The sequence below is a fragment of the Macrotis lagotis genome, chromosome 2 (genome assembly GCF_037893015.1).
Source record: "Macrotis lagotis isolate mMagLag1 chromosome 2, bilby.v1.9.chrom.fasta, whole genome shotgun sequence".
Classification (NCBI taxonomy): Eukaryota; Metazoa; Chordata; class Mammalia; order Peramelemorphia; family Peramelidae; genus Macrotis; species Macrotis lagotis.
In genome coordinates this window covers 68,483,794-68,627,972 of record NC_133659.1, presented here as the reverse complement: position 1 = coordinate 68,627,972, position 144,179 = coordinate 68,483,794, and the positions used below count along the sequence as shown (strand labels likewise).

Below are 144,179 nucleotides of genomic sequence, written 5' to 3'. Positions count from 1 at the left end.
CAGTCTTTCTGACTACAGGTCCCTTAATCTATGAGATCTTTCAACTTTTTCAAAGTCTTTTCATATGGTAGATCTAGGACCACAGAGATCTTTACTCCTAGATATAGGTTCTGTACAGTTCACCATGCCACTGCAAGCAAACTAAAGGGGAAATGAGAAATTTACAATGTCTTCTATCAAATTCTAGTTCTCCTTGTCCTTCCCACAAGGCATAACTTGTAAGCCCAACACCACACTTGCTGTTGATGGGGAAGAAGGAAGCTCTGGTTCATCCACCTCCCTCATCTTACCTTTGAATCAATCCCTAAGATCTTTTCTGATTCTGTCAATATACTGTCAGTCTCGTACATTATTGAATCCAATCCATTAATTTTTCATATAGGGTAACTACAGCCAAAGAGGTAAAACACTTTTCTAAGCTCAAGAAGTTAGGGTGAACCTCAACTAGAAGACTAGAACTCATATTTACTATCCAATCCAATTCAATAAATATTTATTAAATACCTAAACATATACTAAGACTGTGCTAAGCACAAAGAATACAATTAATAATAGATAGTCCCTGCACTATAGATGCTTATAACCTAATGGGAGGCAACAACACCCACTAAAAAAGAAAAATGGGGGAGAAGCAGTGCAGTGAGGGAGATGAAGAGAGAATTATTTTGTTCCTTGGAATGGAAATCAACTAAATAGCAATTGCAGAGCTAAGTACTATGCTAAATTGAGTGGGAATGCAAATATGGAAAGGGAAAAGAGTCCCTAGCCTCATGGAGTTTACAATCCAATAAAGTAAGATGGGGGTATGATAACAGTAGAGTAGAATCCCAAGTAGTGGCAGCTGGTGAGAAATGAAAAAGTGGTTTGAGGGTTTAGGAGGAAGTTTAGCCATCCCTGCCGGCAGTCAGTCAATGGCTCCAAGAAGCTGTAGCATGTACTGACTACACAGGCCGAGGGAGATTCAAGAGATATCTACCCCAGGCATGCAAAGACTTCCCTTGGAGGAATGGGTGAATAAGACCAATTTGACCAATTTGTTCCAGTTACCATGAAGGTAGCTGAAGGTGCTTAGAAATTGGGCAGTCATCAAAGATGCTTAGATTATCCTGGATCATCACCAATAATCCTAACTTTGGTCTTACTAACCTAACCTCATGTAATTCTAATCTTTGGAATGACTCTGGAAGAGAGAGTGAGACTGATGACTTTTCACAACTAGCCTCATTTAAAGCAATTTCATGGGCAGGTCAAGATACCATCTGTGATATCACAATTCTTCTTTGAGAAAGAAAGCCAGATCAACAGTTACATACTAGGCTTTTATAATTATTATCTCATTTGATCCTCACAATGACCATGAGAAATAGGTACTGTTGTTATCTCCATTTTGCAGATGAGGAAACTGAATATATAAGAGATTAACTAATTTGTCCAGGAGGCATATAGAGATTAGGTGTCTGAGTTAGAATTCAAACTCAGGTCTATTCTGAGTTTGTGGGCTATCCAGCAGTTATTGCATATTTACTAACTGTAGTATCTTAGAAAATCTATTCTCATGCTCTGCCCAATTTCTTCCCTTTCCTCCCCAGGAAATTCCCATCACTAGGATATTTATCTATCAACTCTGGTGTTTCTGTCTTATCAGTATCCTCAGTAGTCTCTTGATGAGCAACCATGAAAAGGACCAAGCAAGCCTCACACCAGAGGTGCTATTCCTTCTGAACTCCCATACACCAAACCCCCATTCACATAGCAGGACTATATAAATACTAGCTAGCTAGCTAGTAATCATTATAGTAGAAATAACATCCAAAAAGATAACCCATTAAACCATAGGGTTCATCACTTCGTAATCAAGGATTTATTTCTCAGAGAAAAGAATCTTGAAAGAATAGATTGAGGAGAAAGTGAAAGAATTTGAAATTGGGGTGACATCACCAGCTGTCACTCAAAAAAAGATCCTAATGCTTTACTATGACCTTGGGTAGGGTATTCAGAAGCCAGGCAAAAGGATATAAGAAGCCTTGAAGCATGTCATGGGAGGGATCTGTTAAAGAAAATGGAAGTATTTATCCTGGAGAAGACAAACAAGACTTGGTAACTGACCACAAATATCCCTGGGGTTGTCACATAGCAAAGGAATTATCCTTGTTCTGTTTGGACCCTAAAAGTTAAACCAAGAACAAAAGATGAAAGTAGCAAAGAAGACACTTGATAGCAGGAAAACCATAACAAACCCCTACTACTTGAGCTGTCCCAATGTGGAATGGGTCACTTTAGAGAATGTGAGTTCTCTCTCCTTGAAACTTTAAGCAGAGACTAGATGACCCTATCGTCAGGTATGTAAGAACTAATCTTTCTTTCCTGTCTGATTCAGACTAGATGGCTACTTAGTTCGTTTCTAGCCTTCAGATTCTGTTGTTCCATGATTCTGGAGAACAGAGGTAAGAAGTGGTAGTTGAGCACCCACAAGGAAGCCTTAGAGCATGGGATATCTATGGATGAGTTTGGAGGTAGGGAGAAGAATAGAAAGCTAGGAAGCTCTGGAAAATATTGGATGAGTTCAAAGACTGTCTTAGTTTATTTTATCAAGAGGCACATGTGATGGTAAAAAGCACCCTGGGCTTGGGCAAGGTTCAAGTTTTGGCTCTGACAATCTGATGTATGACTGTGGGCAAGTTACTCCACTCATCTGTACTTGTTTCCTCATTTACAAAATAAGGATGTTAATATTCACATTTGCTTCATAGAATTCTGATAAGAAAAGTTATTTTCCTTCAATTTTTAAAATATTTTTCTTTAAAATTTCGAGTTCCAAATTCTATCCTTCTCCTCCCCACTCCCTGAGAGTATAAGCAATCAGATATAGATTATAATGTTTCCATAATGTCATTTTCTATGAGAAGACTTGAATAAAAAGGGGGAATAAAAGAAAGTAAAAATGAGCGTGTTTCAGTCTATATTCATTCAATATAAATTCTTTTTCTGTAAGTGGACAGTATGATTCATTATTAGTCCTTTCGGCTGGGTGAATTTCTGAGAGTAGCTAAGTCATTTCAGTTCTTCATTACACATTATTGCTATTACTCCTGGTTTCCCTTACAGTTATTGCTGTTATTCTCCTGGTTCTGTTCACATCATTATATATCAGTTCATGTAAGTCTCTCTAGATTTTTCTGAAATCACACTGCTTGTCATTTCTTATAACACAATACTATTCTATTATAATCATATGCCACAGCTTGTTTAGCCATTCCCCAATTGATGGTTATCCCTTTGATTTCCAATTCCTGTCCAGCACAAAGAGCTGCTATAGATATTTTTGTACAAGCAAGTCATTTTCTCTTCTTTTTTTTTTTGGAAGTCTTTGGAATCTAGACTTAGCAACGGTATTGCTGGTTCAATGGATACATATGATTTTATAGTCCTTTGGGCTCCAGAATAGTTGGAGCAGTTCACAACTCCACCAATACTACCTTAATGTTCTAGTTTTCCCACATTCCCTCTGACTTACAAAATTTTCCTTTTTTTGTCATAATAGCCATTTTGATAGGTGTGAGGAGGCACCTCAGAGTTGCTTTAATATGCAGAGAAAAGCTTTTTGAATCACATGTTGTTCAGTCATTCAAGCATGTCTGACTCTTTGTGATCCCATTTCTGGTTTTCTTGGCAAAGATTTTGGAGCTATTTACCATTTTCTTCTCTAATGGATTAAGACAAATAGGGTTAAGTGACTTGCCCAGGATATACTGTTAGTAGTTCCTGAGGTAGAATTTGATCTCAGGTCTTCCTGACTCCTGGTCCAGAGTTTTATCCCCCACACTCCTTAGCTATTCCTTTAAACTACCCAGTATTATATAAATGTGAACTATTATTAACAGTATCTGCCTCACAGTTTTGCTTGTCACTATCCCTGCTTCATTGTTATTCCTTTAGTCATTGAGATTATTTCAAAAGGCTGGCATTACTGAACAATTTCTATCAGCCTCCTTCTTCTCCTCCTCCTTCTTTCTTTTCTCCTCCCTCCTCCTGGGATCTTTTACAAAAATTTTATTTCCCTTAATTTACGATCTGCAAATTGCTCAGCTTGAACACTGTTATTCCATCACTCTGGGAATGGGTTTTCGTGTTATCTTAGCCCACTCACTGTAAGCTTTGCTCACGGTGTGTAGATAGAGACTCCAAGACCAAAATCCCAGAACAATCTGCCCCAGGCCTGAAAAAAACTTATAAAAATAGCATTCACAAAGAATGCATACATATGCATGTATGTAAGCCTATCCTTCACTAAACTTTCACTCCTGGTCCTTATCAGTGCATGGAGGGATGTAAGCCTAGTTTCTCCAGGACTGAAAGCCTAGCAAATAGACTGCATGACTCTTGTTTAAAGACCAGCTAAAGTTTTAAAAGGTTCATTATTAGACTATTCCAAAATTACTGATCTGAGTCCTAAAACTATCCATCAATCTGCTTTCATGTTGCACTGGACTGACAGCTAGCCTCTGTTAAAATGTATGTTTGGGGGACAGCTAGGTCCCTCAAGATAGCTAGATGGATACAACACTGGCCTTGGAATAAGGAGGACCTGGGTTCAAATCCGACCTCAGACATTTAATAATGGCCTGGCTGTGTGATCTTGGGCAAGTCACTTAACTCCATTACCTTAAATGAATAACTAAAATCCTTAAAAAAAATAAAGTATATGCTTGGGAACATAATACTGAAAGTTAGGTAATTGCTCTCCCTATTCATGATGACTAGCAGAGCAAGTTAGGTAGCACATCAAATCAGAGCCAAGGGTTCTGCTTTTATTTGCTTCCTTCATTAAAAAAGCAGTTGTAATGGAAAGAAATATGATACTACAGTGAGGAGTGTCTATGGTTCAAATCTTACTTCTAATGTTTTATTGACTTTGTTGTCATAGGTAGCTCACTACATTTTTGAGAATATAGATTTTTCATCTGTAAAATGATGATAATTAAGATAATCAAAGAACCTACCTCAAAGAATTGTCAAAATCAAATCAGATACTGGATATAGAGTGTTGTGCAAACCTTAAAGGGTAATATAAATATTCCCTATGTTCATTTGTCAGACATAATGAGGCCTGGACTCTTGCGTCATAATGAACATTACTTTGGTATTGGACTTCACTCAAGGTGATGTTGGCCTGACATGATGTTGGACAGAATTCAATGTGACAAAAATGAAATTGGAAACCAGATGTGACATCTGTGGTAGATGTAACTCTCTTGACTAAGTTGAATTCTAGAGAAAAGGACTTCTTCATAGTTTTTCAGTTTGAATATGAGCTTGGAGTTATTCTCTATCTGTTGAATCACCAGAAAGTATAACCTTTTTCCTATTTGGTTGATTTATGAAGTTATCTCATAATAACAATAACAACTCATATTTCTACAGAAGGAAATATTTTTCTTCAAGCATTCTGTGAAATTGGTTTTCCATTTTACAGATGGAGAACCTAAAACTCAAGGGGTGAATTATCTTGCCTATGATCAATTTTACTCAATTCAACAAGGTTCAGATTGATATTAATTGCTCTGTGACCTAAAGCATCATTAAATATTCAGTCTGTCTTCAACTTAGTTCAATAATTTCTGACCTTCCTCAATAAATTCTAGGAGATCTCTATTACCTCCAGGAATAACTATAAAAGCCTCTATTTGGTTTTGAAAGTCATTTCTAATCTGATCCCCTCCTACCTAGCTCCTACCTCCTACCTTCTAGCTTTCCTACATCTTACTCCCTTTTATATACTCTGCAATCCAGTGGCATTGACCTCTTCCCTTTCTCATTTATGGCCCTCCATTTCCCAACTCTGTGTATTTTCCTTGATTGCCAGAATTTTCTTTCTCTTCATCCTTCTCTCTTGGCTTCCCTGGTTTCCTTTAAATCCTAGCTTTTGGGGAAGCTTTTCTCCATCTCACTCAATTATAGTGACTTCTCTCTATTGATTCCTTCTAATTTATTCAGAATATATATTGTTTTTACAGAATTGTTTACATGTGATCTTCCCTATCAGACTGTGAGCTCTTTAAGTTATTTTTTTTAAAAATGAGATCAAAGATTTTTTACTTGAATTGCTGCCTATGTGACCTCCAGCAAGTAACTTAATTTCTGTGGACCTCTGTTTGCTTTATACTAAATGACTGCTGAGATCAAATGGTATTCAAATCTCATTTCTAATACTTAAAGTCTGTATGACTTTGGGCACATCTCTGATCTCAGTTTGCTCATCTGGAAAATGAGAAGGACAGATTAAGCAGCCACTGAGATGTCTTCTGAATATGGTTCTTTGATTCCATGCAGGATCCGTTATTAAGCAACTACTGTATGTCAGGTCTAGTGCTAGTCACAAGTTAGGAAATGTAAAAGTCAGAATTTGAACCCTGACTTCTGGGCAGTTAAGTAGCTCAATAGATAGTGGATAGCGGATAAACTAAAGTTCCTCCAGTCTGGAAGATTCATCTCCCTATGTTCAAATCTGATCTCAGACACTTCTAGTAATAGGACCATGGACAAGTCACTTCACCTTGTTTGTCTCAGCTTCTTCACCTATTAATTGAGCTGGAAAAAGGAAATGTCGCTCTATTACCTTTGCCAAGAAAAACTCAAATGGGGTCACAGAGAGTTGGACACAACTGAAATGACTCAACAACAACTTCTGACTACATGTATAAAGCTCTTTTCACTCATCAGTGCTGCCTCTCATTAGAAGTTTCCACATGGAGGAAGTAATGAAAGGTCTAAAAATGCCCTTAGCTCTCAAATGCTGATATCCACCTATAAACAGACAGCATCACTTTCCCCGCTCTTGTCTTAATTGGGCTTTTCTCTGATATGCTGCCTTCTTTGCCTCCCTGTGTGGAATCCTCTTTTACTAATTTATTTTCAGCCCTGAAGCTTAGCTCAGAAGCAGCATCTGGTTCTGCTCCTAAAACAAACCACAAGCTGAGCCTGGAAGCAATGCAAAAGGCTCTTATGTTTCCCTGTCCCCAAGGTCACTCAACCATGTCCAGGGCTAGGGTTGTATTGGTCTGAACGACTTTCTCCCAGGATCCTTTGTTGTCACCACAAGACTCCTATTCATCTGGGATTGTTGTGAGGTCTTGGGGGTTATGGAGCTGGTTGCTAGGTCAGAGACATTAGGCCTCCTGAGAACTTCTGCTGTAGTTCATTCACTTGCAGAGTCTGCATCTACCCAAGAAACTAGCAATGTAACCACTGTATGTAAGGTCAAAGTCTGGGTTTTCTGGGTTTCACTTTTCCATTGAACAAGTTAAGTGTAGATGTGAAATCCTTTGAGCCTAGCAAGCAGTCTCTGAGCACACCAATGGTAGGATTGTCATAATAAGAGGTCAAACTTGCCAACAAACCACTCAGGGATGATGTGTCCTTTTTTGACCCCTCCTTGCTGAGGTGCTAAGAGTATTACCCATTGTTCTCACCCTTCCACAGATTTTCCACTAAGTTGATGATTGCTGTAGCAAAAGAACTGGAAGGTCTAAGGGGAAATAGATCGCAATTAATTGTGATCTTACCAGTCAGTAGGCAGAGTAAGGGGTTGCTAGATGGTACAGTGGCTAGGAGACCAGCCCCAGATTCAGGAAGACTCATCTTCCTAAGTTCAACTCTGCCACTTATTAACTGTGTGATTCTGGACAAGTAACTTAATCTTGTTGGTCTCGGTTTTCACAGATATAAAATGAGTTGAAGAAGGAAATGGCAAATCACTTTATTGAAAAAGTCCCAAATGATGTCACAAAGAGTTAAACACTATTGAAAAACAACTGAACACAAGTTTGAATAGACAGTTGTTTATTTTGGTTCAATGTGAGAAAGAATGTGAGGTCAGAAATCTTCCCTCCGGCTCTATTTGTCCCTCTTTACGAATAAAATTAATATAATCCTTCATACAGATATATATATATATATATATATATATATATATATATGTACATATATATATATCAACCATTTTAACAGGATAAAGGCATCATGATTTCTAAGAGGGAGTAACACATCAGAAAATCTCATTTGCAAAGAAACTTAGAAGAGAAACAATATAACTTGTTTCAGAAAGACTGAGTGAGTAGATTTGATAATCATTAGCATAGAGATGATAATTAAATCCATGGGAGCTTATGAGGTAGGACACCTATGATTAGAGTGCATGCTCTGGAAAGGTATCCAGCAAGACAGACAGAAGAAACAGTCAGATGCCTAGGAAGAAAACCAGGAGAGAATGAAATCCCAAATTAGTTAATTGTATTTTCAGTCACATTTTTGTTGTTCCGCAATCATTTCAGTCATGTCCAACTCTTTGTGAGTCATTTGGGGATTTTCTTGGCAAAGATACTAGAATGGTTTGCCATTTCTTCAATCCATTTTACAGAAAAGAAACAGAAAAATAGGGTTAAGTGAGTTCCCCAGGGTCACACAGCTAATAAGAGTCTGAGGCTAGATTTGAACTCATGAAGATGAGTCATCTTGTTTCCAAGCCCAATATTCTATCTCTGTACCATTTAGCTGTCCCTGTGCTTATAAATATTAAAAGGCAGAATTCAAAAGCAAGTCTTCTTGAGTTGCAATTCTAATCCTTTAGCCACCATGGTATATCCTAATTCTTAGAATATTTTTCATTAATTGAGTTAAAATCTGAGTCTCTACAACTTCCAGTCATTATTCCCAATTTTGCTCTATGGTACTAAGAAGAAGAAATTAAATCTCACTTACCTATGTCAAGTTTTCAAATACTTGAAACCAGCCATTCTGTACCCTAACCCCTAAGACTTCTCTTCTTCATTCTTAATTCCTTCTGTTCATTATGATCTTAAATCCTTTTCAGATTTTGGTCACATTTCTCTGGCAAGCTGATCATTGTCTTTACTAAAATATAGTGCCTAACATTGAATATAAAATTCTAGTTATGATTTGACTAGACATTGACTAGACAATTAGACATTGAAGTCAAAGCTTTTTTTCTTAATTCTGTTAGCCTATTTGAAATGTGCAATCCACTATCCCAGACATTTTTCAGAGGAGCTGCTGTGAAACCATACTTCTCCATCTTGTATATATGAAATGACATTCGAATCTAAGCATGAGACATTACTGTTAACTCTCCTACATTTCCTTTTGTAAGAGTTAGATGACTTGATTATAGCTTATAGAGAAAGTTGTTTGCAAGTTGGTTGTCTCTTCCTAAGACTGGAGGCTTCTTGAAAACAGGGACTAGCTTTTACTTCTTTGTATCCCAGTGCTGAGTGCAATGTTTGGCTCAAAGAAGGTTCTCAATATATACTATTTGACTGCTGGTGGGGGGGAGGGAAAGAGAGCATAAAGATTTCAGTCATTCGATGTGTTTATTTCTCTTACCTTTTGTAACCTCTTTAAACTTAATAAACAAGTCAATCACTGATTTAAAAAATTATTAACACCAAGAAATCCCAAGAACATTCCTCAAGAGTTTTCCCTTTGGATGAAGTCATTCAGCCAGGTCTGAATCCACCTCAAATTCCATTGTCTACCTTCCAAATAGTTCCATCTTGAAGAGATAGAGAACAAGGAATAGAGAGAGACTGCGTGTGTGTGTGTGTGTGTGTGTGTGTGTGTGTGTGTGTGTGTGTGTGAGAGAGAGAGAGAGAGAGAGAGAGAGAGAGAGAGAGAGAATTTATAAAATATTTTGGTAAAGTCCACATGAACTCTATAGCATCCACCTGTTGACTCAAAATGAGATTACTTTGATATAATGAAATGACCTATTTTTCATAAACCCCTGCTAGCTCTTTGTGATCACAGCTTCTTTTCTTTCTAAATGTCCATTAAACATCCTTCAATATGTTTTGAATTTTTGTCAGACATTCCATCCTCATGTGTCTATACAGATTCCACTTTTGTCCTTATTTTGGAAAACTAAAATACTTGCACTTCTTCAGCCTTTCTCCACAGTCTTTCCAAAGTCAAGGGCAATGGTTTGGCAGTCACATCCACCGGTTCTTTCAGTATCTTTTGATCTAGATACAAAATGACAAAGGCAACCCACTGCTCTACAAGGTCACTTGAAAGGGAGAAGTGTCCTCAGAGCAGGTAATGCTAATTTGCTAATCCCGGCATTGGTTGGAGTTCAGAGTCAAAAGGATACAGATCATGGTGACAACCACAGACAGCCATGGGGCAACACAAAAGTGCCCTATAGAAATAAACACCAAAGAGCAGTATAAGAGGGGAACCAGACATGGACTTTATCTTTTAAAAAAAATTTCTTTAACCAATGACAGGGCCTTAGAAAAATGAAAAATATGGTTTGAGGTAGACTAGGATTAACTTCTTTTCTCAGGTAAATTCCATAGGACTAATTCTCCCCTTTACTTCACATCAATGGCAAAAATACAAATAATAAATGACTTTGTGCACCTTTCCCTGAAAGAATTTTTGTTTCTTTGTTTTTGAATGATGGTAAGATAAAGCAGAATCTGTTTTCATTCATGAATATATATCTCAGCCTTTTCTTTCAACAGCTGGATGGGGTGGGGTAGGGTAGTGAAAAGTATTGTTCTGGAGAGAGCCTGCCTAACTAGTCCTGCAAAAGAAGGACCAGAGGCAACTTTGAAAATAATAATAATGATGATAATAATAATATTAATAATAATAATAATAAATTCCTCTTGAAGAGCACCTACTATATGCCAGCTCTAAATTATTATCTCATTTTATTCTCACAACAACTCTGGCAGGTAGATATTATCATTGTTATCTCCATTTTAAAGTTGAGGATGCTGAGGCAAACTGATTAAGTGACTCGTTCAAGGTCACATAGCTAATCAACAATTTGGACTCAGATCTTCTAGTTGGAACTCTAATTCCAACCCTCTATCTATTTTGTCGCCTAAATGCCTCACGATCACACTGCTATATGAGGAACAGAGGGCACTGTGCATTCATGAACATGATTTAGTATTATAATCAAATAAAACTTACAACAAAGTTAATCTGACATGTTAATGATATGCATAATAGTTATTATACTACAAGGTAATTAGTCATAAATGAGAAGGAGTTCACATGAATATAATGAGCCAAACCAAATGAGTTTACACAGCCAGACCAAGATTTTGGGTCTTTTTTCTCTTCTCTGTTAATTCTTTAATATCTATAACATTCATCTTGATGGCTTTCCCTGATGGCCACATACAGTTTAATGCTCATTGCACATATAAAATTCACATTCAAATACAAAGTCATGGTTCCTATTTGTCCAGTCAGGGTTTCATGTGCTTCTACGATATCCAGAAATGAGACTTCATTCTTGTACTCCATCCCTGCCCCACATTGAATTTCTACCTCCTTGCAACTGGGATTGTCTTCTTCCTTTCTTTGGGTCTTCATTGCTTAGCAAAGTTTCTGGCATATAATAGGAGCTTAATAATTTTATTATATTATTATTATTATTATTATCTTGTTTTATTAACTATCGGATAGAGGGAAGAGAGAAGCCACTGTGAGAATATATCTGAGATATTCAAAATCTAATCCAGGACTAGAAGGAGGAAGAGAGAGGAAAAAACCTGTTGGAAGAGAGATTCTGAGCTCAGGAAAAGTGAGTTGCCAGTTCTGAGACTGACCCTAGGAAGTCAGGGAACATCAACATGATAAAGACAAGTTCAACTGTTCTTTGTGACTCCTAAGACTAGATATTGAGTAACCACAGCCTGGAGACCACAAATACATTTGTACTAAAAAATCATAGCTAATTTTCATATATAACTTTATAATGGTTTCCTGAATACTGTGTCTACAAGATTTGAACTCAAAGGGGAAGCTAGGTGGTTCACTGGGCAGAGCATTAGATTGAAGTCAAGAAGATTCATCTTTATGAGTTCAAATCCATACTCAAATATTTATTAGTTGTGTGACCCTGGACAAGTCATTTAATCCTGTTTACCTCATTTTCCTTATCTGTGAAAGGAACTAGAGAAGGGAATGGCAAACTACTCTAGTATCTTGGCCAAGAAAACCCCAAATGGAATCATAGAGAATCATAAATGACTTAAATGATTAAATAAAAGCAATAATAATTACTGGCTCCAAGACATGCTCTCTTTTCAGTGTATCCACCTAGCTTGTTATCTCACTAGTGTGCCTGATGTCAGATGTATTTTACATCAGAGAGAGAGAGAATGAGGACCCTGCAGCTCTAAAATAGTTGTGGAAGATGACTTTTTTTAGACTTGTCTAAGACCAATGTGGATAGAACCACTAAGCAAATGAAATTTGCCTTCTAAATATGTAAATATTTATTAAACACTTAAAAATGATAGTTCCTGCCCTTCATTAATCAATAAATATCTATTAATATAATCAATAAATATTTATTCAGCATTTAAAAAGAGAAAGACGGTCCTTAGCCTCAAGGAACTTAACATTCTAATGGTCAAAACAATGTGACAACAACAGATGTCAAGATACAAGACACCTACTGAGTAGATAGAAGATAAGTGAGGAAGGTATGAATGTGGAGTGGGGAGCCTTTAAGTAGTTCTGAGACTCTGGGATAATTCGTTATATTCTCTGAACTTTTTATTCCTCAATAAAAAAAATAAGCCCAGGTGATTTCTAAATTGTCCTCAAGAAAGTTTTCCTGCAGAAGCTGAGTCTTGAAGGGAGCTGGAGATTCTAAGAAGTGGAAATAAGAAAGGAGAACAGCTAGGAGAACAGTGCGACAGACAGCAAAAAAAAAATGTGAGGACTTCACCTAGGATAATGACTTTGTGAGAGGGGAGAAGGCAGAGAAAGTGGAAGATAGGGATGAGAGAACAGAACACTGGTATAGAAAAGAGTCTTCATCAATTGTCCATTCCAGACATTCTACTCCTCAGTCTCATTTAATCCCTGGCCTTTATATAGAACTTTAATGTTTGTTTAGTTTTTTGCATTAGTCATCTCATTTGAGCTCTAAAACTTTTCAGATGTAGTTATGAAGATATCATTATCCTCACTTTACATATAAAGAAACAGAGCTGTCAAAGGAAAGAGTGACTTGTCCATGGTCACCTACTATTAAATATCAGATCTTCCTTAAGACCAAGCTTTAAGTCTTTTCTTTATCTCAATGTACTTTATGTAGAGGTACCTCCTGATCCTCATGCCTCCACCATGTTTTCCTATAATCTGGAAAATGGACCCGGCAGGATATGGAGCATTCAGTACTTTTCCCTTACTAAGAAATCTCCTTAACCCAACAGTCCCTAAAAATGAAATTGAAACTGAGAAAAGAACATCAGTATCTTTTCTACTCTGTTTTTTCAGTAAGGATATTTCTTTATCTTTGACAAAAGTCACTTCTGTTCTGGATATTCTTTATTTGCAGAGGAACCATGACTTTCTGGGATGCTCTCAGACCTTTATCATTTATATAGGAAGAACATGGCAGTAGGGTGGAAAGGATATGTTATTGGGGTTCAAATTCCAGCTCTAACTTGAAGTAGTTCTGTGACTCTAGGCTAATTAGTTATCTTCTCTGGACCTCTTATTCCTCACTGAAAAAAAATAATCAAAGGTATCTTTAATTCTCTTCAAGTTTATATATTCTATTTCCAACTCTCTGCTGAATATTTTCATTCTTAGTGACTTTACTTTCTCTTCTTGTAAGAAAGGGCACTGTGGTTAGCGGATACCAGCTGAGAAAAAATTGTTCAACAAAAATAAAATTCACCTACTTACATTAGCTTCAGTTGGAATAGACAAATGAAAGCTGATGTATGTATAATAGGTGCTTGAATGTTCAAATGATTAAAAGGTTTTTTTTTTCCCTTTTGGTATTGGTAGAGGGAGAGATCATGTTCAACCCTGCAGTTATTATGCTTAATGGAACCTTAAAAGGAACATTGACTGTGGTTTTTATCTATTTCTGATTTTTTTTAGTGTTTTTTTCCTTATCTAACAGTTAATTTCCCAGAATCAGGGATAAACAGGAAGGAAAAGCTTTGCCAAATACATGAATCTCAGTACATCTCTCTTGATAGACTCTAAGAGAAAAGAATGGTGCTAAACCAAGTTCAGGGCCTTTACTTGGTGGGGGGAGGGAGTGTGTATGGAAGTATAACTTTTTCTGAGCCTGAGTTTCCACATCACTAAAATGAGCATATCTCAAACTTCACAAGACCTACCTTTTACTTGTATGACTTTGATCAGGTCATTTTAACCTCTCTAGTTCTGTTTCCTCATCTGTAACATGAAAAGATTGGACTAGATTTCTCTAAGACCCATTCCAGCTCTAAATCAAATTGAATGCATTTATCTCCACACCCCCACCCCAGCCCTGCTCAAATCTGTTCCTACATCTCCATGATTGACATCACCATGTCATCCTGGTTCATAACCTCAGGATCATCTTTTTTTTTAATTTTTTATTTATTTAAGTCAATGGGTTAAGTGACTTGCCCAAGGCCACACAGCTAGGCAATTATTAAGTGTCTGAGGCTAAATTTGAACTCAGGTCCTCCTAACTCCAGGACCGGTGCTCTAACCACTGCGCCACCAAGATGCCTCTGGATCATCTTTAATATTTCTGTCTTTTAGCCCTCTCCTCTAATCTGCTTCCAAACTGTTGATTCCATTACAATAATATCCTTTTGCATCTGTCTCCTCTTAGGCATTTATCACTACTCTCTTGTTCTATGAAATAATCTCCTTACTGGATTTTCTGCCTTCAGTCTCCAATCCATTTTTTCACACAGCTGCCAATACAATCTTCAGGTTTGTCCATGGCATTCCTCTGCTCAAACACTATCAGGGGCTCCCTATTGCTTCTAAAAATAAACTCTATACCCTCCACCATCTGTTTTCTAACTACTATGCCAATTATGTGCTAAATTACTTCCTTTTGTGCATTTTGCGCACTCCACCTCTATATGTTCTACACAATTCTTCCCCCATACCTGTATTGTCCTCCATCCTCATACCTGTCTTTCAGATTTCTTATCTTCCTTCAATGCTTAGCTCATGTGTCTCAGTCACTAGCAGTTTCTACCTTCTCAAATATTCCAGGATCACTTTGCTGGATCTCTCTTTTATCTTCCTCACTTTCTACTTTGTATGTCACTTCTCTGGGTAGATGCCATACCTCCACTCTTCCACAAGGAGAAGCTTCTTTCATCTTATTTTTGTCCCTGTGATTTGAAGAGTAAGAACTTAAAACTTGCTCTTTAAAAGGAGTAGAGTTGAAAGTAGAGGGCTTCATGTGATTGTTGGCATCAGGAGACACTTTAGTTTGAATTCTGAGCTTGGTATCAGCTGTATGATCTTAGGTTGATCATCCTTCTTCTCTGAGCCTCAGTTTACACTTCTATAAGACACCAAGAATAATATTCTCACTACATACTTGACAGGATTGCTGCCAAACTGATAATGAACCTTAAAGAACTCTAGAAATATTCATTTGTATTATGTAAATATAAGATATGCATCCTCATTTCTATAATGCATCCCAAATGCAATCTCTGAGAGGACCAGGATCACGAGTTATCTATATATAGCAGTAGATGGACAAAGGAAGCAAAGGAAATGTCTGATGATCTTGTTAATGAACTAAAATTAAATGCTTAGGCCCTGTGGTCCTAGTGGGAGGGTGCTTTGAATGCCTTGAGATCTAACTCCTTTTATAAGATCCCCAATAGCAGCTGCCTCAGGCATCTGGGATGTTTGGCTTACAGCCTCTTCTCAAGACAACCGCCTATTTGAATGCCCTTTACAGTAAAAACCTTGTTAAACTGATATTGGCTGATCTGAGAGAATGCACACTGACTTGTGCCAGAGTGGTTCTCCTGGATCCTTTGTTGTGAACTGGTAAGAATGTCAGATGATCTGCACCTGCTTCATTCAGAAAGTTCCTTTCTACCTGGACTTTTAAATTTCAGATTAATGAGGTCAGATATAATGGGCTGGAAGCAGAGAAAGGCTATGGGGCAAGTAATCCTGGCTCAAGAGTGTATGTCCCATGGGAGTCAGGACCTAGAGCTGCCACCGGTCAGGGAGAAGTAGAGGAGAAAGTGGTGGGAGTGCTACTCATAAAAGCTCTTGTCCTGGAAAATTAGGTTTGAAGTATAATTTTTTCCCTGAAAGACTCTTAAAAAGAAGGAGGGAGGAAAGGGAACATGTGTAACCAGATGTACAATTAAAGTCAAGATAGAGAGATTCAAGGAAGGGAGATCCTCAATTCAAGTGTGTTGCTTCTATATACCTGGGAAAGCTTTCCCTTCCACTCTTGTATCTTTCCTCTTCTAACTCCCTAAACTGATGTATTTCATATCCTGGTAACCATGTTTCCACTGGCAGACCTCTCCCTAAGGTCATCCAGAAGAATAAATGCCATCCTGCTTCTAGAAGGAGCATATTAAAATGTAATTAGAAGGATGGAAGGATGATGGATGGATGGATGGATGGATGGATGGATGGATGGATGGATGGATGGGTGAATGGATGGGTGGATGGATGGGTAGATGGATGGATGGATGGATGGATGGATGGATGGATGGATGGATGGGTGAATGGATGGGTGGATGGATGGGTGGATGGATGGATGGATGGATGGATGGATGGATGGGTGAATGGATGGGTGGATGGGTAAATGTGTGGGTGGATGACAAAGCATTTAAGTATGTAATATATGTCAAGTATTATGCTAAATACTTGGATAGAAATGAGAAAGCAAAGACAGCCTATGCCCTCAAAGAGCTTACATTCTAATAGGAGAGAAAACACACATAAGGTGGAGGTAAACAGGCAGGGTTTGGAAAGTATAGTGAATGGAAACAAAATAGAACAGATTGATGCAATCTAGGTGGCATAGCAATTTGATAATTGTTCCAGAATTTTGAACTCCTGAGTAATCCTGAAGTAGTCCTTAACTACTTCAGGAAGGAAAGGAAATGACAATGTTACAGTGCGATGGCTAATACTCTAGGTTTTTCTAGACCAAAACAGTACAGGGAGTAAAGGAACTTTGACACATACACACACACACACACACACACACACACACACACAAAACACACACACACATACAGGATGTATGTGTGTATATGTGTGCAAATGGGGTTATGGGAGAAGGTTGTGTTAGCTATCCTTGATACCTTGGGGCAAGGTATCAATTGTTCTACCATGAGGTATAGCTTTGTTCTTTTGTAGTAATGTATGAAATGACTTAACTTTGTATATGCCTATCATACATTTGTCATTGTTCAGTGATTTTTCAGTTGTTTCCAACTCTTTATGACCCATTTGGAATTTTCTTGGCAAAGATACAAGAGTAATTTTCCATTTCCTTCTCCAGCTCATTTTACAGAAGAGTAAATTGAGACACACATGGCTAAGGATTTGTCCAAGGTCACATAGCTCCTGACTTCAAACCTGTCTCTCTATCCATTGCGCCATCTAGCTGCCCCTCTTTTTCTTTTTCTCTCTTTCAGCATATACACACAAATATATAATAGTATATATATATATATATATATATACATATATATATATATATATATCCATGTGTATATATTGATTTTTGTGTAGGTACTTATATTTTACTACTTAAAAGTAGTCATTACTACAGGACTGAGTTTTACCTAGGGCAGAGCCAGTGGGACTTTGTCCCAGGGCACCATGCAGAACAAGTTTTGTCTCAGCAGCATTTCTCTGACCCAGAAGCATCAGCTAAGGCAGGCCACAACCAATTCTTCCCCTACCCCACTCCCATTTGCACATGGATATGACACTCTGATATCCATTTTTAAAGTCATCATCCCTAAGATGTAATTAGCCATGTGCATCACATCCCATTTCTGGGATTGTCTCTCCTCCTTACCCTATCACCCTCATCTACTGCCATAACCATTCTTATATTTGCTTTAATGTATGGATGGGGCTCTGGGGAATAAACTACCCCTTCTTTCAAGATGATTGATGATTGCATCCAACTATGCCATCATCATTATCCCTTATTCAAATGATTTTGCCTTGATCACAGGGTGCAAGGAAGAATGGACCAAATGTTTATTTACTAGACACTAACTATGTGCCTCATAAACTAACTATGTGTCTATGAGTCATAAAATTCTAACAAGTCTCTAAATGACATCTCTTTTAACCCTTACAAATAGTCCTATGACGTAGGTACTATTATTATTCCAATTTACAAGTGAGGAAACTGAGTTGGACAAACTAAATAACTTACCCAGGATCATAAGCCAGTAAATTTCTCAAGTTAGAATTAAATTCAGGTTTTTTTCTGATTCCAGACCAGCACTCTATCTAGTTGCCATCTTGCTTTGGTATAGAGTGGTCACCAAGAAAAAAGTGAACCAACGGGCACTTTAATATTTAATTACTTCATAGATTAAGTGATCCTCTCTACTCAGTTCTTATATAGTTTAATGGAGACATATGCAATTTATCAACATAGATTCTAGAAACAAAAAAAAAAGACTAAAGGAAGACTTGGAGAAAAATTAATATAATTAATGAGATTTACTTAACTAGCAGGCCCTTATTACTTAAGCCGCAGACTATTAAAGTAGCACAGAGAGACTAGCTCCCATTTATTTCATAACATGTGAAGACCTTAGTAGGTACTCAGAGATAAAAAGAAAATATTCATTTTAATAATAAGGAAAAGATGGCCAGAAACTATGGCCCTCTCAACTGAACTTCTCTACATATAAAAACATTGCAAAGTCTTCATAAATTTTCAAAATCCTAAGAGAATATATTGAGAATCAATTCAGCAAATATTTTTTAAGCCTTTATCATAGACACCATCCTTAATATTATCGAGGAGGATGCCCAATTCAGAATTCAACTCACAAAGGATACCCCAAGTGGCAAAGTCCCCCTTAATGCATTTATAGATACCATTGTAATAATTACATTCAGCCTGAGAATAGTGTCATGGCTTCTACACAAAACTAATGATCATTCAAAACAGTTCATCCTGCCTTTCCATGTAGGGAAAACCACAAGGGTGAAGAATGACTATTGCCCAGATTATTTATTATATGCATTTGGATAGAACACTCACAGAAGAGGCCTATAGGTATATGAATACTGGGCAGACATTGCAGAGGCAAAAGATGCTTGGTCCTGAACTGACAGCAGGAGGAGAGAGGACACCATTCCCTTTAGGAACTGAGCAGTTTTAATGAACCCAAGTTTTCCCCTGAAACAAAGACATCTTAGTACCAATATTTTTTTTTTTCTGGAGATGATGACATACGTCTATGAATCACAAAATACTAACTAGTCTCTAAAGAATTCAAGTTGAAGATTACACCAGAGGGCAGTGGAGAGGTTTAGGGTATGAGTGTAAGCAGGTTGGAACTTGTTACAAATAAGGAATTTCACAGTTTAGTATAATGGCTATCATGAAAGAAATCTCTCTTGCCATTCTTACATCACAACTCATGCCCTTTTGCCTCATCAGTACGCTCAAGGTTCCCAGACCTAGACTCACTCTATCCTAACTCTCTCTGTGTCTCTCTCTGTCTCTGTCTCTGTCTCTCTCTGTCTTATGCTTCCCCAAACATCTATTTATCTGCCTAACTCCATTGTTCTCAACTATGATAATGATGATAATAATAATAATAGAAGTAGGGCTAACATTTATAAAGCACTTAATTCTATACAAAACATTTTACCAATATTATTTCATTTGATCCTCATGATAAGCTTGGAAGGAAGGTACTATTATCATTCTCATTCTGACATGAGGAAACTGAGGTAAACAAAAGGGTAAATGATTTGTTCAGGATCTTATAACTATAAACTATGCCACCCTAATGCCTAACTCTAAACATTCTAAAAACATTTCCCTTTTTTGCTGTTTTTTTTTTCCTGGGGTTGGGGAGGAATGGTAAGAGTAGGGCTCAGAAACAGATCTGACATCTCAGTCCACATACTTATCATGAATTTTCTAGTGCTTTCACAGGACTTCAGTCTGACAAAATGTTTCCTCACATTCACCACATTCATAGGAGGTCTTTTCACCTCCCATGGTGTTTTCCTCCTGCCTTGTCAATTTTCCCTTGTTCTCAATCCTTCCATTCACTCTCTGTTTGGAGTCTTCTATTTATGCCAGCTATGTCTCCCTTGACATGCTTCTCTTTTTCCTTTAAGAGTCAGCTATAGATGATACTTTGGAACTGCTGTTTCCTTCTTAGCTAACTGCTTCTGCTTATTCTTTTCTGCCCAAATCTCCATCAGCCACAAGACTCTTCTCTCTGCCTGAAAGCAACAGTGGCTCTCTATAGCTCAGTTCTGATTAAAGGAACAACATGCCTTAAAATTTACAAAAGATGAACTGTTGGTTAGCTTAATGGATAGAAAGAACTCTAGATGTGGAGTCAATAAGACAAGTTCAAATTTTGCCTCATCCAAATTGGATGAGTCACTGAACTTCTTTTGTCTCAGATTCTTTATCTATAATTATGGGAATAATAATAGCTCCCATCTCCTGGGATTGTTGAGAATCAAATGAGATAATATATTGTAAAGAGTCTTGCAAAACTTTAAAAAACTATAGAAATGATAATGATGATGATGCTACTTGGGCATCTCAACTAATCTGTGAGTTAGACTGACCATAGACTAGTATGCCAACTTTGCATATGAAGAAACTGAAGCACATAGTGATTAAGTGATTTTACCTTAGCAATTCAGCTAGTAAATGATGAATTCTGGAATAATCTCATATATAGTTTTTGTAGATCTTGGAGAAAGGATTCATATGATATTGATGTATATGATATATCTGTATATTAGGTTTTCATCTTTAAATCCCTAGTTATTAGCAAAGAACCCTATCATATTCAGTCATAGGATCTTAGGTTTAGAGTTAAAAAGAATCTTCATAAGATCCGAGTTGGAAGGGACACCATATGCCATCTCATTCAATCATTGCAAATTGAGGAAATTGAGAGCTAGTAAAGTTTAAAATCTTGTTCAACATCACATAAGTATTAAGTGGCAGAACTGGGATTGATCCCAGATTTTTTGGCTTCAAATCCAGGATTCTTTTTTCCAGATAACTAACATTAATAAATGTTTGTTGAAGTGAATCAAAAGAAAAAACCTAGCAAAAATTCTTATTTCTGCTGAATCTCCTGAATGGCCAATAAATCAATCAATAAGCATTTATTAAGAACCTAACTCTGCTAGATACTAGTAACACAAAAACAAAAATGAAACATTCCTTGCCCTCAAGTAGCCTAAATTCATTTCTTTTCTAAAACAAAATTTATTTAGCATTTTATTTTTACCAAGTTACATGCAAAAGCAATTTTTAACATTTATTTTTAACACTGTGATTTCCAAGTTCTTGCCCTTCCTCCTTGCCCACCCTCCATCCCCATTGAAAAGGCAAATAATTTGATATAGATTAAACATACATAGTCATGCAAAACATTTCCATATTGGTCATATTATGAAAGAAAACATAGATCCCCCCCAAAATATCAAGAAAAATAAAGTAAATAAATATGCTTTAATTTGTATTCAGACACCATTAGTTCTTTCTCTGGAGAAGGAAAAGGAGTTTTCATTGTAAATCCTCCAGAATTGTCTTGGATTATTGTATTGCTGAACCAGTTAAATCATTCACAACTGATCATCTTACAATATCACTATTACTTTGTACACAGTACAATTCCCTTTGCATCAGTTCATGTAAGTCTTCCCAGATTTTTCTGAGAGCATCCTGCTCATCATTTCTTAGAATAGAATTCCATCAAAATCACAAACCACAATTTGTTCATTCACTCCCCATTTTTTGGATACCCCCCTCAATTTCCAATTCTTTGCTACCAGAAAATATTTTTTTACAGATAGGTCCTTTCCTTTTAAAAAAATCTCTTTGGAGATGCAGATGTAGTAGTGCTATTGCTAGGTCAAAGACAGCAAGATTTTATAACCCTTTGAGTATAGTTCCAAATTGCTCTACAGAATGGTTGTATCAGTTCATAACTCCAACAAAAGTGTACCAGTTTCTAATTTTACATACCCCTTCCAGTATTTGTCATTTTCCTATTCTATCTTGTTAGCCAGTCTAATTTGTTTGTCCTTCATTCTCGAAGAAGACCATGACATCAGGGAGATGATGCCATGACATGCACATGAATTGGATTTGAGTGAGGATTTAAGTGATTTAAGTCACCAGTCTCACTTTCTCCTCTAGAGTCAACTGGGTCCAGTGGCCAGATATGAATTAGGATGCCTAAAGGTGACCCTAGATACAAGGCAATTAGGGTTAGGTGAGTTGCCCAAGGTTATAGAGATAGTAAGGGTCAAGAAGGGTCTGAAGCCAGAGTTGAACTCAGCTTCTCCTGCCTCCAGGGCTGGTGCTCTATCCACTGCAGCACCCAGCTGCCCCTATCATCCTGTCTAATAGACTTAAGGAAGTACCTTAGAATTGTTTTAATTTGTATTCTCCAATCAAAAGTGCATCAGAACATTTTTTCATATGACTATTAATAGCTTTGATTATTGTTTCTGAAAACTTCACATTTTTTGATCATTTGTCAACTGAGGAATGGGTCTTATTTTTATAAATTTGACTCAGTTCTATATGTTTGAGAATTGAGACCTTTATAACAGAAACTTGCTCCAAATGTTTTCATCATTACCATTATTATTAGCTGTATTTTTTGTTCCATCCGATTTCCTCCTCCCTGTTCATTCTATTCTTTCATTTCTTTCATCCTGTCCCTCCTCAAAAGTGCTTTGCCTCCCCAATCTGCCCTCCCTTCTATCAGCCCCACTTCTTTTACCCCCTTCCCCACCTACTTTCCTGTCATCCAAAGTAAATTTCTCTGAGTGAATATGTTATTCCCTCCTTGAGCCAATTCTAATGAGAATAAGGTTCACTCACTCCCCATCACCTTCTTGCTTTTCTCACTCACTGTGAAATCTTTTTCTTGCTTCTTTTTTATAAAATAATTAATCTCATTTTACTTCCCCCTCTTTCCCTTTCTCTTAGTACATTCTTCTTGCATTTGTTAATTTTATTTTTCCCTTCATATTCAACTCACACCTATGTCCTCTATCTATATATACTCCAACTGCCCCAACAATAAGAAAGTTCTTATGAATTACCAGTATCATCTTCCCATGTAGGAATGTAAAAAATTTAACCTCATTAAGAAGGAACTTACATTCTATCAAGAGACACAAACATGTAAACATAAAGAAGTATAAATCAGTTGACCCATAAACAATTATTTAAAACCTACTGTTTTCTTTTGTTTGTTTGTTTTGGGGGGTGGGTTGTTTGATCTGAACTCTTGACTCCAGGATCTACTATTTTCCAGGTGCTGCACTAGGAGCTAGGGATAAAAAGACCAAAATGGAATAGTTGTTGCCTTCAAATAGCAAATTTTCTAGTGAGAGATTATTATTACTCAGTCATTTCCAATTCTTCATGACACCATTTGGGGTTTTCTTGACAAAGATACTGTAGTACTTTGCCATTTCCTCTCCACCTCATTTTTCAGATGAGGAAGCTGAAGCAAAAAAGATAGATGAATCTTTGTGATTTCAGGTCTGGCACTTTATCCACTGAGCCATCTAACTGCCTCAACTATAAAGATAAATGTAGAATATGTATAAAAAGAATAAATATCAGGTAATTAAGGAGGAAGGCGCCAGTTATGATCACAACCAGTCTAATATAGCTGTTTCATCTGAACTTTGAAGGAAGTTAGAGTCCAAGAGACAGAGTTAACAAAGGATGTATTCAAAGAATAAGGGAAAACCTATGAAATAATGTTAGAAAATACTCTGGACTACATTATTATTTTGTGGGTGTTCAACTGACCAGAGTAAGCTATAGTGGAACTGAGAGTCTTACCTCTTCATAAGTGAGTAGAAACTATTCTAGACTTCCTCTACTCCTCCTCCTACTCCTCCTACTACTACTGCTACTGCTATTACTACTGCTACTACTACTACCACCACCACCACTACCACTACTACTTCTCTACTACTACTACTACTACTATTACTACTACTACTGCTGCTGCTGCTACTACTACTACTAATACTACCACCATCACCACCACCACCTCCAATCACTATGGTTATAATAATAGCTAATATTGTACATTGTTGAGAGCTGCTTGGGGGGGGGGCGCTATTAGTACATACATTGTCCAAGGCTACTAAGCACTTCACAATTATTACTTCATTTGATCCTCATAACCTCCTAAGAAGTAGGTACTATTATTATCCTCATTTCACAAATATGGAAACTGAAGCAAACAGGGGTGAAATGATGTTTTTCCAGAGTCACACAGCTAGTATAGAGACTTGATTTCAAGGGTATTTTTGACTCCCTGACCTCACTGTATCAGAAGACACAAATTCAAAACCATACTTTGCCATGGATTAGCCATAGAAGATAAGCAACTTCAAACCTCTGATTATCAGTTTACTCATCCATAAATTGGGTACCACAGTCTCCTTCAGGTTCAGACTTGTGAGTGAATTCAAACATGTCTTAAACTTTCCTTCTTAGGCACAAGTCTAGTTTAGTGGGAATGGATGTCTTTTCAGCTCTGTTACAAGGAATCAACCAGATAAACACTCTGCTCACATCACCAGCCCCCCCGACCTCAAATGGGAGAGCCCACAATTCCATAACTGCATGCTTTCACTGAACCACTGCATATTTTAGTAGCTACATGATGTGACTCATTAACATTCAGCAGTCACCCACACAAAAATGCAAAGGTGATAAACATTCAACAGGAAACCTAATGTCAGATACCTGCTTGCTCTACGGGTCAGTCTGAGCTTTCCACCCAGTCGATTCTCAGTTACAGTGACAGGTGCTATATAAACATATCAGCAGACTGACGGGTAGGCTGCCTAGCAAGGAAGCCCTGCAGTCTATCACCCATAAAGCAGATGCAGAATCAATGCTGTGCCAATCCAGCCTACCTTTCCTAAACACTTAGCTGCAGAATCACATCATCAATGTCGATGGCAGCGGCCAGGGAGCCCAGTGTCAGAGACTGTGAATCAGCTTCCTCCCCAGATTAACATTCAGACAGAGACCTTTAGTGATGAATATTTTAATATAATGTTTACTGTTTACCCACATGAATGGGAAGAACTTGCAGCTGCTGATGCCACCTGTGCCCATCTCATTCTAGCCCAAACAACCTCATCCCCAGAGAACCCAGCTGTGCAGTGGAAAGGCAAGAGGGAGGGAGGGAAAGAAGGAAGGAGAAAAATAAAGAAGAAATTAAAGGCAGAGAAGAGAAAGAGATTAAAAAAGAGACACCAATAGAAGAAGCAGGAAATTTTTTAAAAAGGAGAGAAGAGAAAACAGGATGACAAGAATATAGGAGAAAGAAGAAGGTTTGAGGGATTCAAACTGAAATAAGAATAGGAAGACAGGGGAGAGAAATATATTAAGGAAAGAAGAAGAAAAGAGAAATAAGATAAAAAGCAGAGAAATTGGAAGGGAGAGAAAGGAAAGGGAGAGGGATTCAGATTGAGGTGAAAGTATAAATTGAGGATTAGAATTAGATGTAGAGGAAGAGGAAATAAAACCGAATAGATGAAAAAAGTCCAATCAAATGAGAAAAGAGATAGAAGACAAAAGAATACAGACTGAAAAGAAAATATTATGAAGAAGAAAGAATAGAAGATGGAGAAGAAATAGAGGGTGAAAGAGGGAAATAAGGTGAAACAGGGGTGGCTAGGTGGCACAGTGGATAGAGCACCAGCCCTGGAGTCAGGAGGACCTGAGTTCAAATCCGACCTCAGACACTTAATAATTACCTAGTTGTGTGGCCTTGGGCAAGCCACTTAACCCCATTGCCTTGCAAAAACGTAAAAAAAAAGGTGAAACAGAGTCAGAAAGAGAGAGACAGAGAGAGAGAGAGAGAGAGAGAGAGAGAGAGAGAGAGAAAGAGAGAGAGAGAGAGAGAGAGGATGACACATGAGAGAAAATCTCCCAGTGAATCCAATTCACGTCAGAGTGGAAGGAAGAACAGTGTGTCTGACTCAAGTTCTGGGAGCCTGTAACAGAGGAGTGGGAGGGTTGTTAAAGTTATTGCTGCTATTCATGTCTCTGCAGCCATATGGCTTCACTCTCAGATAGCTATACTACTCTCACCTCACTGCCGATGGAGCTAGGCTCTGTGGGACATCTGGCATCAGGGCTTCACTCACTCAGGAGATGCAATTCTTCTTGAAGCTCTAAAATTCATAGTAGCAAAAAGGAAAAAAAAATTAGACATAAAAATCACTCCAGGTCAGGATGGGAAGGACTTTAAGCAATCTCAGTCCCAGAATTTTGTTTCTGCAAAATCTTGAAAACAAAGAATGGTGGGCACATACTACTCTTTTCTGGGAAGGGAAGGAGAGAGAACTAGGAGCTATCATTCCTCATTAAAATTCTCTAGAAGACATGCCCCTCCTCCCCCACATAACTGCTCTGAGGTGGCCACTAGAATGGCATAATTGAAAAGTCTGGTCTTAGAGTATGATTTTAAAGCCTCCTTAGAGCATGCTCTATCGTCAGGATGATAGCAAAGTTAATCCATTCTCGCTGGAGACTCTCCAACTTTACCTGTGTAATTTTTGTTCCCTTATATTTTGGGTGGAGCTCACTAACCTAATGTTCTCCCTTCTCATTATAGAATCACAAAACTGATGAATTTAGAGTAGGAGAGGACCTTGGAAGCTACTTTATCTAATCAATACCTGAAAAAAACCTTCAATAATCCCTATAACAAAGCATAATAAATGTTTATTGATTGAGACCTGATGAACAATCACATAGCCTCTGTTTGATGAACTCTAATGAGGGAGAATCAACAACTTCTCAAGGCAGCCCATTACTCTTAGATAAGAATGGGGATAGACTTGTGGACTCCATGGTGAGGAAACTCTTCCAATTAGACTATGAAATCCTTGACAGCAGTGACCTTTTGTTTGTTTTGGCTTTTTTATCCCCAGCATTTAATATAGTTTCTGGTATCTAATTGGTGTTTAATAAATGCTAGTTAACTAACTGATCCACTACCAATGCATAGCACCTTCTGTCCATCTATCTAGAGTTGCCTAGGACATTGAACCATTGAGAAACCTTCTCAAGCTTAAGAGCATTGTTAGAGGACTCTGCTCCTTTGAACAGCCTTAATTCTTTAAAAGGTTTTCTAATATATTGTCTAAATTGGTCTTTTTGAACTCTGTACCCATTTTTCTTGTTTTCCCATCTAAGGTCAAAGAGAATACAAGTATCTCCTCCATGTGATAGTGCCTCAAATACCTGAAATCATATCCACAGTGAGTCTCTTCTCTAGCTAAGCATCCCCATTCCTTCAACCAACTTTCATCTGACATTGTCATTCAGTTAACATCTATTGACCACCTACTGTGTGCTAGATCATAGGCTCAACATGAACCTAAGAACCTCACCATCAGTCGGTATTTTCTATACTCTTCTTAGTTTATTAACCTTCTTAAATTGGCACTAATGACTAATTACAAATACCAGCTATGATTAGACCTAGACAGAGTACAGAGGGACTATATCATCTTTGAAATCTATAATCCTATGATTTTAAGAAAAACTGTTTTTGTTTATGCAGCTCGAGACTCCATTTGTTGCCTTTTTCAATTGCCATCTCCCAACTGATATTATTTCCACTAAAACCCAAAGATTTTTTTCAGGTAAATAAATGTCTCACCTTGCTTGCCTTAGACTGTACTTATGAAGTTGGTTTTTGAACCCAAGTATGATACTTTACATTTATTTCTATTGAATTTTACCTTATTTTATTCAGTGCAATACTTAAGACTCTCAAGATCTTTTCAGATTTTGATTGTCATCTAATTTTACTTATGTCCCCACATCTTTATGGAATTAAAAAGTCCTCAAACTTTTTCTTACTTGAAAATATAGTTGGGTGTCCAGAAAATAAAGACTCAGGAAAGGGTTCCATTCATACAAAAGAATGTGGAGGAAAAAAATCCTAATGACACTGAGTCAATGTGACAAATTTATTCCTATGAGCCTCAAATAACCAATTTTTTTCTACTGACTGATTTTATCATCCTACATACCTGACGTGTGAATGTTTTCTGGTCTTCCATTTTCCTCTTTTTTCCCTTTTGTCATTTTCCCCATTTTCCCCCTCAGTAATAGGTTATACCCTTCTGTGATAGTGCCTTGCATCAGAACATGTGATAGGGATGTTTCTTACTATTGAACCATCAATCACTTAGAACTCTGATCTACCTAAGATTACTTTTCATCCATTCATTCTGCAGCATTCCCACTGAGCCTCTCTTCTGATAGATGCAACTGCTGTTTCAATTGCTTGACCTCAAATTGTAATGTCAAGCAAAATAATTAAATTAGATTAGGGAAAAAGCATAGTAATATCAGAAAATGAGTATAAGTTTAGATGAGCCTAGCCATCTATTATGCTAACCAAAAATTTCAATCTAAAAAGAAAAATTTTACCCCTTTGAAATCCCAGTGGAATCTAACTGAGGTAGTTTGGTGGCACAGTGAATAGATTCTGGACCTGGAATCAGGAAGACTTGTCTTCAATTCCAATCTCAGACACTTATGTGACCCTGAGGCAAGTCATTGAACCTCTCTCTGCCTCAGTTTCCACAACTAAAGAAAGGGGATCAATATAGAACCTCACTCCTATGTCTATTGTGAGGATCAAATGAGTACAGTTGTCTAAATATATCACAGTGACTTAATAAATTTTTCCTTCCTCCCTTCCTTCTTTCCTTCCTTCCTTTCCAAGTCCTCTCCTCTGTCTTAGTGAACAGTGTTATAAACTAGTAATAGGGCTTAAGACTTGTCATAGATGTTGGTCATGCAAAGTTGGGTCATTAATATTACAAATTTCTGCAAGAGGTAACAGCAACTGAATCTGCTGAGACTCCTCACAGATATCGAAATTTCATAAATCATCTGCTATAGCTGAAAAAAAGCATCACTTTTCAAAAAAAATCAAGAGAAGGTTTGTACAGCAACTTCCTATCCAGACATTGGAAGAAACATCCATTGTCCATGGTGAATAGCAACATCATTATAAAATTCTGTTTCTCTGGTGGCAGGAAGGGGATATTATTTCTCATCATCATTCCAGGTGCCATTCCTATATCATACTTCTCTTTCAAACTTCCTTATCATACTCCTCTTTTTCTTTCTCAGAAATTCTACAAGTCAGATAATGGATATCCAGTCTTTGCTGAGACAGTTTCACCAATTGCAGTGCCCATCTGTGCCTCACCCAATTTGGGGATGGTCTCTGCTCCAATCACACTCATCACACAACATCTGATGATGTCTCATGCTGCTAAACTCTACACATAGACACAGTCCTTCTCTGCCAATTTCTCAAATGCCTGTGATTTCTTTTGCTGCCTTCTGCCTTTATCCTTTTCTATTTTCATGGGATCATAGATTTGGAACTCGGGGTCCAGCTAGCCCAACATTTCTTCTCATTTTACAGAGGAGGAAACTGAGACCGAGGGAAATTAAATGAAATTTTCAAGGTCATATTGGTAATAAATATCTTCCTGTCATTCTTTTTAGAATTATCAATTTACTTATTTTCTTTACTTGCTTTAAAATATTTCTTCTCTAGTTTCTAGCCAGGGTGAGCATAAAACAATTGGAATTTAGAACATGCAGAGTCCCTATGATTTCTATGGTATATACAATAGCAATTTTGATCAGAGTTCTATCCTGTTTAGTTAAGGACCTTTCAGCTTATTTGACCAATAACATAGTAGCTCCATTGTACTTTCTCCATCCACTGCCTGGCACAACTCTAAGAGAGAGATTTAATGCCGTTGCCCCTCATTCTAGGGGATCTCAATGACTTGCCCAAACATTCCTATTTAGAAAACTATCACTGGAAATAAATCAATTCCAGTGTTCACAGACAGAACTGTGTCTGGCCTAAGGGCAATTCTTTGTCTTCTTTCCCAAAAGAAATCATTTTGCCAGTAAGTCTAGCTGTCTATTGAACAATACACCTGCATTCCAGATGTGAACAGCTGTATGAGAGCAAATGCTGATCCATCTGCAGAACTATCCAAACAAGGAAGCACGCAATCTGATCATCAAATGACTGTTGTAAATGATAGTAGCACATGCAATATTTAAAAGCAACAGGCAAAACAAACTTAAGCTTTCTCTAGAGAGAAAACTGCAAAAAAATAAAAAAAACTAATACTTTTCCTTTCTACAGTTTGGTAGAATTCAATTTGTTTTGTTTTGCATCAAGCAGAATAACTAATAGATACATAATATAAAGCATGTCATCAAATTGCAACCAATGACCGGAACTCCTAGGTCCCACTAGAGAGATCTCCTTTATGCAGAATTTAAATAGCATAAAGGATTTAATTCTACAAAAGAAAAAAAATGAATCTTAAAGCCCAGAACAAAGGAGTTACATGGCATTGTTCTCCCATAAAAGAAGAAAGAACCCCAGGCTTGAAGTTAGAGGATCTGAGTTCAGCCATTAACATGCTTTGGATATGAATTTCTTCATCTATAAGGTCATGTTAATAATAATACTGGGGCAGGTAAGTGAAGCAGTGGATAAAGAATTGGGTCTAGAGTCAGAAAGGCTCATCATCTTGAATTAACAATCTGACTTCAGACACTTACTAGCTGTGTGACCCTGGGCAAGTCACTTCACCCTATTTGCCTCAGTTTCCCCATCTGTCAAATGAATTGGAGAAGAAAATGGCAAACCACTCTAGTATCTTTGCCAAGAAAACCCCAAATGAGGTAATGAAGAGTCAGACATGACTAATATGCCTGAAAAACAACCACAAAATAATATCAATCCTACATATGTCACACAGTTGGGAGGACCAAAGGCTATAGAAATCTATGCTAAAAAGAAATAGAAGAGAAACTATAAAGACCACATACCATATTATGGAAGGGAATTAATAGGAAGAGGAACAGAAATGAATATCTGGGCTTAGAAATTGATATAAAATTAAAAAATTATAGAAAAGTTTTCTTCCTTTGGTGGTGAGAAATTAATTGGAAATGTTTGTATGATTTAGATGTCATTTTTCATTATTTTTCTTTAAAAATGCACTAAACATGTATAGCGTGGAAACAATATAAAGACTATCAGGTTGCCTTCTGTGGGGGGGGGTGGGGGAGGGAAACGAGATTGGGGGGAATTGTAAAATCCAAAAAAAAATTTCAAAAAAATGCACTAAACACCTGGGGATGTCAAATGAACTAAAGAATGTGAAAACCCTTTGAAAAGTATTCTCAAGGATGTAAAGATTATTAGCTACAGAGGACCAGAAAGCAAATTCAGAGGCATTTCATGTTTATTCATCAAGATTTAAGAGATTTTCATTATTATCAATTAGTAGGTGCATTTTGGACAGGGAAAGTGTTTAGACAATTCTGTTCACAGCTCTTCATGCACAATTGGGCAGCACAGCAATTTTAATGTATGTGTTTCTTATGGGGCAATGGGATTAAATGACTTGACTAAGATCACACAGCTAGTGACAAATGTCTGAGGCTAGATTTGAACTCAGGTTCTCCTAATTCCAGGGCCTATACTGTATCCACTGTACCATCTAACTGCCCCTGAACAGCACAGTATTTATAATGGGGAGGGAAGAGGAAAGTGGGAACCTGGAAAAGCTTTTTTAGCTTCTCTGTCAAGATCTACCATAATGCACTTTTCCAGGTTGGATCAAAAGACATGATGGGGAAGAAGTGAGGAAACTTTTATATTCCTTCTACTGAACCTTAGCAGTGACTATGAGGATCCTGCCTTTTATCCCTGATTTTATCCAGGATGGTAAGATCATAGATTTTTGACCCTAAAGGAAACTGACAGGCCTCTCCAAGCCCCAGTTGGGAAAAAATGGCATAAAAATACCTCAAATACCTCCCTCATATTACTGGTGTGACACCCAAAGAAGGAAATTATAGAAATTGTTCTACCAACTTAAAAGCATTATATACATTTGAGTCGTTATTACCATAATTCTTTATTTTAAAATAAACTGAAGCCTACCTAGAGAGGTGAAGTCATTTGTTCAAAATCTCACAGGTTGAAAGTGTACAAGCAATATTCAAACCCAAATCTCTTGGCTCCAAATAATGATCATAATGATCACAAAGATGGCAATGAAAATGATGTTGAAAAACTAGCATTTACACAGTACCTACTATGTGTGAGCTACTGAGCAAAGTGCTTTTTCCACTATTATTTGCTCATTTGATTTTTACAGCAAGTTGGAGGTAGATGTTATTATCACCCCCATTTTGAAGGAGTAAGTCTGTTAGGCTAGAACTCAGATCTACATAACTCTAAAATCCTGTGCTACTCTGCTACTTCAAATCCAGTCAACATTGTTTCTGCTCTACCATGTGCCTTTGGGCTTCTCTAATCCAGGGTTTCTTAACCTACAGTTTGTGAATTTTTTCTAAAATAATTTTTTTTATAATTCTATTTCACTATAATTGGTTTCTTTTATAATCCCATATAGTTTATGAACTTAAGAACCTTATTTTAAGAAGTCTATAGACTTTACCAAGCTGCCAAAGTGGTCCACTATATCCTCCTCTAAAAATATCAATAATTACTGTGGGTTAATCCCTTTATTTTGAAGATGAGAAAATAAAGGTTCAGAAAGGTTCAGTGATTTACTCAAGGTAGCAAAATTGAGACTCAGATCTAGGTCTCCTGATGCCCTCTAATTTTCCTTCTAAAAGAGCTTTTCTCTTGGATTCATCAACTATAATTATATCTATAGCTCCATAATTTTATATATTATATATAACTTATAGATCATGAATCCATATACATATATGGAAATTGAAGTAGAAGAAGATAGATTTGAAGTGTTGATGTTAGGATAAAATGTGATAATTGATGGGAAAATGCTCTGAAATTAAAGGCAAGATATAATCATTATTAATGATTGTATTCCATAATTAAGGGAATCCACTAATACATTTCATGGGGGGGGATCTGTTTTAAAAGATGACTTCTCTCATCTCATAAATGATGGCAGAAATGTTGCCCAGGCTCCTTCATGTTAAGAGCTTAGACTTTTATAATGGGAAGGGAGTTTGATAATTACTCATTTTATCATTTATCCTCAAATAATATGTATATCAGGTGATTCTAGAGCCTTGGGATGACTGGGACCATTACTACAGTGGCCTGGCCCATAATGCCTTAAGTTAGAGGGAGATAAGCATGGGAATCATTTGAAACTGGGCCCAATAACATGCCTGCACAACTTTCCACAGAAGGCTGTGTAAAGCCCCTAAGGATCCCCTTCTTGGCGTCCCCTAAATCAATTTCTCAACTTGGCAGAGAATCTGGGCAGAATTTGTATTGAATCTATTCCCCTTCACTGCCCCTCACTGTGTTCCCAAATCACATCTGGCTTCTAGCTCTTTCTTCCAACCGACATTTAATCCTCAGTGGTGATCGTTTTGAGAAATTAAATTTTGCCACCTTCTCCTTTCCCTCCTGCCTAATCACCCCTCCTCTCCCTCCCCAACCTTGTCCATCAAAAACCGGTTCTGGGACTTTCCAAATGCCAGTAATATATAAAAACTTCTTTGTTTTGTGAAGCTCACAGGCTCAATGGTTAATCCATCTCTCAGCATCATTCCCAATGATGCACTGAGCAGTTTCAAAGGTTTATAGATCTCTCTTTTGCTGGTTCCTTCTAACCAGCAGCCTGGAAGCTCAGCCTTTTTCCAAATCAATCAGACTCCTGCTCCCCCCACACACACACCTTATAGTTCACTCTTAAGTTTCTCAAAGATATTATTATCTGCTCATAGAATTGCCCATGGTATAGCAGGAAGATGCCAGCTTTTTGCCTTTTCTTACCCAGAAAACACACATACACACACACACACACACAACACACTCACACATATACACACCACACAAACCACACACACAGACCCGCACACACACATATGCATACCATCCACACATCCATATACATGCACACCACATATGCACCATACACACATACATGCATACCACAAAACATACATGCATACACATACACCACACACACACACACACACACACACAAACACAGACGGGTCCTCCCACCTTCTGGGCAAGATGGCACTGATGGAAACAGTTACAAGTCTTGTATCCTGGGCCAAAACAGATGGATCATTTTTACTAGAATCTTTCTAATCAACAGGTGGTCAGAATAAAAGGGGTTACACTCTTGAGTTAATCCTTTTGGAGCCAAGACAAAGAATATTTAGCCACATATGTGTCTCTTCCCTCCACCCTTCCTCCACACACAGAGTTGAGCAGTTTCTTTTTTGATTGTATTATTACCTAGGAAACAATTAATTAGGTAAAAGTCCTTGGCATGCATGATTCTGATTTATAGTTATTTGTTCACTTTGGAATAATTCATTTAATTAATATAATTAAACACACATTTATCTAGTACTACTGTGTTCAGAACACTATGTTAAATAGTTATAAAGTTTAAAAAAGATACAACCTATGCTTTTGTATAGACTTCTTATAGTCTAGTGACAGAATAGGACAGGGACAGCTAGGTGGTGTGCAGTGAAAAGAGCACAGGTTCTGGAGTCAAGAGGACCTGAGTTCAAATCCAGCCTCAGAAATGCGTTACTTCCTAGCTATGTGACCTTGGGCAAGTCAAGTGACTTTTGCCTCCCTCACAAAAACAGAGAGAGAGAGAGAGAGAGAGAGAGAGAGAGAGAGAGAGAGAGAGATAAACATAAACCTAAAAAAATACATGTCAAGTCAAGAATCATCATTCAGTACCTACTATGTGTCTCCTGTGTTGAGTACTAGCCATTCAAAGGAAGGGGAAAAAACCAGCCCCTACTTTCAAGGAGCTCACAGTTTAATGAGAAAAAGGATCTCTAAATAATATAAAAACAAGAAAGAGATGGATAAATTGGAGATACTCTAGAGGGAAGGTATGACATTTGATGATATTATATAATAAAAATATATATGCAAAGCAAATGTTAGGGAATTAAAGATGACTTCATGGAAAGATGTTAATTAAGATGGGTTTTCAAGTTTTGGCAAGAATACAATAGAAGCAACTAGATGGCTCAGTGGAGAGAGAGTTCTAGACCTGAAGTCAAGAAGACCTGCATTCAAATCTAACCTCAGACTCACTAATTCTGTGACCCTGGGCAAGACATATATGCCTATTTGCTTTAATCCACTGGAAAAGGAAATGGCAAAACCCACTAGTGTCCTTGATAAGATAACCCCATGGACAGTATGGTTCACAGAATCACTAAGAATTAAATATAACTGAATGATGGAATAACAATAAGAAGGAATGCAATAGGAAGAGAGGAGAGAGGAGGGGGGGAGAATGGGGAGAGAGAGAGACAGAGAGACAGAGAGGCAGGGAGAGAGAGAGAGAGAGAGAGAGAGAGAGAGAGAGAGAGAGAGAGAGAGAGAGAGAGAGAGAGAGAGAGAGAGAGACGTTCCATTCTAGACCATGGAAGCAATGTGAGCAAAGTTAGCAGAAGGTAGACTAAAAGTTGTCCAATTTGGGTTTATCTGCACAGAGTTGACTGTAACTTGCTTGGTATTTAGAAGGAAGTGAAGCAAAATTAGACTAGAAAGATGGGACACTGACAAACCATGTGAGACCTCAAGTAGATGGAGGAATCAAATTTGCCTTTGCAGACAGATGCTTTCAGAGAGTCACTTGCTTATCAGGATGAATATTCAGGGTAGCTGTGCAGCATATGAGCCCAATTCAATCTGCAACTACAGAGGATCCAACTATTAAGACCAGGAGAAAAAATGGAATCAACATTTTGAAGTCCTATTTTCTATTTCCTTATCTTAAAAATAAATAGGAAAATAAGGAGTCACTAATGCAAACTGCTCTGTTCCTCAATTTCTCCATCTATGAAATAGGAAAATTGTCACTTTCTGCTAAGATGTGATCTTTCAGGTATCAAGAAACAAAGATAAACCTGAGACCCTCTTGGCTGTTTCTCTCAACAGATTTTCAAGGCTCCCTCTTTTTCCCAACCCTTGTTCTCAACCCAACAGATTTACTAAACCCTTATTTTTTTTTTACTAGAAAGTTGGAGCTAGGCAGATAGAATGAGAAACACTAATAGCAAGCTGGCTGCCAAGTCCATTTGAATAATCCATTCGGACAAGTTTTCATTTGGACATTTTCTATAGTATCAGAATCTTTATCCTTCAGTGAAGACATTTTTCTTAGCTGAATAAAAATCTCTTAATGGTTTAATAAAAAGCATTTAACTCAGTTTTCCAAGTTTTATGAGTGCCTTGAGGTACTTTCAGAGAGCAAACATCTTTGCATGAATCATTGAGAGAAGCGTAATTATTTTTCTGCCTTCTGATGCACTATTTTTTGAAGGAACTATTCCAGATGCTCATCATATGCTCCCAAACTCTCTGTAGCTTCATCAAAGCCAATGTAGTTTTTAATGATGAAATAACCAGCTTGCTTCCCCTGCCCACCCACCCATGCCTGCCCTTCTTGTCCCTTCAAAGGTATCCTCTCTTCCTTTATTCTCTCTTCTGTTGAAGTGGCTTTACTTTTATGATCACCAATTTGTTGTGCTTTGAGTATCTGGGGGTTGACTCTAGAGGTCAAATTTAACTAAGTATCAATAGGAAGAAGCCAAATATGCTATTACGTTAGTAGAAACTGCATAAGCAAAAAGAAACAAAATGAAGGAATGAGAGGGAATTGGAAATGAGTGATTTGGGAACTAAAATGAAAGACAGACATGGGACAACTGTTAGAAACAGGAAACAAGGTGAAGGATTGGAAAGATGAAAAAGAAGGGGAAGAGATAACTGGCAAGAAAAGAGAGGAATCTGATTAAAAGTGGTGACTCTGTGCTGATTGAGCCCACTTCAACATCAGTTTGTCCCTCCAGACAACTAGATAGTCCTTGCACTTTTCATGACTTATCAACTCCTTTTGTATCTCTCACAGCAACTATTCAGAATCTTTTCTTAGTCCCAACTCCTCCCCTTTTGCCACACTCACTCTTCTTGACAGTTTATAAAATAATGGGAATATGGATTTAGAGCTGAGAGGAACATTGTGACCTGTTTGAGACTATCACACCTGAATTCAATTTTCCCTTTCCATTCATCAAAGAATCTCTGAAGTTTTATTTCAGCCTCTTCTTTCTCTCCTATCTCAGAGTAAGAGATATCACCCTTCTTAACTAATGTTAATCCTTTCAACCATATTTGTGATCTCATCCCTTGTTATTTACTCTGGGAATTTGCTAAAAACCTATCTTGTAGTTTAATTTCCGTCTCTATATTGGGACATCTCTCAGACTTTGACTTCCTTGACCTCCCTGAAGATACTGTCTTTTTGATGGACCAGTGTTGACTTCCATGGTCCTATATTTCTAGAATGTATTGGGTTTTTTTTTTCCTTTTTCCCTACTCATCTCTTTTTTTTTGGTAAGGCAATGGGGTTAAGTGACTTGCCCAAGTTCACAGCTAGGTAATTGTTAATTGTCTGAGGTCACATTTGAACTCAGGTCTTCTTGACTCAGGGCCAGTGCCCTATGCACTGTGCTAACTAGCTGCCCTTTTAAAAATGTTTTTTATTTATTTAAGGCAATGGGTTAAGTGACTTGCCCAAAGTCACACAACTAGGCAATTATTAAGTGTCTGAGGTCAGATTTGAACTTCCCTCCTCCTGACTCCAGGGCCTGACTCTATCCACTGTGCCACCCAGCTCCCTTGTGGTCCTATATTTCTTTGTTTTCCTCTTATCTCTCATTCTTCCTCTGTCTTCTTCCCTAGATTTGCTTATTCCTCTGACCTTTGAAATATAAATGGGTTCCCAGGGCTCTGTCTTGGTCATTATTTTTTCCCTTTTTACAACTTCTTCCTTGACAATTTAATTCATTCCCACACCTTCTGTTATCAACTTAGAGCAAAAAAAAAAATCCAAAACTTATTGTCTCTAGATTTGAGTTCTTTTTTCAGACTCCAGCTGTAAATTAGACTAATTCATTGCTCCAATCCCACATTTCTACCTCCTTTCTGGAAACATCTCAGTGTCCCTTCAGTTTCACTAACTCAAAAATATTCAATACTAAACTATCCACCCCACAAAAATCTGCTCTTTCTCTGGGCATTTGGTTGATAGTGTCATTATTCCTCCCAAACCCCAGAGTAATTTTGACATTATCTTCAACTCCAGTCCCTTCCTCATTTTCCATATCTCATGAATGAGCTGTACCCTTTCCTCTTTCTCTATTTTTATCTGGATGATTATTACCAGTGTTTGAAGTGAGGAAAAGATTGAAAACATGAAGTCTGAATCACCATAGTGACTCATCACTACAATGAAAGGAAGGAGGTATATTTATGAATCTCTTTTTCAGGTCTTGTTTCGTGATGATACACAATCCTTGTTTTCAAATTTCTGCTAGCTTCACTGTTTCAGTTAACATATCTTCCAATGTTTTTCTGAATTCTTCATATTCATTATTTCTTAGAGTAGAACACTATTTTTTTTAGCTATTCCCCAAAAGTCTTGAGCCCAGGTTCTCTTGAACCAGGTCTTTTTTATATTGTGTGATTTTTTTTTGCTATCCCCCCAAAAGTGCTGATATGAATAGGGTCTTTCTCTATTTGTCCTCCTTGGAGTTTAAGTATAAAAGGAAGCATCTCTAGTTCAACCACAAACTGCTTTGCAGAGTGTAATGATTCCTTGGTATTTCTAATCTTTTTTCATTTCATTATATATCTTTCATACTAACTCCTCTAATCTCATGATTCCCCTGAACAAAAATCTTCTGTGGCTCTCCATTACCTACGAAAATAAAGTCCAGATTGCTCAACCTGATATTCAAGGTCCTCCATAATCTAGTTCCAATCCGCTTTCAGAGTCTTTTATCTTACCCTTCATTCCATCCAAACTTCCTACTTTCTGCTCCTTGAAATTTTTTTTTTTGGGGGGGTAGGGAGACAGAGCTGTGAGGTCATTTCATTGCTTTGGGATTTAAATCCCTCAATTCCTTATGAGAAATCTACTTCTTCCAATGCAATCTAGCACTGATATGCTGTTTGGGGTTAGGATGTGTCTTGAATGTATGAGATCAAATCAACATCTTCACTAATTTACTAATATGAGAAAGACACAGTGTAAGGCTTTAGGCATTAACTCTCAAAAAACAGACACCTTATATGACAAGGAAAAGTATTCTATGTGGCAACAAAAATATATGAGAAAGAGTAAGTAAAAACAAAAGCAATAGAGAGGGAGAGATGGGGGACATAGAGACCGTAGGGAAGAAGAGATTCAGACATATAGAGAAAGAGGGAGGGAGGAGAAGAGGGGTGTATGAGGTAGTCTTCCCTGGGGTAACAACAAGCCCTGGTACATAAGGAAAAGAGGAAGGAAGGAAGGAAGGAAGGAAGGAAGGAAGGAAGGAAGGAAGGAAGGAAGGAAGGAAGGAAGGAAGGAAGGAAGGAAGGAAGGAAGGAAAGGAGAGAGGAGAGGGGAGGGGAGAAGAGAGGGGAGAGGAGGGGAGGGGAGGGGAATGGAAGAGAGAAAAGAAAGAAAGGAAGAATTGAGGGAGAAAGAAGAAAGCAAGAGAAAAGGAAGAAGGGGTGAATGAAGAAAGGAAAGAGGAAGAAAAAGAATTAGTGAGGAAAGATAAGGGAGAGATTAGAATGACAAAATTTCCACCCTCTTGATGAGAAAAAAATTTTTGTTTAACAGTGTTCTCCTTTCCTATCTTTCATGGGTTCCCATGCCATAACGTGAGTTCCAAGTGAAAACAGCAAAACTGAACAATGGATAAATCCCAATTTGATACAGAGGAATAACTCGTTCTCCAGATATTAGCTATGGTGTTACAGGATCTGCCCTTCTCTCTCTCTTTCTCTCTTTCCTCTGTCTCTCTCTCTTTCTCTCTCTATTCTCTCTCTCTCTCTCTCTCTCTCTCTCTCTCTCTCTCTCTCTCACACACACACACACACACACACACACACGTGTGCTCACGCAAGGAAAGTATACACTATATGTTCACATTCTGGCTTTTCCACCTAGATGTAATCTGAGTGCTTCCTTTCTGTACTTGTGGTTCCCACCCTATTTAGCAATCAAAATTGATAGGACATTCATTCAAATGCTGCAAAACCTCAGAGAAATTTCAGTGAATTTTACTATTGCCAAAGTGACAATTTGTAGCTCGAGCAATTCATATTATTTCATCCAGACTATTTGCCCACAGACTAAGGTTCTTCCTATTCTACAATGAACTAGAAAAGATATTTTTTGATGTGTTCCACAGTAAACTAATTTCAGGGCTTTTCTCTTCTTTGCTCAGTAAACTCTAATTGTCATTTACTTCACTATTCTGTGACTTTTTACAAGCTCATACCTCAAGCAGTTCACTTTATCTTTTTAAATTTAATAAGACACAAGTCAGATGGTCATTAATTGCCTCCTATTGTGCATTAGGAACTTAAACAAATATGGATAAAATTAACCTTGTTTTATTACTTTCAACAAGATAAAATTTCCTCTATACAAGCAAATGCTGCAAATGTCCCCAGGACAAACTCTAAGATTTCCTCTCTGACTTCTTTCTCTGGCTATGTGTACAGAGAAGGGGTATAGCATAATTTATATAGTCTCTGGATTCAGAGTCAGGAAGGATGGAGTTTGAATCCTGCTTTCATCACCTAGCAGTTGTCTGATCATAGTCAAGTCCCTAAACTTTTCTGAAAATGATTACACTCAGTTTTTATTCTTGATTGTAGTCCTAGATCCTTTACCCTCTGGAAAATCATACTCTAGGCTCTCTGCTCCTTTTTTCATGGAAGTTGTTAAAACTTATGTAATCCTGACTGTGACTCTGTGATATGTGCATTTTTTTTCTGGCTACTTTTCTCCTTGAACTGGAAATTCTAGAATTTGGCTATAGTGTTCTTAGAAGTTTTTATTCTGGAATCTCTTTCAGGAGGTAATTAGTATATTCTTTCCAATGCTATATATCCTCTGAATCCAAGATAAAGCAATTTTCCTTTATAATTTCTTGAAATATGAAATATAGGCTCTCTTCTTGGTCATGACTTTCAGTTAAACCAATAATTCTTAAATTATCTTTCCTCAATCTATTTTCCAAAACAGTTATTTTTCAGTGAGATAGTTTACATTTTCTTCTATTTTTTCATTCTTTTGACTTTGAGTTATTATTTCTAGAAATCTCATGAAGTAATTAGCTTCCACTTGTTGAATTTTAATTTTTAAGGAATTATTTCCTTCAGTGAGTTTTTGTGCTTCATTTTCCATTTAACCATTTTACCTTTTAAGGAGTTCATTTCTTCAGTGAATTTTTGTACCTCATTTTCAATTGAACAATTCTTTTTTTTTAATTTCTTCAGCATGTTTTTCCTGCCACTTTTACCAAACCATTAATTCTTTTCATAATTTCCTTACATCACTTGCATTTCTTTTCCCAATTTTTCTTCTAGTACTTTTATCTATTCATTTGTCTTTCAGGAATTCTTGCTGGCCTTGGCTCCAATTAGCATGTATCTTTGAACTTTGCTTCTTGCTGTTTTGACATCTTTGTCTTCTAAGTTTATGACTTGAGTCTCTATAGTAGCTTTTTAAGGTCAATGCCTTTTTGTTGTTGTTATTCACTTTCCCAGCCTATCTCTTCCCTTTAAATTTTGATAAGTTAAGCTTTGTTCATTTTAGTTTGGGAAGGTACTGTTTCAAGCTTCCGTGGAAGTGTAGTAGTACTACTATTTTCAAACCTATTCTGGAGGTTTGCAAGTTTTCTTTGCCTCCAAGGTGATATTAGCCTGGGAGAGATGTGGTTACTGCTTCTGATCTGCATTTTGGTCTTTACCCAGGAAGAGCTCCTGCTCCCCTTAGGGACAACACTAATACTCTTTTTGTTCCTTTTGTTTGTGACCAGGACACCTCTTCTCTTGTGATCAACTACAATCACTCTCTTCCACCCAAGAATTGTGATCCATAACTGTGTATGGGCAATAGAGTTGCCAATCAGTACCAGTTGCAACCATTGCTACCAAAGGGTTCTCCTGTCATCATTTTCTGATGAATCATTCAACCCCCTTACTGTGTTTGGATTTAGCACTCTTAAAGCTACTATTGCAGCTACGATTGCAGCTGCTTTCAAGGACCTCCACATGCTGGTGCTCCTGCCACATGCCTCTGAATCTCCTAAGTTGTCTTAGGTTAGAAAATTGTCTCTCTCTGAACTTTTGTTGACTTTACTACTTGAAAATTTGATTTGAGGCATTACATTTATTCTCAGCATGTGTCTCCATTTGTCTTTTGGGTGACCCACAATATTGAATCTCTAAAGATAGTGATATTCTATTATTTATAGCTAAATAGCAGCAACCAGAGATTGTTGATTTTAGAACAATGAGGGATTTTTTAATTTCATGATGAAGTTTAGGGTCATTGAAAGGTCTGCACAATTTTCCAAATGTGATTCAGCCCATCTTATTCTTTTTTTTCAATTCTGAGTCCATATTACTGTCCATTGGCCATATCTATATGTTATAGACCCGTGTCTATAATATAGCTATAGCTCAATCTGCTGTCCTAATTGCATATCATGGTCTAGACAAGAAGCGTTTATCATCCACCTGGTTTCTCCTGTGTGGGTTATTAGTCAAAGGATCTTTGCTCCAGTCCTGTGTCCAGTGACTATAAGGCACTTGACCCTGGGCAAATTACTTAACATATCTAAACCTCAGCTTCTTCAGCTATAAATTGAATAGATTGAACTAGATGACCTCCAAGTTTTGTGGAAACCCACATAATGTCAAGTATTTGAGAAACATGGTATCCTGACTTTTGATATTTCACCATTATCAATGATGTTTTTAATTAATGTTCCTTAATATATGCATATTTACTGATTTGTAAGTTATATTTATGTGATACTAAGCTAAAAATGTGTACATTATATAATTTATAAAAGAATAGAAATAAAAAATGAGATAAAAGTAAACATTTGTTGTCACTATCATTAAAAATGATATATTAGTGAAAACAGCATGATTGATTATACATGGTTTATTTTTTTTTAAATCTTAGATTGATATTTTGTGATGAGGTGATGTAAAGGTCTGATTCTTTGTTCAATTTAACTTGGTATTTGGTTTTAGTGATTGTCAGAGTTCAAAAAGATTTACCACAAAAAATATGGAAGCTACAAATAGAAGAACTATGTTGTAGGCTGCCTACTAAATCATTGTTTTCAATCTATTCCATCAATCAGACAATGATTTTTGATGAAATCTAACTAATAAAATTCCATCTTCTCTTATATCAATCAGATATCCTTACAATCTAATTTTAAAATTATTTTAATAATAGAATTCACATGTTTATTGTTATAAATATATAAATGTATAATTTAAAATATTATTTTTCTATTTATATGGGTTCCAAACATCCTGAATCACTTTATTTGAAATATTTTAAAAGTTGTTAGAATCATAGACTCATAGATAGAGATATGGAAAAGACTTAGGAGGCCACTGAGTTCAACCCTCTCATTTTGCAATTGTGCAAACAAAGAAGTTAAATGGCTTGACCGAGATCACATAGCTGCTAAATATTTGAGTCAAGACTTGAACCCAGGTTTTCTTGACTTCAAGTCCAGTTTACAGACATTCAGATATAAGGCTTTTTCATGGGTGACATAATTGCATAATTTTCAGAAACCCAGAGTATAAAAAAGTAACCATCCAAGAGGAGAGGATGATCAGTAGTTTCAAAAGCTGTGGGAAAATCAGGAAGGATAAGGACTTTGAAGGACATAAATCAACCAATAGGTCAACATTTCCTGTCTGTTGCATCTGCAGTCTTCAGCACAGCAGTTTTGAAACCTCAGTAGAAGGGAGTGAATGACAGGGTGACAGTATATATTATAAAACTTAGGCTATATATCTGCAACTAAGAGAATATTGAGAATTACTATGTGATCAGTGGTGGGAGCTGATGGGGAAAAGTTCTGACAAACACAAAGGTAGATACTTGGGGTAACTTCATCACCATTCATCTTGACTTATGTTTTGCCACTGGACTCTGATGACTCTGGAAGATAAATGGAGACTGAAGGCTTTGCAGAGTCCTGCCTCACTTAAATTCAAATCACTTGGCATAGTTCTTTGGCTTTCACTGATTGGACAATAATATTGGTCATTTGGCCAATGATTGGAGCCAGTCTAAATCTCACTGATCATTATTTGAATTTTATTGGCCACAAGTGAGTGAAAATAGCATTTGTGATCTTTCCCTTCCAGACTGATACTTTTGGGAAAACAAACTGGGCCACCTTTTTTTCTCAATTTTAGTCTCTCCTTTAATCACTGAATGGGTATTCCCTCAGACAGACTGAGACCTGGGAAAGATCTTAGTTGAAAAAGGCCAAGGTCTCCTGACTATCATTGATTATCTTGACTCTGCAAACTCTGGAGGAGAGAGTGAGGTTCATGATTTTACACAATTCTGCCTCATGTAAATCCAATTCATTTGCAAGTAAGGACACTATCTTCCTGATGTCACTGATCTTTAAGAAACATGGCTCTCTACCTCTGCTATCCCCATTTCCCATTAATGAGTTCCTCCAGGAACTTCCATTTTGAGGAAAAGTCCAGGCCCACCATGATTCTTTGGAGTCTCTAGACTTTGCCAGCCTGTTTCTGGATGGGAATCTTTGCCTCATCTTACTTGTCATTTCCTTTTCATGTGTTACTTCCATTAGAATGTAAATTTCCTGAGGGCAGGGGCCTTTTGCTTCTATTTGTAGTCTCAATGCTATCTATTGTGCAGTGAATAGTAAACACAATAAAAATGCTTGATGCATTTTTCCACTTATTCGCCCATCCATCCCACAAATATTAATTCCAAATCAGCACTGTGTTTTACAAGGTCTTAGGGCAGTTATAAATTTAAACAAAGAAAGGTTCCCACTGTCATTTCCCTTTAAAGAGGAACAAAACACATACGGATTATTATAATTCATGATAATTAATGTTAAGTGCCCTAGAAACTTGTCTTCCAAAATACTATTTGAGACCCAAGGAGGAAGATTACAAAGTAACTGTGTCCAATTGTTTGGAGAAATGTGGTGTTAAAGAGCAATTATATTGTAAGTAAGATTTAGAGCTAGAAGGGTCCTAAGAAGTCCTAAGGTTAGATAGTCAACTGGCATTTATTAAGGAGCTATAATATAGGAGGGACTGTGCTAATTATTTGGTGTAAGAAGTAAGACTAAAGATACTTCTTGCTTGGCAAGATATTCTAATATAACTCTAGTTTACATATTATGGATGAGGAAACTGAGGATTAGAGAATTAAAATAATTTGCTGGAGGTCACATAGATGGCCAGTTGCAGAAACCTATCCTGGGTATTGAAAAGGTACAAGTATGAGCTGTATTTGAAAAGTGCAGAGAAACATGAATTAGAATCAAAACAAGCAAGTTTCCTGACAACTGTTGTTGTCATTGAGTCATTTCAATCATATCAACTTGTGGTGACTCCATTTGGGATTTTCTTGGCAAAGATGCTGGAGTGGTTTGTCATTTCCTTCTCTAGCCCATTTTACAGATGAGGAAACAGAGACCAAGAGGGTTAAGGGACTTGCCCAAGGTAACACAGGTATGAGGTCAGATTTGAACTCTAAAAAATGAGTCTTTGTGACTGGTTTTCAATCCTCCCAATTTCCCAATAGAAAGATAGATCTTCATGAATAAAGAGCATCCAAATGTTTTTTATATTTTTGTATGAAATATCAGAAAAAGCATAAGTGGAACTCTGTAAGGATAAATGCGGCAATAATAGCTATGAATCACTTGGAATTGTTGGTTAGAAAGATGCCATATAAATTAGGACATGTTATGCATATAATATATAGAGATAGATAAATATATAGATATAGATATTGTATATATCTATTTGCAGTGAAACCCACGGATGTCATTCCTACTAACAACATTTTCTTTTCTGGATCCTTTTCAAGGGGAGATACTCCAGTTTTATATATTCCATGTATACTTTGAGAAACCTGCTTAGAATATTTTGCTGATGAATTTTCTGAGATGTAAGGTTTGTCATTTTGAAGACCTGTTCTCATATAACCCCACAGGAAACAGGCTGCCTTTAACTCCTCATTGGGATTCTATCTACATTCAAACTCTTCTGCATCATCTGCTTATCTGGGGCATTAACCAATTTCTCATTCATTTGTATTGTTTGGAGAATGCTGGGCATAGTCTTTGACCAATACATGGTAAATGTGCTCCTCACCCAGCGGCGTGAATTGCCTAATGAAGACAGACAAGCCCAGAACAGCAGAAACTATACAAATAAGAGGTAGAGGGAGGACACTGCTGACACGAACAGTAGGATAAGAAATTGGACTTTCAGGAGGAATTGGAAAACTGGGAGGAAGAACATTTTCAAGAAAGTGGGTGAGGTGCATATCCATATGTATGGCACTGTTCTGTTCCAAGGTGGTCACTTTGCCCCCAAATCTAATGTGTCTAAAGACAGAGGGAGGTCTGGCTTCTGGTCCTTAGCATATCCTGAATGAGAAAGATCAAGAGAACAGTAGTGGTAAGCAAAAGGCAAGGCATCTTTATTGGAATCTAAAGAAATTTTAAAATTCTTTCAAAACAAATATGCTTTATATATGGTACCTTTATTCATTTATTCCTTCCTTCATTCATTCCTTCCTTTATTCATTCACTCATTCATCCATTTATTTTTTTGTTTTTTTTTATTTTCAATACAGTGCAGTGAATTGAGAACTGACCTTGGACTTGGGAAGATGTAGGACTATTTCCTGCAGATATTAATTAATGTTCCTGGGCAAGTCATATCCTATATAACTTGCAGATCAAGTATCAATCTTTATTAGGGTTTTGTTATGTCGGTGAATGGGGCTGATAATTGGCACAGTGGATAATGTGCCAGTTCCCGAGTAAGGAAGACCTGAATTCAAATATAGCCTCAGACATTTATTAGCTATGTGATCTTGGGCAAGTCAGTTAATCCTGTGTGCCTCCATTTTCCCATTTGTAAAATGAGCTGGAGAAGGAAATGGCAAAACATTGCAGTATCTTTGCCAAGAAAACCCCAAATAGAATCATGAAGATTTGGACGTGACAGAAATGACTGAACAGCAAGAACAGCATGCCAATTCATTCATAGGTTTAGAAAAAATTTTAAAAAATCAGTAGATTTCTATATCTTTCAGTTATATAATTTTACTGATAGTTGACAAATATGTTTGTGTAGGTATGTATATATGTATGCCCACATGCATGTATATAGATATGTATTTACAATACATGTATATGTCAATAAAGAAATGAACTCAGAGTAGGGAATGTCTAGGTCTCAGTCCCCTCTCTGACATGCACTGGCTTTATGATTTTTGAGAAATCATATCTTTAAGCCAAAAAATTATAGAGCAGGTGATGATTGACACTGGAAGAGGGAATTTCTTTATCCTTATACTGATGAAATCTCAAGTTTGGTAAAAAAAAATATATATATATATAATATATATATTCAGGGATTCGTAGCATTTTTCTGTCAAAATCATCTCATTTTAGAAGTAGAGTCTGTAGAATGAGTCAATCAGTCACTCTCTCTCTCTCTCTCTCTCTCTCTCTCTCTCTCTCTCTCTGTCTCTCTCCCTCTCCTCCCTCCTTTCTCGTTTACTCTCCCTTTCCCATCCCTCTATTCATACCCATATGTGTAAGTGTGTACACATGAATATCTCTCTCTCTCTCTCTCTCTCTCTCTCTCTCTCTCTCTCTCTCTCTCTCTCCTCTTCCTCTACATACACACATATATGGAGCAGTTTTTTATATTTGAACTAATGCAATATTTATGCAATCACTCTATAAAGAGAAGCATCAGAACAGTGAAGAACAGATAGTGTGTTGGGCTTGGAGTCAGAGGCTCTGTTCTTGCCTTTAACACTTACTAGCTGAGAAACAATATGTAAATCACATAGCTAACTGAGTCTCAGTTTTCTCATCTATTAAATAGGAATCATGATGCCTGTAAGACATGGCTCATAGGGTTTCTGTAATATTAAGATGTGATAATATACATAGAATATTTTTAAAATATTAAAACTTTTGATAAATGTCTGATATCGTTTTATATGGAGAGTTAACTCTTTCCTCTATACTTATGAGAATTCTCCATAGCAAATCCTTAATCCTAAACTGCCATGCTTCTCTCTGCCACTCAGTCCATTTTTAACTACCCTTTTGTGTGGGCTCAAGACAGGCAGTTTCATTTTAATATTTCTCTAAGCTAAATACAATTGGGAGGTTAAATCTCCTGCTAGAAGGGTCACATAATTCATTCAAAAGCCAAAAATAAATTATTTTTTGGATTATATGTTATTGCTATCTTGGATTATCCACTCCACTGCTTCTCCTCATTCATGTGGATAATTGAGAAATTTACACATACATCCCCACCAAGCCTATGGACCACCAGTTACCACAAATTCACTTGCAGTCAGTTTGTATCTCTTTATAGGTCTGCACAGTCTGGAATGAATGAAAAGAAACACAGTGGATGGGGGAGGGAATGAAGTCTGTTGATCTGTGAGGAATGAGCTGAGAAAAAGAGCAGGAGGCAATTGAGAGCATAGATGGGGGTCTAATCCAAACACTGATTCACTGTCTGACCTTGTGCAAGTCACTTAACCTTGCTGTACTTCCATTTGTCCATCTTATTTTGTACTTAGTAAACATTCATCTTGTACTTAGTAAACAGATCCACCCAATCCTACAACTTTGCCCTCAGCAAAAGATTTTCTTGGGGGGGGGGGCACATCCCCTTTATTCTAATAAAAGTGGAATGAATACTTTCCTTCACAGAATCAACTGGGTTTCATGATGAGAAGTCTAAATCAAGCTCACTGATACTATAAAATTTCTCATACATTAGACCCTAAGTACCAAAAAAAACCAATTTCTTCTTATGTGAAGACAGAAATACTGACCCTTTGTCAGTGATATGCTCTCTGGGCTTTATGACTAAAAGAAATAATGCCGAAATGATCTGTACTTATGTTCTATTTCACTTTTGACCAATAATACACATTTTTTCTACTTTGGTTTTATTTTTTATCAGTATATTTTGTCTTGCTATTACTTTCATTTCAAATACATTCCTCTTAGTCCCCTATCCAAAGAGCGATCTCTGGTAACATTATTAAAAAAAAGTAGGAAGAATTCCATACCCATAGTCTTCCACTCTGCAAAGAGAGGAATATTTTTTATTACACTTCTGTAGGGCTAAGTTTAATAATTATAATTATACAGTGCTCAGTCTGGGACATTGGCATTTGGGGTTGTTATTGCTTGTTATGCAATTTGTTTTCATATTCTTTTCTTGAGGCAGTAAATAGGATGCACCTTCTCTCTAGAAAGTTGACCATGGGGGCAGTTAGGGATAAAGTGGATAAAGCACCAGCCCTGAAGTCAGGAGTACCTGGGTTCAAATCTGGTCTCAGACACTTAATAATTACCTAGCCTTGTGGCCTTGGGCAAGTCACTTAACCTCATTTGCCTTGTAAAAACCTAAAAAAAAAGTTGACCATGATAAGGAGCCCAATGTGTGTTGAAATGGCAAAAGGAATGAATTTGGATTTGCCAGAACGGATTTGAATCCTACCAAATGTGAGATCTTAGAAAAGTAATTTAAGTTCTATTAACCTCAGCTTCTTCATCTATAAAATGAAGTTAGTGTACTAATTCATCTCTAATATTTCTTTTAGTTTTCTTCATTATGAATAATCTGGATAGGGAACACTATTTTTCTCTGATTAAAATCAACTGACATATAGTGATCAAAATATGATCTTGGCTTCTTTTTTTTTGTTTGTTTTTGCAAGGCAGTAGGGTTAAGTGTCTTGCCCAGGGTCACACAGCTAGGCAATTATTACATGTCTGAGGCCACATTACATGTCAGGTCCTCCTAACTCCAGGCTCTACCCACTGCACAACCTAGCTACCCCTTGACCTTGGGTTCTTAACACCAATACTAACAACCAGAAACACAAACAAAAAAAATGAATGTAGTAACTCTGTTTTGGTGAATCCATGCTCTGCATGTACTTGAATGTGTTTCCCCACTCAAAATTATGAAGCTCTTTCTGAGAGAGTGGTTTCCAAAGGGGTGGTGGTGGTTCTCAGTGAACATGAAACCAATTGGGTCCATGGCATGTCCTCAAGGAGTAACCATTTGGAAGGCAGGAAAATGGATCCCATAGCACTTTTCTTATATTAGCCAATCATAGTTCTTGAATTGAACACAATTTCACTTTACCCATTTCAACTATCATTTCCCTTCCCTGCAGTTGTCCTCCTTTGGCTATACACATTCCCAACTTCTCTTTTGTTCATCATATTGACCCTAACACCTTGATCTCTCTGAGCAACTTATGTAGGTACCATTTAGATTTTGATGGGACAGAGTGAAATTCACAGGGATGAGCAGATATGGCTATTTTAAGATCTATATTGCAGATTTCATTACATTATCTCTTCTTCCCCCTGAAATCTTCCATTCCTCTAACATTTCTATCAAGGGTACCACTGTCTTTCTAGGTAACCTCCATGTTGTCCTTCACTCTTCTCTCTACTCTATCCTTCAAAGTCTTCATCCTTCATGATTTTCCCACAGCTTTTGAAACGACTGATCATCCTCTTCTCTTGGATGGTTCCTTTTTTTATACTCTGGGTTTCTGAAAATTATGCAATTATGTACCTATGAAAAAGTCTTATATCTGAATGCTTGTTTTATGCTTATTTTTATGTTCTTACATTCTCTAAATTTCAGTAGTTCACAAATAATTTAACTGTGCAATGGCTAGGTTCCCCTTCCTGGGGATAGAGAGTTACATTTGACTACTGCTTTCATTTCATTCTCCCAATGAAACAATTAAGGAGACAGATCAGGGGAAATACCAGTCCAGCCACTTTACACCAAAGTCCTGGCTCAGCCATGGAAGTTCTGGGTGGCCTCAGGACAATCATGAGGCAAAATGTTATAGTGAAAAGAGCATGGAGTTTGTCAGAATAGCTGGATTAATGTGCTGGCTCTGCTACTTAATTACACAAAGGAATGTAACTATGTCCCTTGACCCCTCCAGTCCTCAGTGTCTTCATTTGAAAGTAGGGAGGGGTAGTGGATTAGATGATCTCCAGGATCCCTTCAGACTCTAATTCTATGATCTCTTTTTTTGCCTCATTTGAGACTAATCTATTCATATACTTCCCAGTAGACTCTTTGTGGGGGCAGCTAATTATTGTAAAATGCTAGATCAGTGCCAAGAATTCTGAAGATCTCTGTGAGAAGAACCAGAATCAAAGCAAAAGAACTAAGAAAAGAAGAAAGAGAGGAGTTCCTTGTTGATGGACAGAGAGTTAATGTGGCTACATTAACCCACCCCAAAGTTACAAACCCAGAAAATCTCTGGTTCCATACACAAAGGAGGTGCCTAAAAAATGTCTGTTGCTTCTCTCTACTACAACAATGACAGTAAGCTTACTATCCAAGAACTTTGCTAATAACCAAGAGTACAAAGAAAAGTACAAACATAGTTTCTGCCCTCAAAGAGGTTATATTCTAATAAGGGAGATGATATGTCGACAGTTATGGAGCTACATTATCTATACAGAGAAGATGAAAGATGATCTCAGAAGGAAATCTATAGTATTGTGTGGTGGAGAAGGGACCAGAAAAGGCCTCCTGCAAAAGAGAAAATTTTAATTGAGTTTGCATGAAAGATGGGGAAACCCAAAGATAAAAAAGGAAGAGAGAGAATACCTCAGGCATAAGGTACAATCAATAAAATAAAACTGTCAGGAACAGGAATCTTATGGTCCAGGAATAGCATAAAGTCCAATGTAGATGGATCAGTGAGTACTTGGAGAGGAATAAATGTAAGACTGGCAGAGAAGAAAGGACCCAGGCTGAAAAGGGCTTCAAAAGCCAGAGAAACTTATATGTCATCCTGGAGGTAATAGGGAGCCAAACAAGTTATTGAGTGCAGAGGTAACATATTCATACCTAGACTTCAAGAATATCAATTTAGCAACTGAGTGGAGGCTGGACTGATTGGGGACAAACTTGAGACAGGAAGATCAATAGGTATATTAATGCAATAGACCAGGCAGAAGGCATGAGAACCTGTAAAAGGGTGACAGCTATAAAAGGGTCATATATAGGGAAAGGATAAAGGCTAAAAATGATAAAACTTAGCAAAACATTGGATGTATTGGGTGAATACAAATCAGGATTGGTGGATGTCACTGAGATTGCAAGTGTGTATAAATGGGAAGATAGGGATGCCCTTGACAGCAATATGGAAGTTTGTAAGATGAGAAGGTTTGGAAGAAGGGCTAAGTTCAGCTTGGACATGTTGAATTTAAGATGCTTTCAGGACAGTCAGTTCAAAAGGTATTGCAGTTAGCTGGGAGAAACTATAAATCAGGAAAGAGGTTAGGATTAGGATGCCTCTTTCCTTCTCACCAATTGTTTAAATTCTACCCATACTTTAAGGGTCATCTCAATTCTTAAATACTCCATGAAACTTCCAAAAACACCCCAACATCTCTCTTCTCCCTTCCAACATTCCTTGGAGGTTCACTGCCTGATGCATTGATTTGTTCTTCAATCATGTCTGAGACTTTGTGACCTCATTTGAGTTTGTTTGGGTTTTGTTGTTTGTTGTTTGTTTTTGTGTTAGTCAAAGATACTGGAGTGGTTAGTCATTACCTTCTCCAGCTCCATTTACAAATGAGAAAACTGAGGCAAACAGGGTTAAGTCATTCACCCAAGATCACACAATTGGTAAGTGTCTGAGATTAGATTTGGACCCAAGTCTTCCTGACTCCAAGTCCAGCACACTATCCACAGCACCACCTAGCTGCCCCTCAGCTGATTTAGTTTGTGTCTTAGATACAGTCTTTTTTTGGTTATAATCTCTTCCTAAAATTTCATTTTAAGTTCCTTGAATGCAAGGGACCCTGGTTTATGCCTCTTTGTATTCCCAGAAACAAAAGTAAATGTTTTATGTTGATATCAGTGATGATGTTAGATCAAGGAGGTCCTGGGAAAACATAGCAAAGAAGAGATGCGGCAATTAGAATCAGTAACCAACCGTCTTTAAGTTCTTACCTGTGATAGATGTTGTACTAATTGCTGGGAGTACAAGTAAAAACCAAAGTGATCCTTGGTCTCAAGAAGCCACATAAATTAAAGTTTCAGTAACTTCAGAAAAGTATAGAGTAATACAAGGTGACAATCAATCAACTGACATACATTCCTGAAGGTTCTTCAATGTATCAGGTATAGCAATAAGTTCTAGAAAATACAAAACGAAAATGAAACAGGCCCTATCCTCATGAGACTTATATTCTACTTCAGATAGAATACATGTACGAATAACAATATACATATGCACGATACTTTGGAGAAGGTCCTTGTTTGTCTCTTCCTACAGGTCTTTGAACCAATGCTAATTGAACTCTTCTGATAGGTGTCATAGAGTATTTCTGCCCAGATATGGGTGGAGTCTGAGGTCTATACCAATTCTGTTACTCTGCAATTCTTCAATATCAAGAAATATTTAAAATGTTGAAAAATAATAATGGCTAACATAGAATTTGCCATATTCCAGGAACTATGATAAATACTTTATAATTATCTCATTTGATTCCTTAGAGATGGTTGCTATCATTTTCCCTATTTTGCAAATGAGAAAACTGAGGCAAACAGAGATTTTAGTCAGTTGCCCAGGGTTAAACAGCTACTAAGTGTCTGATTCTAGATTTGAACTCAGGATTTCTTAACTCCAGGCCCAGTACCATTGAGCCATCTAGCAATGGAAGGTAATATGGTTCTAATGAAAAGAACTGATTCCAACTAAGCTTAAGCCTCATCCCTGATGCTTACTACCTGGGTAACCTTGAGCACAACACTTGATAGATGTCACTGAGGACCCTTCGATCTCTAGATCCATGATCACATGAATAAAAGAAGGCACAATCTAAAATGGCTCCTCAGACTTTGCTTGCATACTTGCAGTCATAAGTACTACTATCAAATTATCTCTCAAGGCAATGCAAACCATTACTGAAGGGTACTAATTACAGGAGATCAATTTTTTAATGTTCAGCTGAAATCCACCTTCCCATAAGCTAAGAAGGTCAGAGATATGAGCTAAAAGATACCTTAAATTCCATCAACCCCTTCATTTTTCCAGATAAGGAAATTGAGTCCCAGAGAGATTAAAAGTTATCCTAGAGTCTCATGGGTAGTGTCTGAGTTAGGACTTGTACCTGTTTTTATAATTCTGAATCCAGTGTCCTACAGTGACTATGACTATTTTACCTTTCTCTCTCTCTACCCAAGAGTGGATTGATCACACATGGGTCACTCAAAGTAATTATTCCATAAATATTTTAAGCCAGTCATCAAGTAATACCCTAAGTAATTTCTTCTCAAAGCTCAGCACCCTCAGCTCCTCTAATCACTACTGTTAAGACATGATTTCTAGAATTATCTTTTCCCAAATGGTTCATTCTCCTACCTGCCTTCTATGGAAGTGAATAACTGGGAGTTGCCCTTTTAAGTATAAGTAACTTCTTTCAAAGCATCTACTTCCATAATCCCAGACCTCCAATGTCTTATTTCCTCCCTGTAATGGGATGTCAGAATATTTACTTGTTTTCCTGCTGTCTTTCATTGTGAAACATTTTACAAAAGACATTTCCTCCAAAAGGCAATCTATTAAAGAAATAAAGTGAATTAAATTGAAATATATGCTCCAATAACATATCCTTTCCCAACACTGGAGAAGAATTTTTGTTTTTTGGATTGGATTTTTTTTGGTGATACCCCAAATAACATCTATCTGCCTCCCTCCCACAAAACTGGCTTGTGCTCACTCTGACAGCTCAGGGGGAGGCAGTAGTGATAAAAGCTCACAGCCAAGCTATGAATCTCTTCGTTTTAATGCACTTCATTAAAACCAGCATTTTTATTACAAAGGCCTGCCAACATGAATATTAGACAAAAATGCATGTTAAGCTGCTATTGATCTCCCAGTACAGATTGTGTGTTACAGAAGGCTCTTCCTCCTGCTCAGCTAACCCACTTAGGAAAAAAAGAAAACCCAAGGCAAAGTGATTCAGGCTTTTACATATATACATATATATATATATATATATATATATATATATATATAATATCAATGATAACTAACCAATGAGATGAGTGAATGGATTCTGGGATGGGGAGGAGTCACTTAATTATGCATCTCAAGATTTGTTTTGATAGAGAGATAGATCCATAGATGGATGGATGGATGGGTGGATGGAGGATAGATAAACAGATAGATGCTGCCTCTAACTTTGTCCTCAACACCTTTTTCCATGATGGGTGTCAATCTCAGTGGTCCTTACCTGAAGGGCTACTTGATTCAACATGGCTACAGTGTGTACAGACAAGAGGAACTAAGACTATAAATGAGGTCTACAGGATATCCTTTGGCTGAGGAAAAATTCTTTATCACTCTATTTCAGTTCAACCAGAATGAACTGTTGGAAAATGGTTTTACCAATTGATTTTGTTCTTGGAACTACAGATAGTTCACTATTAGATTCTTCCTAGCCATGTGGTCCTATTTAAGTCACTTAACATGTCTGAGTCTCATTTTGCTCACCAAAAAAACATAGCCTCCCATGTTCATTCCAGATCTAAACTTATTGACCTAATAATTTCATTGGGATAGTGAATGCCGATAGAAAAGTATCTCTATGGTTGCATATCTACATCTATTCTGACATTTATATTGATAGAAGTATGAATTGAACCCAGGTCTTCCTGATTCACCAGCTAGCCACTGCTGCCTTTCCCTAAAGTATTATACAAAATCACTGGATTATGGATTTCGGGCTAGAAGGCATGTTAGAGGACTGTAAGACTGATCTCATTTAACAGATAAAGAACTGAGGCATAGAGAGAGACTAGGATGATAAAACTAACTAGTGTCTGTTACAGAATTTCTACTCAGCTCTTCCTGATCCCACATCTTTGGCCTAATCACAAAATCATGCTATCTTTCAATAAACATTTAATTCAACGAATGCATTAAAAGCCTATCAACACAGCACAATATGGTGAGTAGGGGACAAAAGACTATAGAATGAGGAATTTGAGTTCAAGTACTACATCTAAGTCATATTGGCTGTGTAACCAGAAGTAAATCACTTAAACTCTCTGTGCTCCAAACAATTTTCAAGGCCTAGAAGTTACTAAATAGTGACTGAGATGAGTTGATGGAAAGACTTTATTCAAGAATCACTGGCTGTGGATGAAATCATAGAGCTGGACAAAATAAATATAAAAGGTCAAATGACTTGTAAAATACTTTGCTGGATTGTCTTGATTCAAAAGTTGATACAATACCAATCCTACTTCTAAGGAGCTTCCAATCTGGGGGGGAAGGGACTGCCCCATGGGGCAGCATGGGGAGAGAAAAATTACGTCTATAAATAATTCTGATTCATGGAAAAATGTGTTTAGTATAAGAGAAGTCCAAGCAGAATACCATGAGAAATCTGAGAAAGGCAAAAATCACTTTCAACTGGAAGATTTCAGGAAAGGTTATGTGGAGGCAATTATCATAACACCTCAGTAAAGTGAGTAACATAAGGTATAGGTATCTGTTAAGAAAGAAACAAGGATTTAATAAATGCTTACTATGTGTCAGACAATAGCATTGCAAATAGATACTATTATAATCATAGTCGTCGTCGTCGTTGTCGTCGTCGTCGTAGTCGTTGTTGTTTGTCTTTCATTCTCTAAGAAGACCAAAGCATCAGAGATGTGATGACCATGGTACAGTTGAGGCAAACAGAGAAGAAATGATTTGTCCAGGGTCACAAAGCTAGCAAGTATCTGACATCAAATTTGAAATCACGACTTTCTGCAAGTCTAGAGTACTCCACATACATACTGGAATATATAAGGAATAAGCAGGGTTTAAATGCCAAACTAGCCCTACCTTGCCAAAACAAGGAACTCTTTCTGGGCTAGTCACAATGAATACTTTTACTTCAAAAAAAAAGCAATTTGCCTATCTCTGCTCCAATCAGAAATTCTACTGTACCCTCCCTCTCAACTCTGACTCAAAATTTTGCCAAGTTAGAAGTCACCACTACTAGTACAAAAGATATCAAGGTGAGATGGATCAAAGTGGTGGTGGCAGCAGGGTCCTGATCTGAAGGGAAGACCAGAAAATCAACTTTAAATACTCCCACACTTTCCAAAATTCCATTTTTTTCTCTTTTGTTCCCCCATTAGACTGTGAACTTCTTGAGGGCAAGTACTTTTGTCTTTTTTTATATCCTCAAGCTTAGCACATTGACTGGTACATAGAAGGCACTTAATAAATATTCATTCATTACTTAATTGTTTCATCATTACCTATTTCTTACCAGAATATGGGATGGGATGGTGAAGAGTCAACCAATAAGCACTTATTGAGTGCCTGCTATGTACTTACCACCATTGTGCTAAGCACCGGGGATACAAAAAGAAGCAAAAGACAGTCTTTGCCCTCAGGGAGCTCATGAGAGAGCTTTGGACTTGAAGTCAGGGGTGACCAAAGGTTGAATTTCAACTCTGATGTCTACCAGTTGAGTGCCATGGCTAATAATTTATCTTTAACTTATCTCTGTGTCCAAATCTCTTAAATGGCAATATTAAAATCTGTAAGACCTAATCTCACAGAGTAGCTGCGAGGATCAAACGAGGTATAAGGTAGTAAATACGTTTACAAATTTTAATGCACTGTATCAATGTCAACTATTATTATCTGTAAAAGAGAGATTAAAAAAGCTGCCATATATAACTTCCTAGGGTTCTGTGAGGATCAAAGATAGAGTATAGAAAGTGTTTTGCCAACCTGAAAGTAGTACAACTATTGCAATATTCTTAAACCCTATCACAACAAGAATCTGCCTTAATACTGTTTGAAAGTATCAAAGATACTCTGGCTTGTATCTTTGGCTTTCCCAAAACCACGATTCACCTTCGCAAATCTGAGTACAGAGGATAAATAATGATATACATGAGTTCATTAGTAAGACCAATTTATTAAGTTCAATCTTACTTCATGGTGTCCTATACTTTGGAAGTCAATCCCTCTCTTTTGCTAATACAATATATGTATTGCTCTTCTCACTATGTCCTCCACCTCAATTATGTTGAGTCAAGAACACTGAACTCTGGAAGTGTTTGTTGGATTATTAATAAACAATAAACAAAGACAAGGTTGGTGCTAGGCAAGGCCCAGTATAATTTATGGAAGGTTTTCAAGAAACTTTAAAAATATTATTTTATTCATAGACACCTAGATTTCACTTAACCTCTCCAAGACTCAAGAAATTATGAAGGAAGGAAGGAAACAAACAATTATGTAGTGCCTACTATATGCAAAGAACTTAACCCTTGTGGCCTTTAAACAGCCAAAATCAACTCTGAGGAGAAAATTTACTCCTCACCTTCCCCCTTGAACCTCTCATATGATACACCAAGGGAGGAAAAGGATTTCGCTCCACCTCCCTTCCCCAATACTATCAATGTCATCTTTCAACATAGTAACACCTCTCTTGACTATGCTCCCAATACAATGTGTTCCCTAAGAGATAGCTATCCTAGCTTCAAGGACTTCTGTGTGTCTGTATTCCTAAAACTTCAGTTTACAAGTCCCCACTGAAGAGATGCTTTTTGACATTTAGCCAGAGGACATAATTAGTTGAAAGAAAAAGTATTTATTAAAATTTATTAAATTATTTATTATTATTATTATTAAAATATTTATTAAAATTTCATAACAATAAAATATCTCTTTCATAATCTAGGGAGACCTTTCCTACAAGTAAACAAATAATCACTGAAATAGTAGATAACAACAGAGCTTACAAGTAGTTTTTGTTGGTCTATCATTTGAGTCAATGTCCAAACCTTTCTAAACCCCATTTGAGATTTTCTTGGCAAAGGTACCATATTGGTTTTTCATTTCCTTTTCTAGACCATTTTTTTAGATTAGAAAACTGAGACAAACATGTTTAAGTGACTTGCCCAGGATCACACAGCTAGTAAGTGTCTGATGATAGATTTGTACTCAGGTCTTCCTGACTCCAGGCTAACACTCTTATCTACTGTGCCATCCAGTTGACTCTCACAAGTGGAAAGGCACATATGTAAAGAATGAATATGGACAAGGCCAATTACACCTCCAGGGTCACCAGGTCCACTAATATCTTTTCATAATGTCTTAACTCTTAATTCTCTTGGAACATAACATCTCTATTGTGTAAGTTACTGCTTCAGGCCATGTGGCCCTCACTTGGAAGGGACATGTTATTCTGAAACTTGGTCATTGGATTCACCATCTCTAACTTCATGGGATTTCTTGATTTATGGTACTGATATGCCCTTCTAGAAAGAATTGAACCACATGTCCTATGATCAGCAGGTGTCTCTGCTACCTCTCAGGCAAGATCCCAGTTCCAAGTGGTAGACTCCATACTCTTCTTGAAAACTTAACTATTCATCTACTAGCTACCATCGCAGTTTTCTATTAAGTCAAGTGAGAAACATATTCATATTCTGTTGTACCCTTACACTCTGTTGTCAAGTTGTTTAGGAAAACTCCTACCATCAACATTCATGTGATTTATGTTTTGCCATTTTCCTTGCCCCTTAATATTTCAAAATGCAATAAAGCTTTTGGAGCCCAATTCTCCAGCTTTACAGTACACACAGAATGTTCATGGGAGTGAAAAAGAAAAAAAAATCCCATCTTCCTTCAATCATTTTCACCCTTCTGCCAAGAACAGAATAGCCTTTTGCTCCATTTTCATATGATAGGATCACTAGAAGCAATATGTCAAGGAAAGGCATTATTGTGTTGTAACTAAATAGTGAGCCAGAAGTCATCAGAACAGAGTTCAAATCTGTTCCTTCCATACATACCAGTTGTGTAGCTATGGACAAGCTACCTAAGCTCACTTAACTTCAGTTTCCTCATCCAGAGTATATAATACTTACGTCACAAATCTATGGTAGGGATTAAATGAGACATTATATTTTATTTTATTTACTTTTATTTTTTTCATCCATATGCACACGTATATTTTTAAGTTACAAAATTTCCTTTCACCCTCTCTTCCCACATCCCTCTCCTTAGTGGCATACAATCAGGTTTTACATATATATTAGTATTGTATAAATATATACAAATATATATATTTGATAAATATGTCTACAGTTTAGTCATTTTCAGTATGAGCAATTAGGATTAAGGGAAAGAGATACATAAGAGATAATTTTTATAGTGTTCATCAGATTCTGAAGGGCGGCTTTTTGTTTTTTGTTTTGTTTTGTTTTTCTTCTTCTGATTGGAGAAAACATTGTCCATAGCTGGTCTAATACATTTGTCCTAGTTCTCTGAATTGCTGAGAGGAGCTGCTTCCATCAAGGTTCATCATCTTACAGTGTTGTTGTTAATGTGTACATTGTTCTCTTGGTTCTACTCCCTTTGCTCAACATCAGAACCTGTAATTCATTTCATGCTTCTCTAGAGTCCTACTATTTATGCTTTTTTATAGAACAATGATATTCCCTAATATTCATGTACCATAATAAGTTTAGCTACTCCCCAATTGATAGGCATCCCCTCAATTTCCAATTCTTTGCAACTACAAAAAAGAGTTGCTATGAATATTTTGGAATATGTAGGACTTTTCCCAATTTTTATTATTTCTTCTGTATACAGTCCTAGAATTGGAATTGCTGGGTCAAAGGGTATGAGCAGTTTTATTGCTCTTTGGCATAGTTCCATATCACTCGCCAAAATGGATGGATCCGTTCACAACTCCACCAACAAAGTATCAGTGTCCCAATCCTCCCACAACCTCTCCAACATTAATAATTTTCCCTTTTTCTCATCTTGGCCAATTTGATAGATGTGAGGTGATACCTCATAGTTGTTTTAATTTTCCTTTCTCTAATCAATAATGATGTGGAGAATTTTTTCATAAGATTATATATATATGTATATATATATATATATAGCTTTAATTTCTTCATTTGAAAACTGTCTAATAATATCATTTGACCATTTATCAATTGGGGAATGATTTGTGACCTTATAAATTTGATGCAATTCTCCATATAATTTGGAAATGAGACCTTTATCAGAACTCCTAGTTGTGAAGATTGTGTCCCAGCTTTCTGCTTTCCTTCTAATTTTGACAGCATTGATTTTAAATCTGCAAACTGGAGTCTATATAAGAATTATTTAATTTATCATTTATCTGTAAAGATCTGAAAATCACTTCAGTGTTAGACTATGAGATCCAGGGATGGCTGACTTTTGGTATAACAAGATAGTACAAGTTGTGGGAATCTGGAATGCCTACAAATGTCACTCAGCTGGACAGAAATCCTACCATTAATTATTAGAAATTATCATCTCCCTATAAAATCTGTAACTAATACATGACACAGTATACTGACAACTTAGGGGATAGGTTCCTTTCACATTGCCTATGCTATTTCCACAACTTTCCATGAAGTCCTCTGTGCTTTCATCAACTCCTCCAGTCTTTCACTCCCAGGAACTCCAGCAATGGGACTTATTATCTCCCTTCCTTTAAATTGTGGGGGAAGAAAGCTATACTGTGAGGGACTGACCACTCACTCTCTTGTCATGACTACTTCCTTCAGATTCAAGTCAATTGCCATCCCCTATATAAGGCTTTTTCTATTCTTAACCCTCTTAGCTTCAAATGCTTCCCTATCCCACCACAAATTTATATGTGTAAGTATATGTGGATATGTGTATGTATATGTGTATGTATGCACTTTATGATTTTATATCAGTGCTAGCATTGTTTCTGGCACATAGTAGATGCCTACTAACAGCATGTTGACTAATGACTGACCCGTGGATGGACTGTCTTTTTTTGTTGGCTCTACTGGGCTCCTATACATTTATTATCTTCTTTTACTTTGTCCCTCCCCTCACTTGTTTTCCCCATGTGAGGTACCTTGGTGGCAGTTGAGTGCTGGATCTGAGTTCAAATTCTACTTAAAACTCTGTCTTAGTTTCCTCAACTGTAAAATGGAGGTAATAAATAGTCCCTACCTCCCAGGGTTGTTGTGAGGAACAAATAATATTTATAAAACATTTAGCACAGTTCCAAGTGTCTAATTAATGTCTTTTTGAAAAACCAATAGCAGTTCAAGCCACTAACACTTTAAAGTAGAAACATCCCTTCTTGTGTGTATCCCCAACCCTTTTAGCAATCAAGAAAAGCCTAAGGACTCCAGAGAATATTATATATATAATAATTAAATATTATAAGATTATGAAGGAAACCAATTACAGTGAAGATATAAAATTTTTCCATCAAGTTCACAGACCTCTCTTAATCTATCTACAGGCCCCTGCTTAAGAACTTGTCTTAGTCTGAATTTATAGGATCACATTCAAAACTCTGTCAGTTTGTGAAATCTGGTTGTTTCTGGAGTGGATATGGATGTCTCAAATCAAAGCAGAGCAAAAGCAAAACTGGAGCGGGGGTGGAAGAGAACAAAAATTCTCTATAGTTTTGAGGAGGGCTGACTGTAGAGAATTATATATTAATATATTTGGGGACACCAACTTGCCCCTAGCTTTTTAAATATCTCTGATAAACATTCTGAGAACTCTCAAAGACTATTGGTCAGTACTGCGATCTGGCAACAAGAAAAGCCAAACTGACTTTGAATTACTTGACTAGGAGCACAGTATCTAGAACTAGAAAGGGACTAATCCTTCTGTACTGTGCTCTGATCTGACAATACCAATACTGACAGAAAAGGATGGCAATAAAGAGTCTTGAAACCAGACCAAATAAAGATTCAAGAGACCTAGGGATGTTTAGCCCAGAGAAAAGGAGAGTTATTGACAATATGAGAGAAGTCGTCCAAGTATCTGAAATACCATCACATAGAAAAGAAATGGATTTGGGGGTTTGTTTGTTTTTTTACCCCAAGAAGCTGAATCAGAGAAATGGGTAGAAATTTCAAAGAATGACATAAAGAACAATTTCCTAATGTTTAGAACCCTTCAAAATGGAGTGAATACCCCTCCATGAAAGATGACCTCTTGGCCTGTATGTTATAGAGATTTTTGTTCAGTAATAAGTTGAACTCAATTAACCTCTGAGATCCCTTGTAACACTGAGATTCTATGATTCTCTGAAAGTATAAAGGGACTGAATACTGAACTCCCAGGATATTGAAGTATGACGCACTTGGGAACTCAGGAGCCCCTGCATTCTCTCGGCAGTGAATAATAAATCAGTAAAATCTCAATTAAAATGAAGTCATAAATCAAATTTAATGTTACCATGTCAAGCCTAATCTAATATGCTAGACCTATAAATCATATGTCAGGTCTTGGAACCCAGAGCCTCCTTTGCAGGACTTAAGACTTTCATCCCCTTTCATACCTACTTCCCTTTGATGTACACTTTTAATTCTGCTTTGTTCTATTATAGTTTTGTCACAATACATATTCAGAACCATAGGACCTTGGACAGGTCCTCTCCCCTTGATATCAGGGAAAACATTCCTTCTTTGGCATAGAGGGGAAGACAAAGCTGGATGTTGTTAATGGAAGTATAGATAGATGCCTAGGCATTATGGTGCCTTGGAATCCATTTGAACTATGATCTGAAAGTGACTTATTTTTAAATCAGTTCCTTGTACTAAATCTTCTTTTCTTTCATTTTCCTTCTTATTCATTCTGTCTCCTCCCTTGCCAACAGGTCTAGTCCACTGCTCCTCCACATACTACTCCAACAAAAACTGCCACTACACTCCCACTTACCAGAGGCAATGGTGTGAAGTCAAAGAGCCCAGGATTTCAATATCAGACCACTGATACTCCCATACCCTTCACCAAAACGATTCTAGGTTGACACAGGTCCAATTGGATAAAGCATGCTGATACAATTTTCCCACTGGTCAATAGAATATTAGAACAAATCATCTATTCCATTTAAGTAAAGACTCGGGGCAAATAAAACAAGTTATGAAATTATAAAGGGACCAAATTTCAACCCAGAGAAGAATGGAGAAAATACACTTCCTTCCTTGTTATTTTTCAAATATTGGGGACTAAGGATATGGAACATTCTATATACCACTAGACATAGTTAAAAATGTTAGTTAATTTTCTTGAAGGGAATTTTTTCTTCTTTTTTATTCTTTATAGCAAAGAGTGGCTCTCTGCCTAAGAGAAGGAGAAAGATATATTCAGAATTGAAGTTTCTTTAAAAGACAAGAGCTATCAATAAATCTTGAGGGAAAAGAAAGGAAAAAAGCAAAGGAAAAAAGCAAAGAAGAATAAAGAAGGAAGGAAGGGAGGGAGGGAGGGAGGGAAAGGAAAAGAGAAAGAGAGAGAGAGAGGGAGGGATGGAGGGAAAGAGGGAGGGAGGGATGGAGAGAGTCTTTAGAGCAATGCCAAGTTCTTACTAAAATGTTGGCTATGAGATAGGACCAGATGCTCAGTTTCTTCATCTGTAAAAGAGGTGTGGTTATGTTAAGGATAAATGAGCTATGTGATATTACAATATTAAAGCACTATAGACATATCACATTACTAGTAGATCAAAAGTAACTGAGCCCTTTTTTAACTCTCCCCTTACTAGTAGGGCAGATCTACTTCTAGTAACAAGCTAGTGACTACATTTCTCAAATCCCATACTTGAAGAATAGCCTTCATTTTCACAGGCTTTTCAGTGCCACTGTACACATTAAGAAAAATTAAGCCAGTTATAAAGAGAAAAGACAATGGAAAAACAAGGTTATCTGTTAATAATGAGTGTGGGGGAGGATTTTTTTGTTACTGTAAATAAATCAGCAGAAGATTGTTAAAATATAGCTTCTCCTTTGTTATTAAAAGACTTGGGCTTTCTGTGAAATATTATTTTTCTTCTCTTTCTTGTACAAAGCATTTTCTCAGGCCCATGAAAACCACCACCAAGAATTTTTGTCCTGTGTCATCTAACATTTGCCCAAGTTAGTGGATGGCCCCTGTGCTGGGTTATTTTCTCCTAGGACAGATTTATCTTCCTAAGCAAAAACCTCACATCATCACATCTCATTCACATTTTCCCCCCTCTCCTTTTCATCATCCTGTGGAATAATCCTTTCACTTCTCTAATACATAGAATCATAGACTTAAACATTAGAGGATATCAAATACAACTCCATGATTTTATGGATGAGAAAACTGAGACAGAGGTTAAAGTGATTTTCCACAGTTAGTAACTGTCTGCAATCAGATTTGAACTCAGGTCTTCCTGATTCTAAGCCCAGTATTATCCATTAGTACCAATGGTAGGATCTCTAAATTCAGTACTACTTAAATGGCTATTTGGTTTTCCTTCAAGGTTGTTTATGTTTTTTTCAATCTGATTATCCTTGATATTCAATTTGTGAAGAGTGGAAGCTCCCATGACAAAGGTGAACCTATGACTATTTAACTCGGCAGGAGGAGACAAACGTCTCTGCTCCTTATTTTATAGGTGCTGCGTTAAATTGTGGTTATTGCACTTCTTCATCTCAGTTCTTCTTTTGTGTATATGCTTAGCAGGAGCAGGACACAAATGCTAGAATACAAAGCCTTTTATCCAAACCCAGAAGATTTTCAGTGAAAATGCTTACTAGTTCAGACATTTTTCAGTTCACATCTCTGGCTGAATATTCCTTCTTTTCTGGTGGTTTGAAAAAATAATAATCTAGTCATGTTGCCACTCAATCTTTCCATGATATTTTGGGTCTTTGAATAAAAACATATGATTGATCAACTAAGCAATCCTTCAGTGGAGTGGGGAAAAGTATTTATTCAGGGGTTTAGAATAGCTGCAGTTAAGTCAGTGCTTGTCAAAGCAAGGTGATGAAATAGGAAGGATCCTGGAATTTGAATCAATCAAGAGAGGCAAGAGTTCAAATTTCTCCTGTGGAAGATTACTGATTAATCAGGCTTCATGTATTTATTAAGCACCTATTATTAAGAATAGTGTTAGGTGTTCAATATACAAAGGCAAAAATGAAATATTAAGTGCAAATTAATGGATCACAAGTTTAGAACTGGAAAAGACTATAAAAGCCCTTCAGATCAACTTTTTCACTTTATAAGTGAAGAAACTGAAGCCCAGGGAGAACAGTTGATTTCCCCTGGGTCAAATAGATGGTGGGTAGCAAGGACAGGATGAAACCCCAAGTCCCCTGACTTCAATGCCAGTGATCATTCCATGAACTATTGAGCTAAATACTTTAAATTGTTTATTGTTGTTGTTCACTGAATGAACAGAACTATTCACCACCAAAAGTAAATCCTGTGCCAGAAGGATCTTACCATGTTGGAATATGAGTGTCACAAAAGCTTCTGAATAAGGAAGACTGACAAAATTAGGAGATAAAGAGTCATAGTTCTCTACACATCCACAACTGAGGGACCTGTTTGTCTCTTATTTCTCCAGAAGTAATTGCTTTATAAATGAAATAATTTATAATTACATATTATAACATTTATCTCCTTATTTAACTGACTTGAGTGGATGAGGAATTGCTATAATCTCTGATCCAATTAAATTCTCTGTTTCAGAAATGCTATAGCCATGTTTCTGAGTGTCTAGGTGGTGCAGAGGATAGGTCAGGTCTGTAATCAAGAAGACTCATTTTCCTAAGTTCAAATCTGCCCTCAGATATTTACTAACTGTGTGACCTTCAGCAAGTCACTTAACCTTGTTTGCTTCAGTTTCCTCATTTATAAAAGTGAAGAAGGAAATAACAAACCAATTCAGTATCTTTGTCAAGGAAACTCAAAAGGGGTCATGCAGAGTTGGGCACAACTGAAAGGACTAAACAACAATGATCATATTGCCATCATGTCCATATGACAAATAAAAGCCACCAATGGAGAATGTGGAAGTCTATTAGGGCATTGTTTTAGAAACGGAAGGAATCTGAGATTATCCACTCTACCCTTTCATAAGATTGAGGAGTCTCATCCTTATTTGTCCAAAAGGAGTTGCCTGCAGAGTCTGGTAATTCATTGCGTATCTGCTGTCTGAAGACCAGACTGAGTTGGGCTTGGAAGGGTTCACTAACACATTGGCCACAGGACACGGAAGCTTACCTCCAGATCAACATACTAAAGAATATCATCATCCATCTCATCCTCTACAAACTTCATTAAGGGGAGACATTATTGTTGATCTTCTTCATCACTACCTCATCACCACGAGTAGGCTACTGGCTAAATGCCAGCAATGAAAAAATAAATTGCATGAATCCTGGGAGTTGCAGCAGCTCCCCTCAGAACACTGATTTTGCTTCCAGTTCAATCTTCACAGGCATTTGGGGGCATGGGCTTTGAAGGGATCAGTCATTCCTACCAACTGCCAGCTATCACTTAGCAGGAAAGCAAGTCAGCCTAGCCTCCAGAGGAAGAAATAGAAGACAAAATGTACCAAGCAAGTCAAACCACCCCTGCATATACTAATATCTACAACTCCTGAAACTTTTTTATACATTCTGTCAAATACTGTCAAATTCAAAATGGTTTTATAACAAATAACAACTTTCAAAAAATAGTCTATTTTGGTATAATTGGATCAGTAATTTGAGTGATACTCTCAGTCCCCCCCAAAAAAGTGCTTTTTGGAATTCCAGTCTCAGTATGTCTATTTCCTTTTTAAAAATCCTTGTGCTATCAGTGTGACTTTTAAGTATATTTTCTGGGGTTTCCATTAAATGAAGATTTTTAAATGACCTCAGCTTCCTCAACTCTTTCCCCTTCAGATTTTAGTGCTTTCTCAATTGCATCTTATATATTATCTAAGTTAACTTTAGGGGTGCATTTTTGACTGATTTATTGATTTTAGATTTTTCAAGGGTACACATTTACCCATGGTGAATAGCATGGAAACAGAGATAACTTAGACTAGAGACTGGTAGAAACTTTGTCCAGGTTGTTTGCTTCTGCAAACATTTGACTTGTGCAGTAGAAATATAACTTGAGAATTTGGAAGGAAACGAAGAGGGTAAATAAAAATTTAGGGAGGCCTTCAGATAGGCAGGAAAAAAATCAAAGGAATTTGTATGATTTTGAAGGCCTTCCTGATCAAATAGGATGAACAACAAAATAGCAACATCAATCATGAAGCCTTGAATTTTAGGAGCATTCATATTCAACTGATCTGGAGAGCTGAATATGAATGTTCCTAAAGTTCATGGCTTAGTTTCCAGTCAATCTTTATAGACATCACTTGATCTTGAGAGTTCCATTTATATGGACATGATGTGTTTGACAAAGGCTTCATAACTGATGTAGCCATTGGAATCTTCTTGACCTGCCAACTCCTCTTCCTTCATCTTTTCATTCAGGGGCTAGCACATGATGAAGTTCAGCACCCATGACTGTGCAATTGCCCTCCTTGTCAAAGACATGCAGCTCCTCAACAAAGTCTTCATAACTTCCCTGGGTCCTTGTTGTTGGAAATAGCCTGCATCATGGGCAGGAACTGCTCAAACTCAGTGTTCTTGGCATTCAGTTCTTCATTGCTAGGTTTTCCCAGAACCTTCTTGACCTCTGCATTCATTGGGTTGGTACCCAGAGCACGTAGGACATCACCAGCTTGGCTTGATGTGATCTTGCTTTCACCAGTCCTGTGAAAGAGAAGGAAAAGCTCCCTGAAGTTAGCAATCTGGTCAGCACTGAAGGACATGATGGAGTTGTTAAGAAGCTGGCAAAGTGAGCTGGGGCTGCTCCTGTCCCTGAGTGGAGTCCTCCCTCTCTCTAAGTTTCTTATTTATCTCTCTCTAGGCTTCTTATTTATCAGGGGTGCATTTTGATTGTTTGTTTATGATTATTCTATGACACATTGATTGTTCAGAAGGACATGTTTCCTGACTTGGATCTGAAGTTGCCATCAACAGAAGGCAATATGAAGTCCTTGTCTGTAGCTGGGGAAATCTATTTCCAATAAAGTTCTGGAATATTATGAAAATATTCAGGGCTTCAGTCCATTTCATATATACTGACAGTTTGCCCACCTTAGAGATAAACACCATCTGCACTGAACTATTTCTGATAGTGGGGTAAAGAAAAGAGGAACAAATATTTATCAAATGCCTACTATGTGCCAGACTCTGTGTTAATTCAGATACTACCTCATTTGACTCTTACAGCAACGACAAGAGGTAGGTTACCACTATTTATTATTTATTCTGATATAAGTGAATGTACCAGAGGAAACACCACTCATTGAATTATATAGTCTGTCAAGATGATTATCATGACTGCTTTGAGTAGGGTTAGATTGCAGACTCATACTATAATTAAAATAAAAACTAGAACTTATTTAAAAAAAACACTTTAAGGTTTACAAAACACTTTCTACATTATCTCATTTTATACTCACAATAGCCTGGGAGGTAACTATTATTATTACTTCCATTTTACAGTTGAGGAAACTAAAACAGACAAAAGTAGTTAAATAACTTACTCAAGATCACATAGCTAATAAGCATATGAGGTAGAATTTGAATTCAAGGTTTTTCTCACTTTAGGCCTAGTGCTTTAACTACCATGAATAGATTTATAGGGGCAGTTGTATCATACTGAGCAGGGTGATAACCTGATCAATGATGTCACCAAGTACAATCCATCAGCAAAGATTTTGCCATATGATATCTGTTTTAGGACTTGTGAAACACCCACCATGTATTAGTCTGGCTGAGATTCCTATACTTTGATGGGTCATTCCTCCCTCCTCTGCTGCTTAGTATGTACTATGAGACAAACTTTGAAAGAGTCATTTTTTTTTGTAGTTATTATCATCATCATCATCGTCAGCAGCAGCAGCAGCAGCAGCATCATGGAACCTTCTTCAAGTTGATATAAAATTATTAATAACTCCTTGAGTCTGACTATTCCAATAGATCTCTCCATATTATTTACCACAACAGTATAGGAGATGTCAAATGATTTGGCAAATCTAGATAAACTTCATCTATAGAATTCTGTTGAGCCACCAGTTTTGTAACCCAGATAGAAAAGGAAATGATGTTAGCCTGACATGACCTGTTCTTAAAATGTTGTTCTGCCTTCTTTTCATTTGTGATTATTAACCATCACTTCAATACAGTCTAGAATTTTTCCAGGAATATAAGACAAGTTAACCAATTGATGTCTAAAGACTCCATTCTCCCTTTTTATTGAAATCAGGACTTCTGCCTATCTATAATTCTCTTTGCCCTTCTCTGTGTTTCAAAATACAAAAGCTCAGAAATCAAATGCCAGGTTTTTTTCATAACCAAGAATGTGATTTATCTAGGCATCATATCTTTAACTCCTGGATAACAAATGACTTTTCTTATTTATTTAAAAGACAGGTAAGTAGCAAAATAAGTACAACAATGGATTTGGTATCAGGAAGACTTAAGTTCAAATCAGGCCTCAGCTATTACTAGACTTATAGTCAAGTCACTTAACTTGTTTTCCTCAATTTCCTCTTCTGGGAAAAAAAATGAACTGGAGAAAGAAATGGCAAGCAACTCTAGAATCTTTGCCAAGAAAATCCCAAATGGGGTCTCAAGAATCAAACATGATGAACAAGAAAATAGCAACAGCAAATTTATTTAAATATCAATTCCCTATTAACCATTTTTATTTTGTTATTTCCAGTTCAAAAGTTAATCTCTTTCACAGAGAAAAAAAGATATAAACTAAAAGTTGAGCAGCTCTGCCTTCCCACCATTATAAATTATCATTGTGATATCCCCCTTAACCACTGGTCTTATCCTGTCATTAAGTATTGTTTCTTCCCTAGAACAACTTGACTTTGCCTCTCCCTTTTTAACAAACTAGATGACTATTAATTGGGGAATGACTAAACAAATTGTGGTACATAATGAACATAATAGATTATTAGAATGCTGGAATCAAGGAAGAATATGATAAATATATAGAAGCACAGAAAGCTCATATAAACTGATACAAATTAAAATAAGCCGAACCAGGAAAATGTTATGTTCAGAGCAACCACAATAATTTCAGTAGGAAGAATGACAAAACAATCAGAATTGTGAATGCTGTAAAATTATGATAACTGAGCTTGGCTCAAAATTAGAAATATGAGAAGACACTCCACTACCCCAGCTACTTTGCTGATGTGAGGGAGCATGTGTTTGTATCTCAGCATAGAATGTCAAATTTTTTCAATATGTTAGTTTGCTAAACTTCATTTTTTCATCATTAATATAAGTGAGACAGGAAGAGTTCAGTCAAAAAGACAGATATTGTAAAAACAAAATATATCAATTACATCCAAGAGAGTCACAGTTTTTATTTATCCTTAGCTTTCTTTTCTGATATCATTTCATTCTGAGCTTTTGTTCTCAATACTATTCTTATGGGACTATTTTACATTTGTCCTCTATTAGCTGACCTTGCTTGTCTTTATAAAAGCTAAGCTGGTTCCCCACATTGATCTCTCCCCATTTTTGATAGCTCATTTTCCTCCTCATTGGAGTTGTTCCTCTTGGTGTGCTCAGAATTTTATTCTTGAGAATTTCTCTACCTTCTGTGCTGATTTTTCTTGCATGATTTTAGGCCAGGGGATTCTACCTATAATTTCTATGAACCCTTTCAAATCTGTTCTCTTCAAATCTAATATTCATGTCAGACTCTTAGTAAATTTTTCTTTCTTCATCACAAATTCTAATGTGTGTGTGTGTGGGGGGGGGGGGGGTATGTCTGCAGTGGGCTCCACACTGTAGAACTCTCCATGAATTACACTGGGTAGATGGATACCCACTCACTTCCTGTATTGGCTCTCACTCCAACTTGGCTTCATATCTAGCCTAGGTTCCCAGATAATATTACTGCCAGGCAGTTATAATCAAATTCTCCCTGATCTTAAGGAGATAACCCTATTGGGGTGAAGGAAGTATACTCCTCATTCTTACCACTTTCTCTTTCAAACTCCCAGCAATGTTCTTCCATCTACATTAAAGTAATCATTCCTACTAGATCTTAAATATAATCATTTACTTAATAAGGCAAAAAGATGTAATACCATCATAGATGCTCATATATTAAAGCTAGTATAGGAATAATAAATATATCACAATATACACATAAATACGCATCACATTTTTCTTCTAATTTATTCAAAGGAAGGAAGAAGGGAGGGGAGGAAGGAGGAAAAGACAAAGAGAAAGAGATAAAGAGTGACAGTGAAAGGAGAGACAGAGAGAGACAGTCAAAGAGAGAAAAGAAAGACAGAAACAGACAAAGAGGAGAGGAGAGAAACAGAGAGAGGCAGAGACAGAGAGAGATAGAGACAGACAGACAGAGACAGAGATAGACAGCAAGACAGAGACAGGAGAGATAGGAGAGAGGAAAACCCCATGTTCTTACAGTAACTCACAAGTCTCAAACTGTAATGTTCTTAGGAATGTAATTTCTTTGTTGAATAAATGCTTTCACTGCAAAGCTGAGTTGACCCACACTGTTCTTTTAGCACATTCCCCTCACTGGGCATGATGTTTCACTCAAATGAACCAATAATTTGGATGACTTCTCTGATTCTCTGCTTGCAAACTGTTCCCCTACTCAGCTTCCTTTCAAAAACCATTGCCTTCAATTGTCAGTAGTAATGAAAATATCATTTATGTGTCTTAAAGTCTTTAGTTTCTAAGACTTCGTGCCTATTAGCCTTATTTTCTACCTTCCGTTTTACATCCATGTAGATCACCCAAATCATGTAGTAATTATCTGGTTTGGCAAAGTCTTAGTCATTGTCTTCATATCTTTGTTGAATAACCTCAGTTTTACCAATAGCTGCCTCGGTATCCCCGATAAAGAGGTCACCAACCACTGCTGTTCATCTCTATTCAACTCAATTCAATAAATATTTATTGACCATCTATCTATGTGCTCAAAACTATGTTGATCTCAGGGGATACAAGTAAGAAAAAGTTTGTCTCTTTCCTCAAGGAGCTTACAATCTAACAGGGGAAGAAAATACACCAAAGGAAGCTGAAAAGGGGGGAACATCAAGGGTACCCAGTACAGGGGCATGATGTTTCTTAAAATCAAGTAAATACTCTAATAGAAAATAAAGAGTTACCTAGAAAGTTCTGAACCCTCAGTAGGAGAGAACATTGGGTGCTTTGGGAGAGGCTTCTGAGGGAATTGAAAAGATGTTTAGTAGCATTCATAAACTGAATGTTGACGAGATTTCAGGGGATTAGCTTGCCCTGGGAGTGACATGCAATTCCACAGAATAGAGACTAAGCAGAGCCAATGATAGAAAAATGGAAAAAATCTCTGATAGTACCCATGGATCAATATTACCCTTTTTAGGAGGACAAGTGAGTCATGTCCTCTTCCTTCCATAACTATATTTTTCAAAAAGAGCTTTGATGGTATAGAAAGAGTATTTTCAATGCACCTGTGGCATCTCCACACTTAATCATCATTATCACTCACGAACTAATTTGTAGTGAGCCCAAATATTGAGATGCCTGTTTTATTGTGCAGAATCCAAATATACAAAAATTAGAAAGCTCAGGCTGCCTCTGCCAAATGAGAGCTCTAGAGAATGCATGTGTATATTATTAAATTGTGCATAATAATAGTGTGTGTCTGCAAACTGACTACCCTGGGCCTGAGCATCTTTATTCCACAGGCAGTGACAGCTAGTCTGAACTAAGCAGAACATTTGAATTTTCTTCTTCTCCATCTGTCAAAATGTTTCCACTGCACATGAGAAGCAGGAGGGACCTTGTCCCTTGACTCAGTTCAGCCTTATAATTTGTGTGTCCCATTCCATTGGTTGCTCTTATCGTGGTTGGAATAAATAAAAACTATCTATTCCAAATGCACTAAGTTGGACATGGAAAAAGAATGGAAAGAGAAAGAAACTAAAGTCAGATGATCAAGGAAAAGAGAAAATGAAGGAAGGAAAGAAGGAAAAAGGGAAGAAGGGAAGATGGGAAGAAAGAAAAGAAAGAAGTAAAAAGATAGAGTAGGGAAAGAAGAAAATGAAAGGGAGAGAGGGAAGAAAGAAGGGAAAGAAGAAGGAAAATGGAGTAGGAAGGAAAGAAGGGAAAAAAGAAAAGAAAGAAGAAAAATGGAGTAGGGAAGGAAAGAAGGAAGGAGGAAGGGGAGGAAGAAAAAAGAAGAAAGAAGAGAGAAGGAAAGAAGGAAAGAAAGGCAGAAAGCAAAGAAAGAAGGGAAGGAAATGAACAAAAGAATGAAGAAAGGGAGGGAGGGAGGAGGGAAAGTGGCGAGAAGAAGGAGAGGGTAATGGAAAGGGAAGAAGACACATCCCTGAACATGGGGAATGAAAGGATAAAATAATAGACTACATTGAGAGTCCTTGGACAGAAACCTTTCCAAATCCAAAGAAGTTAAAAGAAAATATATCAGAATAAGAATCAACTGAAAATATACAAGAAGAGATAAAAAAAGACAAGAGATTTTGCAAGAGATACTACAGAAGAAAAATCAAGGTATAGTAAAAGAATAAATGAAGGGAAAAGAGAATAGCTTTAGAGAAGCCTAGTAAACATGTTTTCTTTTATTTTTACTATAAATTTGTTTCATTTTATTCTGGTAGAGCATCAATTAAGGGACTTTTGATAAAACCTGGATTGTGTTTGGCAGTACTGCTATCTGATAATATGGGAAGTGTATCTACTATTAAAAATCTTGCAGATACCTTCTCACCTTTCCATTCGATTTTCTGATTCTGAGTTAGAGTAAGTCGGATTTTCTATTGAGGACAATTTTCCCACCCATAAGGTAAATTACACCTTGCTGGGTACTAAATGATAAGGTATCTTCCTAGGTCTTTTCTGGGCAAATTGCAGCTGTAGCCCCTAGTTTCAGGTCAGCCAGTAAACAGGGTCTGATAGCCAGTTGATGACAAAAAGCACCAACAAAATGCAAATACCGAAGGAGAAACTATTTTCTGGGACTTGCAGGCTTTTCCTGTTTGACCTTTTGGGGTCCAGGAATAACTGCTAAATACTGTGATTTTTAACTGAAGTGACTCAGTAGGAAATACTGACTCTGGTAAAAAGGTTGAAACTTTGGAAAATGAGGATTGAACCTGTCACAAGCCACTTCCACTTGATAACAGAAAATAGCAGCATTATAGGAAGGACTTGAGGTTAGGGGCAAGAGGCCTTGAGCTTGGAGTCTTACACTACTACTAACAGGCTATGTGGTCTTGGGCAAGTCACTTTCCCTCTCTGAAATTCAGTCTCCTCTTCTATAAAATGAGACGGCTTGGGCCAGAAGAACTATCCCAGCTCCATATCTATGATTCAGTGAACAACTGATAAACTCGTTTGTATCAGAAATGGCATCACGGATTCCAACTCATGATTTGTGATGTAATTGGAAGGATCCATAAACTCATCTATACACCAAGCATCAAGCATCACTGCTTTAATCTTTATTTAATATTAAGAAAATAAATCATGGGAAAACAATGTCTATAATTTACTCTTTAATTTTTTGTGGTAAGAATAGAGGATATTAAAAATCAATCTTCATAATTGAAAAGACTGGAAATGCTGATGTAGTACTAAGATGTCTGTCAACCAATCAATCAACAATATTTATTAAGTAAAAACACTTATTAACCAATACCTATGTTTCAGGCACTCTGCTTAGCTCTGGTGATACAACAGATAGACTTAGATCCTGACCTGATCCTAATCCCAGATAATTCCTCACCTAAAAGGATATGTTGGACTAGCTGATCTCTAATGACCCTTATAGCTCTATCATTCTATGAAACCAGTTGGACTTTTTTATTTCTATCCAAGGAAATGAGAGGCTGCATGATAAAGTAAAAGAAGCTCTGAATTTGGGGCAAAGGACCTGAGTTCAAATCCCAGCTACATTTATTATTCTCCCCTGTTTCTGTGACAGTCTTGCACACATTAGGCAATAATAGTCTATGGGCATTGATTTTAATGTAATTGCTCAAGATGGAATTTCACACTTAGATTGTCTGACAAGGAAAGTCCATTTTACGAATGAGGAAGCTAAGGTAAACAAGGTTAAATGACTTGTTTAAGGTCACACAGCTAGGTTTGAACTCAAAAATTTGAGTTTTCCTGACTCCTGTCCAGGGCTCTAATAACTGCACCACCTCATTGCCTTGTTTTGGTTGTCATTCACTAATTAGAAGGGGAGAGAGAGAATAGAAACTGAAAATAAACCATTTGTGTCCATTTATTAAAGCAGATCCCTTGATGACGTCTACTAGGCAATTTTTTTCTTGACTCCGGTTTTGTCAAAATGCTCAGTTTGGCAACATATTAGAATCTGCTGTGTGAAAACTTTTTATTTTAATCAACTGAGCCCATGAGACACAGAAACATTTCCCTGCTGGGAAGATATCCACTCAGTCACACCTTCACAAGTGAGGGAAGCTGATATAAAGGAGGGGTGGGGGGAGGGAAGCACATATGGCAGGAAATGGGTTCTCATTCTTTTAATTCCTGTTCTGTCACCAGCTAGCTGTATGACCATGGACAAGTCCCTTAGCCTATCTAGGCCTCACTTCTCTTTGGAGTTCCTCCCTCACATATTGGCTCCTGTCAAGATACCCTGGGGATCCAATTCAATTCAGTTAACATTAAGCGCCTACTATATGACATACACTACACTAAGTGGAAGGAATGCAAAGAGAGGAAAAAGACAATTCTTGCCCTCAAAGAGCTTGCATCCATTCAAAACCATAATTTAAGGGTCTACACACACACACACACACACACACACACACACACACACACACACACAGCATTTCCCATGCACACATGGAGGGTACTATCTCTCTCAAGGTATCCAAGATAGGCATGCAGGGTGATGAACACCCAGAAAACACATGTGTTTTCTTTCCACCAGTCTGCTCTTTGCTACTATCTACTGGGCTTTGGCTAGCCATCATCTTCAAGACCAATTGTTGCTCTCTATTCCACTCTACTGGGCTCTAGTGGCCAGCAAACCTCCTCCCTCCTCAGAAGAGGAGCTATTGCTCTTTTAATGTAAGGCCAAATGCTTTGAGTTACTAGACTGAACCAGGTGGAAAACAAAAAGCTAGAATAATATTTAAGGCTAAGATTGTCTATTTGTTTAACTAACTGTGTCTGATATTGATTCAAAGTCCATGGTCCCACAGAACTATATAGTCCTACTTCGGGTAGGAAATACCTTTAATTCTTGTTACATCCCTGATTGTAATCCTTTATCTCTAAAACCAATTTCAGGCACTACTGTCTCCCCCAAACTCCACAAGGACTATGTAGAAGTTAAGATGACAAAGCCAATTGATGTGCCAATGAATTGGAGCGGCAACAAAAGCTAAGCAAAGAAGGCAAGATCACTGCCTTCCACCTCTTGTTCTTACATTCCTTCCTTAATTATATCTATCTAGGGCATCTTGGAGTCACAGTGGATAGGGCACTGGCTTTGGAGTAGGAAGACAGGAGTTTGAATCTAACCTCAGACATTAACTAGTTGTGTGACCTTGGGCAAATCATTTAACTCTAATTGCCTTACATCCAGGGCCAACTCCAGTCAACCTGATTCATACCTGGCCAGATGACTCTAGAGAAGAAAATAATGTTGGTGACTTAGCATAGCCCTTTCTCACTTAAATCCAATGCCATACTTGTAAAGGCATCATCTCCCTTTTATTGTGCTCTTCTTAGAGAATGAAGTATATATCATCATCATCAATTATTTATATATATATATATATATATATATATATATATATATATACATCACTAATGAAGCCTATTGACTTTGGGGTTATTTTCTGACCAATAGGAAATCATGTTATCTCCCTACATATAAATTGAGGAGATTGGACTAGAATCAGGAGTTCTTACCATTATATATTTCATGGACTCCTTTAACAGTCTGGTGAAGACCATGGATTACTCTTCAGAATAATGTTTTTAAAAGCATAATATAAAATGCATCAGATTCCAGAGGAGGAAACTAACTATATTGAAATACAGTTATCAAAAAACAGTTTTTAAAAGAAGTTCATGGACCCCTGGTTAAGAACAGCTAAACTAAATGGTCTCAAAGGTTTTCTTCCACTCCAAAATTCTGTGAAATGAATAGTAACACTATCACTAGCATTTAATGACTGAGATATGCCGCTATATTCTGAGCTAAGCAATAAATCATGATCTGAAAAAGCAATAATTGATCATCGTAATACTAATCCTCAAATTTATTTTATCACCTGTCTCCAGAGTCCAAGGATTAGAGGGTGAAGCTGAAGAAAATCTAGAAAGAATTCTTGCATTATGATAATTTGTCTACATTGATAGGAATAAAGAGTGCAGTGAAGAGTTCAAAGGCTGACTAGAAAGGAATCTGAGTTTGCCTATCATCTGTGTAAGCTGTGTACCAGTGGGCAACTTCTTCCCTTCTCCAGGTCCAGATTTCCTCATTATAAAATGAGGACATTAAAGTAGACTATCTCTTAAGTCCTTTCTAGCTGAGATATTTCCTAATTCTAAGAAGAGGTATACCACTTCTTAAGGAACCCCCTAAGAAAGCCAATCTCCAATCTATTCCTAACTTCCTTTATAAGTGTATCTCTTATTTGAGCTTTGAACCCAAGTTGAAACAGGGGAGGCATATGGTACCAAACAGCAGGATCCTGAAATCATGGTGACCTCCCTGGCCTGTGGCTTAACCTATGGACATTTACAGTGGATATTCACAACCTCCCAGTCATTCCTAAGAGCCCAGGCTAAGGCCAACTACCCATCTGCCTCCTGCTTCCCCTCTTCTATCTCTGTTCAATTGCAGATGCCCCTCTGGTCCCCAACTCAGGTAAAAGAGCCAGATTAACCTTTCTGACCCAACACTGAATAGTAACTCTTTGCCTTCCCTTTCATACAGCCTGCTCTAGAGCCAATCATTCACCACCTGTTAGGAATCCACAGACTATATGTCAAAACTCACCCTCACACGCTGAATCAGAAAAGAGCAGTTATTACTGCAAACTCTATATACATTATTTATCAAATGAAGTCTCTGCAGTAGGAATACAATTCATTTCCCCGCTCCCTTACTTGTTCTTTCGTTTCAATAGGAGATGAAAGAAACCATTTATAGAATCTTTCTAGGCATTACTCATGCACTAGCTTCTCAGTCTGAGGTCTGAAGTCAGAGATATCTATTGCCTGAAGCAAGCAAGCTACTTAGTATAGGGAAAAGGCTAGGCTGAAACTTACACATAGTTCACCTATCCTGAAGGGGAAAATAGCCAGTGTGCCGAACTGTAGCCTGACAGCCCCCCTGCTCAGTCCTCTATCCAGAGCCATGGGACAGTAACCACTTTGGATCCCAAAATGCTTAGCTTCAGGGGGGCAGAGGCAAGTAATGATCAGATGTGTTTCTATCATATCAACCACCATAAATGAAACATGATGAGTTGGCTTAGGTGCCCGATGCTGAGCAGATTTGGACTCAAGCTCTTAGCTTATAGGCACATTTCAACCCAGAGGCTCTAGACAAGGTTCTTTTCACATGTTGCTAACACAGCCTTGGATACTCAGATACCTCCTCATCTCCCTCAGCCTCTTCTTTCCTTTAATTGAAGGACTAGAGGGTGGAGAACTAAGCTCCTCTCTAAACCTTTCTTTATGGAAGGCCAAACTGAACTTCCAGCTTACTCCACTATCCATTTGTAATTCTACTCCATTGACAGAATAAGATGCCTCCGCCTGATGCTCCATCAGATTTCTTCCTCTGTCTCTGTGTCTCTCTGTCTGTCTCTCTCTCTGTCTCTGTGTGTGTTTATGTCTCTGTCTCTCTGTCTCTGCTTCTGTCTCTCTCTGTCTATCACTTTGTGTCTCTTTCACACACACACACACACACAAACACACACACACACACACAACAAACTCACACCTCTTTTCAGCTTCCTTTTTTGTATTGTCCTCTCCCATAAACTCCTTGAAGGTAGGGACTATCTCTTTTGTTTGGGGGGGGGGGGCTATTTGAATCCCCAGTGCTTGGTACAGTGCCTAGAACAGTAGACTATAATTGATTAAAAATTCAAAAGTCCCCCATAAAGGAAAAAAGAGGACTTTTCATGCAACTCAATTGACTTGGAGAGGGAATATTTCATCTCTTTGTGACATAGGATAATCAGTTTAGAAATTAAGAGTCTAGCAACTCTTAATCCTCCATTTTATTTGCCCATGGTCTCACACATATGAAACAATCAACAAATATTTATTAATGCCTACTATTTGCTAGGCACTGTGCAAGTCACTGAAGATACAAGTATAGCAAAGAACAAAATAATCCCTACCCCCAAAGAACTTACACAATGGGAGATAATGATAAATGACAGACAGAAAAGAAATATAAATATATATAGGTAGCTTGAGGCAGAGGGCATTAGTAGTTGAAGGCATTGAAGAAGTCTTCACATAGAATGAATTGTGTCATAAAGGAAGATGGAAAGTGAAAAGGGAATACTTTCCAGACATGGGGGACTGGTCAGGACAAAGAAATGAGAGTTGACATGAAGCACCTTTTGTAAAGAAGAGGGCCAGTTTGACTGGATTGCAGAATTCAACAGAAGGCAACCTGTACAATGAGACTGGAAAGATAGGTTGCACCAGATTAGGAAAGTCTTTAAACCTAAATAAGGAAAAAATTAAAGTTAAACAGAAGAATTTCTATCTTATAATTGATACTGTAGGGAGCTGCTGGAATTAAGTAGGCCAATGATGTGGTCAAATATACACTTAAGGGAAATCACTGCGGGATCAACATGGAGAGTGGGCTGGATTAGAGAAAGACTTGATGCATGGAGATAAATTAGGACACTTGTTATAATTCTTGCCAAAAAGATGATAAGGGCCTGAACTAAGGCAGTGACTATATAAAAATAAAAAAGAGATCAAATTCAAGGAATGGACATAGGCATAAATAAAAAGATTTAGCAATAAATTGGATATATGAGATGAGGGAGAATGAAGAGTTGAACACAGCATGATACAAACCTGGGTAAATAGAAGTATGATGATGGATTCAGAAGAAATAAGTTTGTAGGAGGTATGGGAAAGATAATAAGTTTTCTTTCAGACATGTTGAGCTTAAGGAATGTCTGGGACATTCAGCTGGAATTCCAGTTAACAGACCATGATGTTGGATTGATGGTCAAAGAAGAGAGACTGAGGCTGGATATACAAATCTCTGAATCACTGGCATAGAGATGGTGAAGTCAGAGTAGAAAGACAAAAGACAGAGGCTTGGGAAATATCCAAAGTTAAAGGGTGGAATAAAGAAGATGAATCATCAAAGGAAACTGAGATGGAATAGTTAGATGAGTAGGAGAACCAGGAGCAGTTTCATGTGAATACAGAGAACAAAAGTATTAGAGAGGAGAGGGTGGTCAATAGGATCAAATGGAGCAGGAAAGTCAAGGACAAGAAATGAAAAAAGGCCTATTAGTTTGTCAAATAAGAAATTTTTGGAGAGAATGATTTCAGTTGAGTGATGAGGTCAGGCACAGAGATTGGAAAAGGTTAAGAAGTGAGTGGGAGGATAGGAAGTGGAAGCACGGAGCATAAGCAGATTTTTTTTCTAGGACATTGGATGGAAGAGGGAAATGAGATCCTGGATGATAATTTGAGAATGGGGAAGACTAAAGCAGAAGGAAATGAGCCAGTAGATGGAGAGAGATTGAAGATGAGAGAGGGACAGAGACAGAGACAGAGAAAGACAGAGAGACAGAGACAGAAAAACAAAGAGAGATATAGAGCCAGAGAGACAGGAAATGGAGGTTATATTCTATTAAAGATGGAATTGGTCAGCTTTTGACACAAAGAAGGACCATTTTATTGATAAATATTGAAGGAAAAGACAAAATCAGGCTAGGAGAAGGTAGTGGGAAAGATAGTACTGGTGTGACTGGTCCATGGATTTTCCCAACCACATATATAGTAGGTGGAGAGGCTGGATTTGAACTTGGTTCCACTAAATACAAAACTAATCCCTTTTCAAATGACTAGAACTCTTACCTTCTATTTCTCTTCCTGTCATCCTGTCAAATTGTGATGGATCATGTATATACAGCTCTTTTTTGTCCATGGTCAAAGGAGCCAAGGACAACTTGGACAGATAGCAACTCAGATATAATGCAAAAAAAGGTGGCATTTCCCTCCATGGCAGGATCCCCCTCCAATCTGAGACCCTGTGTACTTAGTGTATCTCATTCATCTTGACTTGCTATAACATATTATTTAACTTTTTTGTGAGTGTTTGTGGGGCGGGGGAGGGTATGTGTTTTTCCCTCATGTGACTGCATACTTTTCAAAGACATGAGTCTCTCCTCATGGCATATAAAGTATTCACTCATTTATACCCATAGTTTCTATATCTTTCTTCAAAAACATGCTGCCCAATCTACCATCATGGAACAAAGAAAGCTGAATAGAGTTCTCCTACTTCCCTTCTGCTTCCAAACTCTCTGGTAAAGATGCTAAGGCCCAGTTAAACGATGAAAAGAAGTAAGGAAAGGGGATCTTAAGCAAAGGGTCAGTATCATTCACAAACTCAATGGATTTTCTTGAGTGGACTAGATCTTGGAGTTTGACCTGGAGTATTTGAGAGAAGAATGTACACTGTTACGTCATCTGGCCTCATCTGACAGCTTCCCTAGATTTTCCAAGAATATATTTCAAAGGCTTCAGATAACCATATAACTGGAAACACATGCTAAAATCTCTACAAAGAAAGTCATCCCAAGAAAGATGGGATCCTCTCAAGAGCAAAGCTCTGACAACATGACTATAAATTCTCTCAATGAAGAAGGAAAGGAAAAGATATCTGTAGAGTCTGACTTTAATATGCCTTAACTAATTTGAATTTTAAAAGACATGATTGCAAGAGGGAAGCAAGAATGGTTTGTTGAAAATAATACAATTGACGCAGAATTGTGTCTGGAATTCTCAGTCCTTGAATGGGATAAGGCTAGAGATGAACATCAAGGACAATAAAAATGACCTATACCTTGGACCAGAAGATGATCAAAAAGACCATCTATTGGTTTTTGGAGGGGAGGTTTCAGATGATGACAATAGGTGGTAGAGAGAAAGCACTTATACTTCATCTGTATTTTTAAGCAAAGATAAATATCTTCCTAGGACTAGCATATGAATTATTTTTTAAAAAAGAAAGATGTGAAACCCAAAGGGAGAAATTTTAAAAAGATAAAGGGAGGAGTTAAAAAGCTATCCAATTTTTTTTTAATTCCAGTCATCTAACCCAAATAAATTTCTATTGCCATGCAAAGACTAAAATGAGCTGTAAGATATTATTACTGAGTTTCCATCAGTGATCTTTTTTCATGTTGTGAAAGAAGAAAAAAAGTGAAATGGAGAAAAAATTAGAGAGAAAAAAAGAATACCTAAGACAACTTTTTAAAATTTAAGATAGTAAGCTTGGTCTTCACTTAAACTCCACAGTTTCTTCTCTAAATATGGATGGTATTTTTCCATCACAAGTCTTTTAGGATTCTTTGATTATTGTGCTGCTGAAATGAACAAATCCATCGTAGTTGATCACCTAGTGTTGTTAGTGTGTTTAATGTCCTGGTTTTGTTCATTTTACTCAGATCACTTTGTGCAAGTCTTTCTGGACTATTCTGAAGCCCCATCCCTCATGGTTTCTTATAGAACAATATGTTCCATTACATTCATATACTAAAATTTGTTCAGCCATTCCCCAGGTGATGGGCATCCCCTCAGTTTCCAATTTTTGCCACCATGAAAAAAGCTGCTGTAAGTATTTTTGTACATATCAGTTATCTTTTAAAACTATGAGTAGGTTAGTTACTACAAGACTATAGCCTAACAAAATATCTTTCTAATTTTCAAAAATCAAAGGCATGATTGTTTTGTTAAAATATTATTTGAAAGGCTGACATGAAAAGAATGCAGCATGTTTTTTTGTCATGAGAGGGCAAGTGTTGAAGTTGTAAAATAGTGTATTTAAGCTCAATGTGAGGGAAACCATCGAATCAACAAGAGTTTTTCAAAAATGGAATGAACTTCTTTAAGATGTATTTCATTTCACACTTCTGGAGGTCTTCAAACAGATAGACAGTGACCTCCTGTCAGATGTGGTCATTTTGAAGACTGTTTACTTTGAAGACTAGTCTTCCAAGCTTAATATTCAGGTGGTGATATTTAGGGCCTGACCTTTGGACCCTACTTAGTTCCCAGGAAGAATTTAGGAAACCAAATTAATTTAGCCTCCTACACAAAGATTATGCTTCTGACTTCTTGTCAAGCAGGTAGACATATGGCAATGTTGCTCTTTTAATAGCTGAAATATATGGGCTCTGAGCTGACAAGCACTCTCTTACCAGATTCCTTTGGGAGCAGTGACACATATTTGTGAGTGGTAGGAAAGGTTATGGATGGAGTCTGTATCACCGGCAGAGAGATTTTTCTTTGTGAGCAATCAAACAAACCTCTCTATCTATCCAAATCCTACCCATTCTTCAAGACCTTGCTCAGGTTCTCGAGGAGCAGTGTAATATAGTAGAGAAAGGAAAGGGGCAGTATCCAAAGATGCAGGTTCTAGTCCTGGTTCTGACACTGCCTGCTTGTGGGATCTTAGGCAACTCACTTAACTGTTTTAGTTTTATTTTGTTCATCTGTAGTATGAGGGGATTTGATGAATGATCACAAAGGGGTTTTTTGTGCTTCTGAATTTGATCATCCTGCTTCTTTTTTAAAGTCCTTCTTAAACATTTCCCTCCATGGCAGGATCTCCCTCCAATCTGAGACCCTGTGTACTTAGTGTATCTCATTCATCTTGACTTGCCATAACATATTATTTAACTTTTTGTGAGTGTTTGTGGGGCGGGGGAGGGTATGTGTTTTTCCCTCATGTGACTGCATACTTTTCAAAGACTCCTCATGGCATATAAGCTTCCTGAAAATTTTTCATTTTGCCAACATAAGCCTAGTGCTTAAGTCAATGCTTTATATTGGGGTTTCTTATCCTGGGATCCATGGACTGCTAAATGGTTTATGAATGAGATGTCAGGGTTTACATGAACCTGGATAGCAATAAAATATGATTAATAATAAAAATTTATTTTCATTAACCTTTGGTTTCTTTTATAAATATTTATTTTTTTACAGTTAAAAACCTCATTTTAAGACTCATTATTTTCGGTACCAAGGCTTTCTTAGACTGCCAAAGACTGTGCAGTCTGAACAAAACAGTAAGAAAAGAAGGAAGGAAGGAAAGAAGGAAGGAAGGAAGGAAGGAAGGAAGGAAGGAAGGAAGGAAGGAAGGAAGGAAGGAAGGAAGGAAGGGAAGATGAGAGGGAGGGAAGGAAAAGACATCTATTTTACTCATACACAAATTCAGAAGGATTCCTAATTTTCTCAGCTTAGGGAACACCGCATATAGAAATCCCTGCCATCTGTATATATTTGAACCATATAAGGCAGAAAAGATGAATGCCAGGGACTTGTCTGAGACACACAGAAGTTAGATGACATCCCCAGGATCACATTACTACCAAATGTCAGAGGTGGGATTTGAACCCAAATCTCACTAACTTCAAGCCCAGCACTGTCTCCTAACTACACTTTTCCTTCTTGAACATATAGAAATCTTTATAATTGCTTGTTGAATTAGTATGAATTATGCTTTGTACATTCTGCATTCAAGAAACATTTGCTGAATTGATTCACCTCAGAAAACTTGTAACCTCCCTAACCCCCAAGCCCATCTCCACCATGACAGATGTCTTGAGATGGAGGTTTACAGATTGGGGAGCACTCCAAACCTTTGTGGATCTTCTATGGCCTCACAGCAAAAGGAATATTTTCCCCAAACAGAACAAATTGTGGAGTTAACTGTAGCCTGAGGATTCATGACCAAAAAGCATCAACATCATGACCCCAAAAGCAGCAGCTTGAAGCTGCCACTTATCATCAATGATCAAGAGGCAAGCAACAGATCAAAGCTGATCCTCTTTTGTTTCTCTTCCTCTGATTTCCCCGATTTCTGTCAGCAATGGTTACTATCCTTCAAAACTTTGGGGTTATCCTGATTTGCTCTTTTCCTGCATAGGATAGCTGCCATTTACACAATCTCAAAAGTTTGCAAAGCATTTATACATTCATTATCATAGTTTAACTTCAACTAACTCTGCTGGGTTAAGAGTGCCACCTGAACCAACCAACTTTATAAAAATATGCCTCCCCCTACCATTTTTGTGTTGTCATTTGTGTGAATATATATGTGTGTACAAAAATAAAATTGGAGGTAGAAAGTTTTAAAGTATTTTGTGTATATGTAGATATATACTGACACACATACATGTACATATATACATACATACACACATGTGTATATCCTTTTAAAATGTTTATTCATATATATTTAAGCATATAGGTATAGCCATATATTTGCAATAAAAGCTGATAATTTCAATAAACTGTTGTTCTGTTCTTTTTCTATTATGTCTGACTCTTCATAACTCCATTTAGGTTTTTCTTGGCAAAGATACTGAAGTAGCTTGCCATTTCCTTATCTAGTTCTTTTTACAGATGAAGAAACTGAGGCAAATAGAATTAAATGCCAAACCTTTGCTTGGACCCTTTTTTTTACCACTCTCATCTTCTTCAGCAGCTTGGCCTTTCAATCATGCCCTCTTTTCCCCTATTTTCCAATCTCTTATTATTCTAATCTCCTTCCCCATTGCTTTCCTCAATAAAAAATAAATAAAATAAATCTTTTACTTGACTTGATAGTCCCCTTAAGCTATTATACTGTCTCTATTCTTTTTCACAGCCAAATTCCTAGGGAAAAAAATAATTTAAACTGCCTAGAGCTGGTTGTTTTCATTTTCTTGCCTCATATTTCATTCTTGAAACTTTCCACCATATCTTTTAACCTCTCCATTCCAAGGATCTAGTAATCACATTCTGAGGTACTATCTTATACCCATTGGATTGGCTAATAGAATAGGAGGGAAAATAACATGTTGGGGGAGATACAAAGAAAATGAGACATTATTGCATCATTGGAAGAGTTGTGAAATGATCCAACCTTTTTGTAGAGCAAATTGGAATTATGCAAATTGTGCTCAAAAGGGTTATAAAATCATGCATACCCTTGACTGGGTCCAGAAAAGATGAAAAATGGGGAAGAAAAAAGGACCTCTATCTTTACGGTGAAAGGGGTCAAAAATTGAGGGGATATCTATCAGTTGGGGAATGATTGAACAAGTGGTACATGATTATGATAAAATGCTTTACCACTCTATGAAATGATGAGCAGGATACTCTCAGTAAAATGTAGAAAGACTTACATGAGCAGATGCAATGCAAAATGTATTTGAAAAAAGAAAAGTAGCTGCAACATTATAGGATGATCAGCTGTGAATGACTTAGCTTTTCTTAGCGGTGTTTTGACCCAAGTCAACACTAAAGGATTTAGGATTAAGTCCCCAGGGAAAGAGTTGATGGTGTCTGAATACAGATTGAAGCATACTTTTTTAAAAAACTTTATTTTTACTTTATTTTCTTTGGGGGGAGAGGTCTACATTTTCTTTCACATGATGGCTCTTATGGAAATGCTTTGCATCACTACACATTTTTAACCTATATCAAATTAGTTGCTTTCTCAATTAGGGAGGTCATGTAGAAGGGAGAGAATTTGGAACTCAAAAGCTTTAAAGGGGTGGCTAGGTGGCACAGTGGATAGAGCACTGGCCCTGGAATTAGGAGTACCTGAGTTCAAATCTGGCCTCGGACTCCTAATAATTACCTAGCTGTGTGGCCTTGGGCAAGCCACTTAACCCCATTTGCCTTGCAAAAAAAGATCCTAAAAAAAGTTTTTAAAATGAATGTTAAAACTTGTTTTACATGTAATTGGGAAAAATAAAATAAAAAGGCTATTATAATACTCCTTTAGCAGTAGCTAATTCTATCTCCTTTTCCAAAGAATTGGTATTAATAATTTTATATATTATTTTCATATCCTGACTTACAAAGTCAATCTGAGTATTTATTTCATGTTCTTTACCCAGGAGTAAGTCATGTAGATTGTCCCAGGTATCAAAGTTGCTAGCCCTGTGTATAAGGTATACCTCTGTACTGAATAATACAGAAACATAATAATATTGAATGGTATAGAGACCATATTTTATTTATCCTCCTTACCTCCCTTGGAACCTAGTACAAAACTGTGTACAATAATGCTTAATGAAAATTTTACAGTTGCAATTGAAGATCACCAAACAAGAATGAAGCCCTTACTTAGCAATCAATTTTAGAGCATCAGTAGACCAGGCCAATATCCATTAGAGCTGAAGAAAACTTGAACAAAAAGAGATCCCTTCCTACACTGTTTGAAAAATGGTATGAGGACAGATCCTGCTAGAAAGCCATCTTGCCAGGATTTCCTTGGTACCAGAGGCAGAAAGGCGAATATGGTAGCTATAAAAGCTTACTATTCTCCTTTTCCTTTATAGAAGTGTTAAAAAATTAATTTATCTCTGATATCACTGACAGGGGAAAAGTTAATAGAAGTTTTATTTTTAATATATGAGCAACCTTAACAGGACTTAAAGTTAATACTTCCGAAATGAGAAGGACTGCAGATGATTTATCCACCAGAGCCTAAAGACTTTAGTTAGGACTCAACGAAATGGAAGAATCATTATTCCAGCAGTTAGAGGCAGGATTGGAATGGACCCCACTGGGAAACTGAAAGAAATCCCAGTAGACCGATTACCTGAGAAGCTGACCAATTAAAATCCAAGTGACTTACTTTTTTTCTTCTTATCCTTACTCTGTTTTCTTTCTTCCACAAAAGCACCATTTCAACTTTCTTGAATAAAATAGAACAACCCCTCTAGAATTAAAAAAATGGTTAGATCTATAAGGGACCTTAGAGATCACCTGTCCATTCTCTTCATGTTATAGATGAGGAAACAGTAAGTCAGAGGGATAAATGCTTTCCTTTAAGGTAGATAATTGGTAGAATAGTCAGGAATTAAAAGGAAGCATGGAATAAAAATCAGAACATTGGTTTTTTGAGTTGGAAAGACAAATTTAAATCTCACCGCTGACATTATCTGACTGATACTAATTTTTTCATTTAAAGTCTAGGTGTTTGAGTCTTCTAATTCCCTAGAGGATGGAGACTCAAACTTCAACTCTGTTTGAACCTTTGATAATCATTTAATCTCTTTAGGCCTCAGTTTCCATATCTGGAAAGTGAGGAGGTTAGATTGGATGAACCTTTAGATTCCTTCCAGTTAGTCAATATGTGGTTATATGTGCCAGGCATGGGCACTGTGCCAAGGATTAGAGATAAAAAAGAGAGAGGAAAAGGCAATTCTATGGTCAAGAAATTTGCAGTCCAATGGCAGAGGGGGGAAACAATATGCAGACCAATATATGAAAAACAAGCTATAGACAAGATGATTGGAAATGGTTTTTTTGTCCTTTATTCTCAAAGAAAATCATGACAATAAGGAGATGATACCTTGACAAGCACATGAATTGAATTTGAGTGAGGGGAGCTGTGCTAAATCATCACTCTCACTTTCTCCTCCAGAAACATCTGGGTTCAGTGACCAGATATGGATCAGGATGACTGGAGATGACTCTGGATGCGAGGCAGTCAGGGTTAAATGATTTGCTCAAGGTCAAACAGTAATGTCAAGTGTCTGAGACTGGATTCAAACTCCCATCCTCCTGACTCCAAGGTCAGTTCTCTATTCACTCACCACCTAGCTGCACCTGACTGGAAAATAATTAACAGAGGAAAGGTAACAGAGAAGGTTTAGAGAGGTAAGATTTAATTAGATCTTAAAGGACATCAGGGAAACTAGTAGGTAGAGTTAAGAAGAAAAGAACACTCCAGATATGGGGGGATAGTCAGAGAGAATGCCCCGAGCTGAGATAGAATTTGTGGAACAGTAAGGAGGCCAGTTGTCACTGGATTAAAGAGTGATGCATAAGAAGATATGAAAGATAAGTGGTGGTAGGGTTATGAAGGTTTTGAATGTCAAACAGAGGCTTTTGTTTCTGATCATGGAGGAAACAGAAAGTCACTAGTCTTTACTTTTTTTATTTTTTAAATTTTATTTGATATTTTATTTTTCTCCAGTTACATATAAAAGCAGTTTTTAACATTCACTTTTAAAACTGAGTTACAAATTTTCTTCCTTCCTCCATCCTCCCCACACCCATTAAGAAGGCAAGCAATTTGTTATAGGCTATACGTGTGTTGCTATGCAAAATATTTCCATAACAGTCATGTTATGAAAGGAAATATAGACCAAAAAATCCTCAAAAAAATCTTTAAAAGTTAAAAAAAAGTGTGCTTCAATCTATAATCAGACATCAGCAGTTCTTTCTCTGAGGATGGATGGCAGTTTTCACCTCAATCCTTCAAAGTTGTCTTGGATCATCATATTGCTGAGAGTATTGCTGAGAGGGGCTAAGTCATTGACAGCTGATCATCTTGCAACACTGCTTTTACTTTGTACACAGTGCATTTCACTTTGCAACAGCTCATGTAAGTTTTTCTAAATATTTTTCTGATAGCATCATGTTCATCATTTCTTACAACAGAATAGTATTCTATCATAATCACATACCATAATTTGTTCAGATGTTACCATTTGCTATGAATCCTCTCAATTTCCAATTCTTTGCCACTAGAAAAGAACTATTAGAAATAGTTTTTTACATGTAGGTCCTTTTCCTTTTTGTTTTTTTATATATTTTGGAATATAGACCTAGTAGCCACTAGACTTTATGAGGTATAGGAGACGGGTAACATGGTCAGAACAGGGCTTATGAAAAATCACATCTCTAACAAAATCTATGGTCCTATGATCTTCTAAGTGAGGCAGTTCTTGTGATTTGTATTTATAGAGGAAGTTTCCTTACCAGGAGTTTTCTAAGATAATAAAATTATAGGTCTTCCATTTTTTTAATCAATCAACTTGCATTTATTAATCATCTAATATTTTCCACCTTACTATGGTGCTAAGTACTACAGAAACAAAGAAAGATGGTAGGAAAGTGTCCCTCCTCTGAAGAAGTGACAATCATTAGGGGGAGACCACATGGAAACAACTATATACTAATAGGTTATATTCAAAATGAATGGAGAGGGAAAGAGAAGGTGCCAAGATTAAAGAGTACTGGGGCCGCTAGGTGGTACAGTGGATAGAGCACTGGCCCTGGAGTCAGGAGGACCTGAGTTCAGATCCTGCCTCAGACACTTAATAATTGCCTAATTGTGTGACATTAGGTAAGTCACTTAACCCCCTCGGCATAAATAAATTTTAAAAATTTAAGATTAAGGAGGACTAGGGAAGGTTTCTTGGAGAAGGCAGACCTTCAGTTGAGACAGCCAGTGAAAACAATCAGAATGGAGATATGTAGTGTTGTATGCAAGATTAATCTAGGGAGCCAAGTGTCACCAAATGTGTAGGTAAGTGAGGTGGAAGAAGACTAGAGAAACGGAAGGATGCCAGTTATGAAGAGCTTTGGAAACCAAAGAGACTAGCTTATATTTCATTCTGGAGGCAATAGGAGCATTGGAGTTTATTGAAAAGGGGAGTACCTTGGTCAGATGTACCTTTAGGAAGATCAACTTAAAAGCTGAAGGAAGGATAGATTGGAGTAGAGAGAAATTTGAGTTAACGCAGACTGTTGCAATATCCCAGGTGTGAATCTGCATTAAAGGTAGTGTCAGTGTCTTGAATCTAAACAATCAACAAAATAATAGACCAAACTGATTTGTAACAATTATGTTGTTGGTTTCTGAGGTATAAAACTCCAATTAAAATTTAACAATCAATTCTATGAGTGAGTTTGCGTTGACTCCTGCACAACCCCAACTATTCCCCTTCCAGTTCTAGACCTGTGAAGCTATAACCTTTTTACATATTTCTTCTATGTGAATTTGGCAAAATCCTGGCACGTTTCTCATCTTTATCTTCCTAAATACCTCTGCCATTGACTCATAAAATACTTCAGGCAAAAAAGATGTGGTTCTCCAATCATTTCCAATGAAAACCAATCACTCTAAAATTAAGATTGCTACTTGGAGTTGAATTGTGAACCATAATTTTTACCACCTGCTGTCCTATTTCTTTTTACCATTATCATAGCAATAAAAATGAACTGCTTAGGAGTGAGCAGTGCTTTGTGTCTTTGTCCATTTGGTGACTTTGGAACCCACCAAATAAAATCATAATCTAATGGGCCATCCTCTACTATGAACCTCTCTATGGTTAACTGGGCTAATTTGTGGACAATAGTTTCAGTCTGTACATAGCATATTGGTTGGAGCATGGGGCTTAGGGGCAGGAAGCATTGAGTTCAAATCCAATCTTATATATTTACTAGCTATGTAACTCTGGATAAACCACTTAATCTCGGTTTGTCTCAGTTTCCTCAACTTTCCTTCCTAAGGTTATTGCGAGGATCCAATAAGATACTATTGGAAGGCTCTTAGCATAGTGTGTGGCAAAAGTAGGTGCCTAATAGCTGCTTAGGCCCTCCCTAAACACACACTCAGGTCTACTCTTAAAGCTAATGAAAACTGAGAGCTATTTCAGCAGCCTGAGGAAGCACCAGAGGAGAGCTTTCTACCTATTGAAGAATTTATCATTCATTGATGTTTTGCTCTTTTCCTTGGATATACATACCCTCAGAATTATGTCAAAATACTTCTTTTCAGAGAAAATGTATTTTTAAATCTACATTGATACTTGAAATATAGTGGCAGGCTTACTCAGTGGGGGCAGAATTCTAACTTAAGCACTTTGGATTCCCAGTTCACATTTTTCCCCTTGCAGTACATTTATAAAAGAAAAAAAGAAAGACATTTTATAAAGCGCTTATTATGGCAAACATTTCTGCAAAATTGGTGGCTCTAGTCATTTGCCTTAAATGCAAACATTAAAGAATCTGAAAAGAAATTAAAGTAAAAACCCTGGCTATCCAAAACCTTTGCATTACCCTACTGGATGGCATTCCCTGGAAAACATAATCAAGCACCTATTGAGAAGAACCCTACCCAAAACTTTGGGAACTCATTTGGGATTTTCTTGTCAAAGATAATGGAGTGCTTTGCCATGTCCTTTTCCAAGATCATTTTACAGATGAGGAAACTGAGGCAAACTGGGTTAAGTGACTTGGTCACATGCCTAGGAAGTGTCTAAGATCAGATCTGAAATCAGGAAAATGTGTCCCCCTGATCCAAATAATAGTGTTCTATCTATCCATTGAATTATCTAACTGCCCCAAAAACTTTTTAGAAGTTTGTTAAAGCACTCTTGTTGCTGTCAGAGCTCTGGAAAGTCCTGGTCCCATTTCTACCACAAGTAGCTGCTTAAGCTTGAACAAGTCACTTGAAAGTTAGTTTCCTCATCTCAATCTCAGTTTTTTCATCTGTAATATAAGAGAATGGGATTAGATTATCTTTAAAGTTCCTTGCATTTCCATCATTCTATGATTCTGTGACATTGAGAAAAAAATAGTTGAGTGGTGGTGAGTCATACAGTTATGTTTAGTCTTGGGGCAGTTTTGAAAATTTGCAAAATCTCATGAAATTAATTTTTCTCAGTTGCCACAATAAACTATTGTTTTAATTTTTTCATACTTGTTATCATTAAACAATCTGTGATGGAATCTGTTAGTGAGAGTGAAGGCATCATTTTAGCAATCCAAGACTGCATTAAATACTCCTCTTCTTCCCTTAGTTGGAAGTGTTCTCTCCCTGGTCATCTTCCTCTTATTCATTTAATGTATTTTTATTTGTATTATATTTATCTGTGTGCATGTTTTATCATCTCTAGTAAACTGTAAACACCTTAAGAATGGGGATCATAATTAACTTTTTGTTGTACCTCCCTTGAGATTACATAATGTAAGCACTTAATAAATGTTCATCAAATGAATGGATAAATGAGTAAATAATAGTCACTAGAAAAAAAGATATAAAAACCTTAAAAATAAATTTCATGGAACAAGGTCTTTCCATGGCTACCACCTTTTCTTTACTGATTCCCTTGAAGTAAGTTAATCAATAAACATTTGTAAGGTGCCTACTTTGTGGAGAAGAAGTAAAACACAGATTAACAGAGTGTATACAAGAAGGCAGAGTTTATCGATCCTTCAGCATATTGAGCAAAATGGGGAGTCGGAACTATATTTTATACATTCGCTTTCTCACTCATTCATTGACTCTTTAAACAACTGCTTACTCTATGCAGGTCACTGTGTTTGATGTTGAGGGAAATTTAAAACAATTAAGAAAAATTCCTTGTCCTCATGAAGCTCACTATTTAATAGGAGAAATATGACAGTGACACATATGAAATCTTTTAAAAGAAAGTATATGCATAACTATATTCTATATATTCCATATATAGAGAATATATACACATCATTTTTCATTAGCATAAGTGATTTCATCTCTCAAGGAAACTCTCAACAAAAGACTTGTTTAGTCAAGAGAGTTCAATGCCTTCATTATTAGAGAGCTAGTGAGGGTACTAAGAGGTTAAATAACCTCACCACAGTCTCTCAGCCAGTCTGTTTCAGAGGTTGGAACACAGGTCTTCCCGAGGACACTTTTTTGATCCATTGCTCCATATTGCTTCTCTGAATACAATAAATAAATAAAGTTTATCCTGCAGAAAAGAATGTAGTGAGAGCATAATATAGGTACAAAGATGGCATCTAAAGGAGGAAAAAGATGTTTGTTTATTGGACAGTCTTCTTTCTATTGTTATGCCTAGGCAACTAAGTGAATGTAGACTAGCAGCTAGCTGGATAGAGTGCTGAACTTGGATTCTGGAAGAGCTGAATTCAAACCATGCCACAGTCCCTTAAAAGTTATGTGACTCTAGATAAGTAATTTAGTCTCCTATTTTCTAGTGTCTTTATCTATAAAATGAAGATAATAGTATTTACCTCCATGGATTCTTGTGAGGATAAAATGAGAACATTTTGTAAAGCGCCTTACAAACCTTAAAATTTGTATTATTGTTGGTTTGTTGTTGTTTAAAAGATTCCTAGATTGAACCTTCTTCCAGATCTTTCTTGCCTTTCTTGCCTTTTTTGCCCCACTGATTTGAATACTAAAATAGTATTTTATAGAGATATTAGAAATAATCTGAGGAAGGGGTCCCTTACTGCCATCCAAATGCATCAAGGTTCATCAATACTTACCCCTTGCCTTCTGCTCACTTCCCCAAACCTTTCCAATCAACATTTATCTATTTTGTGTTCCATTCCTTTTAGAATCGACAAATTAACCTGTGCTGTTGGGATAACAAGGAAGAGTAGTTATATTTGTCCTTTAACATCCTTCTAGAACAAATGTTTTTCTCCTTTTTGAGATTTCAGGGATGCCTTTGGCAATCCAGTGAAGCCTATGAACAGATTTCTCAGAATAATGTTTGTAATTTTTTTAAGTTTTTCACTAGACAATGGGGTTAAGTGGCTTGCCCAAGGCCACACAGCTAGGTAATTATTAAGTGTCTGAGGCTGGATTTGAACTCAGGGACTCCTGACTCCAGGGTTGGTGCTCTATCCACTGTACCACCTAGCTGCTGCCCCAGAATGTTTTTAAATGCAGAAAATAAAGTACATAGTATTACAAAGAATACCAATTATATAGAAATACAGTTTTATATATATTTATATTTATGTGTAGAAAGAGAAAACTGTACTGTAACTATAGATAGATAGATATAGATATGAACCAAGTCAAGCTCTCAAGTTAAAAATTTGTATTCTACAAGCTATGCTTAATCACAAAGATTGGCAATTGATGGCATACATGCTAAAGAGAGCAGGAGCAAGATATGATGTAAAACAAAGAGCACCATGAAATGGAATTCAGGGACCTGAATTCAGTGACCTGAATTCAGCTCTTCAATTATGTAGTGTTTTTTTTTTAGATGAGGGATCCAGAGTAGATGATACCCATCACCCCTCCACCTGTAACATTCTAAAAGGAGGAAGAAGGAAAGCCATGCTAACCCCAAGGATTTAGTAGCTCCTGTTTCTAGCTATTACCTCTTCCCTCCTCTATAACTTATGTGAACCACCTACAAAAGAGGCATTAAGGTCCAATGGAAAGAGCATTTTCTGAATTTGGAAGTCTAGCACTTAGATTCAAAAAATGGTTCTGTTATTTATAAGCTCTAGAAGCTGGGGCAAATCATTTCATCCCTACAGATCCTCTTCATCTTCTGTAAAAGGTAGATTTGGGACTAGAATTCAAGGATTTTAAACTAGGGTCTGTAAACTGTCTCTTTGTTTCTGTCTTTGTCTCTGTCTCTGTGTTTCTCTTTATCTCTCTTTCTGTTTGTATATGTTATATATATATATATGTATATAACATATATGCTGTCTGTATATATGTGCTATGTAAATGATGTATGTATATATATTCACATGCATGTTTGTATTTGTATGTATATATTATATATATAAACTTTGAAAATATATACATATATAATATATATTCACATAAAAAACTGAATTTCAATAGGATTGGTTTTCTTTGTAATCTTGTTTTTTAACTGTTTATAACAACAATTCTGAATGGAGTGAGTCCCCAAAAATATTAAGAACCCCTGGACCAGATGATTGCTAGGGTTCCTTTCAGCTTTAAATCAATGATCTAAAGAAAGCATGGACTTGGGGTGAGTATTCCCATTGGCCATACCCTAGGGAATCCTAGGGAACAACTCCTTCCTGAGCTCTTTAACTGTGGGTTTAAAATGTTCTGTACCAGCTGTTCAGCTCTCAACTGGGAGGCAGATGCCTAAGTGCAGAATAATCCCAACCGTAATACCTTCATAGATGTGCCCTTAAGTCACCACTCAGTGTTAGAGAGAAGGAGAGAAACCATTTCTCTATGTCTCTACTACTTTAAAAATGCTAAGTCATTTTTCAAGCTTGGCTTGATTCCTATTTCATCAGAAAGAACTACAATCCTGCCAAGCCTGGAGCAGATAGCTTCAGCCACTACTGAATTACATGGGCTCAATAAAAAAGGGAGGGGGCCTGATTAGAAGGGGGAAGTCCCCATGCTCCTCGCCAGTCAGTATTTCCCATGGTCTTAGCTTCCATAGAAGCAGGGTGAAGTCACCCTGAGGATGGACAAAAGGGACAGGCTGGGGAGGTTCTTTTTTCCTAAAGATATTGTTCCTCTTCCTGAAATCCTTCTATTACAGGTTTATATTTTTGGGCTTTCTCTCCAAGTCAATCCTCTTTAAACATGTCAAATCCCAAAGGAAGGGTACATAATATCCTAATTCATACTAAAGTATTTAAATCACAGTCTCAACGAGGCTAGAAATGGAAGGGGTTTTAGAGATAGTGATTTGTTAGATTTAGGGTGAGGGGGTGAAGGCACCAATAAATAGCAGGCAGAGTCAGAGAAAGGGGGAAAGGAGGAAGATGACAAACAAGACACATTACCTTTGGCCAATGAACATGTTTGAAAACTTTTGAAGAATAGCTTTTAGGAGGCACTTGAGTTGAATCTGTTCCTATCTACCCCCTGCAAAATTATTCTGAATGGAATCAAGGAGCCTCTCCAGGTAAAAGTGGGAGAAGCTAAAGGGAAAGACTTGTCTTCTTCCCATTGTTGGAGGTTTTTCCTGAATCTATCTCTCTTGTAACCTCCATCTGTGACAGATACTTTTGCTTTCTGGAGCACTGGTTTTTTGGTAAAACATTCTTTGGCTTCCTCTTCCTCCTCCTCCTCTTATACCTCCTCTCCCATGTATCCTCTTAGAAACTAATCCCTCTGCCCTACACATGGTGGTCCTTTTCTTTGTACTAATGAACCTTTGATTCTTTAGGTGATACAGTAGATAGTGCACTGGACTTGAAATCAAGAAGTTCTGAGTTAAAATTCTGCCTAAGATACTTATTAGCTGTGTGACCCTGGGCAAATTACTCAGCCTCTTTCAGCCTGTTTCTTCATCTGTAAAATGGGAATAATAATGGCTCCTACATCACAGGCTTATTGTGAGACTCTTCATTAGACTAAGATCCTTGAGAGGGACTGTTTCATTTTATTTTGGCCCTTCTTTGTATCCTCATCATCAAACACAGTACCTGGCAGATGGTAGACATTTCATGTTTGTTGACTGAATATTTAAAATCCTCGTAAACCTTAAAGTGATGTGTGTGTGCTAGTTGTGTTTATTATTTGCCTGTTATTTCCTTTTATTTCCCCCCCAATTAGTACTCCCTGTCTACATCATGAGCTGTTTACCGTGTATGTAGAAGTCTAATGCAGTGATTAGAGAAGTAGTTTTGAAGCCAGGGACCTCAGTTCAAATTTGTTTCTGACATAGACTAGCTATGTGATCCTCTGCAAGGTCCTTGGCCTCTCAGTGTTCTAGGACAGTAGGGTCAGGCTCAAAAAAGAAACAGAAGGAGGGAAACACAATATAGAAGTATCCCTATGAGTGCATGGGGACTTAGAAAATCACACATTAGCATTATATAAGTTCATTTTGCTAAATATTTCCCTATTACATTTTAATCTGACTGTATGGATGACACTTCTGCTCTAGGAAAATTCTCTAAAATTATAAACTGAAGGGAAGATGCATGGATAGAGGGAATGATCTCATATGGGAGTTACTTCTATCCCAGAAATTACAGGTCCAGGTCCTATCCCCATAATTTTCTGTATTTATCTGTGCGTATACACAGAACCTATAAGCCCACTGAGAGAAAGGATCATCTCAGTTTGGGGTTTATATTACCTACATTAAAGATTTGGGCATATAGCAAGTGCTTTAAAAAAATTTTAATATCACATGCATTTATAATCTGCCCTTCCCATTTCCTCCACTGGATAAAAAAAAAAACTCATCATAAACCTGCAAAGTCCAGCTGACCAAATTCCCATATTGGCCTTGTTCCAAATGTATGTCTTTTTCTGAAATTTAAGTTTATCACGTCTCTGTTAAGAGGTATTTCAGCTTCGGGTTTCATTGATCAGAATTCTAAAATCTTCCAAAGTTGTTTTTCTCTATATTCTTATTGTTTATATGACTTATCATATAAACTGTTTATGTTATCATACAATGTTTATATGACTTTTCATATAACTTGTTCTCCAAGTTCTGCTCATTTCTCTCCCCCACCCTATTAAAACTTACAGCATTAACCTTTCTCGAGTTTAGACCTCCCTTGGGAGATAAAAATTCTTTGGGGACTACTAAACAAGTCCCTGCCCTTCCCCACATATCTGTGCTATTAAAGTAATTCCCTGGCTTGACTCACCAAGAAAGATTCTATGAAGGAAATAGGTGGCTTGTTCTCTTCTTTTTTTCTATTCAAAGAGAAACAGTGGGAAGTTTACCCCTTTCTCTGACAAGTAAAAAGGAAATAATATGGCACAATGTAAATATTTCTTAGTTTGTAGTCCCAAGACCCTATTCAAATTCCAGTCTCTCCATGAATTAATTCTGTAGAGATAGCTGAATTATAGTTATCTCTTCCACATAGCTAGGGTTAAGGGTGTGGTAACCCCCAAGATCTGGAAAAATCTATGTTCTTTTCTTTATACCAGAGAAGTATGAATTATTATAGTATTAACTGATAAAATATGTTGATACTATACAATACTATACACATAACCCATGCATTTATGAGTTTCTAAACTTTTTTATGAAATCTGCTGGTCTTCATTTGTCATCTGTGACTTCAGCAAAACTGCCCCAAAATTCCCATTTGATTTCTTATGCCAGCCAATCTGTAATATATAAAATTAGGGAAAGTCACAGTGTGGAAGGGACAACTGTATAGTGATTATAGTGTTAGACTTAGAGTCAGAAGGAGCTGAGTCCCAATCTTGTCTTAAAAACTTGCTGACTGAGTGACTCTGGATAAGTCATTTATATTTCTAGTCCCTATTTTCTCCTCTCTAAAATAGAATTCAATAATAGAATCAATAATAGCACCTGACACAGGATTCTTGCAAGGATCAAATGAGATAATATATGCAAAATTCTTTTTAAATCTTAAAGTCTTATATAAATGCTATTTATTAGTAGTTAACTCTGAATGAATTCATAGAGGTCTTTCCAGTTGCCTCTGAAAATATCCATTTCATTATTTCAACACATTATGTGACATTCACATTACATCATTTGTTTAATGATTTCTCAAGAGAATGACATCCCCTTCATTTTTAATTTGGGGCAATGATGAAAAGAATTGTTATAAATATTTTTGCAAATATCAGTAATTTTTCTTTTTCTTAGTACTAGGATAGTTGGAGCAAAGGGAATACAAGTTTGGTGACTTTGGGGATATATTTTTAAATTGCTTTCCAAATGTCTGCACTAATTCATGGCTCTACCAAAAATGACCTAGTGATCCCGTTTTTCTTACAGCCTCTCTAACATTTGTAATTTCCTCTGCTGGTATCTTTGCAAGTCTGATGGATATGTGATAGAATAGCTTTAATTTGCATTTCTCTAATTACCATGATTTATAGAATTTTTCCATATAATTGTTGATAAATTCCATTTCTTCCTTTGAAAACTTCTTATTCATATCCTTTGATCCCTTATCTTCTGGGAAATAGCTATTAGTTTTATAAATTTGAATAAGTTCCTTTTATTCTTTGAATATCAGACCTTTATTAGAGAAACTTATTGCAAAGGTTTTTCCCCTTTGCTATTTCCCTCCTAATATTAACTGCATTCAGTTTGTGATTTTGCAAAAACCTAATTTTATGGAATCAAAATTGTTCATTTTTACCATGTGTAGTATTCTTTATTATTTGTTTAGTCAGGATGTCTTTCTCTATCCATGGAGCTGAATAATAAATTTTCCTGATTCAATAATCTGTTAATGATGTTTGATATAGAATATATTTGCATTTAAATCTTATTTTGGTATGTGGTGTGAGGTATTGGCCTAAACTGTACTTCTGATAAATTGATTTCCAGTTTTCTTATCAAATTCTGTTGATTAAGTCATCTTTTCTCCAGGACCTGGGGTCTTTAGGTTCATTGACAATATGCGATCCTTTGCTTCTGTATGTTGTTTATCAGTCAAGCAGAACTTATTAAATGCCTCCTACATTTCAAGAACTTATCTAACCCCTTTATGAAGACCTGGAGGTCTTTATCATCAATGTACTAAAATAGGACAAGCTTATAATTCTGAGTGATTTAAATGCTAGAGTAGGCTCAGATTACCAGACATGGAGGAGATTCTTTGGGAGAAAGGGAGTTGAAAACAGCAACAGCAATGGTCACCTACTACCAAAGACTTGTGTATCTCATGACCTTCCAATCACAAACACTGTCTTCCATTTACCTAAATGCACCTGCATGCACCCTTGCAGCAGACATTGGCATCTATTAGACTTCATGTTTGTTAAGTAAAAGAGATAGACAGGATGTGAGAGTAACAAAGGCAATGTGTGGTGGTGCAGAGTGCTGAGCTGATCACAGACTCATCCTCTTTAAGTAAACATTTGCATTCAACCCCAAGGCAAAATGAATACTAAAAGAATTAATGTGAAAAGATTAGAGTATCCCTCTGAGTAGGGACAGCTTGTTGCTAACTTGGAGGGAAAACTGAGCCAACACAAAGTTGGCAACAGTGAACAGAAAAAGAATGGGCAGCTTTCAGAGATCTGGTGTACAGCACTGCATTTCCTCATCTGGACCAGAACGCTTACAAACTCAAAGACTGATTTGATAAAAATAATGGGGAAATACATAAGCTGCTAAATGAAAAACAACAACTCCATAGGGTTTACCAGCAGGATAGTTCATCCATTTCTAAGACGGCAGCATTTACTTCCATCAAAAGTAAAGTACAAGCAAAGTTGAAAGAGATGCAGGTTTCCTGGCTCAGTAAGAAGACAGATGAAATTCCATTTTCTGCAGACAGAAACAAACCAAAATGCTGTTATGATGCCCTGAAAGTTATTTATGGGCCAAAGACATATGGTGTATCTCAACTACTCAGTGTGATGAATCCACATTGATTAACAATAGGGACATGATCCTAGAGAGATGGGCTGAATGCTTCGCTTCTAAAGTGTTCTTAACAGACCATCATCAATCATTACAGAAGCCATTGACTTCAAGTTGAAGTCAATCAGTTCCTAGCTAAAGTTTCAACTGAAGAAGAGGTTTTGAAAGCAATTAGGTTCTTTTCAAGTGACAAAACACCTGGTACTGATTCTATTCCAGCTTGGGGGGGGGTCCATTGCTTATGCAAAAACTTACTGAAATTTTCCATAAAAATGTTATCCCCCAGGATTCAAGGATGCCTCCATTGTCCATCTCTATAAAGGGAATAGACTGTACGATGACAATCAAAGAGGTATCTCTCTTTTAGTCATTGCTGGTAAGATTCTTGCCAGAGTCCTTGCTGGTTGCCTCCTTGAGAGACGGTCAGAAACTGGGAGAGGAATGATAGATATGGTGTTTGCTGCCCAATAACTCCAGGAAAAAATTCCAGGAACAAAACAGAGGTCTATATAGATGTGACAAAGGCCTTTTATACTATCTATCAGGAGGGCTTATGGAAAATTATGTCAAAAAAAGATCATCAGCATTGTTTATTAATTGCATGACAGCATGCATGCCAAGGTTCTGGATAACAAATGATGCTCCTGACATTTCCCAGTCATCATTGGAGTGAAACAAGGATGTGTCCTTGCTCCCATACTTTTTAGCAGGATGTTATCAAACACCTTCACTGAAGAAGAACATGACCCTGAGGTCAGCTGCTGCACTGATGGCAAATTCTTTATCTTGAAAAGTCTAAAAGCCAAGACCAAAGTGGAGGGAGTGTTGGTGCATGATGTTCTGTTTGCAGATGATTATACACTCAGTAGAACCTCTGTAGCTGAGATTCAGTAAAGTATAGATTGATTCCCTGCTGCTTGTGCTAAGTTTGGTCTAACAATTAATACCAAGAAAACACAGTTGCTCCATCAGCCAGCACCATACCACCTGTATGTGGAATCATCGATTATAGCAAATAGAGACATTTTTCAGTATTGTGAACAAGTTCACTTACCTTGGCAGTGTCCTGTCCAAGAAGGTGCACATTGACAATGAGGTTGACACATACATTGCCAGATATAGCTTAGTATTGGGGAGATTCTTAAAGAAAGTGTGGGAGAGAAGAGGCATTAGACTTATTACCAAACTGAAGGTCAACAGAGCTGTTGTGCTGTCCTCATTGCTATATATCTGAAACCTGGACAATCTCCCAGTGAAACGTCAGGAAACTGAATTGCTACCATTTAAATTGTCTTAGGACGATTCTGAAGATCACCAGGCAGGAGAAGATACTATATACTGAAGTTCTTTCTCGAGCTAAACTACCTAGAATTCCAACATTACTACAGAGAGTGCAACTATGATGGACTAGAAACATTGTTAGAATGCCAGATGTATGGTTGTCAAAAAAAATTATTTTATGGTGAACTCACACAGGGCAAGCACTCACAAGGGGGTCAGAAGAAGCAATACCTGAAGATCTCATTGAAAAAACTTTAGAATTGACTGTACTGCATGGGAGACATGGGAACAGGACCACTTAGCATGGCGAGCCCTCATCAATGAAAGTGCTGTACTCTATGATGAAGGCAGAATTGAAGAAGCTCAAAGGAAATACAACATATTTAAGTTTACCTTAGCCACCCCAGGTGTTCAAATGGAACACCCCAGGTGTTCACATGGATTATTTGTACCCAACCTGTGATAGAGTATTCTGAGCTCACAATGGTCTGATCAACCACAGTCAGACACCCTGTTGTTTTGGTCTTCTTCAATAATGAAGGACAAGAACTAACCAACCAGAACAAAATTCCCTGTTCTCAAGAAGTTCACAGTCTATTTGAGAAAACAGCTTGCCAAAAAAACCTATGTGAAAACATGATTATAAGTGATATACTGGAAGAAGGGTAATGTCAGAGAGAAAGCACTAGGATTATGGAGACCTGGGAAAGGCTTCTTGTAGAACACTAGCTGATACTTGAAGGAATCCAAGGAAGCCAGGAGTTCAGGAAAGCATATTACAACATGGAAGACAAGCATCTAATCTTTAGGAACGCAAAAGTTGTATTGTCATCTGTAAGGGACAGAACGACCAGTGTCGCTGGATTATAGACCGAAAAAACTACAAAGATGGTACCATGTCATGAAGGGTTTTTGAAAGTCAACCAGAGTGTTACCTGATTGAACTTAGAGTTAATAGGAAGATCCTGGAAGGTATTAAATGGAGAAATAATATGGTCAAGTTTGTGCTTTAGGAAAAATCAATTTGACAGAAGAGTAGAAGATGATTTGGAGTGAAAAAATATTTGAGGAAGAAAAATCAAGCAGCAGACAATAGTACAGGTGTAAGGTGATGAGAGTTTGCAAAAGTGTGACTTTAGTGTCAGATGAGAAAAGATATTACAGAAGCAGAAATGACTGGACTTGACTACTGGCTGGATATAGAGGGATGAGAGAGAGCAAAGAGTTCAGGCTAACACCTAGGTTTTTGAGCATGGATGACTAGCACAGTGGTAGTGCCCTAAACAGTACTATAGACATTAGGAGGATTAGACAGAAAGATAAGGAGTTCAGTTTTAGATATGTTGAGTTTAAGACATATAGAGGACATGCAATTTGAGGAGTCGAAAAGGTAGTTGGAAATATGCAAGAATTCTTTATCTGTTATTTTAACCAGTACCAGTTCATTGTAATGATTACTGCATTATAATAAAGTTTGATTATGATATTGATAGAGATCCCTTTTCTCTTACATTTTTTTTCATTTTGATACATAAGATTCCTACTTTTGTTCCTACATGTGAATTTCATTGTATTTTCTTTGCTTTAGAAAATATTCCCTTGGTAATCATATTGATAGAGAACTGAATAAGTCAATTAATTTATGTAGAAATATCATTTTTATTATGTTAACTCAACCTACCCATGAACATTTAATCTTCCTCCAATTATTTAAGACTGTTTTATTTTCACAAAGAATGTTTATAATTTTCTCACACAGTCCTTGGATTACCATGGTAGATATAGTCCCAAATATGTTATAGTTTCTAAAATTATTTTGCATCTTAACAAATACCTGACAAATTGATGTGGTTAAATGAATTAATAAAACTATGATTCTTACTTCTCCTAAGAAGAAGGCAAACAAAAAACAAAATCCCTTCATTTTTAGGAGCCAACAAGCAGGTTACTGAAAGGAAAAAAAAAGGTATTGTTATGTGTACAACACTATTATTTTAAATTAATCTATTCTATTTCTATTAGATGATTTTCCCTTCCCTATACTAAACTGTTAAAATTTTAATTAATATTACTTTTTAAAAAAAACTGAAATTAATCATTTTTTTAGGTTTTGAGTCATTGTGCCATCAGTAAAATTCTCTCTTCATAGTTTTACAGTCTGGCTGACCAACCTACAGATAATTTGAGGATTTTTTTCCCCATTGAAACTGACTATATATAGAGAGAGAAATGTTTATGACTTGTGTGTGGGTTCTAACATCAGTCTAATCAAGAAGGAATCCAGATACTAGATTAGATGATAGGTGCAATGAAGGAAATTTAGAGAGAGTCTAGTCCAACTCCTTTATGTTCAGATCCTAAGGTCATAGATTTTAGAGTTAAAATGGACCTCAGAGGCCATCCAATTTAGACATGAAGAGCCTAAGACCCAGTGAGATAAAGTGACTTGCCCAACAAGATACATATAGGCAAGTGCCAGGGATTGAACAGATGGTAACCCATGGTTTCTGACGCAAGAACAGTGTTTATTTCTTTATCACCTGAATGCCAGAGAGGTTAAGTGACTGCCCCAAAGTCCCATTTGTCAATCGGTTATAGGTCTGAAATTCCAATTTAGGTAATATGATTTCAACTCCACAAAGTATTTTGAATTGCATCAAAATGATATCAAAGTCCCCCTTCAATCACTGTTGCATTCAAACAAATAAATAATTGCTTCAGTTATCAAGGAGGGAGAACAAGTGCATCTACAAGTTTCCAAATAAGAGAAAACACAGTAAGATGACAGTGTTGCACCAACGCATGTATGTGACCTTTCTAGTTAACCAAAAATCAACAAAGAAATTAAATTTAACCCAGGTCAGGGAGAATCCCAAAGCCATTACCTGCACAAGGATTTCCTTGCTTACTGTGATGAGCTAATAAAACCCTCTCCCTTCTGCAATGCCATCTTCCCTTGGAACCCAGACCCTTCTGTTTCTTTTCTCATTAATCCTCACAAATCCCTTCACAGAAAGGTGGGTGGTAGGAGTGATTATCCCTGTCTCCAGGGTTGTTAATTTAGCAGTCTCTGCAAGTACAAAATGTAACATCCTTTAAATGGAATGCCAGTCTACACAGTGTGTTGGAGAGCCAAAGAACTTGGAGAGAGAAGGAAAGAAGAAATAAAAAGAAAAAGACATGGCAATGTCATCATCTTCATATTATATGTTATGTTAATAGCATATTATATATTATAATATTGTTTATTATATTATGGATAAAGATAGATTAATTTACTATGCACTCTACATAATTGCTTTCCTAAAGCTATCCTATGAAGGAGATATTCCTTAAGTCAGTCTGAGTGACCTATGTCTTTTCTACATTTTTTTGTGGAGGGAAAGAGCAACAAAAAACCTCCTATTCCTGTCCAGAGAACTGAGATTATATATATTTTTATAAGGCCCCATATTTTGTGTGGAGGCTATCAGAACCTGTCTCTGAGAATAATTACTAAAACCATTTCTCTTTCAATGCCTAGTTTTTCCATGCATTGTCAAAAAAAGGCAGCCCCATCCTTTTCTAAGACTACCTGTCTGCTTCTGCTAGTATCATGCACATAGTAATCATCATTATACATGGTAGCATCTATAGGCAAATCATAACAACAGAGGCTAGGATGGTAAGAATGACCCCCATGGATCATGTGACCTGAACCTCTGGTGGACCTACTACTCCAAAAATGGAATTGGTCATCAAGCAACTCACATATTCAGAAGCTGCTAAAGTGCTACAAGACTCGAGAGATCATCACAGCCAGTCCCATAATTTTATAAATGAGGAAACTGATGCACAGAGTGAAATTATTTGCCCAAAGTCATACAGTTATAAATTTATGCTGAGTCCTCACAACTCCACATAAATTCTTATTTTCATCCCTGATAGACTTCCTAATCCTACCCCTAATGTGACTGTTCCAAACCTTCTTTCTTCAAACCCCAAGTGGGACCTTTAGTCCTTTCTCTCCTAGTAGATGACATTTTAGTGAGAAAGCAAAACCTCCCATTATGTTATCTCTTATCCTCGTTCTTCCAAACCTCAAAACCTCCTTATATTCATCTCTTCCCTTCTCTTTTACTCCTTTCTCAAGAGATGAGGTAGTCCTCCTAGCCCAAGCTCATTCTTCTATTGATAACCTTGATCCAGAGATGTGCTGATATATATCTGACAACCAGGTCACAGGGGAGAGGAGAAATGTACAGGACACATTTTTTAATTCAATCTGTATATTAATGTTTCCCCATCACTAACTTTAGTTTAGACAACAAAAAATATTCTAATTTGTTGCATTGGATGATTTCCAAGGTATAGAAGCTCACACTGAAAATTACCAATCAGCCTGACTTGATCCCATTCATTACTGTATTCTTTAAGAACTTACCCTTTCAGTCATTCTCCCTTTCTTACCTTCATTCTCTCCAAAGTTTGAGTGGCCCCCAAGACTCTGTCCTCAATGCTCTTCTCTTTTCACTCCAGTGATCTCAGCCACTCCCATGAGTTCAATTATCAGCTCTATGAAGCTGACTCCAATATCTATAGATATAGATATCTGTTCCTAACCTCACAATCTTATACATTCGACTGACCACTGAACCATCTATCCTGGCACTTCAAAACTCAACATGTTCCAAATGGAATTCATTATCTCCTCCCCCCCCAACCCATCCCTCTTACCAATATCCTTATTTCATTTGACAGCTCTAAAAACAAGAGAGTCTTCTTTGATTCTCCCTCATACCCACACATGTCAAATTGCCTGACACATTCTGTACATTGAACTTTTCCATCTCTCACATTCATCTTCTTCTGTGTACTCATAGTTCCACCTTAGGTGACCCAATTGAAGCAATAAACAAATGAATAAGAAAAGGATTTATTAAGCATTTAACTATGTGTTAAGCATTATAGTAAGTGGTGAGAAGGCAAAGAAAAAAACAAGACAGTCCCTACTCTAAGAAGCTTGTATTTCAACTAATAAAGGAAGCATATATGGGAGGATTTAATTGAAAGAAAAACAGATGGGTGTGTAGTTCTTAGCATACAATTCTTAGCATGTAATTCAGATGGTAAAGCCCAGGGCTCCTAAAGGTTTATAGGTAGTTTAAATGACAACACCCAGGGCTTAGGAGGGCATAGTGACAGGGCCAGAAGGTAAAGTGGTATAGCAAATACAAATAAGTGATGAGCTTCAGACTTTGATTGATGAGTTAACATTGGTGCTTTCTAGCAATCCAAGAGTTATGAGTGACCATGTTCAATAGGCAATGAATGAAAGCCCAAAGAAACTTGGTTTACCACCATTGGGAAAGGAGCTGTGGGTTGTAGGATTAGAGAAGAGTAGTAATTCTAGTTTCTCTTCCCAAGGGATCAGCATATAGTCAGGGATGGGGAAAGGGGAAAAAAGCATTGGCAGGAAGGATTTCCTTTGGTACCTGATAGTGCTGAGTCCCATCTGGGCAAGCAAGCAGGCTATGATAGGGGGGAGAAGTGATCTCTGCTTCCTGTTGAGATCAGATCTGAACTCAAGCCTTCCTAACTACAGGTTAATTTACTGCACCACTTAGCTGCCTTCAGAACTAGTGACAATTTGTAATTACTATTAATAGCTAAAATTTACATAGTGCTTAATGGTTTGCAAAGCACTTTACAAGCATCATATTTTAAAATAGAAGTAAAAGTGCAGGAAACCTGAGGGCTACGGGAGGATTTGTTAAATAAGCCTGTTTAGAGCTTACATATAAAACAAACCTCTAACACCATATAATAAATATGGAAGAAGGGTATTTTAAACTCTCCTCCCAATTGTTAGAGAAGAGGGGACTTGGACCTCTCAATTGAATCTGACAAACAGATGTCTAAACTAGGTGTAGCTATTAAATCAAAGGAAGAATATAAAGCTTTTGAGTCCTTAGATGAAAGCAAATGATGCCATGCAGGCATATCTTGGGGTTGCTTGGGGGAGAGATAAATGATAGCAAGACTGTTAAGAGTCTAGGATTCAGCCTTTGCCCTTAAGAGGGATTCATTTGGGAAGTAGCCGGAGGGAAAGTTTCTATCTTCCACTCCACTTCCCAACCAGAGGATAACCTTATAAACTTTAGAAGGTTGAAAGATTAAGACTTTGCATCAGTCCCAGCAAGGTCCATAGCACAGAAATGATTGACAGAAGTATTTCCCTTGGGAACCAAGGTCAAGCTAGACCCACTATGGAAAGGTAGTTTTTGGAATCTATAAGGATCCCAGAAGCAAACAATAACTAAAGGGAATTCCATAAGAACTCCACAAAGGGAGAAAAGGACTTCCATCCAACCAGGAACCGACTTACATTTTTGTAATATGTTCTCTGAGACTGTCCACTTTCTCCTGAACTATTTATTTATAGTAGAATGCACTCTAGATTTCTGAGGGATATTTCCATATTCTGTCCTTTTTTATACATCAGTGAATATCTCTTTGTGAAATCTAATTGATATTCAGAAGAGATCAACTGATTAATCAGTATTAGAGCACATTAAATGGGGACAATGAGATGACACAGTAGTTAGAGAATCAGGACTAGAGTCAAGAAGACCTATCTTCCTTAGTTCATTTATGGCATCAAACACTTAATAGCTGTATGACCCTGGACAAGTCATTTAATCTTATTTGCCTTAGATTCCCCCTTTTGTAAAATGGGGACACAGTAGAGAAGGAAATGGCAAATCACTCCCTCTTTTGCCAAGAAAATCTCAAAGGGGATCACAGAGTCAGACACAACTTAAAACAGTTAAAAAATTGACGGATGGGGGTTCATAAGTGATATTATTAAGGAAAAACCATCCTCACCCCTCAAATTATCCTTTTAATATTGAGGAGAGAAGTATTCAGTCATCGTCTGGGTTACTGGCATAATATCATGAATGGGAGTTTGGAAGTAGCCCTGGAGGACTTTCTACAAATACACTGTAGCTACAACACAGAATAAAAAACAGAATAACACAGAATTAAATGTAATGAAAGCATTAGAGTTAAAAGTCGCTGTGAGGGGAGAAAGGAAGAAAAGATGTTACCACTACAATAGTAAAAAACACCCCATCATCTAGTCTTGCCAAGACAAAACAGTTTGCCTCCACATAGCCTTTCCAAAGGTACCAAGTGAATGTACCTTTGATCTTCAAAGATTCACTTGAGTTCTGATTTGACTTTAAAATGTGTTCCATCATGAGCCCGGGGCATATAAATCCATATTTCTTTCCCCTTTATTTTAGGAAATGATGGCCAACATTCTTTGCAACAGACTAAGTGTAGCACCAAAGTCAGTCTTTGAGCCAAAGCCAGGTCAAGTGAACTGAGAGAAAGGAGACCTTCCAGAGATTGATTCCCCTCAGGAGGTGAATGTATGTGCTCTCTCTGGTCATGCCCAGCTGCATTCCGTAAAACCCAACCTCACATACATACTACCTGTATGATCCTGTTTGCCTCAGTTTCCTCATTTGTCAAATGTGAATCATAATGCTATTTCCCAGGGTTGTTGTGAAGATCAAATGAGCTAATAATTGTAACTGCTTAGCCCAATTCCTAGAGTATGTATGATATATTTTTAATTATAATTATTAAATAGATAGAAGGTAATTTTGGAGAGGAAACTGAGGCAGCTAAGGAGATCAAAAAAGTTGTCTTACTTCATGAAGGTGAACCTTGATGGAAACTAGGGATTCTGAGAAACAGAAGTGTGTGAGAATTATTTCTGGTATGAAGGCCTACCAGGCAAAAGGGTGGAAGGAGGAGATGGAGAGATATGTATGAGAAATAGTAAGACAGCCAGTTTGGCTGTACCTCCATAGACATGAGGGGAGTAATGTGCAATAATGCTGCAAAAGCAGGTTGGAGATAGCTAATAAAGGGCTTTAAATGACAAATAGAGGAGTTTATATATCTTATCCTGGAGATAAATAGATATAAATCTTATCCTGGAGATAAATAGATAATACAAAATACAATTGGTATCCATAAATAGATAACACAAAAATATAATTGATATCCATTTACATAGAAAGAGGGCTTTTGGAGAAAGCAAATGAGTTCAACTTCCAAAGCAGTAGAGGCAAACAGGGTTCAGCACCAGAGTATTGACATGCAGATGGAGTTTGTGTGCTTCTTTCTTGCACCCTTTGAGGTCCTCTGAAAGCCTAGGCTACAAGACCTGGTCATTACCCCAAGATCACAGCTTTTTGACAATCTTCTGAGAGGGTCTGTCTTCACTTCTAACCCTAATGAATAATAGGACTCTGGGAAACTTACCAGACATCTCCAATGAAACCCAATGTGGAATTTTCTACATTGTCACACATCTCCCACTGCAACCACAGTGATCCTCTGCACTACTCCCCAGACCTTGCAACTGAATTTCCCTATACTATTTCAGCTTGTCTGCTGTATTCTAACCCAAAGAGCTGATGAAAGAGCCAGTTGGCCTAACCATAAAAATGCATCACCTTTAATGAAAGGTTACAAAAGGTTCTTCCTTTATATAGGTATACTCTATGATTTACTTATACTCAAATGATTTATTTAAAAGTACCTAAAGTGACTTTAGGGAGGGTTGAATAAGATACCTACCTTTCAGCATGAAAGGATTCTGGACTGAGGAGGAGGACATGGCCAATTCCTGCTTGAATAAGTAAGAGGCATTCTCTTCTGGATCTCAGAGAAGAAAACTTTCAGATGGAGATCCACCAAATGATCTCAGATATTTGTGTGCAAAGATATAAAATGCTCAAAACTTCAGCACTTTGGGCTCCCCATAATAGTGCAAATGAAATTATATCATCCAGAACCTACTTTTCAAAGCAAGTAACTTATTTCAAACAGAGGCTACTGATGTGCACTGTGAAAGCTCAATAAAAGAGGACATCTAATGGAAACAGATATAATGTACAACTGCAATCACAGACAGTGAATAAATTATTAACCTACAGGAATTTTCTATCAGTTCTGGGAGCTATAGATTTCATCCCTCCTAGACTGTTTGGTAGATATCAGCGCTCCATTTCAGCAAGGAGAATAATTCAAAGTCAGAGATGTCATTATGTCTTCCTTAAATATGCATTGTAATTACTATTCAGAAATTCCTAAAAAAATTATTAACCATTCCTTGGCTGTTTGAGGCCAACTGAGATGAATAATATAATAGGCAGGATTCATATCCTTAGACAGGAAGTATTGTCTGGAGTCTCTGTAGAGGCCAACAGCTAAACAGCTCCTAAAAAGTTATCTTTTAAAAAAATTAGGGGATGGGACACATGCCACCAGACCACAAACGGTTTTCAAACAAGGGTAAGTTTTTGTCCATATAGGCCTAGGGGTTTTATTCTAATTCTTGGTAAAATTCTAGAACTCAACATGAAAGGAAAGGTTTGTGAACTTTTAGAAAGGGAATCAATGATCACTAAAACCCATCCTCACTGTTCCACTCTGGGACCTGTTTCTTTCAGTTATAAAATCAAAAAAAAAAATGGATTAGATGATCCCTTCTCACTTGGTCATGATGAGGCTTTTTGGAGAGTGGTTGAATTCAAGACTCATTTAATTCTTCTTCTCAAAGCATCTGCCTCATATTAAAGGATGCCACTCCACCCACCACCACCACCACCCCAAGTAATCAAGTTTCTTATATGTCAAATGTAAAGAAACTATCTTTATTATCTAGTCATCCAGAAAAATTAGTTTAAATAGGAAGCTATCAAATGGTTCACTTCCTCTAGGTATCTGTTTTTCTGATGGGGTAAGGTATAGTCATCTCCCATACCTGAAGATACCTCCTATGAGACTTGCCAGAGGTGCAAAGATCCCTGGCTAGGATCTTTGAAAACTCATGGAGAACAAGAAAGGCCCCACGCAGGACTGAGAAGGAAAATGATTCCCTATTACAAAAGGGGAAGAGAATAGTCTTTATTATTAATATGATAGTTATTGAACAATTACTATAGGAAAAAGAGGTGATCACAAAGGCTCAGCATGATTTTATTTAGAATCAGTTGTGTCAGCTTACCCTGATTTCCTTCCTGGCAAAATAGCAGGAATATTTTATAGTTTACCTAGTTTTTTGAACCTGTTTTACATAATTTTATAGTGTATCTAGATTTGGTTATTAATAATAATAATAATAACAGTAATAAAGGTTCAAATTCTTCTTGTGAAAAAATGGAGAGATTTAAACCCAAAACAATGATTTGGAGATTTGGAGTCATTTGAATGAGTTCATTCAATGAGTGATCAATAATGATTGAATGACTGCTTGGAAAACGAATTGCAATAAAGCACCCCCCACGAATCTGGAATTAGTCTAATTGTATTTAACAGTTTAATCAATAATGTAACCAAAGGTATACCAATGTTTATTGAGGTTACAGATTATATAGACATACAAAGATTAGCTAGTGCTTTGAGATTATAAACTCCTTGAGGGCAGGGACTGTAGTGATTAAATAATTTCTATGATTAAACATAGAAAGTGATTAACTAATGTTTGATTGATTAATTGATGGTGCAAAGAAAGATATAGATAGCATTATCTAAAAATTCATAACAGGCTAGAACATTGGGCCAGATAAGCAAGATGAAATTTAAATAAACAAGATGAAATTTTTAAAAATCAACCTTCTAAATACAAGATTCAGGTCATAGGGTTAGATACAATTCATTTGCTATATATCTCGGAGTCTTAGTGAAATGCAAGTTCAAAGCAAGTCAATAATACTATATGGCAGCCAAGAAATTACTCAGTATTCCAAAGCATTGACGGAGGTATGTAGTCCAAGAATAAAGACAAAGATGGAATTAAATTCTACAAGCATTATTAAGCAGGTACTAGGTTCCAGACACTGTTCTATAATCTCACTGTATCCTGCCTAGGTCAGATCATGTCTGAAGTATTATATTCAGGCATGGACATCACATTTTAGGCAGTTCAGTTGAAAAGCAAGCAAAATAGAACTACCAGAATGGTAACAGGGTTGGTTTTATCCATTTGATGGAAGAAAAAGGAACAATTAAGTATTTAAAGGATTTTCACCTGAAAGGGGAGTAGACCTGTATTTTTTTGCCTCATCAGAGAGAACTCTGTAATTCTAGAATTCATAGGGTAACCAATACCAAATACTCTTCCTCAAATCCATCGAGACCATTTTTCAAATTCTTTTTATATGTTGTCTTCCCCTACTAGGCTGCAAGCTCTTGGAGGGTAGAGATTGTCATTTGTCTTTCTTTGTAACTCTATCATTTAGCACAGTGCTTCAACTTTGTTAAGCTATTTTTCAGTTGTGTCTCTCTCACTTTCTATGACTCAATTTGAGATTTTCTTGGCAAAGATGGTGGAATGATTTGTCATTCCCTTCTCCATTTCATTTTACAGATAGGAACCCAAGGCAAACAGGGTTAATGCCTTGTCCAAGGTCACAAAGCTAGAAAGTGTCTAAAGGCCAGAATTTAAACTCAGGAAGCTGAGCCTTCCTGACTCTGAGAACGCCATCCACTATGGCTCTACCTAGAAGTCCTATACGAAGCACTTTGTAAATGGTTTTGGATATTTATTGTTTCTTGACTAACTTGAAGTCACCAATCTGGAAATTGTAGAAATTGCCACCTAGCAAATTTATGCTTAATGTTTTCAAAAACTTATTAAAAATCTCAAATAAGCTGCCTTGAAGGTTATGAACCTAAGTTACCAGGAGGACAATAGTATCTTCAAGAAATATATGGAAGTTTGGAAGAATGACAACTATGTGGGGAAAGGTAATGAATTTTCTTTTGGACAGTTGAATTTGAAATCCTGATGAAACATTTAGTTAGGGATGTCCAGGAGACAGATGATGATTCAGAGTGGGAGTTCAGAGAAGAAATGAGAACTGGACATATAGATTTAGAGTCCTTCACATAGAGATGATAATTGAACACAAGGGAACTGATAAGATCAATAAGGGAGAGCATAGAAAGAGAACAATCAATAAGTATGTATTAAACGCATTCTGAGAATTAGATTCTATGCTAAGTACTTAGAAAAAAAAATAAAACAATTCCTACTCTCAAAGAGTTTAGAAACAAAGTGAGCCCCTGGCAGAGCCTAGAGTTATATCCAAATATGATAGGGAGGGATGGGTGGAAAAAGACAAGAAATGATCTGGCCAAGGAAGTAAGAAAAAACAGGCAAAGAAGAAGAGATTGAAAGGAGAGATGTAGCATAGAAGCCTAGTGAAAGGAAAGTATTCATGAGAAGACAAAAGAGGTGGACAATAATATCAGAAGTTTCAGGGAGATTCAAAAGAATGCAAATTTAAAAACCATCAAGATTTAACTTTAAGGCATTATTGTTAACCTTGGAAAGAGTAATTTTAATGGAATTGTGCTATAGAAGTCAGATTTGTGAGGGGTTTAGAAGCAAATGTGTACTTCAAAAGTGGGATCACTGGAACTATCATTTAGAACTAGCATTTTAAATAGCATTTATGGTTTGCAAAGCACTTTATATGCATTATCTCAGGTGAGCTTCACAACAACCCTTGTAGGTGGGTGCTATTATTATCTTCATTTTACAGGTGAAGAAACTAAAGCTATATGCCAGGGATTATTGTTATCTTAATTGAGCCTTAAAGCGTTCTGGGAGTTAAGTGTGCTTTTTTTCATTCCCATTTTATAGATGAAGAAACTAAGGGAAACAAAAGTTAAGTGACCTGCCCAGGGTCACACAACTAGTATAGGTCTGAAGCTAGATTTGCACTGAGGTTTTCCTGATTCCAGGGTCAATGGCTATCTGCTATGCCATGGAGCAGCCCATGAAAAAATATTTTATCTCAGCTTTGTATCTGTCAGAATATCAAGTCTAGTGTTCTTCATGTAATGAGTACGTAATGGTTGTTTTTGAATGAATGGATGAAAGGATCTTAGCCTGCAATGATAGACATACCCTAACAAGTTAGGTCTGGAGTATTTTTTTTAATTTTATTGATGTGTTTTGTTTTTTCATTACAAACATTTACAAATTACTCCCACCTCATGAAAGGTCTCTTGTAACTAAGTAAACTAATTAAGAGAGCATGCAAAATTCCTCATCTGTAATACCCTCCCCCCTTTTCTCTTTTTTTTTAATTAAAGGAAATCTATTTTCTGTCTCTCACCCCAACTCCAGCTATTGGGGGAGAAAAAAATTAGAAATTGCCTATAGCAAATTTGCAGAGTGAGGCAAAACTAATTCTCTTAATGGCTATATACAAAAATATATAGGTTTTATCCTACACTCTAAATCTATCACCTCTCTATAACAGAGAACATGTTAATGAATTTAATGGACAGTGTCCTTCCACCTTGGTCTTTCCTTCCCTAGTCAACCCTAGAATCCTAATAAGACAGGTATTAGATATCCTTTCCCATTTGTCACACACACACACACACACACACACACACACACACACACGCAGGTACACATGCACACATGCACACACTCCTTTTTCCCTAGTCTGTGCTGTCCCAGAAGCTGCTAAGGTTTGCTGAGCACTCTCGTGGCTTGACTAAGATAGTAGTCACAAATTCTATCCCTTCCAGTTGAGTGGAAGATTATTGGGTTTTACCATGTGCCCCGACTCTGCACTGGGCAGACTTCAGCACTGTGTTCTGACCTGCTGACAAATGTGAAGGACCCCTGGGCCTTGCTATCTAGAGCTACAGCTGCATCCTCAGGAATTCTCATTATTTCTATGTACCCTGAAGTTTAATTTTCTTTTATGTGTTGTCTCCTCAAATCAGAGTGAACGGAGATGCTTCAGTTTTTCTTTTTGTGTTCCCAATTCATACCACAGTGGTTGGCAAATGGTAAACATTTAAATGCTCATTCATTCAAAATATAAGTATGGAAATGAACATTACATATTTATAGTTATAACTTAAATGAGTTCTACAGGGTAGATAACTATAAAGAAACAGATGTGGATCTTTTAGCTCACTAAAAGCTTTGTATAGGTCAACAGTTTGAGGCAAAGAAAAAAAATACAACTTTTTATTGTTCAATTGTGTCCAACTCTACATGATTCCATGGCTGTCATCCATGAGGTTTTCTTGACAAAGATACTGAAGTCATTTGCCATTTCCTTCTCCAGATAAGAAATTGAGGAAAACAGTATAAATATCTTTCCTAGAGTCACACAGCCAGTGAATGTTTAAGACCAGATTTGAATTCAGGTTTTTCTTAATCTGGGCCTAATGTTCTATCTGCAACTAGCTGCCTCAATAAACTGTAGATCAAAGGATAGTGAAATGAGAATCCTGCTGAAGTTTGCCCCAGAGAGACCACAACAGGAATCACAATGTAGGGCATCATATTTTCATGACACATTCCAACTGGTTGTTCCCCCCTTGGTAAATGAAGCATCGAGAACTCTGAGCTGGGAGAGTAAGAGGCAAAGTCTTCATAGGATATCAAATGACATACCTCCATAGCATAGGTAGCTAAGTGGTCCAGTGGATAGAGTGCCAAGCCTGGATTCAGGAAGATATCTTTTTGAGTTCAAATCCAGTCTCAGACATAAGCTAGATGTTTCAGAGTCTGTCTTCCTCAGTAAAATGAGCTGAGAAGGAAATGGGAAACCTCTCCAGTATCTTTACCAAGAAAAACCCCAAATGGGGTGCCTTAGAGCTGGACATGATTGAACAATATCTTTAGGGAAGCTAAGTGCCCTTGTGATTAGATCCCTAGCCTGGAGTCAGAAGATTTGAGTTCCAATGAAGCCTTAGATATGTAGCCTAGTTGAGAGTTGCTGGACAAGTCAATTAACATCGTTTGCCCCAGTTTCCTCAGATGTAAAATGGAGATAAAAACAGTAGTGTGTTTGTTTCACCTGTACAGTGTTCTGAAAACAGATTGGACTTAATAAATGCTTGTTGAATGAATGAGCAGATAAATGAATGAATGAAGAAATAACCTCATCCCTGTATTCTTGGTTATGTCTAGCCTGAGGTCTATCATAGGAATTCAGAGAAAGGCACTACAGCTTCCAGAGTGGTACCTTTGAAAAATCAGCAAGTTTATCTTTTATTTTTAAAAAAAGCAGCAAAATGACATCAAAATAACCAATTTTAGAGGAAGGAACATGGTCTTGGCCAAAAGGGCAAAGCTTTTATTTTTATAAGGTGATTTAAAACCATTCAGTAAATGTGTGCTTTAAAATAAAATTTTAAAAAAGCTTTTTCTAGATTACCTTTATTAAACCATGTAATATCATTGAAAAATTATACTATAGAGCTAGTGTTCGATGTAGCTACAAACTGCCTGCAGAAATGTGTCCGTAAATATACATGGGTGAATATATTCCTATCTTCACAACTCATTGCATGCTTATTACAGCCTTTTAAAACAAAGCTAGCTTTCCACAGTGAGAAAGCCATGATTAAATCACAGGAAAGCCCATAGGCTAGAGGAAGCGATAGATATGGAAGTATTTAGTCCCTCACAGTCATGCAGTGGAAATATACCATTTGGAATTGTATCATGACAGTATGATTTGGAGGGGGAAGGGAGGGAATCTCAAATATCTAATTTTCCCAGATTTCTCACATCTTTATGATATTTTGACACTTATTTTTAAAAATCTGTTCAATTGGATTTGAATAAATGTGGGAAATGGTAGTGGGCATGATCTCCAGCTTTAGCTTTTTTTATCTGCTCTGGGTTGAATTTTGTTAATTAATTAATTATCAAATTAATGTTTAGATGGATAAAGGCTAATAGCTTAGGGTCTAAGTATAATAGAGACAAACTCTTGTCCAAGATTTCTCTCTACTCCCTCAGTTCTTTTATGAAAGCAGGCTACCCCACTATACTACTAATGTGTAGTATAGGTTGAGATCTGGTCTGGTCCAACCTCTAAACACCACTACCACCAGTACCCCAAGTTCCACTGTTGAGGAAACCAGAATCCAAAAAAAGGAGGTCACTTCACAGGATAAAGATGCAGACTAGAACTTCTCTCTTCTTGGAAGGGAATTCCTAGGTGTGGAAATGTCCTTTACCAATGTAGATTGCCCCATTCTCTCTACAACTTGAAGTCTTAGAGAGTTGCCTTGAGTTCATTGATTTTTCCCTGTCATATAGCCAGGGTGTGTTAGAGGCAAGACTTGAACCTAGCTCCTTATGACTCTGAGACCAACCTTTTGTCTCATTCATCATGTGCTTTTTAAGACTCTAGCAGAAATATTCCATCATCTAAACCTATAACTTTCACAGCCCTGGGACCCTAATATGTTTGAAACAACTGATCTTACTACCTTCATTATGCCCCCAATATTCTAATATCTCAGATAACATATTCTATTTTTTTAGAAGCAATCAAATTTAAGTGACTTGCCTAGAGTCCCACATCCAATAAGTGTTTGAGGTCAAATTTGAACTCAGGTCCTCCTATCTCCAAGATTGGTACTCTATCCACTGTACCACCTAGCTGCCAGAAGGGCATATACTCTTGAGAAGTTTTTTAACTCTCAGAACTGTCAGCTGTTGCCAGGCTAGTGTTGTCCCTCTCATCTCTGAACCATAATTCCACAATTGCTATTTCAATCTTTCTCATTTCTTTCCTGACTTAAAACCCTTTCTCCTCAAGCATGACCCTAAAGCCATTCTCTCTTCATTCACTTTCCTCTTGTTTCTATGGTGCTAAGTCAAACTGATGGGACTCAGCCAGTTCTAATTTATTAGTTTCCTTTATGAGTCAGGTACTAAGTGTTTCCTAAGCCCAAGGAATTGTGCAAAAAGATTAAAGAGGACAGTAGAGAAAAAATAAATTCAAACACACACACACACACACACACACACACACACACACACACACACACACAAACTTTCAGTATTGTGAGTTGATTAACTATGATGGACGCAGCTCCTCTCAGCAATTCAGAGATCAAGGACAAGCCTGGGAGACCTATTATGAACAAACAGCATCATCATCCAGAGGAGGAAAAAAAAAAACACAAACAAAAATAAAAGTAAGGTAGCCAAAAAAAAAAAATAACAACCAATGAAGCAAGCTAAAATTTAGTGCCCCACTCACCTCCCACACCTGCTGCAGGCCTTCCAGTTCAATGAGTATGAATGAACTGGCATTTAGAGGATCTAGTAAACACCTCAGGAGACCAAGGAAATCAGTCGTCCACGACAGGAACAGGTTTTGTCCCCCTGTATATTCACACTAGCCTGCTCCAGGGACCGGGGGAAAGGCAAAACCAAAATAAAACCAACAACAAACAAAAAACAGAACAAAATCAAGAATATCCACCTTACATCTCCCCTCCCTCTTGCTAAGAAGTTATGTTATTTTTCCCATAACTAACCAACAGCCCCTTTATCTATTTATTATCCTTTAAACTCTAATTTTTAAAAAAATAATAAAAGAACTTAACTTTATATAGTGCTTCAAGATTTTCAAAGTGCTTTATAAATTTTGTCTATTTTTTTTCCTCTAGATTGTCCATTGCTTTTTTCACAAATTTTTAAGATGAATTAGTGACTTTTCCCAAAGATTCCCATCATTCCCACCCCAAAATAATCAGTTTTTCCTTGTCGGTAAGAATCAGACTCAAAACAGAAATTCCCTTTATCAGTTTTTGAATCTTTTAAAGGCTTAAATTATCAAGACAAATCAAAAAATTATTTGCTGCTCTGCCTTTGGGGGAAAGAGATGTCTATCAGATATTTGGATAACTGAAGTTCCCCATCATTATAGATTAAGGGTCCTCAACCCTTTTTGTGATATGGACCCTCTTGATATCTGATGAAACCTATAGATACTTTCTTAGAATAATATATTAGATATGTAAAATAAAATACAAAGGATTAAAAGGAAACCAAGTATACTGAAATAGTTGCCAAGATATTAAAAAAAAGTTCATGGTCCCACAGGTTAAGAATCCCACTCTAGGATCATACATCTATGAGCTACTCAAATGACACGAACATTTCAATTTCTGACTTCATCGATGTTTATATACATGCTCTTCACTAGGCTTCCCTCCTTGATTCCTGGATTCTCTCAAGAGTATACTGCCTGGGAAGCTAGGTGGCACAATGGATAGAGCACTGGCCCTGGAGTCAGGAGTACCTGAGTTCAAATCCAACCTCAGACACTTAATCACCTAGCTATGTGGCCTTGGGCAAGCCACTTAACCCCACTGCCTTGAAAAACTAAAAAAAGAGTATAAGGCCTTTATTAATACTATTCTACATCCATCTCTCTTTACCCTTCCTGGTTCTTTTGAGCAAAGAAAACTTTTCCAGAGTCAGATCACATTCATGGGTCTTCTCCCACCAAGTCTCAAATTTGCCTTATTGCATTAAAATCTCTAATTCATCTTACTTGTTGCTCATATATTTTTCATTAGTGTATAGATCTTTGAGACTTTAGGTTTTATGGCAGTTTCCTTTCTTACATTGTGTTTCCTCTGAATTACTGCAAGGCTCTTCTTCTTTTCTTCTTCCTACCTCATGGTTGCTCTCTGGGGTATCTAGTCTGGTGGCTATACATAGGCAATTTTCTTTCCCCTTTCTTTTCAAGTTTAAGAACCTTTTGATTAGACATGAAAGACTCTTAACAAATCCATTCAACAGATATTTTGCTTCAGTGCACTCCATTTCTGAATGTGAGCAAGGCTTTTCTATATTTTGAACCATGGTCTTCAAATATAAATCTTAGTTCAGATATCATCTTTTCATGCAGCCCTCTTTTTTCCTTATTGGTAAAAAATGTTGGTTATTTAAGTCTACTGAGACCCATCTGAAAAAAACAAAACACATATGGACCAATATTGAAAATCTTAAAGGGTTTAATTTTGAAATAATCCTTTGCTAATTCTCTCATCCTATAAAACGAGATAACTTCCAGGACAGGATAAGAGAATGCAGATGGTAGTTCTATTGAATTTTGATATACCTAAAGAAAAATATCAGACCTTTGCAAAGCAAAAGCCTAAAGATCCATCAGTAAAAATATTTATTAAGGGGCTACTTTGTTTGAAATACTCTGTAGGTACTGGACACCTAAAAACAAAAAGGAAACTGTTTCTGTCCTTAAGAAGCTTACAGTCTTTCAGGGGCAAATAATATAAATGACTATTACATGACTTTTGTAAGGGGTGTGTGTGTGTGTGTGTGTGTGTGTGTGTGTGTGTGTGTGTGTACAATGGGGATAGGAGAGAAATGACTTCCCTCTTTTATCAAGGGGTAACTGTGATTTCCCAAAAACACTGAGTATGGATGTGTGGGTGAGCTGTCCTGAGTCTTTTCATTGCATTTCTTCTTTCTGAATGTTCTTTGAGCTTATTACAACCTCTCAGAATGAACATTCTAAATTTAGAGGCAAACTCTTTCATGTTTCCAAGGGAACTGTAAATTACTTTGTGAATGTACATACAACAAAGGCAGCAAAATCCTCCTTTCTTATCCTCAGCGACTGACGATGCCTCATAAAAAGTGGTCTTGTCCAGGCATCTGGATGGTGGAAGATAGTTTCTGAATACGATGCTCTATCTCAACATATCTCTGAAGTTTTGGACTGTGCAATATAATATAGTGGACCAGAACCTTCCATCACGTAATACATGCTTAAGAACCCAAACTCCCAGAATCTCTGTGATTATGCCAATTCAGGGTCAGCAGATGGAAGGATAAAATAGGGCATAGTCTTATAGTTTTTCCTGCAGACCCTGTGTCACAAAGCCAAGTACATCATCTTATTGATGATGCCCCCCAAAACTCTTCCATTGCACAAGCTAAGAATTCTTCACATTCTCTTTCCCTTGGTCGCTCCATAAATGATAGTAGGTAGAGAGATGGTTGCGCTATTAGTGAGACAAAAAGGTACTGAACATTCACATATTAATAGTGAATGTGAAACAGATTTTGAGGTATTCCCTAATAAGGATCCTCCTTTAAAAAAAGGACCACATTTTTATTTTATATATTCCTATCCTGTAATATAGGGCAGCTAGGTGGTACAATTCCGAGAGTCAAAGATTCACCTTCCTGAGTTTAAATCTGGCCCCAGACTTTTACTAGCTGTGTGACCCTGAGTAAGTCACTTAACCCTGCTCATCTACAAAATGAGCTAGGCAAGGAAATGAAAAATCATTCCAATATCTTTGCCCCCCCAAAAAAACAAACAAAAAAATGGGATCCCAAAGAGTCAAACACAACTGAAATGACTAAACAATAATAATCCTGTGATATTGGCTATAATATCAAACACTTGGTGATTACTTAATAGATTTTAGGGGAGCAAAATGATTAATGCATGAGTGTCTAAAAAGTGTTTTGCTAACTGATTTATTGAAGTTTTATGTATGTTAGCACCTCAACAGAGAAGTAACCAGGCAAAATGGCTAGAGAATCAGCCTAGGCTGTTGATGGTTTGAAATTTTTCTTTTGAAAACTTCATATCCTTTAACTATCTGCCTATTGCAGAATGGGCTCTAAGTCTTATATATTTGTGACAACTTTATATACATATCCTGGACATCAGACTTTTTATCTGAGATTTTTTTTTTGCAAGGATGTTTTTCCTAATCAACATTATATTTATATTCTTTTGATCATTTTTTCCTCTATAAAGTCTCTTAGATACCTCTCTTTATCTTGCCTCACACAGTTACTACCTTGGCTCAGGCTCCTTATCACTTCACATTAAGTTTTTTATAATAAAGATCTTCATTGGTCTCTCCTCTTCAAATCTTTCCCCAATCCAATTTGTGCTCCACTAAGTTCTCCCCACCAAATTGTTTTCCTAGAACAAGGTTTGACTTTGTCACCCCCTACTCAATAATCCCTAATGGTCCCTTATTACTTCTAGGATCAAAAATAAACTTCCCTGTCTGGCATTTAAAAAAACCTTCATAACCTGGTCTTTTACAATGTTTCCAATCTTCTTATAAATTCTGTTTTATATACCTCCTTATAGTCTGTGTTATAGTCAAGCTGGCCTTTTTGCTCTCCTTTATACTTAATAGCTCATCTTACATTCTCCATGTCTTTGCATTGTCCTCCATGCTTCTGGCCTTCAGCTCTTCAAATTCTGTCCTCATTCAAGACCTTCTGCAAGAAGCCAAGCCTCCAAGTTGACTCATATATGGGCATGTATTTTCTGTAGGTATGTATGTATATACATACATCTTATCTTTCCCATTAGAATGCAAGCTCCTTGAGGGTGGTGAGTGCTTCACTTTTTTCTTTGTATTGCCAGTCTATCTTTGCTCTAGGCAAATGATGTTTGTCCTTCATTCTCGAAGAAGGCCATGACATCAAAGAGCGGTGATGTCATGCAAGCACCTGAATGGAATTTGAGTGAGGGATGCTGTGCTAAGTCCCCAGCCTCTCTTTCTCCTCCAGAGCCATCTGGGTCCACAAGCCAGATATGAATCAGGATGACTGGAGATGGCCCTGGATGTGAGGCTTCAGTGACTTGCCCAAGGTCGCACAGCTAGGAAGTGGCAAGTGTTGGAGGGCAGATTAGGATTCCTGACCTCTTGATTCCAAGGTCAGTGTTCTATCCACTGCAACACCTAGCTGCCCCAAGGCAAATAATTTAACAAACACTTCATAAAAGTTTATTGATTTTATTTCATTAATTTTGTTCATGCAAGAGGTTTTTAAATTTAATGTACACAAAGTTGTCTATATTATCTTTGGTGATCACTTCCAGCCCTTGTCTATTTATGAAATATCCCTCTAAGCATAGTTCTGAAAAATACCTCCTTCTGTTCTCTAATTTTTTTGTAATGTAACCTTTTCTACTTTGATCATGAATCCATTTGGAGTTTGTTGTGCTATATTGTGGAAGGCATGACTAACCATTTGTTGCTGCTTTCCAGGCTTCCTAAGGCTTCTTTAAACTCTGTTCTTGCAACAGTGGACTTCTATTTTTGATTGCTTCTAAGTCTCACCTGACCACTCTATTTGACACTATTCCTCTGATCTCCCTTTCTATTCTTTTTCAAACTAATGCCAAAAAATTTTGATGACTGCTACTTTGCAATACAGTTTGAAATCTGGTCATGCTGACTCTCCTTATTTTTACTTGTTTATTTCCTTTGAGATTCTAGATATTTTTTGTTCCTAAAATGAAATTTGTATTGTTTTATCTAGTTGTCCAGCACAACTATGAATTACCTATTGCTATATTTCTCAGTGTTTCACTTCTCAAGTCACAAAACCTTTCCTTCCCCTTCTCTTCCAAAAAGAGATGTCCTTCATACTTGATTGAAAATAAAAACAATTGAGACCATCCATCACCATTGTGAGCTCCATCTCTTCTTAGGCATATAAATTGTTATTGACATTTGACTTCTCTCTCCCCTGGGTTCTTGCGATGCTCTCTCTGCCCTATCTATCTATCTATGATCTTTTTGATCACCTTTACAGAGTCATTAATTATGGTCTGCTTCCTGTGCAAAGGTGTACCCAGAGTTTTGTCCTAGACCTTCTCCTCTTCTCTCTCTACATACTCTTGCTTAGTAATCTCATCACTTCCCTTAGATTCAAATGCTATCTTTAGGAGTTGATGGTAGTGGCACTATTCCCTTGATCTGCATTTCTAATGATGAAAGTGATGGTGATAGTGACGATGTTGGAGGTGGTGGTGATGGCATTGTTGCCATTGTTGGGTCATGTCCAACTCTTCTTGATACGATGACCTAAAGACAATAATATTATCAATGGGGTTTTCTTAACAAAGATACTAGAGTGATTTGCCATTTCTTCCTCTCAAGACTGACTGCCAAATCTTATCCAGCATCTCTAACTACCTACAGGAGATCTGGAGATCTCTACTGGATGCCTCATAAGTATTTCAAACTTAACATATACAAAACAAATCACATTTTCTTTTCCCCTAAAGCCAACTCCTCATCTTAACAATTTTCTTTCTTGTAAGTGCACCACAATTCTTTTTATTATGCAGATTCAAAATCAAAGCATTATCCTCAAATTTTCAATCTCACTCATTCACCCATATCCAATCAGTTGCTTGTCCTTGTTACTTCTATTCCCTCAAATTCCTTCACATCTATTGTCTTCTGTCTGCTAACATAAATAACCACATTAGTTCCAACTTTCATTATCTCTTTCCTGGTCTTCCTGAATTCAGTCTTTTCACCTTCCCAATTTATTTTCTACAAGTCCAAAAAAATATAAGTCTAACCATGTCACTCCCTGCTAATGAAACTTCATTGATACCTTATTCTTTCAAGAAGGGCAGCTAGGTGGTGCAGTGGCCAGACCACTCACCTTGGATTCAGGAGGATGGGAGTTCTAATCCAGCCTCAGATACTTGCCACTTACTAGCTGTGTAACCTTGGGCAAGTCACTTAACATCTGATTGCCTCCAATTGTCCTGATTCATTTCTGGCCACTAGACCAAGATGGACCTGAAGGAGAAAGTGAGACTGATGATTTAGCATAGCACCCCCTCACTTAAATCCAATTCACGTGCTTGTCATGGTATCACTTCCCTGATGTCATGATCTTCTTTGAAAATGAATTACAAACACGATTATTCTTTCAAGAACAACATGCAAGGACTTTATTTTTGCACTGAAAACTTCACAATCTGGCTCCTACCTGCCTTTCCTGGGTGACTACACATCATCCTCCCCATATTCATTGTGTTCCAATCAAACTGTCCTATTCATTATTCTTGGTACAAACCATCTCCTCTCCCTCCATATCTTGGCAGGTTGTCCTCCACACTTAAAATGCCCTTATTCATTTTCTCTAGCCTTTTAGAATTTATAGTTCCCTTAGTGCCCAGTTCAAGTCTTACATCTTTTAAAAGGTCTTTTCCTACCCCCCCAATTTATTAGCACCTTCCTAATCACTTTGTAATTAACTTTTATATGTCTACCTTTACTTATCTATGATAATGTTGCACAACCTCATTAGATAGATAGATAGATAGATAGATAGATAGATAGATAGATAGATAGATAGATAGATAGATAGATAGATTCATTTAGGGCAAGCAGTGTCTAATTTTGTATTCCAAGCACCTAACTCAGTACCCAGAACCTAGTGATTATTTAGTAGATAGCTTGATGATTGATATGGTATTAAATTGGCAGATTAATTTAATCAGTGTCATAATTTTTATGACATTAGTTTAGAGCAAATACAAACAATTGTTTTATTCCTAATTCTTTATATTGATTTTTTTTCTATAAAGTTGTGAGACAAGCAGCTAGGTAACACAGTAGAGAGCTAAATAAAAAACACCTGAGTTCAAATTGTTTCTTCATCCTGAGAACCTCTGTCTGCCTCAGGATTGTAAGGAATATAATGAAATATTTGAAAACTGCCTGGCACATAGTAGATATGTAATAAATACTTGTTTCCTTCCTTGAGGTTGCATTCATTTAAGTGCTAGATATGTTTGGGTGGTTTAACTGTGTATGTGTGTGTAGGGGGGGGGTATTTAATGGAATTTCTATTTCTTTCATTTTCTCTTGATTTTTCTATTGATGCATTGAAATGTCAGTGATTGTTATGGATATATTTTATTGATACTCTCAATCTCCTCAATTTTTTTTTGCTGAATCTATTGGGTTTTCTAAGCTAACCTACCTGTTATTAGTGATAATTTTCCTTTTTCTTTGCTAAAATTTATTTCTTTAATTTATTTTTCTTATTCTACTGCTAAAGTCTGTATTTCTAGTACTACATCAAAAAAATAGGAAAGAAAAGTAGCATCTTTGCTTTATATCTGTATTTTTAAATAAAATTCCCAGTGTTTTGCCATTTAAAATAATACTGACTCATGATTTTAGATATATAATTGTGTTCATATGACTTCCATCTCAATAATTTTAAGGATTTAAAACTATACGTTATCAAAGACTTTTTCTTCATCCATTGATATCATCACACAATATTTTAAGTTATTGTGCTACTTTTCTTAATATTGAACAATCCTTGCATCCCTGGTAGAAATCCAACATTATCATAATGAATAATTTTAGATGTATTTCTATAATCTCTGTCAACATGATGTTTAAAATTTGCATTAATATTCATTAGTGAGATTAGTTTTTTTCTCTTTCTCTCCTTTATCCTTCCTAGTTTAGGTATAAGGATAATCCTTACTTATAAAAAGGAACTTAATATTGAATACCATTTTGTTAACATAAGTATCACCTGGTCTTTAAATAGTTGAAAGAAATTTATCTCATCTGGGGTTGTTGAGTTTTTTTTTTCTCTTTGGAAATTCAATTATCGTTTGCTCCATTTTTCTATCGTATATCAGAGTTTTCGATCAGTAATTTTTGGATGAATAGATAGATGGGCAATTGTCACATTTTCTACAGACACACTTATTATAGATACTAACTAAACTTTTATTTAAGACCCCAAACATCAGGAAGAGTTCTAGTTTCAGATTTTTTTCCCAATGCATTTCAACCAACAAACATTATTAAGTACCTACAGCATATGAGACATCATCTAAGGTTACTTTTCATCCCTAAATGTCTATTTCAGCAAGTTCTCTATTGAAAACTAAGTTTTGAGGATGTCCGAGACTGAATGTCACACAGATGATTATGCAAAATACCAAGCTGCTTCCTTGCATCTGTAGGGAACTGTGAAATATTCAATTCCTGAAATAGGTACCCATATGAAGAGACACCAGATGATGAGGTCAAATAATCTTCCCCAGTTCAAACATATAAATGCAAAACAAGAATGCCCAAATTGGACCCTAGGGAGTCACTAAATTGGTTGGAGTAGAGCTAAAACAAAGCTTTCTTCTCTTCATAGAAAATAGCATTTTCCCCCCTAAATTACAGAGGCTCATTCATTAGATCAGCAACTCCTCATCAGTCACAGTAAGACATACTGTACTTTACCCCAACATAGTGATGCCATTTTGGTCCTCTTTGTGAATGAAGGACAACAATCAACCAAACAACTCCTCATCAAGAAACAGCTTTGTTCCTATATTCTCTTAACCCTAAAGCAGACAATGGAGGACTTTCACTTAAAATTAATAATGGAACTGTTGGGAGAGGGAGGCTAGCTAAAGAATTCTATTTAAGAGATTAATTCCATACATTTAACTTCTCAGTGCTGGAGGCAGCCCCAAGTTACAGACCAGCTATTACTATGGATTAGACCAATGAAATGATAGAACTGCACTATTTTTCCCCAATTACATCACAAGATATGTGACTTCAGAATTGGTGCATGCCTTCTTTGGAATAAAGAATAATAGTTGATATTTGCCAAACTCTTTCATTGAATATACCTCTAAACTCCACTTCTTAGCGATATCGAACAAATTTCTCTGTTTCTCAGTGTAACACTGTCTTAGAACCTACTCTTTAACTTCTCGCTTGAATGGTAAGATTGGGTTTCCAGAAACTGGCTTGCTATTTCTTCCCTCTGGAGTTTGTGAATGATGAAACCTTGAGGGGTTGGGCTTTCTAATACTGTTATTCACAAGTCCCCCCCTTCCTTTATTGCTAACCAAAGTTCATTAAATTTTGGAATGGGTGTTTATTATTTCCCAAGATGGTTTGGTAGATACAGTTACTACAAAACATTTCCTTAAACCAGGGATATAGTCTTTCACAATTAAACACAGGGTCCTTGAATACAATGGACTCCATCTTACCCTGCCAAAGATAAACTCAAGGATTCTTTTTCCCTTAATGGAATTATCATGTTATCCTCCTAATGTATAGGTCTCCTTGCTGTTCCAAGCATAAGTACCTTTATAGAGTCCTGAATCTGCCTTTCTTCAGTATTCTATTTTGTCCTGTCTCAACTCCTGACTGCCTGTATTGTTACTAATGGTACAAACTCTCTAATGCCATTGTCAATGTTGGGGTGAGGGTAAGTGTGCTAGACAACTAAATAAAACTTGCTCTGGGACTGGCACAAAGGATCTGTTACCTTATGGTACTCTTAAAGTCTGACAAGCTCTCTGCTCAAATCCTTTTCTTGATATACATTGACTCGGAAATATGTCTCATTAGTTCAACCAATCTTAATCCATTTGGGTTTTTTTTAATTTAGATGATATGATTGTGCTCTATTCTTGAATATTTAATTAAATTATTCTAATGAATAAGAATAATACATAACAGAATTTCAGAGTTGAAGGAAAATCTTCCTCCCTACCAGGGCTATTTAAGATAACCTTTACAAGCCTAAAAATCCTCTCTACAATGTCATTGGAAGTCTTCAAGTAAAGGTTGTTCAACGTGTGCTTAAAGACTTCCAATGAGGAGGAATTCATACCATCTCTAGGCAGCTTATTGCTCTTTTGGATAGCTTTAATTATTTGCTGTTCAGTTATGTCCAACTGTGAACCCATTTGGGATTTTCTTGGTAGAGAGACCCTGGAGTGATTTGCCATTTCTTTCGCCAGCTTATTTTACAGAGGAAGAACTTTGAGACAAACAAGTTAAGTGACTTATCCAGGTTCACCCAGTTAGCATCTGAGGCCAGATTTGAACTCAGGAAAATGAGTTTTCCTGACTCCAGGTCCAGCACTCTATCCATAGCATCATCTCGAGGTAAAAAGTAAAAGGAGAGTGATTCTTTTCTAATCCAATCCATTTCTAGTTTCCAGGAAAAGATAGAAAGGAGAAACAAACTGAGATCACAAGGTGTGAACTCATACTTGCTTACCATTGACATCTTATTAATACATACCAGCTCTAAAGATGTACCAGAAGGTGAAATGTGTTTGTCCTTCCCCTCAAAGCTAGTGGAGTGGGGAAGTTTTTGTACCATAATTTCTGCTTAACCCATGTCCCATCCTATCTCTGTTGCACTGATTAATGATAAGTCATTGGGATCTAAAGCTTCCAAAAAAGCAAAAATCACACACATCTGGAAAAATTGGGGCTACCCCAGGCTGAATTTTGTCTTCCTTACCAGTTAATCTGAGACTATCAATCTTTCTGTTAATGAAGCCCAGAAGTAAATACAAACATACACACACACATACACACACACACACACACACACACACACACACACACAAACACACGTCAAGACTATCAGATTATTAACCTGAATGAGCTGACTGGAGAGATTCAGAGGTGGTTTGAGTCCATGCTGAGTCTTTGAAGCTCTGATCAGAACCCCTGAAGATTATGGACTTTTAAATAATGTCATGGGAAAATAAGAGAAAGAGGGTATTCTTAATCATCCATCCTTATAAGTCAAAGATAAAGTAGTACTGTAGCAGAAGGTAGCTGCTATACCAGCAGTTCGACCTGAGTTAACTTGACCTCATACTTAGCTTATGGGGACCCTGGTTGTTGGAGGCAATCAAGCAGACCAAACCTCAAAGCTATGTGGAGGAGAGCAAGCTAGCCCCCCTAGAAGGCAAATTGGACCTTGTGTTACTAATTTTATCTACTGCAAACTTCAGTGGAGTTACTTCTCCATATTAGTCAGTGAATGCAGAGCTCCAAACACTTCTGCCCTCCTGGTAATTAAATTAAAAAACTACAACAGCTGCACTTTCCCCAAGGTAAGTCTACAATTATCTCAGCAAGCCTCCAATAGTGTCTTCCTCTGGAGGTCACAGAGTGGGAGAGCATGGCACCAGGCTAGATTGGATCCCCAGCTACCAATCACTTTTCTGCTATTCTTTGAATAATATTTGGTTTATAGGTAGAGAAACTGAGACCTAAAGATTTTCTAATTTTATATCAATGACAGAAAGCAACAGGGTGACATACAAATAGTCACCCAAATCTGCCCAATAAATAGCCTTCCTGTAACTCACCACAGGTTATTTTCACTCCTAATGTAATACAGAGGATCAGTAATTCATTAAATGCCTCCCTTGGGTTCCAATAAGAATCAACACCTAGTGCATCCTCCTGAATTGCCAGATATTCCTATTTCATGAGAAGGACAGTCAGGGCAAATAGAAGATTCTGAAAAATTTAGGCAGACAACCAATCCTTATTGAGGGAAAAGCACACGTCAGGATAATGTCTTCATTGCCCCATGGGCTTGTATCTCTCAGATTTCATCCTCATGACCCAGTAGTTTCTTCGACATGTGTAGATAACCAGTCTTAGGACTCACAATTCAGAAATACCCTCACTCCTGGGCCTCTCACTAAATAAATATTGCTTCCCAGGACCCCCATTTAACAAAGGTGACCAGGTCATCCATTTCCTCCTCCTGGCTTCTCCATCATGTTCCCATGCTGGTATCTTTTTGCCTGTCCCCCATTGCTTTTCCATTTCGTTTTATGTGCCATCTTCCCCATTTGAATAGAAACTCTTTGAGAGTGGGAACTATCTTTCTTCTTGCTTGTCTTTACATTCCCAGAGTTTAGGAACAGAGTAATCATTTGAGAAATAGAAAACAGTCTCCTTCTGAAGATCTGAAGATCTGCAGACCTCCCATCTTCTTTTAGATTTCTTGATTTTGAGGGTTTATGCTTAATTCTGAATGGGGTTTGAGGCCTGGGAGTTAGATATGGACTTTTGGTAAAACATCTAAGCTGTACTCAAGGACCTGGGTCATTGCTTAGTATCTCTCTTAAAAGGAAGTGGAAATCCTGAGATCAACTAGCTATTTCCAATAGAGCTACCCTAGACCTTAGAGGAATAGACCCGACAAGAGATACCAATCAATAACTTTCAAAAGAAAATAGTTTTGCATTGTTGAGCCAAGAGGAAACTAGAACAAAGATATTTATGATCCATCTGGAACTATGCCTCCAATATTAACCGCCTTACCTTCTCAGGCATAACTAAACTGTTTCTATTTTAACCAGTATCAAAGTAATGTTTAATGTTGGTGATCTGGCCACCATAGCATTTCTCTCCCCCTTCCCCCCCCTTTAGCCTACTCACTATACTTTCATATTTTTTCCCATCATGCTAGGAAAATGGAAATTTTTTGTGTAGTTCTATAATAGAGTGGCGATTCTGCAGGACTTTGGACTCCAATAACCTCTGCTACTTTACTCTAGAGGAGTCAATTTTCCAGAATACTTGACTCTTGGCATGGGTCAGTATTTCTCATACTAACTACCATTCAAGAAAAATATTGTGTCCTGAGAGAACCATCATCTCTGGAGGGGACCCCGATAATCAATGTATCTTTGAGTGTGATCAGAAAGTCAGCAGACTGTTATTCTGATCTGGTGAGATTTAAAGAATTGATGTCCACTAATGTGAATTGGTCTAAGACTAAGCAGGCTAATGAGGTTCTTGCCTTATGGTATGGCTCCAGAATACTCTGTCTCTTTCATGAAAAAATACTCAGGAAAGAAGAAAGTCTCCTATTAAAAGGAGCGTATAGCTCTGGCATTCTGATTTCTCCAACTTATATTCCTTAGCTTTACTCTTGACTCTAGTTTCTGGTATTAGTGTAGATATTTCCTTTTCTCCTGCTAATGCCCCTGGCACTTGGGATCCATTTTCAGAATTCTTCCATCATGACTTAAATTGATAACCCCAGTTTCTAATTTGGACCATGGCCATATTCTAGAGTAATGTTTGTCCTTCACATCAATTGTGCTTAGTATCCTAGTTCCCAGTAGGTCCCCTGAACCCTCTTCCCTTCCTGGATCTCTTAATTCCTGACTCATAAGTCCCAGTTCTGGATTTTATTTTCTGGTGAACAATTTCAAATTCTGATACCTTTACTCAAGAATCTCACAACTTAACTATGAAATAACCAGAGAATCTGAAAGGGTGACATTTTCACAAAATCAAATGCCTGGATGTCTAGTACAAAGGGGATAAACAAGTTGCAAATGAGATAGAGGAGAAACATGGGAGAAATCATGGGGGGTTAATTAGAGAAGGTACAAGCAGAGACTGAGGAAGGGCCTGGAGGTTCTAGGGGCCTGGAAATGAGCCAAATAGCTTTTCAGCTCCAGGTGACTATATTGAATGCAGCCCTCCTGGAAGAGAAGATAATGATTGCTGTAGCTCCCAGCCCCAGGAGGCAATATGGAGAGATTCTAGTCAGACTGGATTCACTGAAAATTTGTTTCAGTGCATTCCAGATGCCTTTCTTAACTGCTAAGTATTAGAGAGAGAAAGAGTCATTCTGAGCTGATAGAAATGCAACTTTTATACCAGTCTTCTCCCTTTACTACCTTTTCTAAACCATCATAAGGTATAATGGGAAGAGCCATGAAAGAGAGTCAAAGAGGATTTAGATCCAAGAGACGTGGTTTTGAATCCTAATTCTAACATTTAGAAGCTATGTGACTTCAGGGAAGTCACTGAACCTTTCTCTGAGGTTCAATTCTCTTATCAATAAAATTTCCATAATGATATTTGCACTTTCTCCCTCATAAAATTGTTAAAATTTTTATATATATACTTTGCATATCTTAGAACACTATGGGTATTGTTTTTATTAACCAAGGACCTTTCTTCCCTTCTCTGTAAACAAGAGCCATTTTCTACTGAAGCATTTCATGTCTTTTTGGAAATTCCCCCTCTGTGCCACTTTCTGGGAGAGAAAATTCTATTTTACCTTTTTTATAGTTTAGGGTACTGATTAATGCTTCAGTGTATCTTGTTTTGAAGATCTTGGTAGGGAGAGTCTTCCTGGTCCCTTTAATCTAGAGAAGAAGTTCTTAACCTGGCATTTATAAGAAAAAATATTTCTTTTTTTTAAATTTTCCATCTGATAATTTAGCATTTTTTTCAAAAATTTCAAAATATTTTAATTGCCCTCAATCAAATTAATTTTCTTTGTAATTCAATGTGTTTTATTTATGCTTTTAAAAAACTTTACTTTGAGAAGGGGTCCATAAGTTTCACCAAATTGTCAGAAAGATCCAGGACCCCAAAATGATTAAGAACCCCTGCTTTAGTGAAACCTACTCACTGGAACTTTTCCTGGTGCCCTGTATAACTATGGGGAAAACACTGGGCAACTCTCTGAGATCCAAGGGGCTTGTAATTGCGATGTGTTTATCCTTTACTATCCAGAAATCATTCTTTGGTGTTTGATGACCAGTTAGTATAGAATAATGGTTTTCATTCATAACTGTGTTGTCAGGGAACTGTATCATGAAGGTTCCCATTGAAGTTTAAGTTATAAAATGTTAAAAGTGAAAGAGATCTTAGAGTTCATTCAGTTTTTCTTTTAAAAATGACCTAGTAGTCCAAGAGAAAATTACTTTTCTTGAATAGAGATGAGGCATCCCTACTTGAAAAAGAAAATGTTCATGACTGGGTCCCATTCCATACCTCTTCTGTTTGGACAGATGGAGAATATTTGTGTGTTTGCTGACCATAAACTATCTTCACTCTACATGGACCAGAGGGCAGGACAGATACAAAATCACAAGTCTGGAGCAATCTGTGAGGGATGGGCAGAAAGGGATGAGGTGGTTAGAGACCCTGACAAATGGCCAGACTAAAATCATGACTCAATACTTTGGGCTAAGGAGTTGTCAACCTAGAATCAAAAAGAGCCAGAAATGGGGCAATAATGTAGATCAAGATCAAAATGCCAGTGGATCAATATTAGGATTCAGAGAAAACATGAGATAGGTGGCAACGGACAAAATCCTTTGACACATGACTCCCCCCCCCTTTTTAAAGTCAAAACATAAAAACAGTAACTGAATATAACTGGACCATATTTAAAGGGCCTCTTTGATATGAAAGGGGAAAAGTGTGGATCCTAAAGTCCTTTGAGCATGGCACTTTGAACCTTAGAAGTCCATATGAGCCCTGACTCATAGCCAGCTTCCTCCATTCAAGGGCAAAGGAAAAGTCATAGATCACCTTTTTAAAATCTGAGAGGAATCGAGTGAATCAATATGTCTGATAAGGACTGAAGAGTTGGAAGAAACCCATCTCTTCTATAGAAGATGGACACCCTGCATGTGGAGGCAGTTAGGCTATGGATAGGGCTGATAGGTGCCAAGGTCAATAAGAAAAAACAAAACTATGTGACAGGCATTGGTAATCAAAAAAAGAGAAAGGATCTGAGACCCTAGACCAGTCAATGAGAGAGACTGGTGGGGGAGGAGATGCGCAGTATATTTAGTTTCCTAATAATAAGATATGTCTGTTGCTAAATAGGGCAATTTGTCCTGAGGTCTACTCCCGTACACCAAACATTCTCAAGGAGCATCAGAATTTTAAAGCAGAGAGGAATCTCTAAACTAATCAAACCCAATCCCATTTGTTGCAAAAACCAAGTCCTAAAATAGGGAAGTGATATACCCAAAGTGATATAATGATAGCTTCGTAAGTTATTAGATAGGGAAATATCATTAAATAGCAAATTGCAGTATATGGAGTACTAGACTTCAAGTTAGGAAGATTGGGGTCTAAATCCCCTATCTTAGATGCTTTTTTAGCTAGATGAGATTGAACAAGCCATTTGTTCTCTCTGAGTCTCACTTTACTTATTCATAAAATGCATGAAATACCTTTCTATAGGATCTGCCTCACCAGATTGTCAAGAGGCTCAAATGTAATACAACATATATAAAGTCTTTTTCATATTTTAAGCACCACACAAGACCAATTATTATTGGTCAACCCTTCAAGGTTTCATGATTTTAATTTCACCAGTTTGGCCATTCTCTCCATTGGTGTAGATTAACCACTCTTCTAAACTTTGATCAATGACTTCTGGGAGTTGCTAAAAATTCATCACTCTCTGACCCTGTGATGAAAAATCTTGATAAACTCAGTCAGTCAAGTAGAATTTACTAAAATACCTATCACTTCCAAGTATTGGGCTAAGTGCTTAGGATAGAAAGTAAAGCAAAATATTGACCCCCTGCTCTCAAGGAGTCATATGGTCCATCCCTGGAACCTGACCCCAAACTTTTTCATCTTGCTGAATCCTGCCATAACTTCTTTTTTTTTTAGTTTTGAAAACTGAGGTCTACCTCAATGATACCATCAAACATCAGAGGACAGCACCAAATCCATTGAGTCATCTCATCCTTATCTACAAATACATTCTGGTTAGTCCCTTTAACTTGTTCTGGAGGGTAGCCAAAGTGGTTCAGTGGTTGGATCACTGAACCTGAAGTCAGGAAGACATGAGTTCAAATATGGCCTCAGAAACTTCTAGCTATATGACCCTGGGCAAGTCATCTAATCTCTGTTTGTCTTAATATACTAGAGAAAGAAATGGCAAACCGATATCTTTGCCTGGAAAACAGGACAGTATGATCCACAGGGTCATGAAGAATCAGGCACAATTGAACAATAGTGACTTTTTGTCAATTATCTATTTAGTAAATCTAACTGGTGTCTCACTCTGTAGGGAGACTACTTTTGTATTGATTTCCCTGTTGGAACTCCACTTGCTAACACAAACCAGGATCAAAAGGACCAGTTTTTCCCATTCAGAAAACTGAAGAAAGGAGCCAGAATCACAACAATTGCTAGACAAATTCAAAATTTGATTAGGTCCAATTCTCCAACTGTATCATGACAGTGAATCTCAAGAAGGAAACCAACTTACCTCTCACATACACACTCTTTGCATAAGAATGAATGAATGAATGAATGAATGAATGAGGCATTTGTTGAATGTTTACTATGCACAAAACCCTGAGAATACGAACAGAAAAGTAAGATAGTTCCTGTTCTCAGAGTCCACATTCTAAGATGGGAAAAAAACATAAATAAAAACTGCAAGTTAGATGGAAAAGTCTCTTGGTCATTGGGGTAGAAGAGCAAAGCAGATGGCAATGAATCTTTTTAAATGTTATTTCCACTTATAAATTATGTCAGTTGAATTATTTGATAGTGACAAGTATTCTGGTGACAAGTACTTTCTTTGATGTCTATAACTGTGGCTACTGAAGAAGCACTGGCCAGGCTGTATCTCCACAAGGGTTGCTTCCTAGGATGATGGTTTCAGACAGTGGACTGGAAGTTTTGTTTATTCCAAGATGCTTAGTTTTAGAGTCCTTGGCCGTCTCCATCAGGGTCTGAGGGAGTTTAATAGTTAAAGTGGTCGTTTTTTTATAACATGTTACCTTTTGTCTTTTCTGCAAGATGCCCTACTACTCTAAATAGGTTGGCTTGCCTAACATAGCTAGCAGCTGACTAGCCATTGATGGGAATGACTGGACCCTTTTTCACATGAATTACTTCCTCCAATGAAATCTGTAAAAGCTGGTCTAGAACCTGAGAAGTGCTGTCCCTCCTTGTGCTTTTTCTGTGGCAACTGGTTAACATTGTTGCTGATAGTAGGGAGGAAGGTAGATAGATCCTCTTCTCCATAATGATTTGTCCCCTTCAATGATTGGCAACAGGGGCTGAGCTGGAAGGAGGTCTCATGGTTTGAGGAACATTGCTGTTCTCCAGTCACAGCTGACTTACCTAAAACATGCTGCCTCCAAGTTCTCCCTCAGGATGCACTGATATTTCAGGTAGACTGGCTTATCTGAAACCATTGCTTATCTCTCAGTTCAATGATATCCTGGGGAAATTGGAGAAAGTAAGATAGTCTTCAGTTAAGTTGTGAAATGCTAATCACCTAACTACTTACTACCTAACCACAAATGAACTAGTAAACAAAAATACTCTCCATTTTAGCTATGGTGCTATGGAAAGAGTAGGGCATCTGTAAATCAAGGTACAAATCTTGGCTTTGTACCTCAATTTTCAAATGAGTGATCTTGGACAAGTCCTATTTATCCTGTATATAGTTTGATGTCTATCTCCCATTTGACTGTAAGTTCCTTGAGGGCAGGTAATCTTTTACTTCTTTTTTACATCACCAGTGCTTGGCACAGTGCCTGTTACTTTAGCAGGTAAATGTTTATTGATTGACATTAATAGTGAAACTGTAGGTCTGGCTAGGTGGCACAGTGGATAGAGTACCAACCCTGGAATCAGGAGTACCTGAGTTCAAATCTGACCTCAGACACTTAATAATTACTTAGCTGTGTGGCCTTGGGCAAGCCATTTAACCCCATTTGCCTTGCAAAAAAATCTAAAACAAAAAACAAAAAAACCTAATAGTGAAACTGCATTCAGTGGAACTTAGTCCACAAACCCATGAATCTCACATTCAATTTCCCTGTAATAGATAACAAAACTAATCTCATTGTGATCATGAGCTCCTTCTCCAAGCAGCCTCAATCACTTCTTCCAGATTAGTCTCTCAGCATCCAAACTGACAGAAATCAGACTAAACCTAAGTAGCATGGCACATGCACAATCAGGCTTAGAATTAGGAAGACCTGATCTCCACTTCAGAACTTTACTAGCCATATGACCCTGAGTAAGTCTCTTAACCTCTTTCAACTTTCATTTCTTCATTCAGAAATTATGGCTAATGACTGAATTTACCTTACAGTCTTATTATGAGGATCAAATGAGATAAAATGTGTAAATAACTGTAAAGTCTTAGAGTATTGTATAATGTTGCCTTCTTCAGGTAGCACAGTAGCCTGATTTGAAATAAGAAAGACCTGAATTTTAATCCTGCTAAAACAAGATAAGCACAAACCATATGACCATGGGCAAGTTGTTTAATTTCCATCAACTTCAGTTTCCTTTTCTGTAAAATGGGGAGAATAACCCTGCCTCACAAGGGTGTTAGGAGAATCAAATGAGATTATATATAAGTAAAACATTTAGCAAATTTAAGACTCTATATAAAGACTAGCTATTTTCTTTTGCTTATCTTTCACTTCTTATGGATACCCATATTCCTTTAAGTTTCAGAGTCCCACCTGTTTCTCCATTTTCCCCTATTAATTCCATAACATACTATGCTCCTAATAATACCTGCTCTGAAGGATATCTTCATCAAAGTCTTTAATAATACTCTTGAAAAGAAACAAATCAAAGACTGAACCCTATGGTAGCCCAACTGAGATTGTCCTTTAAGTTCTTCTTGTTCCATCACTCAATGATGGAGATGTGATCATTTAATGATTGGGAAACCACCTCACTCTTTGGTCAACCAGTCTACATCTCTCCTCATTCACAAAGATTCTCTTTGTCAAATGTCTTGTGTACCTAGATCAGAAAATATTTACTGTATCCCAATGTCAAAAATCACATCAGTAAAGAGAATTAAGCTAAGTAGATATTACTGGTTTCTAGTGAACCCATACTGGATCCGACAGATCATCTCCTTTACTAAACACTCATTTATCATCCGACTAATAAGATATTTTAAATTTTTTTCAGAAATTAAAAAGTTCTATAGCTTTTCTCCACCCTTTCCTGCTGTAACACATGTGCCACTGACTTCTGAATTCACCATATTGTTGAGATACAGTTTAACATATTTTGCATAATCAGAATTATTCTTTTGTTGTTCCATCACGCCTTCCAAAACATGTTTGAATGCTAGAATCCAGATATTTAGTGTCTATTCAGAAATCAAATAAGAACATATTTAATAAGAATAGCATTGCAAAGTGAATATTAAGAACTAACATTTATATAATGCTTAAAAGTTTGTAAAATACTTGATAAATATTATCCCTTTTGATCATCACAACAACCCTGGGAAATGGATACTATAATTAGCCCCATTTTATAGATGAGAAAACTGAGGTAGACAGAGATTAAGTGATTTGCTCAGGGTCACACAGTTAGTAAGTGTCTTAGACTGGGTTTGAATTCAGGGCTTTCTAACTCCAGGTCTAACACTCTACTGTGCCATAATAGAAGCAGTTATTAGCGTCTATATATTTATATATGTACAATCTATTAGAGACTCATCTCTTTGAAGGAAAAGGTTTAGCCTTCACCTGCACCTGGAAAACTGACAAAGTCTATGAAGATGGGTTTCTCTCCTTCTTTCTTGGTGGCCAACATGCTTGATGAAGCTTCCTTGAGACCAGAATCTTTTTTGCCTTTCTTTGTTAACCCAGGGCTTATCTCAATAACTAGACTATAGTGAGATGTTAATGAATGCTGACTGACTTGCTGTCAGGCTTCCATTTCAGCTTAGACATGGGACCACAGGTATTCTGCCAGGAATCTTGGGTTTGGGGATAGTATAGAATCTTGCTTGTCCCACACTAACCACATCCCCGACTCATTGTCTTTGCTCACAATAGCTCCCCCGTAGCAGGTCTTGGCTTTTATAAATCTCTCTTCTCTAAGAATAATAAAGTTAAAATCAACCAGATTCCTTGCCACATGGAGAAATCCCAGAGCATCCTAACATAGGAATAACAGGTAAATGTAAAACAACAGAAGCATTTTGGGTCCCTGTATCCTATAAACTCAGTACTCACAGTACTTGGAAAGAAGGATTTGGGCTCCAGTGCAGAATACCTTTCATTAGAGCTGACAAACTATTTCTCTTTCTTCATTTACTATTATTAAATACCTACTATGTACACTACTATGTACGACTACTATGTACACCAAACACTTTCTTTTCTTTTTTTTAGTTTTTTGTAAGGCAATGGAGTTAAGTGATTTACCCAAGATCACAGAGAAAGATAATTATTAAGAGTCTGAGGATGAATTTGAACTCAGGTCCTCCTAGCACCGGTGCTCTATCCACTGCACCACCTAGCTGCCCCTGCAGTAAACACTTTCAAACATTATCTTATATGATCCTCACAACAACCCTGGGAAGGAGGGACTATTATGATCCTCATTCCTTCAGGAAACTGAAGCAGATAGCAGCTAAATGACTTGCCCAGGATCACACAGCTACATAACCTCTGAGATCAGATTTGAAGTCAGTTCATTCCTACTCTAGGTCCAGTGCTCTAATAGCTTATGCTCCCTATCTTCCTCCTACCTATTCTTGCCCAAAGCATAGTAGAAAAAGGTTTTATTATTACCCTGGGCTTTTTTTTTTCAAGGTATAACTCCAAATTTAAGGGCAACTAGGTGGTACAGTGGATAGAGCACCAGCTGTAGAGTCAGGGGGGACCTGAGTTTGAATTTAGTCTCAGATACTTGACATTTCTTAGCTGTATGATCTTGGGCAAGTCATTAACCCTGATTGATTCATATCCACAGTCATCTCCAGTCATCCTGATCTCTATCTAACCATGGCACCCAAATGACTCCAGATGAGAAAGTAAGGCTGGTGACTCAGCATAGGCCCCTCACTAAAATTCAGTTGACGTGCATGTCTTGGCATCACCTCCACGATCATGGTCTTCTTCAAAACCAAAGGATAAATATTACTATCAACTTTCCTAGCATTATTCTTACAGATTCATGCTACTCTTTTGTGGGTTTTTAAAATTATACTCCCAGGGGCAGCTAGGTGGCATAGTGGATAAAGCACCAGCCTTGGAGTCAGGAGTACCTGGGTTCAAATCCAGTCTCAGACACTTAATAATTACCTAGGTGTATGGCCTTGGCCAAGCCACTTAACTCCATTTGCCTTGCAAAAAAAAACCTAAAAAAAATTATACTCCCTACATTTCCATTTTTTTTTGCTTAGCCTTTTAAAATCTGAGCTCATCAGAACCTTCCCTACAAAGAGACATTAGTCTCTTTAATTAAATTAACTCCTCCTTTTCTTTTTCTCCTTTTCCTCTTTCCCTTTCTTTTTTCCAAATCATCATGGAATTATTTGTGATTGTGTTTGCTTTGTCAGAATTTACTTAATTCTTCCTTTTCCCTTCAAAGATCTTTTCTTTCAAGAGCAGATGAAATAAACAGAAATTGTAAGACAGAATTTTATTAATTTATTAAGCAACTACTATATGTTAGACATAGTGCTAAGTGCTGGGGATACAAAGAAAGGCAAACAACATCCCCATGTCTCAAGGAGCTCACATTGGGGGAAAATATGCAAATTATTATATACAAATATGCTAGCTACAGGATAAATTGGAAATGGCCAGCAGAGGAAAGTCACAAGAATTAAGAGGGATTGGAAAAGGTTTACAGTAGAAGTTAGATTTAAGTTGGGACTTGAAGAAGACAAAGAAGTCAATTTGAAGATAGACAATTAGTGTTTGCAGATTTGGGGTGGGTGTGGGGTTGGGCAAAGGCAGGAGAATAGGCATCAGTTGGGCTAAGGTAAGAGAATGATGACCTCACCAGAGAGAGAGAGAGAGAGAGAGAGAGAGAGAGAGAGAGAATGATAACCTCAAGTAAATGAATCATTTCAGGTGCAAAGATAAAGCTACCCAAATATACTTGGATCTTGTCGAATATAACTATTTAATTTATGCATATGGATCTACATGCAGAATCTGTTGGTTTGGACTCTTCCCTGAACTTCTGACCTTGTGGTTTGCAATATTATAGTGTCAACATGGCAACTACTTGCGATCAAATGGTCAATTCTCCCCTTTACTCTAACTGAAGACATGCAAAAGTCAGTTTTTTTCAATATTTGCCTGGATTTAACAGTTAATAAAACATTTGAATTACACAGCAGTTTCCTTTTAACAACAATAGACCAAAGATGGTACCATGTAAC

At 37.1% G+C, this 144,179-nt stretch overlaps 1 long non-coding RNA gene and 1 pseudogene across 1 annotated transcript; both read right to left on the bottom strand.

The window, feature by feature from the left end:
* Positions 1-68,239: 68,239 nt before the first annotated feature.
* On the bottom strand, positions 68,240-69,037 carry LOC141511041 (myosin light chain 1/3, skeletal muscle isoform pseudogene; annotated as a pseudogene).
* A 30,702-nt stretch (positions 69,038-99,739) lies between these two features.
* LOC141511040 (uncharacterized) lies at positions 99,740-141,745 on the bottom strand. The gene is made up of 4 exons (XR_012475252.1): positions 141,523-141,745; positions 139,130-139,229; positions 102,220-102,343; positions 99,740-99,809 (listed from the first exon to the last, which is right to left on the bottom strand). It is a non-coding gene; the product is annotated as an uncharacterized LOC141511040 (long non-coding RNA).
* Positions 141,746-144,179: the final 2,434 nt, after the last annotated feature.